General features: G+C 43.1%; 4 protein-coding genes across 5 annotated transcripts; 3 read left to right on the top strand and 1 right to left on the bottom strand.

Moving 5' to 3' along the window:
• The first annotated feature begins 12,312 nt into the window (after nucleotides 1-12,312).
• LOC129851293 (GTPase IMAP family member 7-like) lies at nucleotides 12,313-16,781 on the top strand. 2 transcript variants are annotated; one of them, XM_055917736.1, is made up of 4 exons: nucleotides 12,313-14,234; nucleotides 14,507-14,687; nucleotides 14,796-14,895; nucleotides 14,995-16,781. In XM_055917736.1, the coding sequence occupies exons 1-4, from the start codon at nucleotides 14,200-14,202 to the stop codon at nucleotides 16,026-16,028; spliced, it is 1,350 nt and encodes a 449-aa protein (XP_055773711.1). In that variant the 5' UTR covers nucleotides 12,313-14,199; the 3' UTR covers nucleotides 16,029-16,781. The 2 variants fall into 2 exon arrangements, with proteins under 2 accessions (XP_055773711.1, XP_055773710.1); XM_055917735.1 differs by lacking the exon at nucleotides 12,313-14,234 and having other exon boundaries at nucleotides 14,248-14,687.
• Nucleotides 16,782-28,596: 11,815 nt separating this feature from the next.
• Nucleotides 28,597-32,510, top strand: LOC129851576 (GTPase IMAP family member 7-like). The gene is made up of 3 exons (XM_055918186.1): nucleotides 28,597-28,686; nucleotides 28,786-29,498; nucleotides 32,469-32,510. The coding sequence occupies exons 1-3, from the start codon at nucleotides 28,668-28,670 to the stop codon at nucleotides 32,508-32,510; spliced, it is 774 nt and encodes a 257-aa protein (XP_055774161.1). The 5' UTR covers nucleotides 28,597-28,667.
• A 4,706-nt stretch (nucleotides 32,511-37,216) lies between these two features.
• Nucleotides 37,217-81,478, top strand: LOC129851575 (GTPase IMAP family member 7-like). Its single transcript, XM_055918184.1, has 6 exons — nucleotides 37,217-37,305; nucleotides 46,444-46,524; nucleotides 46,801-46,984; nucleotides 47,099-47,198; nucleotides 47,299-47,981; nucleotides 81,299-81,478. The coding sequence occupies exons 1-6, from the start codon at nucleotides 37,241-37,243 to the stop codon at nucleotides 81,476-81,478; spliced, it is 1,293 nt and encodes a 430-aa protein (XP_055774159.1). The 5' UTR covers nucleotides 37,217-37,240.
• Nucleotides 81,479-93,201: 11,723 nt separating this feature from the next.
• LOC129851292 (stromal cell-derived factor 1-like) lies at nucleotides 93,202-105,275 on the bottom strand. The gene is made up of 4 exons (XM_055917734.1): nucleotides 105,114-105,275; nucleotides 100,791-100,908; nucleotides 96,288-96,371; nucleotides 93,202-94,529 (listed from the first exon to the last, which is right to left on the bottom strand). The coding sequence occupies exons 1-4, from the start codon at nucleotides 105,178-105,180 to the stop codon at nucleotides 94,499-94,501; spliced, it is 300 nt and encodes a 99-aa protein (XP_055773709.1). The 5' UTR covers nucleotides 105,181-105,275; the 3' UTR covers nucleotides 93,202-94,498.
• Nucleotides 105,276-144,179: the final 38,904 nt, after the last annotated feature.

Raw genomic sequence — 144,179 nt, 5'->3', positions numbered from 1 at the left:
TCTTTCTTAGCCTATAGGTTTCTCTTATTTGTTAGATGAATTGGTTATATTAATAGCAGTTTACCAAACAATAATGCCTGGGGCAGAATCTACGCTTACTGGACCTTGCTTTAACTGGTTGAATTTGTCTTTAACCAAACAAATTACTGCAAATCATCTGTTTTCTTTGACAAACTCCAGTAGTAAGGTTTATTTGAAATACATTCATAGTTTTCTTAGTTTCTCACGCAGGAGGGTTAATTTGTGTGTGCCCCTTTAAGAGCGTCCCGCGAATCTGTGCCAGAAAGAAAAACAATTTAACTATGGTAAAATAGGTCTTTAGTTTTGAACGGTTTGGTGTACCAAGGAGCGGTTTTCTACATTGCAAAGGTGCAACCACGGACACAAAGCCATGCTCCGTCTGCTTCTACGGAGTGGCTGCGGTTCTAGATTTTCTGGAACCTGACTTGCCATCGTCATTTAAAATATGAATATGTAAAAACTGTGTGAGAAAAAACATATTTAATCAATTTTGAATTCAGGCTGTAACACAACAGCTTCTGAAATAAGTCAAGTGGTCTTTACATTTTAGTCACTTTGCAGATACACTTATCCAGATCAACTTACAGTTGTGAATATATACATTTTCGTACAGGTGCCTCGTGGGAATGAAACCCACAACCCGTGCTGAACGCAGTGTAGATGGGCACTAAATTGGCCAAAAGGGAATTGTGGACGGCCCTTTTGACAATGGCTCTTTTTTTACAATGCCTTAATAATTGTTTTACTACCCTAAAATACTTGGTAAACTAAATTAGATTGTTTATTTCAGTTGTTCTACCTTTAAATATTTTGGTGTGTTCTTTGTGCATTTACATCCCACAGTTACATTGTAAAATGGCTTCTTCCTTGAAACGACGCAAAACGTGCTTGATGCTAAAAGTGAATATATAGGAAATGGAGGCTCTGCAGAGGAAGCACAAAAAAAACACCATACCTTGATGATAACGATACCTCAGATGGAATAAGGTGATCTATATTTAATAATATGTTAATTTATTATGGTATTGTGGATTTTTGTAGCACTCTTGAGTCACTGTTTGCTATTTGTGTTTTTAAAATTGTCAAACTACTTAAAGGGCAATGCCACCAGTTTTCAACCTCATTTTCATTATTTCCAGCACAATACCAGTGTCAACATATGTGAAAAGTTATTAAGTTAAAAGGTTGACATCATTGCTGCAGGTTGGATGGAGGTACACCACCACCACCAGCCTGTACCTTTGACACCAGACAGGATGGGTCCATGGACTCATGCTGTTCAGGCCAAATCCTGACTCTACCATCAGCATGACAAAACAGGAACCGTGATTCGTTGGACCAGGCAATGTTTTTCCACTCCTCAACTGTCCAGTGTTGTTGATCGCGTGCCCACTGGAGCCACTTCTTCTTGTTTTTAGCTGATAGGAGTGGAACCCGGTGTGGTCGTCTGCTGCAATAGCCCATTTGTGACGAGGATTGACAAGTTGTGCGTTCCGAGATGCCGTTCTGCACACAACTGTTGTACTGCGCCGTTGTTTGTCAGTTTGTGGCCCTGGTTATCTTCACAAACCCTGGCTAACAAAAAGAATCAGCAATCCAAAATTGGGTTTAATTATTTATTTACTAAATACCTAACTAATCACACAGAATTACATATACATAGAATGCAAATTATGTCATACAGAAAACGTCCCTGGTGGATGGAAACTGTATGACGGCTGGTTACACAAAGAGAGCGGGTTGGGCTTGAATGAAAGAGCGGGAAGACTGAGGAACAAAGGGAGAAGCTAAGCTTTCGTAAATACAGTATCTCATGCATTCTAAATTACCGCCCATTTGGAAAAGGAAAATGCAATAAATATTTACTCTGAGCTGCGCTTCGGTAGGTTGGTCGTAGATGCTGGCCGTGTTGGCCAACAGAGATCTTCCTGTCCTCGGAAGAATGTCTCTGGTAGTAAATTGTATACGTTGTAGTATCTTCGTTGTGTGTTAGACTGGAAACATCGTCCGTCCTTTCCTAGCCCACGTTTACAGCGGCCGCTGCTAACTCAACGGCTAGGAGGTATCACTTCTGTAGTGAATAAGAGTTCAAAGTTCATACCATTCGCAACCAAAGCTCACGCTGAGGTTGGCTTAGTTCTGTAGTTGACATGTTAGTCCTTTTCAACGTATGGACCGTCGTCCTATCGTCCTCGAAACAGGAGGTTACATTTTCGTCAAGGGCTTATATAGTGGAGGGAGAGAAGGGTGTGTTTCAGAGTTTATAACCCATGTCTCTTCACAGGCGCGGGTCACTGATTGAGGAGAGCTCTAACCTTATGAAGGTTAAAATTATATTTAATCTTTTCACAGATAGTTTTATATTTATACATTTAAATTGCACAACAATTCCATGTGAATCTGATAACTAGAATGTGTAGACTTTCCCAGATACAGTTTATGTCATCCTGTCATCAGTCATAATGTCTCAGATGGCAACCGAACTGACATCATATTCATTAAGTACCGACGCATATTTTACACTGGTTGGATTACCGAAATATGGTTCCTTTCCCCCCACCGTTTGATGTTCCCAGACTCTCTATGTTTAACAAAAGCTATTCAAGAGTCCTTCAGTAGAGTCAAGAGAGAGAGGGGAGAAAGGTATTTATGGGGGGGTCATAAACATTACCCACAGGCCAACGTCATGACACCGGAATGATCAATATTTATGGTAATATATATATATACACCGTAATTTCCGGACTATAAGCCGCTACTTTTTCCCACGCTTTGAACCTCGCGGCTTATACAATGACGCGGCTAATTTATGGATTTTTCCCGCTTTCATAAGATTCATGCCGCCAAAAAACTGAGCACCGTCACATAATGTGACGTAAATCGAGCGCGCTCAAACTTCCCATCATTCTGATTACGGTAGTGATTTTGTCACCCTCATCATGGCAAAGACACGGAGAAATGCATATGATGCAGCTTTCAAGTTGAAGGCGATCGATGTGGCTGTTGGAAAAGGAAATAGAGCTGCTGCACGGGAGCTTGACCTTAATGAGTCGATGATAAGACGTTGGAAACAGCCGCGTGAGGAACTGACTCAGTGCAAAAAGACAACAAAAGCTTTCAGAGGGAAGAAAAGCAGATGGCCCGAACTAGAAAATGAGCTTGAAGACTGGGTCAACACACAGAGAGCAGACGGCCGAGGTGTTTCAACTGTGCAGATCCGACTGAAAGCCAAAACAATCGCCACCGCAATGAAGTTTGAGGATTTTAGAGGTGGACCATCGTGGTGTCTAAGATTTATGAGACGTAAAGGCCTGTCCATCAGTGTGCGAAGAGCAACTTATGGTCAAGTCTGCCAGTGGGTCCTGACAGCGTGGAGCATTGTCAAAAAATCCACTATCATCAACGGGTTTCGAAAGGCTGGACTGCTGCGTGTTGAAGAGGACAGCATGAGCTCAGCGGGGAATTTGCATCCGGATGAAAGTGACGAGAGCGACAATGAAAACGATCCAACATCGGATGAAGCAATTCTGAGGCTATTCTAAAAATTCAGTGGCTTATATTCAGGTGCGCTTAATAGTCCAGAAATTACGGTATATATTTTTTTTAAAGTAACCTTTATTTAACTAGGCAAGTCAGTTAAGGACAAATTCTTATTTACAATGACGGCCTACCCCGGGCGACGCTGGGCCAATTGTGCTCCGCCCTATGGGACTCCCAATCACGGCCGGATAGGATTCAGCCTGGATTCGAACCAGGGACTGCAGTAATGCCTCTCACTAAGATGCAGTGCCTTAGACCGCTGCGCCCTCGGCAGCCTACTAATGGTAATATTTACATGTAAACAGGAGTAATAGTAACCAGTAGCAGGATAAATAGATATATACTAATAATAATAGCAATCAATAATCAATGAACAGCAGTGTAATGGTGGTAATAAATCTAATCAATAAGCATTTTAGCAGGAGCTTGGGTTTGTATGTGACTAAGAGTGACAGTGAAGGTTGTGTGTGAGTGTGTCTGAGTGGGTAGAGACCTGTGGATGGGCATAGAGTCAGTGTGGATAGTCTGTGGGAGAGTGTGTCTGAGTGGGTAGAGACCTGTGGATGGGCATAGAGTCCGTGTGGATAGTCTGTGGGAGAGTGCGAGCAGTTGTTAGCCATTTAAGTCTTCTGGCCATGGGGCTGAAGCTCTTTAGGAGTCTGTTTGTCTGGGCCTTGATGCACCAGTACCGCCTGCTGGACGGGAGAATGGAAACAGTTTGTCTTCTGGTCGAGGGTGGTGTAGTTGCCACACCAGTCGGTGATACAACCAGTCAGGATGCTCTCAATGCTGCAGGTAGTTTCAGCCTCCTGAGGGAGAAGAGGCTTCTTCACAACTGTGCTGGTGACCATGTTACCTGGAAGTCCTCAGTGATGTGGACTCCAAGGAATTTGATGCTTCTGACCCTCTCCACTGCAGCCCTGTGGATGGGTGAAATGTTTTGATTTTTTCTCGAACCTATGCTCCACTGCCCACAAATTCTGTAACATTGTCTACTCACAGTGGTAGCCATACACACTTCAATGCAAAAGATCAACGGTCTGTTCACCTGTATGTTATAAACCACGTTTCCTTTCTGATGCATTGAGCTAAACACTTGAAATAATAGTAACTCTAATAGGTAATTTGTTGTAGGCTACAGGTACTTCGGGAATATGAACCCATCATTACTAAGCTGCTCCGAATGTACGACGCCAGGACATGGAAATCGATTCTATTGTAGTCCATGTGGGTGTTAATTACGTTATGAAGGGCAGTTCTGAAAAGTTGAAACTGGATTTTAAAGAGTTGATAGACTCTGCTAAAGACTAACATAAATGCATCATGTCTGGTTCTCTGCCATCTCTGAATCATGGCATTGAACACTTTAGCAGGATTCTTTCTCTTCACAACTGGCTATGTGATTATTGCAGCTCAATGGGTGTAATATTTGTTGACAATTTCGATACCTTTTGAAAACAAAACACATTTTACAAGGAGGATGGGATTCACCCAAATCGTTTGAGATCCTGGATCCTTTCACAGCACCAGGCTGCGTTGAGACAATGACTTATCAGTGACTCAAGCCCAGCTCAGCTAATCCCTACCAGTGTGACGCAGTTGTCATAATGCTTCAGCAATTGTACATTACACCAGGGGTGTCAGTAGACACAATGTGAGTAACTTAATTTATGTCCGTTTAACTGCCCTGAATGCCTCTACTGATCCTACAGCTATTGTATGCAGTAATCATGTGTCTATGAATCCGATGTATACTGTTAGCACTGAGGCGGTGTGCTCTAGAAGGAAGTCCACAGTGCAGGGTGAGCAGCTCACAAACATAAAGAACATGAGCACATCTACTGCTGCTAAGCGTCCCAGTAAAGCAATGAAAGCAAGTAAACATTCCAGAAGAAAAGTGCCTAAAATATCCCACGTTATTACATGTAGCTTAAGAAACAAGGTTCATGAAATCAATAATTTGCTACTAACAGATGACATTCATATTCTGACTCTAAGACTCACTTAGATAATACCTTTGACGATACAGTGGTAGGAATACAAGGTTATAACATTTACAGAGAAGATAGAAATGCCAATGGTGGAGGTGTTGCTGTTTATATTCAGAACCATATTCCTGTAAAGATTAGAGAGGATCTCATGTCAAATACTGTTGAAGGAATATGGCTACAGGTTAATCTGCCTCACCTAAAGCCCATTCTGATGGGAAGCTGCTATAGACCACCAAGTGCTAACAGTCAGTATCTGGATAACATGTGTGAAATGCTTGATAATGTATGTGATATCAACAGAGACGTATATTTTCTGGGTGATTTTAAATATTGACTGGCTTTCATCAAGCTGCCCACTCAAGAAAAAGCTTCAAACTGTAACCAGTGTCTGCAACCTGGTTCAGGTTATCGGTCAACCTACCAGGGTAGTTACGAACAGCACAGGAATTAAATTATCAACATGTATTGATCACATCTTTACTGATTGTCACGTTCGTCGTTTGGATGAAGAGAGGGGGACCAAGGCGCAGCGTGATAAGAATACGTTCTTCTATTTATTTAATGAAACGAAGAACACTTAAACAAACTATGCAAAACAACAAACAAACGTGAAGCTATATATTAAACAAGTGCATACACAGGCACCTTACATATAGACAATAACCCACGAAATACCAAACGGAATATGGCTGCCTAAATATGGTTCCCAATCAGAGACAACGATAAACAGCTGCCTCTAATTGAGAACCAATCTAGGCAACCATAGACATACAAACACCTAGACTAGTAAACACCCCATAAACATACAAAACCCCTAGACAAGACGAAACACATACATCCCCCATGTCACACCCTGACCTAACCAAAATAATAAAGAAAACAAAGATAACTAAGGTCAGGGCGTGACACTGATGCTGCAGAAATGAGCTTGAAAGCATTATCCAGATCCATCGGATGTAGTGATCACAATATAGTAGCATATCTAGGAAAACCAAAGTTCCAAAGGCTGGGCCTAATTATATTGTATAAGGTCATATAGGAAGTTTTGTAGTGATTCCTATGTTATTGATGTAAACAATATCAACTCAGCAAACAAAGAAATGTCCTCTCACTGTCAACTGCTTTTTATTTTCAGCAAACTTAACATGTTATGTTCATACAAATATTTACACAAGATTCAACAACTGAGACAAACTGAACAAGTTCCACAGACATGTGACTAACAGAAATTGAATAATGTGTCCCTGAACAAAGGGGGGGTCAAAATCAAGTCAGTATCTGGTGTGGCCACCAGCTGCATTAAGTTCTGCACTGCACCAGATTTGCCGGTTATTGCTGTGAGATGTTACCCCACTCTTCCACCAAGCCATCTGCAAATTCCCGGACATTTCTGGGGGGAATGGCCCTAGCCCTCACCCTCCGATCCAACAGGTCCCAGCTCAGTTCATTCACAGAACGAACAGTATGGTTGGTGGCATTGTCATGCTGGAAGGTCATGTCAGGATGAGCCTGCAGGAAGGGTACCACATGAGGGAGGAGAATGTCTTCCCTGTAAAGTACGGAGTTGAGATTGCCTGCAATGACAACAAGCTCAGTCCGATGATGCTGTGACACACGGCCCCAGACCATGACGGACCCTCCACCTCCAAATCGATCCCGCTCCAGAGTACAGGCCTCGGTGTAACGCTCATTCCTTCGACGATAAACGCTAATCCGACCATCACCCCTGGTGAGAAGACAAAACCGTGACTCGTCAGTGAAGAGCACTTTTTGCCAGTCCTGTCTGGTCCAGTGATGGTGGGTTTGTGCCCATTGTTGCCGTTGATGTCTGGTGACAGGGCTATAAGCCCTCAGTCCAGCCTATTGTGGACAGTCTGAGCACTGATGGAGGGATTGTGCGTTCCTGGTGTGACTCTGGCAGTTGTTGTTGCCATCCTGTACCCGTCCCACAGGTGTGATGTTCGGATGTACCGATCCTGTGCAGCTGTTACACGTGGTCTGCCACTGCGAGGACGATCAGCTGTCTGTCCTGTCTCCCTGTAGTGCTGTCTTAGGCGTCTCACAGTATGGACATTGCAATTTATTGCCCTAGTCACATCTGCAGTCCTCATGCCTCCTTGCAGCATGCCTAAGGCACGTTCACGCAGATGAGCAGGGAACCTGGGCATCTTTCTTTTGGTGTTTTTCAGAGCCTCTTTAGTGTCCTAAGTTTTCATAACTGTGAGCTTAATTGCCTACCATCTGTAAGCTGTTAGTGTCTTAACGACCGTTCCACAGGTGCATGTTCATTCATTGTTTATGGTTCATTGAACAAGCCTTGGAAACAGTGTTTAAACCCTTTACAATGAAGATCTGTGAAGTTATTTGGATATTTACTAATTATCTTTGAAAGACAGGGTCCTGAAAAGGGGACATTTCTTTTTTTGCTGAGTTTATGTTGGTCTGTGGTGTGTAATGAGGAGTAAACAGACACTGCACTTGACACTTATTCCAGTTGCTAATAATCATTCACCCATTAAGAAAATGACTGTAAAAACTGTTAAATCCCCATGGATTGATAAGGAATTGAAAAAACTGTATGGTTGAGAGGGATGGGGCAAAAGGAATGGCAAATAAGTCTGGCTGCACAACCAATTGGCAAACTTGTTGCAAATTGAGAAATCATGTGACTAAACTAAATAAAAATTAGAAACTACACTATGAAACAAAGAAGAATGATAGTAAAAAGCTTTGGAGCACCTTAAATGAATTTCTGTGAAAAAAAAGGCAAACTCAGCTCCATCATTCATTGAAACAGATGGCTCAGTCATCACAAAACCAACTGATATTGCCAACTACTTTAATGATTTTTTCATTGGCTACTTTTCAAAAAAGATTATTGTTGTCTATCAACGATGACAAGCCACCGGGGTCAGACAACTTGGATGGAAAATTACTGAGGATAATTGGGGATGATATTGCCCCTCCTATTTGCCACATCTTCAATCTAAGGCTTCTAGAAGTGTGTGCCCTCAGGCTTGGAGGGATACCAAAGCCATTCCACTACCTAAGAATAGTAAAGCCCCCTTTACTGGCTCAAATAGCCAACCAATCAGCCTGTTACCAACCCTTAGTAAACTTTAGGATTTTTTTTTGTCGTTGAAAAAATGGTGTTTGACCAGATGCAATGCTATTTTACAGTAAACAAATTGCCAACAAACTTTCAGCATGCTTATAGAGAAGGACAGTCAACAAACACAGCACTTACAGAAATGACTGATGATTGGCTGAGAGAAATTGATGATGAAAAGATTGTGGGTGCTGTCTTGTTAGATTTCAGTGCAGCTTTTGACATTATTGATCATAGTCTGCTGCTGGCAAAACGTATGTGTTATGGCTTTACACCTCCTGCATATATTGTGGATAATGAGTTACCTTTCTAACAGAACACAGAGGGTGTTCTTTAATGGAAGCCTCTCCAACATAATCCAGGTAGAATCAGGAATTCCCCAAGGCAGCTGTCTAGGTCCATTACTTGTTTTTCAATCTTTACTAACGAAAGCCAGAGTGTCAATGTATGCGGATGACTCAACACTATACATGTGTCACGATCGTCATAATAAGCGGACCAAGGCGCAGCGGGATATGAGGACATCTTCTTTTATTAGAGATGACGAAACACGAAACGAACACTTTTACAAAACAAAACAACCGTGAAGCTACAAACGTAAGTGCATACACAAGCTATAAACGTTCAACATAGACAATTACCCACAAACACCTAAAGCCTATGGCTGCCTTAAATATGGCTCCCAATCAGAGACAACAATAAACAGCTGTCTCTGATTGAGAACCAAATCAGGCAACCATAGACTTTCCTAAACACCTACACTGAACACAACCCCATACATACTAAAAACCCCTTAAACAATACACACACCCTAAACTAGACAAAACACACAAACATCCCCCATGTCACACCCTGACCTAACTAAACTAATAAAGAAAATCAATATAACAGAGGCCAGGGTGTGACAACATGTCAGCTACTACAGCGACTGAAATGACAGCAACACTTTACAAAGAGTTGCACTTAGTTTCAGAGTGGGTGGCAAGGAATAAGTTAGTCCTGAATATTTCTAAAACTAAAAGCGTTGTATTTGGGACAAATCATTCACTAAACCCTAAACGTTAACTATATATTGTAATAAATTATGTGGAAATTGAGCAGGTTGAGGTGCCTAAACTGCTTGGAGGTACCCTGGATTGTAAACTGTCATGGTCAAAACATATTGATAACACAGTAGCTAAGATGGGGAGAAGTATGTCCATGATAAGGTGCTGCTCTACCTTCTTGACAGCACTGTCAACAATGCAGGTCCTATATGCCCTAGTTTTGTCGCACCTGGACTACTGTTCAGTCGTGTGGTCAGGTGCCACAAAAAAGGACTTAGGAAAATTGCAATTGGTTCTGAACAGGGCAGTACTGCTGGTCCTTGGATGTACACAGAGAGCTAATATTAACAATATGCAGGTCAATCTCTCCTGGCTCAAAGCGGGGGAGAGATTGACTTCATCACTCCTTGTATTTACGAGAGGTATTGACATGTTGGATGCACCGAGCTGTCTGTTTGAACTACTGGCGCACAGCTCGGACACGCATGCATACCCCACAAGACATGCCACAAGACGTCTCTTCACAGTCCCATATTCCAGAACAGACTATGGAATGCGCACAGTACTGAATAGAGCCATGACTACATGGAACTCTATTCCACATCAAGTAACTGATACAAGCAGTAAAATTTGATTTTAAAAAAACTTTAGGGGGACTGTGAAGCAACACAAACATAGACACATGCATACACACAATAGCATACGCACTATGTACACATGGATTTTGTACTGTATATATGTGGTAGTGGTGGCGTAGGGGCCTGAGGGCACACAGTCTGTGAATGTATTGTAATGTTTTTAAAATTGTATAAACTTCCTTAATTTTGCTGGACCCCACCAGGTAGAGTAGCTGCTGCCTTGGCAGGAACTAATGGGGATCCTTAATAAACTTTGCACAGCCATTGAAGAGAAGTGGGACAACATTCCACAGGCCACAATAAACAGCCTGATCAACTTCAAATCACATTTTATTTGTCACATACACATGGTTAGCAGATGTTAATGCGAGTGTAGCGAAATGCTTGTGCTTCTAGTTCCGACAGAGCAGTAATATCTAACAAGTAATCTAACAACTTCACAACAACTGCATTATACACACAAGTGTAAAGGAATGAATATGTACATAAAAATATATGGATGAGCGATGGCCGAACGGCATAGGCAAGATGCAGTAGAGGGTATAGAGTACAGTATATACATATGAGATGAGTAGTGTAGGGTATGTAAACATTATATAAAGTGGCATAGTTTAAAGTGACTAGTGATACATTTTTTACATCCAATTTGTAATTAATAAAGTGGCTAGAGATTCAGTCAGTATGTTGGCAGCAGCCACTCAATGTTAGTGATGGATGTTTAACAGTCTGATGGCCTTGAGATAGAAGCTGTTTTTCAGTCTCTCGGTCCCAGCTTTGATGCACCTGTACTGACCTCGCCTTCTGGATGATAGCGGGGTGAACAGGCAGTGGCTCGGGTGGTTGTTGTCCTTGATGATCTTTTTGGCCTTCCTGTGACATTGGGTGGTGTAGGTGTCCTGGAGAGCAGGTAGTTTGTGGGCGGAGCAGTTGCCGTACCAGGCGGTGTTTTTGGTGACAAGCCAAATTTCTTCAGCCTCCTGAGGTTGAAGAGGCGGTGTTGCGCCTTCTTCACCACGCTGTCTGTGTGGGTGGACCATTTCAGTTTGTCCGTGATGTGTACGCCCGTGGAACTTAAAACTATCCACCTTCTCCACTACTGTCCCGTCGATGTGGATAGGGGGGGGGGCGGGGGTGCTCCCTCTGCTCCCTCTGCTGTTTCCTGAAGTCCATGATCATCGCCTTTGTTTTGTTGACGTTGAGTGTGAGGTTATTTTCCTGACACCACACTCCGAGGGCCCTCACCTCCTCCCTGTAGGCCGTCTCGTCGTTGTTGGTAATCAAGCCTACCACTGTAGTGTCATCTGCAAACTTGATGATTGAGTTGGAGGCGTGCATGGCCACACAGTCATTGGTGAACAGGGAGTACAGGAGAGGGCTGAGAACGCACCCTTGTGGGGCCCCAGTGTTGAGGATCAGCGGGGTGGAGATCTTGTTTCCTACCCTCAACACCTGGGGGCGGCCCGTCAGGAAGTCCAGGACCCAGTTGCACAGGGCGGGGTCGAGACCATGGGTCTCGAGCTTAATGACGAGTTTGGGGAGTACTAAGGTTTTAAATGCTGAGCTGTAGTCGATGAACAGCATTCTTACATAGGTATTCCTCTTGTCCAGATGGGTTAGGGCAGTGTGCAGTGTGAAGTGTGATTGCGATTGCGTTGTCTGTGGACCTATTGGGGCGGTAAGAAAATTGGAGTGGGTCTAGGGTGTCAGGTAGGGTGGAGGTGATATTATCCTAGACTAGTCTCTCAAAGCACTTCATGATGACGGAGGTGAGTGCAACGGGGCGATAGTCATTTAGCTCAGTTACCTTAGCTTTCTTGGGAACTGGAACAATGGTGGCTCTCTTGAAGCATGTGGGAACAGCAGACTGGGATAAGGATTGATTGAATATATCCGTAAACACACCAGCCAGCTGGTCTGCGCATGCTCTGAGGACGCGGCTAGGAATGCCGTCTGGGCCGGCAGCCTTGTGAGGGTTAACACGTTTTAATGCTTTACTCACGTTGGCTGCAGTGAAGGAGTGCCCACAGGTTTTGGTAGCGGGCCGTGTCGTTGGCACTGTATTGTTTTACAGATGTACAACTTTATGCTAAGGAGATGTGTCAGAGGTGCATGAGGCAAATGGTGGTCAAAGGCAAATGGTGGTCACACCAGAGAGTGACTGGTTTTCTGATCTACGCCCCTACATGTTTTTGAAGTTATCTTTGACCAACAGACCCATATCTGTATTCCCAGTCATGTGACATCCATAGAATAGGGCCTATTAAATTTATTTTAATTGACTGATTTCTTTATATGAACTGTAACTCGGTAAAATCATTGAAATTGTTGCATGTTGCATATATATTTTTGTTCAGTATAGAATGAAGCATTGGTACCATGACTGTGTTAGAAAATAAATGGTATATCCACGATATTGGCCGCGAAGATCACTATACTCCCATTGATTATAAAGGCGCTGACAGATAGAGGACGGGGTGGCCTTTTCATTTTCTATGAAGCCTAGGTGGGGGCGAAATTCAAACCCAGGTGGAGTGGTCAGCGGTGAGCACCAGTGGAAGCCGATCAGCCTAGGTGGAAAGCTGTGTTGTTGACCAATCACAGTAGAAAACTGTGAAAAATGTGTAGTCTGTTTGGTGATACGTCAACACTTACGTCCAACAGCAGGACCAGCTAACTTGCCCGCTGGCTAGCTAGCAGGCTAACACTATCAGTCACGTTTAACAATACAAATCATTTGTTTTTGAGTAATAATTTCTGTTGTGTTAGGATTTATGTTTATGCACTATAGGCTGTTAGCATATTGATTGAAGGTGAATGATGTTTTGTTGCACACACACACACACAATACAGAGGGGGGTAGGTGTGTAAAAACTGACCACCACAGGCCATAAAAGCTGTGGACAGTCTGGAGAGGGGAGGGGTGCATCTCTCTAGACCAGCCAGGAGTTTAGAATACTGGACAATACCATATTAGGAACTGTTTCAGTGAATGGTCGAGGGGGACACAAGATGGAGCTGCTCTACCCAACAACCAGATGTGGAGAAGGAAAACGCCAAGGGGCTTGGACAAGTTTGGGGGCCCACAAAGGAGGAGCAAGAGTATGAACCATGCTAAACCTCTACTATGATAGGCCAACTGGACAAGTTGAGAATAAACTTGTCATAGTATAAAACTACTATTTTGAGTACATTCCACAGTTCTCTGATCTACCCTGCGCGGAGATCCAGTGAACCCGTATATACGAAAATTGCATTTACCATTTATCGTTTGAGTTTAATTAAAATATATTCGGTGACTATGAATCACATTTTGTCCTGATGCCAGATTTGAACTGACGCAAATCTCTTTCAGTTGCATGTAAGAACATTTTAATGAATGCTTATATCGATTCACTTTTTGCACGTTAGTAATGTTTATTGATTTTGTTCCTATGGTCACTGGCGGCTGTCGCCCTTGTACGTGAAGGCACTAGCCCCTTTGAGTAGAGGGACAAGTGGGGTACTTCGCGCCGGCAAGGTACTCGCCGATATTCTGGTGGGTGTCTGAAAAGCTCTTAATGGGGATCCTGCTTTCTGAAAACATTGCCTGCAGTACCCCGGTCGGCCTTGAACTTGAAATCCTCATTGAGAGGGGGCAGTCGTTCACTAGCGCTCAGAGTTCAAATAAATTGTATGAAGTAAGTAAACGGGCCGTAACAGAGACTTGCCATATCAAGGATAATGTCTACTATGACCAATAGAGGTCAGTGAGTGATCAGATTAGCTATACAAGATTGGTAACCTAAAACAATCTCTCTCTCGTTGCTAGGAGCCTGGAGCCAAACTCCTCAGTGGGTAGTTCAGATGACAGTGAGATGGATTCACAAGGATCTGGTGTTACACATCAAAGGTATGGTCATAATAATTCACCCCATTGGACTTTTTCACATTTTCTTGTTACAATTTGGAACTAAAAGGGATTTAATAAGGATTGTTTAGTCACTGATCGACACAATATTTATAAACAAAATAATGAAAAAGATAATATTGAAATACATTGGTAAGATAAGTATTCACCCCTTTGGTTATCATGCTTAAATTAGTTCAGGAGTAAAATGTAATGTTTAGGTGGACAATAATGTTTTGCTGTTCTATTGTATTCTATCACGTGAATTGTACCAGGAAGTGTGACATATGTGTGGGGCGCATTCACAAAGCTGTGAAGTTCTGCAAGGATTGTAAGGTTGCGTACTGTGAGAACCATGTTAGAGACCACGACAAGGTCCCAGGACTGATGCAACACACGTTAGTGGATGCCACTGACGACCACGGCCATGTTGAAATAGAAAGGACTTCAGCTCAGGTAGAGGGATTCATTCTTTCCCAGTTAGATTCTTAGTTGTGTTCTAGTTGATTTAGGATTGTAAAGTAACTATCAATTTAATAACAGACATTACTCTGATTTCCTCAGGTTGGCTTATGGAAAAAAACCTTAGGCCTTCTCTGGATCCTCATACCCTCACTTCTGGGTCTGGGACGACTTTGGTATCATATGAGTCCCACAGTGGATGGTGTGTATAGTCACAACTGCATTTCCAATGTTTTGTTCTGCAGAGTTTGATTCATATATTCTATAACATTTACTCATTACATGCCCTGTGTCTCTGCAGGTAAGGTGAGGCTTGACATGAGGATTGTTCTGCTGGGTAAGACTGGATCAGGGAAGAGTTCAACAGGAAACACCATCCTGGGGAGAGAGGCGTTTCGAGCAGAGGCTTCTCCAGTGTCTGTGACCACACAGTGTGAGAAACAAAATGTTGTTATTGGTCAGAATAGAATAACTGTGATTGACACCCCAGGTATCTTCAGCACGTTGTTACAATCTGATGAAGTTATGGTTAAAACTGCTGAATGCATTAACACCACACCTCATGTCTTCCTATTGGTGACCAGGCTGGGGGAATTCACAGATAAGGACAGAAAGTCAGTTCAATGGATCCAGGAACATTTTGGAGAGGAGGCTTTAAAGTACACGATCGTTCTGTTCACTGGGGTAGACCAGCTAGAGGGGAAACCAGTAGAGATGTTTATAAAGGGCAGCAGCCATCTACTACAAGTCATTAACAGTTGTGGGGACAGATACCATGTCTTTAACAACAAGGACAAGAATGACAACACTCAGGTCACAGAGCTGCTAGAGAAGATAGAAGAATTACTGAATGAGTATAGGGGTTATCATCATGAGGCAGACTTGCTGACACAGGAAAGGGTTAGGGAAGAGGAGATGAGGAAGAGGGAGAGGGCTCAGATAATACAAGAGGAGGGGATAAAGAGGGAAGCAGCAGTGAGAAATGTAAGAGAGGAGGAGGAGAAAAAGAGGGAGGCAGCAGAAAGGGAGATCAGAGAGGAGGAGGAGAAAAAGAGGGATGCAGCAGAAAGAGAGATCAGAGAGGAGGAGGAGAAAAAGAGGGATGCAGCAGAAAGAGAGATCAGAGAGGAGGAGGAGAAGAAGAGGGATGCAGCAGAAAGAGAGATCAGAGAGGAGGAGAAGAAGACTGTTGAAAAATTGCAAGAGAGAGATTCAGCATGGATTTTTCTGTCTGTCATTTCTATCCCCGCTCTGATCTTGCTTTTGTTCTGGATTTCTACTAGGCAGAGGGAAATTAGACCGGATGACGAAGAATTTAGGATGAAAAACATGTGATCTTTTTTCATTTATGTAAAAATAATAATAATAATGTTAATCTAGAGCCTCAACTCTGGTTCTGGAAGCCAGTTCCACTGCATTTTTTCATTAGTCTCCTCTAATCAGAGACTGATTTAGACCTGGGACACCAGGTGTGTGCAATTAATTATCAGGTAGAACAGAAAACCAGCAGGCTCTGGACCTCGTAGGGTAAGAGTGGAGTAACCCTGATCTAGAGGAACCGACGATCAGATCAACAAAAACAGTATGACAATAAAGAACACATGGTTTCCATGTGTTTGATGCCATTCCAATTGCTCCGTTCCAGACATTATTATGAGCTGTCCTCCTCTCAGCAGCTCCCACTGCCCTAAAAACACCGTCATGGACCTAATGGTCTACACCAGGGCTGCCCAACCATCTTCCTGGAGATCTACTGTCCTGTGGGTTTTCAATCTAACTCTAATTTAACACACCTGATTCTACTAATTAGCTGCTCAACAACACCTTAACTAGCTGAATCGGATATGCTAAATTAGGGTTGGACTAATTTGGCCAATATCCCTCGTTTTATTGATGGCACTAGCTGTGCCAGGTCAGATCGGAATGCAGATATTGTTTTTATGCAGAATTCAGAATATTTGAATGAAAATATGTCTCCATTTGGATTGAAACCTAGCTATAGACAGCCTAAAGACTATGGCAAGTGCGCTAGTCCATTGCCACTTTGATTATGCCTGCAAATCATGGTTCACCAGCAGCCCTAAGCATCTAAAGCACATATGTCAGAGTCAAGGCCCGCGGGCCACATCCGGCCCGCGAGAAGGTTTTTTACGGCCCCTGGGATGATCTTGATTTATTATTAGAACCGGCCCGCAGACCGCAGCAAGCCGGCAGCCCGCAGATCTTTTACACGCACCAATACTACATTTCCCACAATGCAACGGTGACGCACCGAGCAGTAGGCTGCTTCATTTCAATATTTATTGGCACAGCAGTCGTCAGCATCACAGTAAAATTAACTTTCAGATACCCATCAAAAATGGCAAAACGGAAGGTGGACACTGAGAACTGGGGGTTTCAAACAAGGTGGGAGTCGGAGTATATGTTCACGGAGGTAGCTGGAAAACCTGTGTGTCTTCTGTGTGGAGAAAGTGTGGCGGTACTGAAAGAGTATAATCTGAGACGACATTATGAAACGAAACACGCGGACAAAAACATAATATGGACATGGAACAAAGGCTACAAAAGGCAGAGGAATTAAAACGAGGCCTCAAATCTCGACAGGCTCTGTTCAAAAAAGCCAAATCACAAGGCCAGGCTGCTGTCAAGGCCAGTTTTATTTTGGCAGAAGAGATCGCTAAATCAGCCCGGCCATTTACGGAGGGGGATTTCATCAAAAACTGCATGATTAAAGTTTGTGACGAAGTTTGCCCAGAAAAAAGGCAACTCTTTTTAAATGTGAGTCTGAGCAGAAACACCATTGCCGAGAGAGTAGACCAGTTGTCCATCAATCTAAAAGAGCAGCTTGTGAAAAAGGGAAAAGATTTCATTGCATATTCCTTGGCTGTGGATGAGAGCACCGACATTTCTGACATTGCCCAGTTGTCAATTTTCATCCGCGGAGTGGACTCCAGCCTAAGCGTGACAGAGGAGTTTTTGGCTTTACGTCCTATGCATGGCACAACTACGGGGCATGATTTGTATGAAGAGGTGTCAAGATGTGTAAATGAGATGGAGCTGCCTTGGGAAAAACTCGTGGGTTTGACAACCGACGGAGCACCTGCGATGTGTGGACACAGGAGCGGACTGGTGGCGAAGATACGGGAAAAGATGCAAGAGGAAAACGCGACAGGTGAGCTGACAGCTTATCATTGTATCATACACCAGGAAGCGTTGTGCGGTAAAGCCTTGAAAATGGAGCATGTAATGAGCATCATCACGCGCACAGTTAACTTTATCAGAGCCAAAGGTTTGAATCACCGCCAGTTCAAGGCATTTCTGACGGAGTTAGAAACGGAGCATGGTGATTTGCCTTATCACACAGAGGTGCGATGGCTAAGCCAGGGAAAGGTGCTTCAAAGATGTTTCGAGCTTCGTGAGGAGATTTGTCTGTTCTTGGACAGCAAAGGGAAAGACACAACACAACTCCGAGACGAAATGTTTCTGTGTGAAATGGCTTTTCTGTGTGACATTACGAGTCATCTGAATGCAATGAACTTGCAGCTGCAGGGTCGGGATCATGTCATCTCTGATATGTACAGTACAGTGAAGGCATTTAAAACCAAACTGACTCTGTGGGAGACGCAGATGCGGAAAGAAAATTTGAGCCACTTTCCCAGCTGCCAGACCATGAAAGAGAAGCTCTCTACCAGTGCGTTCCCGAGCGCACAGTTGGCTGATAAAATAGGTATGCTTGCCGCTGACTTTCGACGCCGATTTGCTGACTTTGAAGCACAAAAAAGCAGGTTGGAACTGCTCGGTAACCCATTTGCTGTTGACGTGGAAAGCTCACCACCAAACCTCCAAATGGAGTTGATTGACCTCCAATGCAATGATGCACTGAGGGCAAAATATGCGGCAGTGGGTGCTGCGGAGTTCGCCCGTTTCCTCCCCGACACAATGCCCCAGCTGCGCATCCAGGCTGCTCAAACGTTGTCTATGTTTGGCAGCACATACCTGTGTGAACAACTGTTTTCTTTGATGAACCTGAACAAAACATCACACAGAAGTCGACTTACTGCTGAACACCTCCACTCAATTCTGAGGATTTCCTCAGCTCAGAGCCTTACCCCGAACATTGATGAACTTGTGGAAAAGATGGGACACCACCAAGTATCACCCTCAACCTCAAACAAGTGAACATTACTGTGCAATCACATATTTAGAGTTTTTACTCAGTTCAAGTTTAAAAGTTAAAGTTTAATATTTGTTTTCACTGCATGTTACTTCTCCTTAAACAAAGTGTTGTTTTTGATTAATAGATTTTTGCACTGTATTTTATTGTATTTCAATCCAATTATATTTTAAAAATATTTCAGTTGAGTGGATGATAGAAAATTGCTATTATTGTTTTTTTCTTTGAAGTAAATTTAGCCCACTTTTGCTAAAATAGAAAATATAGGCTACTGATGGTGCCTTGAATACCGGTTTCTTTCATTTAATGTTCATGTTATGGGGATTTTTATATAAAGGAAATTTGTCTTTTGTGTCTGTTGAAAATTAAAGATTACTGACAGAGCCATAAGAAAATATTGCTTTATTTATCTGATCATATTGGAATATATTTGTTAGGTTTTCAGTAGGTTCAATTAGGTTCACTAGACTATATGCGTCATTTAAAAATTTTTCAATGAACATTCGAACAGTCCGGCCCTCGGCTTGTAGCTAAATTTTTTATTTGGCCCTCCGTCCATTTGACTTTGACACCCCTGATCTAAAGAATAGCATAAAGCTACAGACTAGCCAAATAAGCTTATAATTGTATTGAAAACTCCACCCTCATACTCATCTGGAGGTTGAGCATTTTTTTTGTCTATCTTTGTAATGTGTCTATCTACAGTACCAGTCTAAAGTTTGGACACACCTACTCATTCCAGGGATTTTCTTTATTTTTACTACTTTCTACATTGTAGAATAATAGTGAAGACTTCAAAACTATGAAATAACACATATGGAATCATGTAGTAATCAAAAAGGTTAATATATTTGAGATTCTTCAAAGTAGAAACCATTTGCCTTGATGACAGCTTTGCACACTCTTGGCATTCTCTCAACCAGCTTCATGAGGTAGTCACCTGGAATGCATTTCAATTAACAGGTGTGCCTTGTTAAAAGTTAATTTGTGGAATTTCTTTCCTTCTTAATGTGTTTGAGCCAATCAGTTGTGTTGTGACAAGGTAGGGGGGGCTATACAGAAGATAGCCCTATTTGGTAAAAGACCACTTACATATTATGTCAAGAACAGCTCAAATAAGCAAAGAGAAATGACAGTCCATCCTTACTTTAAGACATGAAGGTCAGTCAAAGTGCAGTCGCAAAAACCATCAAGCGCAATGATGAAACTGGCTCTCATGAGGACCGCCACAGGAATGGAAGACCCAGAGTTACCTCTGCTGCAGAGGATAAGTTCATTAGAGTTAACTTCACCTCAGATTGCAGCCCAAATAAATGCTTCACAGAGTTCAAGTAAAAGATACATCTCAACATCAACTGTTCAGACGAGACTGCGTGAATCAGGCCTTCATGGTCGAAGTTTCTGCAAAGAAACCACTACTAAAGGACACCAATATGAAGAAGAGACTTGTTTGGGCCAAAAAACACGAGCAATGGACATTAGACTGGTGGAAATTTGAGATTTTTGGTTCCAACTGCCGTGTCTTTGTGAGACGCCGAGTAGGTGAGCGGATAATGTCTGCATGTGTGGTTCCCACCGTTAAGCATGGAGGAGGTTGGTGTGGGGGTGCTTTGCTGGTGACACTGTCAGTGATCTATTTAGAATTCAAGGCACACTTAACCAGCATGGCTACCACAGCATTCTGCAGCGATACGCCATCCCATCTGGTTTGCGCTTAGTGGGACTATCATTTGTTTTCAACAGGACAATGACCCAAAATACACCTCCAGGCAGTTTAAGGGCTATTTGAGGAGAGTGATTGAGGGCTGCATCAGATGACCTGGCCTCCACAATCACCCCACCTCAACCCAATTTAAATGGTTTGGGATGAGTTGGACCGCAGAGTGAAGGAAAAGCAGCCAACAAGTGCTCAGTATATGTGGGAACTCCTTCAAGACTGTTGGAAAAGCATTCCTCATGAAGCTGGTTGAGATAATGCCAAGAGAGTGCAAAGCTGTTATCAAGGCAAAGGGTGGCTACTTTGAAGAATCTCAAATATAAAATATATTTTGATTTGTTAGACTTTTTCACTTACTACATGATTCCATATGTGTTATTTCATAGTTTTGAAGTCTTCACTATTATTCTACAAGGTAAAAAATAGTAACAATAAAGAAATTCCCAGGAATGAGTAGGTGTGTCAACTTTTGACTGGTACGTGTGTGTATATATTGTTTTGCTATACAGGTGGGGCTCAAAACAGGTGTGGTTGTTGTTGCCTGTTTTTCATGTTATCTTGGCATCAATACGTGTCACAGTTTGCAAACAATGTAAAAAAAATACAAATAAATGATTGAGTTAATAAAGACCCAGGGGTCTTGGTAATGTTCTCTTGTTGCGCCGTGATTGGCTCAGTGTTCTGTCACTCAAGGGGACACTATGTCAGCGCAAAATCTATAGGGAGAGCTCGAAAATTCAAGCCCCTTGGGTGCTGCCATAGTTACATTAAAAATGCCCACCCAAGAAGGCTCACGGTCATTGGCCACAGATAAAATGACATCAAATCACGTTATATCTACCGCTGCGCTACCTTCCTGTTCCAGTGAGCACAGCACAACAAGGTGAGTCCAAAAACGTATTGTATGCTGCTGCATAAATTATGTAATATACCAGGGAGATATGTATACTGTAGCTAAGAAGGTAATATTAAGTGTATTTTGTATAGTAAGCAGTTAGTAGCCCATGTGCCTCACCTTAATAATTTGGTCCCTTTCCCCCTCATAACTTATCCTACTGTTCTGACTTGGCAGTTCACATGTAGCCTATAGCCTGTTTTAGAATATTCAATGATTACATTTCTCTAAGAGCTTTTATTGTCTGCTTATATGCCCCCTTTTTTTATCCTACGGTTCTGACTTGGTGTACAGGGAGAATACTGTAAGAACGGCCGATGTTCTGAATTCTCTCGCTGTACATTACAAGTGCTGAACAAATAGTAATATTGACTACGTCTGTCCTAGCTCGGTCATTAATGTCTTAATTGAAATTACGTATTGTGTCTTCACCGCTCGTCGTCCCCTTATGCCATAGTTAATACATCTCAATTATTAGTAGAAACCACATTTGTTTAAGCCAGTCAGAATTAATTGTTCCGCTGCCAGACAAGGCTCCGCTGATCGCCAGGTGTAGCAGTGGTAACGATTCACTCCATGGTGCTTAAAAGAAAGCTCTGCTGTTGGGACAGCTTTATGTAGGCCCTAACAGTTTGTGGGCACCGTTTGTCACCGTTCTAGTGAAATTAATGTATTGTTTAGTATTGTGTAGTGGCTTTGCTGGCATGCATCTAAAATATTTTTGGGGAGTTTGCAGCAGCAAGATTTCCATGCTAATATCGCCACTGCTATTTCGGCAAGTTAAGCAAGTGTTTGCTGGCTTAGCTGGCCATGTTAATGACCAGCTTACTAGCACCATCAGTCAGTGCACTGCAATGTCACGCTAGCAATAGATTGGTAATTCAAGGCTTTAATGAAATATTAAGTGAATGTTTATTTTCTTACTACGTTAAAAGGTTTATTATATAAAAAGGGTTGTACTTCACAGGAGGTTAGTGGCACCTTAATGGGCTCGTGGTAATGACTGGAGCTGAATAAGTGGAATTGTATCAAGTACATCAAACACATGTTTTCCAAGTGTTTGATGCCATTCCATTTACTCCGTTCCAGACATTATTATGAGCCATCCTCCCCTCAGCAATCTCCACTGTCTTGGAGTCTTGATGACAAAAGTCTTGATGACTCCAAGATGGCGTAGCAGTTGGACATGTGTTTGTATTGTCCCGTGTAAATAGTTGTTTTTCCTCTTTTTTACGTATATATTTTGTATATATTTTAATCTCACTTTCCGTCTACGAACTGAATATAATTTCCTGCAACCCGCCTCACCCAATGTGGTACGGATCTGCTATTTTTATACTTTAGAATCGGAAACCCCATCAGAAGCTAGCCAGCTAACTAGCTACTAGCTAGTAGTCAGTTAGCCACTGCCAGCGGTCTTCACCGTTAACTCAGACAACAACCAGCCTCAGCTCAGTCAATACCTGCTAGTCTGCACAGCGCGATATCAACCCAGAGCATATCGGACTGCTTTTTCTCTACCTTATCACCGGATTCCTTCTGCAAGCCCTGGTCCATTACACCGGATCATCGCAGCTAGCTAGCTGCATTCAAGTGGCTACTGCTAGCTAACGCCTCTGTCCCTAGCACCAGTTAGCCTTGAGCTAGGCCCATCAACCCAGCTAGCAGGAGAGGTCTACTAGCTAATTCTTGGGCTACAATACCTCTTTTGCCACATGGCCTGGACCCTTTATTGCCGACACGGAACCCCGCCGATCCATCACGACTGGTCTGCCGACGTAATCGTCCGAGGTGGTTTCAACAGGCTTTTTCGTTGCGACGTCGCCGAAGGCCCATCTGCTATCCCCGGCCCGCTAGCTGTCTGAATCGCCGTGTCTTCAGCTTGCCTAGTGCAGTAGCGACTACCAAACGGCTCCCTGACTCACCTATTGCTGCTCATTGGACCCTATGATCACTAGGCTACACATGCCTCTCCCTAATGTCAATATGTCCCTGTCTGTAGAGCCCTCAGCCTTGCCCAACATGCCTTTAGATAGCCCTTTTGTCCCCCCCATTTAGGCAGGTTACCTTCGCTTCCTTGGGCAAAGGGACTATGGTGGTCTGCTTGAAACATGTAGGTATTACAGACTCAGTCAGGGAGAGGTTGAAAAAGTCAGTGAAGACACTTGACAGTTGGTCCGCGCATGCTTTGAGTACACGTCCTGGTAATCCGTCTGGCCCAGCGGCTTTGTGAATGTTGACCTGTTTAAAGGTTTTGTTCACATCGGCTACCGAGAGCGTAATCACAGTCATCCAGAACAGCTGGTGCTCTCGTGCATGCTTCAGTGTTGCTTGCCTCGAAGCGAGCATAAAAGGCATTTAGCTCATCTGGTAGGTTCACGTCACTGGGCAGCTCACGTCTGGGTCATCAGAGACGGTAGTAGCAACATTATGTACACAATAAGTTAAAAAATAAGTTACACAAAATAAAATTGCACAATTGGTTGGGAGAATGTAAAACGAGAATGTAAAACGTCAGCCATGTTCTTCGGCGCCATCTTCAACCGTTAACCCTCTAAATGAGAGAATTGTCTTCCATGTGAAGTTTTAACCAAGTCAGTGGCCACGCCCACATGAGCAAAGACATTACATCGGCGTCATGGACCGCCCCTTTTTTCAGAAGTGTATAAAACCCACTTCCTACAGCATTTACATTAAGTCAAAGAACGTGAGGACTGGGAGTCCCCATGTTGAAACAGCTACAACTCTATAATCCAAGGAGACCATACAGCATGTAGTGTTGGCTACATGGCTATAAATGGTTAAAACTCTAAAACATTGCTACAGAAGGAGCAAATCTTGTTACCAGTTACTTGCAAATCATCTTACCAGTCTGCAGATGGAAATATGCGTAGCCTGGGAACGACAATACTGACAACACCAGCATCTATTCTAACAGATCACTCTGTACTCTGAATGACCCATTCTCGAGAACACTTCTCTATCCTGATGTATCCATTATAACAGAGCTACAAGGGACGTGGCGAACTCTGGTGGACAACCAGAGACTTACACGACTAGAGACTTGAACAACCAGTGTCTCTGATTTAACTATTTTCCAGCAGACGGACCAGTGATTTCAACAGAGAGACAACGACATACAAGTGTAAATATGTACATTGTTCCTTTCGAATGAGAGCCGTTCATGTGCAAAGTATTAGCATTTCAATGAATATAATTATCCACTGTGTATAGTGAATACATTTTGACTTCCCGCTCTTTATCTGCCCCCCCTTTCCATTGTCTACTAAGCCGTCATATCGGTTTAGCCCACTAGGGGCTTATCAATGCATTGCGTTAGTAACCAATACATACTGTTTGTTTGTTTTATGTATTTCTGTGATTTATTTAGTTAGTTAGTAAATAAATAGTTAAGCCAATTTGTATATCGCTGATTCATTATGGAGACCAGGGTTCGTGCAGATAACCAAGAATTTTACGACGTTCAGAATGAGACAGACGAAGGTGAAGATTAATAATCATTAATAGAAGACTGTAATTGATAAGATATTAAAATATCTGAAGAGTTATATTCGGGAAAATTGTAACTCTGTAACTCTCAACATTTTCCCGTGGTGCCCCGACTTCCTAGTTGATTAATGTTTACGTGATTAGTTTAATCGTTGTTGGACCGTTTGATGTTTTTTGTGTGTTGTTTGTGCATTCACTACCCACAGTTACATTGTAACATGGCTACTTCCTTGAAATGTGCTTGGGACTAAAATTGAAGATCTAGGAAATGGAGACTGCAGAGGAAGCACAAAAAATGCTGACATGTCTTAATGATCTATATATTAATAATATGCTCATTTGTTATGGTATTGTGGGTTTTTGTAGCACTCTTCAAGTCACTGTTCTTGCTATTTGTGTTTTTTAAATTGTCAAACTACAGTTGAAGTCAGAAGTTTACATACATTTAGGTTGGAGTTGTTCGCGAGTTCAATTAAATTGTACGAATTAAGTAAACGGGTCATAACAGAGATTTGCCATATCAGGGATAATGTCTATTATGACCACTAGAGGTCAGTGAGTGATACAATTACACGATTGGGAACCTAAAACAATCTCTCTCGTTCCTAGGAGCCAGTCTGGAGACAAACTCCTCAGTGTGTAGCTCAGATGACGGTGAGGTATGGTCATAATATTGGGGGTGTAATTCACCCACTTGGACTTTTCACATTTTCTTGTGTTACAACTTGGAACTGATCTACACAATATTTATAAACAAAATAATTAAAAAGAAAACACTGAAATAAATTGGTTAGATAAGTATTCACCCTCTTGGTTATCAAGCTTAAATTAGTATTTAAAAAAGATACAATGTTTGTATGCACAATAATGTTTTGCTATTCTATTGTATTCCATCAAGTGAATTGTACCAGGCTGGAGTGTGACATATGCAGTGGTGGACAAAGTACTCAATTGCCATACTTGAGTAAAAGTAAAGATACTTTAATAGACTTCTTGCAAGTACAGGGGGTGCTGTTTCGAACTTAGCATTTTGTCGTCTCCAAATTAAACTGCCTAGTACTCAATTCTTGCTCGTACAATATGCATATTATTAATTCTATTGGATAGAAAACACTCTAGTTTCATAAACCGTTGGAATTATGTCTGTGGGTGACCCATAACTCTTTCTACAGCGAAATCCATGACAGGTAGTGCGAAGGTCTGAGAGCGAAGCTCTGGTCTCAGATCAGTTTTTAAGGTCTGTGTGTATCCTATGGAACGACATGAACTGCACCCGCCTTCCCCTGGATGTCAGTAACCAATGAGAAGTGGAATGGGCTTTCTGCGTAGCTCTCAGAGGTTATAAAAGGCCAAGGAGTGAGGGTAGCCTTCCTTTCGACGCTGACCATTACGCAGAAAGGGACCTCCGGATGCCATTTTCAAACGCTCGGTTATCAACGTTAAATGTATCCGTCTGTAATTTAATTCGAAATAGGTGTTAGAAACATCATAACGAAGCTATTTTAAACCGAGTTATATCAGATTATGCGAGTATATTGCTATTTTTCGGAATTTCCTCAGTATTGCGTCTTGAGGATTTGGACATGCTGGGGCAAAATAGCTATTGTTAGCAATTGTTAGCTGCTAAATCCGAAGTTGAAGACGACGTTTTACAACCAAGCAACGATTCTTTTGGACAAAGGACCACTTGGCCAAGATTCTGATGGAAGCTCGTCGAAAAGTAAGAGCTATTTATGATGTTATTCCGTTTTTATGTGGAAAAATGTAAACTCAATAATGGCGAATAGTGACGCCATTATTGCGGCACTAGTCTGGCTGTAACGCACACTGTATGTCTAGTAACGTTAATTTTAAAAATCTAACTCAGCGGTTGCATTAATAACTAATGCATCTTTCATTTCATGTCCAACCTGTATTTTTTTAGTCAAGTTTATGAATAGTTTTCGATAAAAATAGTTGTATATTCAATATGGCGCCGGGCAGATTGCTTGAGTAGTTGGGCACTATTTCCATTGTGTAAGCACGATTTGTGCCGCTAAATATGCACATTTTCGATCAAACTCTATATGGATTGTGTAATATGATGTTACAGGAGTGTCATCGGAAGAATTCTGAGAAGGTTAGTGAAAAAATTTATATATTTTGGCGATGATAACGATATCGCTCTCTTTGGCTTGAATTCATGCTGGGGTAACGTTTGCACATGTGGTATGCTAACTTATCGATTTATTGTGTTTTCGCTGTAAAACGCTTAGAAAATCTGAAATATTGTCTGAAATCACAAGATCTGTGTCTTTCCATTGCTATGCTTTGTCTATTTTTATGAACTGTTTTATGATGAGTAAATTGGTCATACACGTTGCTCTCTGTAGTGATTCTAGTCGAGTTGTGATGGTGGGTGCAATTGTAAACTATGATTTATACCTGAAATATGCACATTTTTCTAACAAAACCTATCCTATACCATAAATATGTTATCAGACTGTCATCTGATGAGGTTTTTTCTTGGTTAGTGGCTATCAATATCTTTATTTGGCCGAATTGGTGATAGCTAGTGGTGGAGAGAAAAAATGGTGGACAAAGAAAAATTGTGTATTTTGCTAACGTGGTTAGCTAATAGATTTACATATTGTGTCTTCCCTGTAAAACATTTTAAAAAACAGAAATGATGGGTTTATTCACAAGATCTGTATCTTTCATCTGGTGTCTTGGACTTGTGATTTAATGATATTTAGATGCTACTATTTAATTGTGACGCTATGCTAGCGATGCTACTCAGTGTGGGGGGGGGGGGGGGGTGGGGGGTGCTCCCGGACCCGGGGTAGAGACCCGTGAAAGGTTAATAGAAAATAACTCCAGTAAAAGTCACCCAGTAAAATACTACTTGAGTAAAAGTCTAAAAGTATTTGGTTTTAAATAAACTTAAGTATCAAAAGTAAATGTAATTGCTAAAATATACTTAAGTATCAAATTCCTTATATTAAGCAAACCAGATGGCACAATTTTCTAGTTTTTTAAATTTATGGATAGCCAGCGGGAACACTCCAACACTCAGAAGCCATTTACAAATTAAATGTTTGTTTTTAGTGAGTCTGCCAGATCAGAGGCAGTAGAGATGACCAGGGATGTTCTTTTGATAAGTCTGTGAATTGGACAATTTTCCTGTTCTGCTAAGCATTCAACATGTAACGAGTACTTTTGGGTGTATGGAGAAAAAAAGTACGTAATTGTCTTTAGGAATGTATTGAAGTAAAAGTTGTCAAAAATATAAATAGTAAAGTAAAGTACATATTCTCAAAAAACGACTTATGTAGTCCTTTAAAGTATTTTTACTTAAGTATTTACACAACTGGACATATGTGTGGGGTGCAAGGTTTGTAAGGCTGCATACTATGAGGACCATGTTAGAGACCACTACAAGGCCAAAGAACTAAAGAAACACACGTTAGTGGATGTCACTGATGAACACGGCCATGTTGAGATAGAAAGGACTTTGACTCAGGTAGAGGGATTCATTCTTTCCCAGTTATATTCTGAGTTGTGTACTAATTGATTTAGGATTGTAAAGTAACTGTATCAATTTAATAACAGATATGACTTACTCTGTTTTCCTCAGGTTGGCTTCTCTGGATCCTCATAATTCCACTTCTGGTTCTGGTGGGAGGACTTTGGTATCATATGAGTCCCACAGTGGAGGGTGTGTAAAGTCATAACTGCAACTCCAATGTTTTGTTCTGCAGAGTATGATTCATATATTCTATAACATTTACTCATTACATGCCCTATATCTCTGCAGGTAAGGGGAGACTTAACATGAGGATTGTTCTGCTGGGTAAGACTGGATCAGGGAAGAGTTCAACAGGAAACACCATCCTGGGGAGAGAGGCGTTTCGAGCAGAGGCTTCTCCAGTGGCTGTGACCACACAGTGTGAGAAACAAAATGTTGTTATCGGCCAGAATAGAATAACAGTGATTGACACCCCAGGTGTCTTGGGCACGTTGTTGCAACCTGATGAAGTTATGGTTAAAACTGCTGAATGCATTAACACCACACCTCATGCCTTCCTATTGGTGACCAGGCTGGGGGAATTCACAGATGAGGACAGAAAGTCAGTTCAATGGATCCAGGAACATTTTGGAGAGGAGGCTTTAAAGTACACGATCGTTCTGTTCACTGGGGTAGACCAGCTAGAGGGGAAACCAGTAGAGACATTTATAAAAGGCAGCAGCCATCTACTACAAGTCATTAACAGTTGTGGGGACAGATACCATGTCTTTAACAACAAGGACAAGAATGACAACACTCAGGTCTCAGAGCTGCTAGAGAAGATAGATGAATTACTGAATGAGTATAGGGGTTATCATCATGAGGCAGACTTGCTGACACAGGAAAGGGTTAGGGAAGAGGAGATGAGGAAGAAGGAGAGGGCTCAGATAATACAAGAGGAGGGGATAAATATGGAGGCAGCAGAAAGAGAGATGAGAGAGGAGGAGAAAAAGATGGAATCAGCAGAAAGAGAGATGAGAGGAGGAGGAGAAGAGGGAAGCAGCAGAGAGATTAGAGAGGAGGAGGAGAAAAAGAGGGAAGCAGCAGAAAGAGAGATGAGAGAGGAGGAGGAGGAGGAGAAGAGGGAAGCAGCAGAAAGAGAGAATAGAGTGGAGAAGGTGGTGAATAGGAGAAAGTGGAAAGGTTTAGGATGGATCCTTGTTCCATTTATCACGGCTTCTATAATTTGGTGGTACCTGGCTACAGCTAAACAGAAGGAACAGAATCTGGAAAACGAAAATAGACTGATTAAAGAGGAAATTAGAAAGGCAAAGGAAAAGATGTATAAGGAACATTTCAAATAGAAATGAAAAAAGGGATAAGGAACTCATGTTGATGGAAAATAAGGAAATTAGAAAGGAAAATGAAAAGATGGATAAGGAACTCATGTTGATGAAAAAAAAATTGAAAATAGGAGGGAAAAGAGTGCAGTGGGTCTCAGATTGATGGGACTTGTAGGCCCAGGTCACCCATTGTTTGACCTAGAGCTTGGTGCTGGTCTACAGCTTAGTGATCGTGAAGCCTACTAATGATAATGACATTACTTATTATAATGATGATCATAATAATAATAGTAATAATAACAATAAGAAGGAGATCAAGAAAAATGAGGGTATAGGAGTTAGAGCTGCGTGTGTAACCTATTATGTGTGATAAACAGGTGCTTTTAGATCACAATATTATTATATTTCTGACCGTTTGGAACAGTGTAAAAACACTATATACATTATAAATAATACCAGTCTGTTCTCACGATCAAAAATGGTGAAGCCTTTGATACAGCATGGCAAAGATTAAAAACAGACAAAATTGTGAAATTGCTTTATCCAGCATGTTGCAGTTGCATGAGGCTTAGCACTCACGGAATCAGTAAGCTATTAAACAACCTCTCAACCAGGCATGGCTGGCTATCATACAAAAGTATGTGGACACCCCCTCAAATTAGTGGTTTCAGCTTTTTCAGCCACACCCGTTGCTGACAGGTGTATAAAATCGAGCACACGGCCATGCAATCTCCATAGACAAACATTGGCAGTAGAATGGCCTTACTGAAGAGCTCAGTGAATTTCAATGTGGCACCATCACAGGATGCCACCTTTCTAACAAGTCAGTTCTTCATGGGTTTTCATGGTTCGATTAGGCCCCTTAGTTCCGGTGAAGGGAAATCTTAACACTACAGCATACAATGACATTCTAGATGATTCTGTGCTTCCAACTTTGTGACAACAGTTTGGAGAAAGCCCTTTCCTGTTTCCGCATGACAATGCTCCCGTGCACAAACGAGGTTCATACAGAAATGGTTTGTTGAGATTGGTGTGGAAGAACTTGACTGGCCTGCACAGAGCCCTGACCTCAACCCCATCAAACACATTTGGGATGAATTGGAAAGCTGAATGCAAGCCAGGCCTAATCGCCCAAAATCAGTGCCCGACCTCATTAATGCTCTTGTGGCCGAATGGAAGCAAGACCCCGCAGAAATGTTCCAACATCTAATGGAAAGCCTTTCCAGAAAAGTGGAGACTTATAGCAGCAAAGGGGATACCAACTCCATATTAATTTGTAAGTCGCTCTGGATAAGAGCGTCTGCTAAATGACTTAAATGTAAATGTAATATTAATGCCCATGGTTTTGTAATGAGATGTTTGACGAGCTGGTGTCCACACACTTTTGGTCATGTAGTGTATATCCTATGGATGATTTATAAAGCCAGGCACATTTAACAGTTAGGCTATTGATTACTGTCTGACTACCCAGTAGAGGTCAGGATAGTCAAGGATATTAGTCTGTTTTATACTGATTATTTTACATATTGTCCCCAAATCAGAGCCCATATTCACTAAGAGTCTCAGGTAGGAGCGCTGATCTAGGATCAGATTTGCCTATTAGATGATAATGAATCAGAGGGGGGACCTGATCCCAGATTAGCATTTAAACTCTGAGGGGACCTGATCCTAGATCATGTATGTTACCCACTGCTCCCCCTTTGAAATGCCTTTCATCTTTTATATGTTTTACAGTTTGGTTAAATGTATTTAGATTTATTAAAGCTTCTTAATGGAAATCTGTCTCTATCCAGTCTGTCAACTATATTTTATGGGGATAGTAAGCAGTCTATTAATTAATATGGTTTTTGAACACTATAATTGGTTTACCAGCATGATAGCTGTACTTTTAGTTTATGGTTGACAGAGCCTGTTGGCCATTAGCCAATCAACGTTTCTCAACGCATTCAAAGCACGTGAATGCATCCAACTGGTATTTCCGACTTCACCACTTAAAAAAATATGTAACCTTTAATTAACTAGGCAAGCCAGTCAAGAACAAATTCTTATTTACAATGACGGCCTAGGAACAGTGGGTCAACAATTAACCTTGTTCAGGGGTAGAACTACAGATGTTTACCTTGTCAGCTCGGAGATTAGATCTAGCAACCTTTCGATTACTAGCCCAATGCTCTAACTACTAGGCTACCTGCCGCTACTGGTAATTAACACATTCCCACTTGGTTATAAACGCAGCTTTAATAGTCTGTCAACCGTACCTAGACCAAACTCAATTTGGAGGCCCTCTGCACTGCAGCTACTATATCCCTCTCCAATGGGTAAAAATAATTATGCAGTATCTTGTATTATGCAATATAAATGTCAAAACGGACAAGGAATACAGTTGAAACATCATTTAACTGTGTTGGGATTTGTTTGGTGTAGTATTTGGTACTAGTTACAGGCCCGTTTCACAAAAAGAGTGCCTTTTACGTCCCTATTTTAAGTAAAGATTGTGCACCAATATTGAATTTTAAAAGCCTGTTATATTAAATAAAGTGCCCTTTAATATAGACTAAATGGAGATATTTTTATATAAATAACATGTTTCTAAAATGCCAAAATTCAACATTTTGACATGTCCCTCCATCAACCCTGTGTCACTTCTAGGAAGATTTTAAGCATAACACACCAACTGTTACCCACAGATAGAAAGTCTAGGTATGTTTTAACAATTTCATATTTTTTTCTGATGTTTGCATTCAATTGACACTCCCTGTTGCACACAACAGGCTTCCATTTCCCCTGTCACAAGGGGATTAATGGCTGATTTAAGATTAAATCATCAATCCTGTTAATTCCAACCTTTATTTTGCACTTAATAGGCACTTACTATAGTCCTCTTTTTATTTAACCTCTTGAGATGGGAATTTTTTTTTTTATGAAATCAGGCTTTTTTTTGGGACCAAGTTACACATCTCAAAATGCACCAAATTGGTGTAACGACCCTGCTATATAGGACCTAGAAAGTTCGCTACAGTATTTGTATGAATCAGTAACTGTTCAATTAGAACAAGTGACTCCCCAATGGCCTTATTTTAACCTCCAAGAAAAGAGGTTGAAGTTCTGTTTTCTTTAACTAAGCTGAGCTGCAGGATTGCAGAGTGTGGTGCCTTTCATACCTGTATGATCTTCAAGCCTTTTATTTTCATTACTGGTGTCAGGTGATATTGGCCAAAAGGAAGCTAAGAAATTATGAAAGGAAAGGGAGCTAGGATAGGAGGAAAGAAAAATTAGTTATCATGTATTTCAATCTGACTATCCACAATAATCGCATTATTGTGTGCATGTAACCGTAGTCAGTGACTGCTTGTTTTGTCACATAAACTGATATTACGTGAACTACCGAATTTTAGCAACCAGGAAATGTCGGTGCGATTTCTACATATTGCACTTCTAAGACATTGGTTTTTACAGTGGGCGACCCAGGTTCAGATCCCACCCTTAATAACACATCTGTGCTTATTGCGTTTTTCCTTCATCAATCAAAGTCACCAGTGCATTCGCTCGTTAGCTGGCTGCTTATTCTAAATAGTTGGTAAACCTGTTCAAAACAGTGGCAGCATGTCCACTGGGGATTCAGTGGTGATTCCGTTTTTTACATGCAAAAGTTGAACTAGGTGTATTCATGCTGTTGTTCAAATGCACAGATCGTTTTATATACTGTATCTTCCTAAATAAACTACATGTAGGTTGAAATCTTGCCCTAATATGTCTGCTGCTTTGTTGATAATGTGCCAACCATCGTCCAGTGTATTCAACCAATTAGAAGCATTTACACGCCAAAGACGGTTTAAAATATACTGTCTTTGCACATACTTTACAAAGAACACAGGAAATAACATTTCCTGCTCAAAAAGTGTCAGTTTCCGGCTGTGTCTGACAACGGCTATAGCCTACACAGCAGAGTAATTCAAGATTCACAGGAGTTGCAAGGTATTTACATCATTTTTAAAAATCAGTACAATCATAGTCTTTCTTAGCCTTTAGGTTGATCTCTTATTGATTAGATTAATTGGTTAATAGCGGTGTACCAAACAATAGCACGTGCGGCAGAATCTACGCCTACTGGACCTTGCTTTAACTCGTTGAATTTGTCTTTAACAAAACAAATTGCTGATATATACGATATATATGGGCATTACATTTACCGCATTAAATGTTTAATTTATTGCACACCAAAAAAAATCTGTATTATTTAATTTAGGTGTTATCACCTCCATCCCATCTGCTCTGTACTGCAAGTCATCTATTTTCTCTGACAACGTTTTTTATAGACTAAATAGGGTTTATTTGAAATATTTTTTAACGTTTTTATAGTTCCTTACTCATTATGGTTAATTTGTGTGTAATCGATGGCTAATCTGTGTTCTACCGACTGGCTGGGGTTCTATATATTCTGGAACCGGATTTGCCATCGTCATTAAAAATATTAATATGAATATCTCAAAGTATAGAGTATATTGTGTCTAAAAATAATAATTTAAAAAAGGGTAATTTTGAGATATTCATAATAATAGTTTTAATGTTGAATAAATTAATGTGAAAATGTGTATTTTGAAATCTATACATACTCTATATGTTAGAGCACACTATAAGGAGTATAATGACACCAATATGTTGTCTGTATCATGTATGGTTCACAGATCATAGGGTCTTACAGGAGGCATGTATAGGTCTAAAAGGGCCTTAACCACTTTAATCATGGTTTTCTAAAAAAAAATGTTTGTGATTCAAATGTAAAAAGCATTTCAAACATCCTTTCTCCCAATAAAGTTTCTATGTGAGAATTGCTAGAACAATCTGAGATACCAAAAATATATTCCTCTCCTGCTGGCATGTAATTGCCTATTTCCTCTTTCTCTGAAAGTGTCAGTTACCGTATACAATGGCTATAGCCTACAGCAGAATAAAATACGCTTTACTCGAGTTGTAAGGTATTTAAAGCATTTTATTCAGTACACCATCCTGTATGTTATTCATTCTTAGCCTATAGGTTAGCATATTGGTTAGATTAAAAGCAATTTACCAAACAATAATATGTGGGACAGAGTCTATGCCTATGACTTTAAGTCTTTCAATTTGTCTTTAACAAAACAATTGCTGATATACTGTACATATAATGCGCCTTCAGAAAGTATTCACAGCATTCCCCCCAAAAAATTGTGTTACAGCCTGAATTGAACATGTCTTACATTGAGATTTTGTGTCACTGGGTCTACATACAATCAGTGGTGTAAAGTACTTGAGTAGAAATACTTGAAAGTACAACTTATGTCGTTTTTTGGGGTATCTGTACTTTACTATTTATATTTGACAACTTTTACTTCACTACATTCCTAAAGAAAATTATGTACTTTTTACTCCATACATTTTCCTTGACACCCAAAATTACTCGTTACATTTTGAATGCTTAGCAGGACAGGAAAATGGTCTAATTCACACACTTATCAAGAGAACATCCCTGGTCATCCCTACTGCCTCTGATCTGGCAGACTCACTAAACACATACTTCGTTAGTAAATTATGTCTGAGTGTTAGAGCGTGCCCCTGGCTATCCGTAAATGATAAAAACAAGAAAATGGTGCCGTCTGGTTTGCTGAATATAAGGAATTTTACTTGATTTATACTTTTACTTTTGATACTTAAGTATATTTGAGCAATAACATAAAATACTTATGTATATGAAATACACATTTTAATTTCTTTCAAAAGGATTTTCAAAGACATAGGGCGTTTTGACTGTCTAACTTTTAGTCAAAAGCGAGTTGAAGACGGCTCTTGACAATGCCTCTTTTTACAATGCCTTAATAATTGGTTTACTTCCCTAAAATACTTGGTAAACTAAATTAGATTGATTATTTCAGTTGTTCTACCGTTTGATGTTTTTTGTGTGTTTGTGCATTCACTACCCACAGTTACATTGTAACATGGCTACTTCCTTGAAACCCTCAATGCAAAGCGTGCTTGAGGTAGGAAATGGAGGCTCTGCAGAGGAAGCACAAAAAATACTGCCATACCTTGATGCTAACAAGAGCTCAGATGGAATAAGGTGATCTATGTTTTATAATATGTTCATTGGTTTACTTCCCTAAAATATTGATTTACTGAGTTTTCAACCTCAATCTCCAGCACAATACCAGTGTCAACATATGTAAAAACATATATAAAGTTAAAAAGTTTACATAATCAAAAGTTAAAACATTAAAAAAACTGCTTTTCAAACACTATGAGATTCGATTGTGACATGGGGAGCAAACCTCGTTGCAGGTTTTGAAAATCAGTATTTTTTTTATATTTGAATCTTACACTGTGATGTCACAGAGAAGCATTTATTTTAGGACCTTGTATTTTTAACCACAGATCATAGAAATGTGCTGTTTTCACACACTCACCGGCCAGTTCATTAGTTACACCCTTGTCAGACCCCCCCCCCCCCCTTTGCCTCCAACAGCCTGAATTCTTCGGGGCAGGGATTCTACAAATCGGAAAAGTTCCACAGGAATGTTGGTCCATGCTGACGCGATGGTATCACGCAATTGCTGCAGATTGGACGGCGGTACACCACCGCCACCAGCTTGTACCGTTGACATCAAAGAGGATGGGTCCATGGATTCTGCCATCAGCATGACGCAACAGGAACTGGGATTTGTCGGACCAGGCAATTTCTTAACACTCCTCAATTGTCCAGTGTTGTTGATCACGTGCCCACTGGAGCCGCTTATTCTTGTTTTTAGCTGATGGTTGTCTGCTGCAATAGCCCATTCTTGACAAGGATTGACAAGTTGTGCGTTCCGAGATGCCGTTCTGCGCACAACTGTTGTACCTTGCTGTTATTTGTCTGTTTGTGGGCCGCCTTTTTGCTTGCACGATTGTTGCCATTTTCCTGCAACCTCTCTCATCAAGGAGCTGTTTTCGCCCACAGGACTGCCGCTGACTGGATGTTTTTTGTTTGTCACACCATTCTCGCTAAACCCTAGACACTGTCAAGCGTGAATGCCCAGGAGGGCGGCCATTTCTGAAATACTGGACCCGGTGCCATCATACCAAGCTCAGTCGCTAATGTCACTGGTTTTACACATTCTAACATTCAATCGAACAGTAACTAGGAGCGATCCATTTTTGTGATCAGGTTGGTGTACCTAATAAACTGGCCGGTGAGTGTATGTAGACATTGTTTTGGTGCTGGAGATGATGAATGAGGTTGAAAATGTCGGAATTTCCCTTAACTCTTTACAACCCCCTGAAGGGTGATAGCCAGAGCACTGTTCTTCTATAGGAGGTTATCAACAAAAAAAGTTAAGCTTATTTGGAGTTAAATGTTATGCTGTGTTTGTATCAGGGAAGAACATCCAGAACCACCTGTCCCTGATTGTCAGTCCATGAAGAGGGATAATTCCATGCGTCTTCCACTACATTTCAACGGTGTCTGCCCCACCTCTGATAGGTGAGTCTTCTGAAATGTTGCCTTGTATTAATTTTTTCACAGTGGTGGAAAAAGTACCTTATTGTGATACTTGAGTAAAAGTATAGATACCTTAATAGAAAGTTAATCACCCAGTAAAATACTACTTGAGTAAAAGTCTAAAAGTATTTGGTTCTAAATATATAAGTATCAAAAGTAAATGTAAGTATCAAAAGTAAATGTAAATTCTAAAATATACTTAAGTATCAAAAGTAACAGTAAAAGTATAAATAATTTCAAATTCCTTATATCTGCAAAGCAGACGGCACCATTATCTTGTTTAACATTTTTACAGATATCCAGGGGCACGCTCCAACACTCAGACATAATTGACAAATTATGCATTTGTGTTTAGTGAGTCCGCCAGATCAGAGCCAGTCGGGATGACCAAGTGTTCTCTTGATAAGTGTGTGAATTGGACCATTTTCCTGTTCTGCTAAGCATAAAAAATATAACATGTACTTTTGGGTGTCAGGGAAAATGTATGGAGTAAAAAGTACATTATTTCCTTTAGGAATGTAGTGAAGTAAAAGTTGTTTAAAAACTATAGTAAAGTACAGATACCCCCCAAAATTACTTAAGTACTACTTAATAAATCAGACTTCTCGAAGCCATCGATGACGTCACTCAATTGTTTCCTATGTTAATTCTCAGTGGTGAATTTGAAGTTTCGAGTTGTATTTGTCACATGCACAAGTACAGTGAAATGCTAAACTTGCAAGACCTTCCCAACAGTGCAGTATTCAATATCAAAATATTACAACAAAAAAACAGAGAAATAAGAAAATAATTTTTAAAAACAGGACAGTGTAAGCAACATACAGGGTCAGTGCCAGTACCAAACTTATAGTGTGAAGGGATACTGGAGTAATTGAGGTAGATATATACATGAAGGCGGGGTTGGGATAATTACTTGAAAAATCGAATCCGTTTGTAATTAGTTACCTGAAAAATAATGTAATCAGTAACGTCACAGGGCTGAAAAGTGAATGGTAGCAGAAATAGACAAATATTTATGGTAATATACTAATGGTAATATACACATGTAAACAGGAGTAATAGTAACCAGTAGCAGGATACATCGATAGATACTAATATAATGGCAATCAATAATCAATGAACAGCAGTTTAATGGTAGTAATAAATCTAATCAATCAATATTTTAGCAGGAGCTTGGGTAGCAGGAGCTTGGGTAGCAGGAGCTTGGGTAGCAGGAGCTTGGGTAGCAGGAGCTTGGGTAGCAGGAGCATGGGTAGCAGGAGCTTGGGTAGCAGGAGCTTGGGTAGCAGGAGCTTGGGTGTGTGGGAGTTTGTGCGTGTAAGTGTGTGGTGTCAGTAATGAGTGGGTGAATGAGGGTGTGTGTGTGTGTGCGTGTGCGTGAGTAAGAGTGACAGTGAAGGTTGTGTGTCTGAGTGGATAGAGACCTGTGGATGGGAATTGAGTCAGTGTGGATAGTCTGTGGGAGAGTGAACGCAGTAGTTAGCTATTTAAGTATTCTGGCCATGGGATTGAAGTTCTTTAAGAGTCTGTTTGTCTGAGCCTTGATTCACCACTACCGCCTGCTGGACAGGAAAATGGAAAACAGTCTGTCTCGGGTGGCTGGAGTCTTTGGCAATTTTTGGGGCCTTTCTCAGACATCACCTGGCATGCCAGTCGCTGAGGGCCTTCCGGGCAAGGGCGGTGCGGTTGCCATTCCAATACTTTTTGCACGTACAAAAGTATTGAGATTTATCAACTTGGCACGCGCCATACATGCAAATGTCTCCTGTTATTAATGTCTTTGGAGGTGATGGCAGAATGTTGCTCTAAGCCTAGGCTATCTGACAGGCAAAGAGTTTATCAAAGACAACAACAATTGCAAATTGGCCCAATGTTTTGCATTTGTTTTTTCTCAAACCTATGATACACTGCTTACAAATTCTGAAGTATTGTCTACTCACAGTGGTAGCCATACACACTTCAATGCAACCATCTGTTCACCTGTTAAATTCTACTGTATGTTTGATAAGGGAATTATATGCTTAATGGTAATGATTAAAATATTCCACCCTGAAACCATATAATTGTATGACATTTATTAGAATCATAAAACTAGAATCTGATGATGTGTGTAGTTTTAGTCAGAATTAGAACAGGGACCTTTTTTTCCTTTTTAGTATGTAAGCAAGTGGGAAACAAATGATAAGAGGAGCTATCGACAGACAAGCTGGACTACTGTGTTCCTTACAGGACATTCTGTCTCCACCCGTAGAGGGGAGAAACAATGTATCTGTGTAGTGGGAAAACACCAACTGTCTGAGCAAGGCGTAGCTTAAGATTTGAACTTTTTTTTGTGTGTGTGTTATAAAGACTGTGTTTGCATTCTTGACTTTAGAACGTTCTCTGAATAAACTGTATGAGCCTTTTGCATAAGCTGAGTCTTTGACTAATTATTTTTAAACCCAGGGTCTTACAAACCTCGGGGATTGGTCAAAGCTATTGATTGTTAGTTATTATCATTGTGATTGAAAATTCTTGTGACAATGTTATAAACCACGCTTCCTTTCTGATGCATATTGTAAAACACTTGAAATAATAGCATCTACAGTTGTAGTTGGAAGTTTACATACACTTAGGTTGGAGTCATTAAAACAAATTTTTCAACCACTCCACAAATTTTTTGTTAACAAACTATAGTTTTGGAAAGTCGGTTAGGACATCTACTTTGTGCATGACATAAGTAATTTTTCCAACAATTGTTTGCAGACATTATTTCACTTATAATTCACTATATCACAATTCCAGTGGGTCAGAAGTTTACCTACACTAAGTTGACTGTGCCTTTAAACAGCTTGGAAAATTCCAGAAAATTATGTCATGGTTTTAGAAGCTTCTGATAGGCTAATTGACATAATTTGAGTCAATTGGAGGTGTACCTGTGAATATATTTCAAGGCCTACCTTCAAACTCAGTGCCTCTTTGCTTGACATCATGGGGAAATCAAAAGAAATCAGCCAAGACCTCAGAAAAGAAATTGTAGACACAAGTCTGGTTTATCCTTGGGAGCAATTTCCAAACGCCTGAAGCTACCACGTTCATCTGTACAAACAATAATACGCAAGTATAAACACCATGGGACCACGCAGCCGTCATACCTCTCAGGAAAGAGACGCGTTCTGTCTCCTAGAGATGAACGTACTTTGGGGTGAAAAGTGCAAATCAATCCCAGAACAACAGCAAAGGACCTTGTGAAGATGCTGGAGGAAATAGGTACAAAAGTATCTATATCCACAGTAAAATGAGTCCTATATCGACATAATCTGAAAGGACGCTCAGCAAGGAAGAAGCCACTGCTCCAAAACCGCCATAAAAAAAGCCAGACTACGGTTTGCAACTGCACATGCGGACAAAGATCATGCTTTTTGGAGAAATGTCCTCTGGTCTGATGAACCAAAAATAGAACTGTTTGGCCATAATGACCATCGTTATGTTTGGAGGAAAAAGGGGGAGGCTTGCAAGCCGAAGAACACCATCCCAACCATGAAGCACGGGGTTGGCAGCATCATGTTGTGGGGGTGCTTTGCTGTAGGAGGGACTGGTGCACTTCACTAAATATATGGCATCATGAGGGAGAACAATTATGTGGATATATTGAAGCAACATCTCAAGACATCAGTCAGGAAGTTGAAGCTTGGTCACAAATGGGTCTTCCAAATGGACAATGACCCCCAGCAAAGTTGTGGCAAAATGGCTTAAAATACAGGTGTGCCAAGCTTGTAGCATCAACAAAGTCAAGGTATTGGAGTGGCCATCACAAAGCCCTGACCTCAATTGTATAGAACATTTGTGGGCAAAACTGAAAAGGCGTGTGCGAGCAATGAGGCCTACAAACCTGACTCAGTTACTCCAGCTCTGTCAGGAGGAATGGGCCAAAATTCACCCAACTTATTGTGGGAAGCTTGTGGAAGGCTACCTGAAATATTTGACCTAAGTTAAACAATTTAAAGGCAATGCTACCAAATACTAATTCAGTGTATGCAAACTTCTGACCCACTGGGAATGTGGTGAAAGAAATAAAAGCTGAAATAAATCATTCTCTTTACTATTATTCTGACATTTCACATTCTTAAAATAAAGTGGTGATCCTAACTGACCTAAGACAGGGAATTTTAAATGTCAGGAATTGTGAAAAACTGAGTTTAAATGTATTTGGCTAATGTGTATGTAAATGTCCGACTTCAACGGTATAATAGGTAATTTGCGCATGGTAATTTGTTGTAAGCTACAGCTACTTCGGGAATATGAACCCATCATTACCAGAAAAGGTAAATCATTTTTTTCTGCAATGGATATGAAAAAATGTATTATGTTTAAATGCAATATTGAATACTCGAGAAATGGTTAATTACAATATTCCGAGCGGCGCAGCGGTCTAAGGCATTGCATCTCAGTGCAAGAGGTGTCACTGCAGTCCCTGGTTTGAATCCAGGCTGCATCACATCTGACCGTGATTGGGAGTCCAATAGGGCGGCGCACAAATTGGCCCAGTGTTGCCGGGGTAGTCTGTCATTGTAGATAAGAATTTGTTCTTTAACTGACTTGCTTAGTTTAAAAAATAAATAAATCACATGTAAGCTTACAACCGTTTGTTCCATCGTTAATGAACTCTGGATCGGATGGCATAGAGCAAAATTCTTGAATTTACTTATTTATTTACTACTGTGAAGTGGGTCAAATTTAACGAGAGACGGGACAAATGGTATCCTTGTTGTAGGCCTATAAGGTCCCTTCGGAAAAGTTTCAGACCCCTTGACTTTTTCCACATTTTGTTAGGTTACAGCCTTATTCAAAAAACTTTTATTTTTATCCTCATCAATCTACACACAATACCCAACAATGACAAAGCAATTTTTTTTTGCTAATTTATAAATAAATAAAAACTGAAATATCAGTATTCAGACCCTTTATTCAGTACTTTGTAGAAGCACCTTTGGCAGCGATTACAGCCTCAAGTCTTCTTGGGTATGATGCTACAAGCTTGGCACAACTTTGGGGAGTTTCTCCCATTCTTCTCTGCAGATCCTCTCAAACCCCTGTCAGGTTGGATGGGTAGCGTCGCTGCACAGCTATTTTCAGGTCTCTCCAGAAATGTTTGATTGGGTTCAAGTTCGGGCTCTGGCTGGGCCACTCAAGGACATTCAGAGACTTGTCTCCGAAGCCACTCCTGCGTTGTCTTGGCTGTGTGCTTAGGGTTGTTGTCCTGTTGGAAAGTGAACCTTTGCCCCAGTCTCAGGTCCTGAGCGCTCTGGAGCAGGTTTTCATCAAGGATCTCTCTGTACTTTGCTCCGTTCATCTTTGCCTCGATCCTGACTAGTCTCCCAGTCCTTGCCACTGAAAAACATCCCCACAGCATGATGCCACCACCGTTCTTCACCGTAGGGATGGTGCCAGGTTTTCTCCAGACATGACTCTTGACATTCAGGCCAAAGAGTTCAATCTTGGTTTCATCAGACCAGAGAATCTTGTTTCTCATGGTCTGAGAGTATTTAGGTCACTTCCCTGACCAAGGCCCTTTTCCTATGATTGCTCAGTTTGGCCTGGCGGCCAGCTCAAGGAAGAGTCTTGGTGGTTCCAAACGTCTTCCATTAAAGAATGATGGAGGCCACTATGTTCTTGGGGATCTTCAATGCTGCAGAATTTTTTTGGTACCACAGAGATGCCGTGACGAGATCCTGAGGCCTGTTGTCATGCCATTTATCCGCCGCCATCCTCATGTTTCAGCTTGATAATGCACGGCCCCATGTCGCAAGGATCTTCACACAATTCCTGGAAGCTGAAAATGTCCCTGTTCTTCCATGGTCTGCATACTCACCAGACATGTCACCCATTGAGCATGTTTGGGATGCTCTGGATTGATGTGTACAACAGAGCGTTCCAATTCCCGGCAATATCCAGTAACTGTATTGATGATATCCTCATGCAGCACGTCATGTCATCACACGTCATCAGAGTGCGCAGCTGAATATTCTATGCTGGAAAACACTTGGTTTGTTATTATTGACTGAAACAAAACCGACATTCGGCTTTTGCGTGGATTCCGCGATGCGGTTAGCTTTTAACAGTAAGGACCACTATTTCTTGTCCCGTTTAACAGACAGATTGAAGCCTGCTTGGCAGAGACGCTAAGCTGCTAGCCATCAAGCTAACGAAGTTGGTACCAGATGAGTTTTGCAACGGAGCCCTCTTTGTCTGGAGAAATAAATGAAGTGTTCCAGCGCTGTAGGAGCTATATCTATTACGCACTGTTTCAGGACAAACCGGATCACTCGGTGTTCCAATGCGGCAATTGTTTACTTGCCGAGGATTATAGGCTTGAGGTGGCTTCATTGATCATGCAAGTCACCAGCCTACGTAAGAAACTGTGGAAAATGTTTAAATTTGGTTGGACGGCATTTGCGCTTGTTGGATGCATCTGCGCCTTGTCGTTATTCAACTGGCCGGTGTTGTCCGGAGCTCCACCATCTGATAGCGGAGTTGAAGGAGCACAGCAAGAGGAGCAAGACAATCAACAATGGTCGCATGTCATGAGCCGTGAAAGCCGAAGACAGCGACCTCCCGCAAAGCATTCTACACTCCCAACGAGAGGCCCGGAGAGGATACAAACAACGAATAGTTTCGCCGTCCTGGAGTCTGATCAACTTCGTCGCTGGGGGTGCCTACGTCTACGGCCGCAGTGCCTACTACTACGATTTCGAAGTCGACATCGACAACCTTCCGTCCCTTCTCTGGATCGAGCTTCTCCATCTGTCGAAGGCCTGTCACAGGCGCCGGGAGCAACGGGCTCAAGTTATCCTGCCTCTCGCCCGTCCATAAATAGTTCTCTGAATCCTGAGAAGCGTGGCAGTGGCCAGATTTCCTAGTCCTTCTCGCCAGCAGTGGTTCTGGGCAGCTCCATGACAAGAAATGTGACCTTTCCTGGTGTAAAAACAATGTCTTATCCCGGAGCTCGAGTAAATGACATTACTAAGCTGCTCCCGAATGTACTACGCCAGGACATGGAAATTGATTCTATCGTAGTCCATGTGGGTTTTAATGACATTATGAAGGGCAGTTCTGAAAAGTTGAAACTGGATTCTAAAGAGTTAATTGACTCTCTGCTAAACACTTATAAAGGCGCTGACAGACAGTGGACGGGGTGGCCTTTTCATGTTCAATGAAGCTTAGGTGGGGGCGAAATTCAAACCCAGGTGGTGAGCACCAGTGAAAGCCGCTCAGCCTAGGTGGAAAGCGGTGTTCACAGTAGAAAACGTAGTCTGTGTGGTGATGCGTCAACACTTACGTCCAACAGCAGGACCAGCTAACTTGCCCGCTGGCTAACTAGCTAGCAGGCTAACACTATCAGTTTACAGAGTAATGTTTAACAATACAAATCATTTGTTTTTGAGTAATATTTTCTGTTGCATGTAAATCAAGTTTAATGAATGCATATAGTGCTTATACCGATTCACTTTTTGCACGTTACTAATGTTTATTGATTTTGTTCCTATGGTCACTGGCGGCTGTCGCCCTTGTATGTGAAGACTAGAGGTCGACCGATTATGATTTTTCAACGCCGATACCGATTTATTGGAGGACAAAAAACGCCGATTAAAAAAAAGATGTATATATATATATCATACACACACACACATTTTTGTAATAATGACAATTGCAACAATACTGAATGAACAATTAACACTTTTATTTTAACTTAATATAATACATAAAATCTATTTAGTCTCAAATAACATGAGAACATATGTTAAAACGAACCACCAGCTTTCATGGGTCTTCAATATTCCCAGTTAAGTTTTAGGTTGTAGTGCAGAAAGCAGAGCTTGTCTGCATGGTCCCCTGTCAGTCTGCTCCTCCGTGAAACACAGACCTTATTGGAAGTAGATCAAGACATTCTCTATGGAAGACATGAACGGTAAAATAACGAAGGAACCCCTTTCTAGTTCAGCCGCAAGTTATTACAGGAATTATAACGCGTCGACTATTTCTCTCTAAACCATATACCTTTGACTAATCCGGAAACTATCACCTCGCAAACAAAACGTTTATTCCGTTCCGTATTTTATCTAACGGGTGGCATCAATGAGTCTAAATATTCCTGTTACATTGCACAACCTTCAATGTTATGTCATAATTACGTAAAATTCTGGCAAATTAGTTCGCAAAGAGCCAGGCGGCCCAAACTGTTGCATATACCCTGACTCTGCGTGCAATGAACGCAAGAGAAATTACACAATTTCACCTGGTTAATATTGCCTGCTAACCTGGATTTCTTTTAGCTAATATGCAGGTTTAAAAATATATACTTGTGTATTGATTTTAAGAAAGGCATTGATGTTTATGGTTAAGTACACATTGGAGCAATGACAGTCATTGATTGATTGTTTTTTATAAGATAAGTTTAATGCTAGCTAGCAACTTACCTTAGCTTACTGCATTCGCGTAACAGGTAGGCTCCTCGTGGAGTGCAATGTAATCAGGTGTTAGAGCATTGGACTAGTTAACTGTCAGTTTGCAAGATTGGTTCCCCCGAGCTGACAAGGTTAAAAATCTGTCGTTCTGCCCCTGAACGAGGCAGAATGTTCCTAGGCCGTCATTGAAAATAAGAATGTGTTCTTAACTGACTTGCCTAGTTAAATAAAGATTAAATTAAGGTGTAAAAAAATAAAAAAAATAAAAAAATAATAATTGGCAAATCGGCGCCCGAAAATAACGATTTCCGATTGTTATGAAAACTTGAAATCGGCCATTCCGATTAATCGGTCGACCTCTAGTGGGGTACTCTGTGCCGGTAGGGTACTCCCCGATATTCTGATGGGTGTCTGAAAAGTGCTTAATGGGGATCCTGATTTCTGAAAACATTGCCTGCAGTAGCTCGGTTGGCCTTGAACTTGAAATCCTCATTGAGAGGGGGCAGTCGTTCGCCCACGCTCAGAGTTCAAATAAATTGTATGAAGTAAGTAAACGGGCTGTAACAGAGACTTGCCATATCAGGGAAAGTGTCTACTGTGACTGCAAGAGGTCAGTGAGTGATCAGATTAGATATACAAGATTGGTAACCTAAAACAATCTCTCTCTCGTTGCTAGGAGCCTGGAGCCAAACTCCTCAGTGGGTAGTTCAGATGACAGTGAGATGGATTCACAAGGATCTGGTGTTACACATCAAAGGTATGGTCATAATAATTCACCCCCTTGGACTTTTTCACATTTTCTTGTGTTACAACTTGGAACTAAAATTGATTTAATAAGGATTTTTTTGTCACTGATATACACAATATTTATAAACAAAATAATTATAGAAAATACTGAAGTACATTGGTGAGATAAGTATTCACCCCTTTGGTTATCATGCTTAAATTAGTTCAGGAGTAAAAAAAATGTAATGTTTGTGTGGACAATAATGTTTTGCTGTTCTATTGTATTCTGTCACGTGAAATTTACCAGACGGAAGTGTGACATATGTGTGGGGCGCATTCACAAAGCTGTCAAGTTCTGCACGGTTTGTAAGGCTGCGTACTGTGAGGACCATGGTAGAGACCACTACAAGGCCCCAGGACTAAAGAAACACACGTTAGTGGATGACACTGATGAGCACGGCCATGTTGAAATAGAAAGGACTTTGACTCAGGTAGAGGGATTCATTCTTTCCCAGTTAGATTCTTCTTTGTGTTCTAGTTGATTTAGGATTGTAAAGTAACTGTATCAATTTAGTAACATACATGACTTACTCTGATTTCCTCAGGTTGGCTTACGGAAAAAAACCTTAGGCCTTCTCTGGATCGTCATACTTATACTTCTGGGTCTGGGAGGACTTTGGTATCATATGAGTCCCACAGTGGAGGGTGTGTATAGTCACAACTGCATTTCCAATGTTTTGTTCTGGGGAGTGTGTTTCCATATATTCTATAACATTTACTCATTACATGTCCTGTGTGTCTGCAGGTAAGGTGAGGCTTGACATGAGGATTGTTCTGCTGGGTATGACTGGATCAGGGAAGAGTTCAACAGGAAACACCATCCTGGGGAGAGAGGCGTTTCGAGCAGAGGCTTCTCCAGTGGCTGTGACCACACAGTGTGAGAAACACAATGTTGTTATCGGCCAGAATAGAATAACTGTGATTGACACCCCAGGTATCTTGGGCACGTTCTTGCAACCTGATGAAGTTATGGTTAAAACTGCTGAATGCATTAACACCACACCTCATGCCTTCCTGTTGGTGATCAGGCTGGGGGAACTCACAGATGAGGACAGAAAGTCAGTACAATGGATCCAGGAACATTTTGGAGAGGAGGCTTTAAAGTACACGATCGTTCTGTTCACTGGGGTAGACCAGCTAGAGGGGAAACCAGTAGAGATGTTTATAAAGGGCAGCAGCCATCTACTACAAGTCATTAACAGTTGTGGGGACAGATACCATGTCTTTAACAACAAGGACAAGAATGACAACACTCAGGTCACAGAGCTGCTAGAGAAGATAGAAGAATTACTGAATGAGTATAGGGGTTATCATCATGAGGCAGACTTGCTGACACAGGAAAGAGTTAGGGAAGAGGACATCAGGAAGAGGGAGAGGGCTCAGATAATACAAGAGGAGGGGAAAAAGATGGAGGCAGCAGAAAGAGAGGTTAGAGAGGAGGAGAAGAAAAAGAGGGAGGCATCAGAAAGAGAGAGTAGAGAGGAGGAGAAGAAAAAGAGGGAGGCAGCAGAAAGAGAGATTAGAGAGGAGGAGAAGAAAAAGAGGGAGGCAGCAGAAAGGGAGATTAGAGAGGAGGAGGAGAAAAAGAGGGAGGCAGCAGAAAGAGAGATCAGAGAGAAGAAGAAGAGGGAGGCAACAGAAAGGGAGATTAGAGAGGAGGAGAAGAAGAGGGAGGCAGCAGAAAGAGAGGTTAGGGTGGAGGAGAAAAATAGGGAGGCAGCAGAAAGGGAGATTAGGGAGGAGGAGAAGAGCGAGGCAGCAGAAAGAGAGATTATAGAGGAGGATAAGGAGAAGAAGAGGGAGGCAGCAGAAAGAGAGGTTAGAGAGGAGGAGGAGAAGAAGAGGGAGGCAGTGGAAAGAGAGATTAGAGAGGAGGAGAAGAAAAAGAGGGAGGCAGCAGAAATAGAGATAAGAGAGGAGGAGAAGAAAAAGAGTGAGGTAGCAGAAAGAGAGATTAGAGAGGAGGAGGAGAAAAAGAGGGAGGCAGCAGAAAGAGAGATTAGAGAGGAGGAGAAGAAAAAGAGGGAGGCAGCAGAAAGAGAGATTGGAGAGAAGAAAAAGAGGGAGGCAGCAGAAAGAGAGATTAGAGAGGAGGAGAAGAAAAAGAGGGAGGCAGCAGAAATAGAGATTAGAGAGGAGGAGGAGAAAAAGAGGGAGGCAGCGGAAAGAGAGATTAGAGAGGAGGAGAAGAAGAAGAGGGAGGCAGCAGAAAGAGAGGTTAGAGAGAAGGAGAAGAAGAAGAGGGAGGCAACAGAAAGGGAGTTTAGAGAGGAGGAGAAAAATAGGGAGGCAACAGAAAGGGAGTTTAGAGAGGAGGAGAAAAATAGGGAGGCAGCAGAACGGGAGAATAGGGAGGAGGAGAAGAGGGAGGCAGCAGAAAGAGAGATTAGAGAGGAGGAGGATAAGAAGAGGGAGGCAGTGGAAAGAGAGATTAGAGAGGAGGAGAAGAAAAAGAGGGAGGCAGCAGAAAGAGAGATTAGAGAGGAGGAGGAGGAGAAGAAGAGGGAGGCAGCAGAAAGAGATGTTAGAGAGGAGGAGGAGAAGAAGAGGGAGGCAGCAGAAAGAGAGATTAGAGAGGAGGAGGAGGAGAAGAAGAGGGAGGCAGCAGAAAGAGATGTTAGAGAGGAGGAGGAGAAGAAGAGGGAGGCAGTGGAACGAGAGATTAGAGAGGAGGAGAAGAAAAAGAGGGAGGAAGCAGAAATAGAGATAAGAGAGGAGGAGAAGAAAAAGAGGGAGGCAGCAGAAAGAGAGATTAGAGAGGAGGAGAAGAAAAAGAGGGAGGCAGCAGAAAGAGAGATTAGAGAGGAGGAGAAGAAAAATAGGGAGGCAGCAGAAAGAAAGATTGGAGAGGAGGAGAAGAAAAAGAGGGAGGCAGTGGAAAGAGAGATTAGAGAGGAAGAGAAGAAAAAGAGGGAGGCAGCAGAAATAGAGATAAGAGAGGAGGAGAAGAACAGGAGGGAGGCAGCAGAAAGAGATATTAGAGAGGAGGAGAAGAAAAAGAGGGAGGCAGCAGAAAGAGAGATTAGAGTGGAGGAGAAGAAAAAGAGGGAGGCAGCAGAAATAGAGATTAGAAAGGAGGAGACGAAAAAGAGGGAGGCAGCAGAAAGAGAGATTAGAGAGGAGGAGGAGAAAAAGAGGGAGGCAGCAGAAAGCGAGATTAGAGAGGAGGAGGAGAAAAAGAGGAAGGCAGCAGAAAGAGATATTAGAGAGGAGGAGAAGAAAAAGAGGAAGGCAGCAGAAAGAGAGATTCGAGAGGAGGAGGAGAAAAAGAGGGAGGCAGCAGAAAGAGAGATTAGAGAGGAGGAGAAGAAAAAGAGGAAGGCAGCAGAAAGAGAGATTAGAGAGGAGGAGGAGAAAAAGAGGGAGGCAGCAGAAAGAGAGATTAGAGAGGAGGAGAAGAAAAAGAGGAAGGCAGCAGAAAGAGAGATTAGAGAGGAGGAGGAGAAAAAGAGGGAGGCAGCAGAAAGAGAGATTAGAGAGGAGGAGAAGAAAAAGAGGGAGGCAGCAGAAAGAGAGATTAGAGAGGAGGAGAAGAAAAAGAGGAAGGCAGCGGAAAGAGAGATTAGAGAGGAGGAGAAGGATAAGAGGGAGGCAGCAGAAAGAGAGATTAGAGAGGAGGAGAAGAAAAAGAGGGAGGCAGCAGAAAGAGAGATTAGAGAGGAGGAGAAGAAAAAGAGGAAGGCAGCGGAAAGAGAGATTAGAGAGGAGGAGAAGGATAAGAGGGAGGCAGCAGAAAGAGAGATTGGAGAGGAGGAGAAGAAAAAGAGGGAGGCAGCAGAAAGAGAGATTAGAGAGGAGAAGAAGAAGAGGGAGGCAGCAGAAAGAGAGATTAGAGAGAAGGAGGAGAAAAAGAGGGAGACAGCAGAAAGAGAGATTAGAGAGGAGGAGAAGAAAAAGAGGGAGGCAGCGGAAAGAGAGATCAAAGAGGAGGAGAAGAAGAAGAGGGAGGCAGCAGAAAGAGAGATTAGAGAGGAAGAGAAGAAAAAGAGGGAGGCAGCGGAAAGAGAGATTAGAGAGGAGGAGAAGAAAAAGAGGGAGGCAGCAGAAAGAGAGATTAGAGAGGAGGAGAAGAAAAAGAGGGAGGCAGCAGAAAGAGAGATTAGAGAGGAGGAGAAGAAAAAGAGGGATGAAGCAGAAAGAGAGATCAGAGAGGAGGAGGAGAAAAAGAGAAAGGAGCTAAATGATCTGGCATTGAAGGCTGTTGAAAAATCGGCAGAGGATATCTCATATTCAGACATGAAGTTTAAACTGACATGCATTGTTTTAATTGTTTTAACAATCATCATTGTTATCTTAATTTGGTGGTGTAATTTTATTATGGAAATGTTTACACAGAATAAACGGAAACTGGAGGAAGCAATTAAACGTATTAACGAGAGATATGAAAAGGAAACGAGGTTGTTGAAAGAAGAGCTAAATAGAAAGGTAAAGAAAGAAGAAGAAGAAAGAAAAAGAAATAAGAAAGAAATAGAGCCTCAGAGTTTTTTTTCAAGGTATTTTGGCTGAGAAGTAAGGGACAGATGGCATTTTACTGGGGGAGGGGTGGTCCAAAATAGGGGAGGATTGTCAAACTTGTTTTTTTTATGCTCTGGGTTTTCATTGGGCACAGGGGAGGGTAATGCATTCCCCCCTGGTTTAAATTCGCTATTTGCCGGTTTTACTATAACTTTTCTCCCATCCTACAAACATTTCTGGAGACATGAGATGGCTCAAAAAGCACCCCTATTGATCTTGTTTTGGGACAATATAATTACCTACCTAGACTAGCCTACAGAACAACAATGCAATGAATAATTGCATTATTGTTTTCAAGTGAGTTCAAAATTCTACTCTAGGCTGCGTGAAAATGTCATTTGAATAACGTCGGAAAAACAAAACTGAATTTGATTTGGATCAGTTGTGGGTCTATACCAGAGTGGGCACATTCGCTATGCGCAACATTTTTTGTGACAAAACCATCAGTGGGCCTGGAGTTGAAAATGCAATGGAAACCCATTTAGCTTGTATTTTTTATTCGGTACATGGGAATTCAACCTCAAGTTATTTGTATGTGCATTACATATTTATCTCTGTAATGTGTATCTATCGATGTAAATGTATGTATTTATGGAATTAAGGACCACAATGGAAATTAGTACGTTTCCTTTCATTATGTGTTGATGAATTCATAAAAATATTTACTGCCATTGTAGTAAGGTTGGCAATACGAAAGGTCTTCAGACTTGCCTTTTTTTGTTCTTTTCCTTTAAAGAACAACTTGTGGGTTTTGAGTGCTTCTCCCCTATTTGGAAAGTTGGTCTGCCTGTTCTTCAGTCTGAGAGAGATATTATGAGAGCAGGTTCGTGTACATTTTTAGATTTTTTTTTTTTTTTGATTTAACCTTTATTTAACCAGGCAAGTCAGTTAAGAACAAATTCTTATTTACAATGACGGCCTACCCCAGCCAAACCCGGACGACGCTGGGCCAATTGCTTGCTGCCCTATCTATGGGTCTCCCAATCATGGCCGGATGTGATGCAGCCTGGATTTGAACCAGGGACTGCAATGACGCCTCTTGCACTGAGATGCAGCGCCTTAAAACTTTATAACACAATGGTGTCTTTTGAAAACTGGTTCATAAATCCAAAAGTCTTTAGAGAATGTGCCTATGTATATATGTATGTTGCCGTTAATGTATTTCAAGCCTATTTCACAGTGGTGACCTGTCATTCAGGGCAGGGGGGGGAAGAGCCCCTCTTGTTTTAAACCCTACCCGTTTAGCAAAAGAAATTAAATGGTTTTGTTTGTTTGTTGTTGTTGCCTGTTTTGCATGTTATTTTGGCATTAATACGTGTCACATATCAGTTTGCAAACAATGTAAAAATAAATAAATAATTGAGTTAATAAGTCTGCATACAAACATGGTCTCTTTTTTGCTTTCTTAAGGCAGCTCCAAAATGCATGTGTTTTGTGGTGGTGGGGCAGCCAGAGGAAAATACAGAGAGTAGGGGTTGGTAATGTTCTAGGGCACTGCATCGCAGTGCTAGCTGCGCCACCAGAGTCTCTGGGTTCGCGCCCAGGCTGGGCTGGGTTCGCGCCCAGGCTCTGTCGCAGCCGGCCGCAACCGGGAGATCCGTGGGGCGACGCACAATTGGCATAGCGTCGTCCGGGTTAGGGAGGGTTTGGCCGGTAGGGAGGGTTTGGCCGGTAGGGATATCCTTGTATGTAAAAAAAAATGTAATAAAATGTATGCACTCTACTGTAAGTCGCTCTGGATAAGAGCGTCTGCTAAATGACTAAAAATGTAAAAATGTAAAAATGTTCTCTAGTTGCGGCGTGATTGGCTTAGTGTTCTGTCACTCATGGGGACACTGTCACCGCAAAATTTACGGGGAGTGCTCGAAAATTCAAGCCCCTTCGGTGCTGCCATAGACTTACATTAGAAGTGCCCAAGGTCCAGGTCATTGGCCACAGATAAAATTGTCAAATCACGGTATATCTACCGTAGCTTTGATTGGACTGATCATGTCAATGTCATAGTTTCAAAATCTTAGCTAGCAAGCTAGACAAGCAGTCATCATGAATCAAGGTGAAAATCTACTGGCAAATCCTTTTCAATCCTTGTCATATGAAGTAAAATTATAGATAAAACGTATCAGTGCTTATCGGCCATTGGATATAAACATTACACAACAAGTTGGAAATCGTTTTTTTGTGTGTTTTTTTTACAATGAGTGGTTTGGAAGGAATCAGTGTTGCAAAGCAATCACTAGCCTGCTATTCAGTGGATTGGTTGTAAGCTCCAAGTCTGGGTTTAAGGGTCTCTTTTCCAAGCTTAAAAGGATAAACATTCACATGCAACACCATGGGCCAGAAAAGGTTGAATACAGCAGCAGTGAAATAGTTGTTTACATCTTTGTTAATTTACCATAAAACCATTTTTATTCTATGCGGATTGAAAAGGGGAAACTCTTGAGTTATTCCGTCAGCTCGAGGACAGGGAATAAGACGGCCGTGTTTGATGCCATTCCATTATTCCATTCCATCTGTTATTATGAGCCGTCCTCCCCTCACCAGCCTCCACTGTTGTACTTGTCCTCTGTATTTAGGCCCTGTATCATTACTGTTGCTCCTATCTGAAAGATATATTGTGTCCTACCTAACCAGTGAACGTGTGGCTGTGACCGTTCTGTCAATGCCTGTCATCACTGTTTGATATCTTTTCCTGCAGTTATAAACCAAGTCGACCTGAAGTGTGGGTGTCCGTGTGCCTTTCTTCTGGGTGGCTATATGAAGTTACATAGGCCTACAGTATAAGTACTTTTTAAATCTGATTTAACTAAAATCAGTCAATCCAAACTGTGCAGCGGCCATTTGATGAATGGAAAGAGACATATGTTAAAAAACACCAACAAGTTTAATGACATTTGGAGATTGTCAAGTCCAGCCTTCAATACTGGGTAAGCCTACAAGGCTGTCCCCGACCCCAACAAATATTGTCGGAGAGTTGTCTCTTGTTTCGACCAATCAAATTTCAAAACGTGTATTTTTCCATATATAAAACAACCGATATGTTTTAATAAAATCAACTATATGCACTGAGATTGTCTGATACTTTAAGCACACTCATTGATTAAATAATTAAGACACAAAAACGACTCGAGGGAGCCGACAGCAATTGATTTGGGCCTGGCTCGGACTTGTGGTGACAGCTAGTAGTGCCTATGTGATTGGTACATGTTGTCTCTCTCCTCCCTGCTGCAGCGACCAGGGACCATAGATAACGCAGCAACAGTGTTTATCGTGCTGTCCGTGGTGCTGAAGCTGCAACATAATTACACACATTTCTAGTTCCTTACTTGAAAAGTTATGAATGTTACCGAAATCCCTCATTTGTTTTGGAAAAACATCCCCTCAACACTTGCTCTCTTTACGTGATGCAAAAGCCTAAGTTACGGTATTAAGTCAGCTAAACAGGACGCGCTCTTAGGCCTACAGCTCGATGGTGGTTATACAAGGCTACTATACTAAGTGTACTAATGATAATGACATTACTTATTATAATGATGATCATAATAGTAATAATAACAATAAGGAGATCAAGAAAAATCAGGGTACAGGAGTTGCGTTCGCAGCGTATTATGTGTAACAAACAGGTGCTTTTAGATCATAACATTTCTGACTGTTTGGAAAAGTGTAAAAAAATAAATAAATTATAATACCTGAAAATCTGTTCTAACGAAAAACATTGTGAAGCATTTGTTACAGCATAGCAAAGATTAAAAACAGACAAAATTGTGAAATTGCTTTATCCAACATGTTGCATGAGGCTTATCGCTCACGCAATCAGTAGGATATTAAACAAACTCTCAGACAGACAACAGAAGCAGGATCTGTCATCTAGCTATCTATTTTTTCACCTTTATTTAACCTGGTAAGCTAGTTGAGAACAGGTTCTCATTTACAACTGCGACCTGGCCAAGATAAAGCAAAGCAGTGCGACACAAACAACAACACACAACAACAAACAATCTATCTATCTTATCAAATGAGTGGTTTCAGCCACACGCATTGCTGACAGGTGTATAAAATCGAGCACACAGCCATGGAATCTCCATAGACAAACATTCACAGCAGAAAGGCGAAAAGCTCAGCGCATTTCAACGTGGCACAGTCATATGATGCCACCTTTCCAACAAGTCAGTTCTTCATGGTTCGTGCTAGTGAAGGGAAATCTTAACACTACAGCATACAATGACATTCTAGACGATTCTGGGCTTACAACTTTGTGGCAACAGTTTGGGGAAGGCCCTTTCCTGTTTCAGCATGACAATGCCCCCGTGCACAAAGCGAGGTCCACACATAAATGGTTTGTCGAGATCAGTGTGGTAGAACTTGACTGACCTGCACAGAGCCCTGACCTCAACCCCATTGAACACCTTTGGAACGCTGACTGCAAGCCAGGTCTAATCGCCCAACATCAGTCCCCGACCTCACTAATGCTTTTGTGGCTGAATGGAAGCAAGTCCCTGCAGCAATGTTCCAACATCTAGAGGAAAGCCTTCCCAGAAGTGTGGAGGCTGTTACAGCAGAAAAGGGGGTCCAACTCCATATTAATGCCCATGATTTTGGAATCAGATGTTCAATGAGCAGGTGTCCACATACTTTTGGTCATGTAGTGTATATCCTATGGATGATTTATAAAGCCAGGCACATTTAACAGTTAGGTTATTGATTACAGACCTAATTAAGTTGGTTTCCTCTCTCTTCACTTTTCTTAGACAATTAAGGCAAGGACTGTTTTCTCTTCTCACTCTGCTAGTGCCTCCGCTGCATTGTTCTCAACAACAATATGCTTGTTAACTTTGCTGTTGTACACATGGCGGTCTAGGAAAATGCAGCAATTTCCAGGATTTCAGAAAACCAGGGAATTTATTGAAAGTTTCAGTAATTTTACAACCCTAGTTGCACCATTGTTCTTACATAAAATAACCATATGCAATTTCATTAGCATATGTCTTAGAGAGTGATGGACTGTCATTCCCACAGCCTCTGCAAATGAATAGTCCACTGAGACAAGCACAAATCAGACTGGTGTCTTGTGCACCTTGAAAACTAAAGGTATCAACTAAAGAAACGTGTTGTTTAAAAAAACATTACTAGGCAAGTCAGTTGTTTACAATGACGAGTTCTTATTTACAATGACGGCCTACCCCGGCGACGCTGGGCTAATTGTGCGCAGCCCTATGGGACTCCCAATCACGGCCGGATTTGATGCAGCCTGGATTCGAACCAGGTACTGCAGTGACGCCTCTTGCACTGAGATGCAGTGACTTAGACAACCGCGCCTAATGTTGTAGGTTACAATGGTGAGTAATATGCCATGGGCATATTATTTATAAATCGTATTATTTAACATGGGGTAGATGTGGGAAGCTAAAAGGCTAGCTTGCTTGCTGTGTCTAGCCAGCTATAGCAAGCTGCTAGCGGAGTAACCTACAGCCTACTGGCAAGCACAAAACAAGGTCATGTAAATGAAAACTAAACTTTCATGTTGCTATTTGTGAGTCAAGAAATGTATGGACTTGCGAGGTATCATGTTACAAAAGGTCGGACCCAAGCGCACGCACGTAGATATATGCACGTGAAGCTTGTACTGTAGCTTTGCTGAATGAAGCGACCACACCTATAAAATCCATGCCCAAGAGCACACGGGCACGCACCCCGCGAGAAGTGGGGAGAACCTTAATTTACAGAATCAGGTCAGATCAGGTGTCTGAGGTCAGCATTCCCATGCATAACACTGATGATCATTCCAAGCCTAAATGAGAGGCTAATGGTGTATTGTTGAGGACATGGGATAACCTCGCTAACAGCAGAACATGTAAACATTTCTGAAACCACCTTGAAACATTGGGGGGTGTTTCATCCAGACATGCCTGCAGAGCAGCTGCATAGGCCCTGGGCTATTTTTATTTCAAAAATAAAAATGTGGGACTATGCAGACGCCTCAGAGCAGTGGGTAAGCTGAATGACTGCAACCAGGGGGTTTATTCAGCCAGTGTGGTATGTTGGGGCAACAGGTAGTGAGAATCAGTCAGAAAGTTGCAATGTCTGTGTCAAATCTTAAATAGCAGCCAGGGGTTCCCCAGAGTTCTGTTTCAGGACTACTCATTAGTCGATATGCTGTAAATGACCTCAGTTCTTACAATGGTCATTTTTACATTAATTTCAGATGACTGCGTAATGAATGAGTAGCGTTGTATGTTAGATTTTATTGGTGAGAGTTGTTCATTGATTAATCGTTAGAAGTGTTCTTATAGATTTTTTTAGATTGAAAAGATGGTGTTTAGAGGTATATAAGATATTAGCACTTTTATCAATCAATCAATCAATCAATTTTATTTTATATAGCCCTTCGTACATCAGCTAATATCTCGAAGTGCTGTACAGACACCCAGCCTAAAACCCCAAACAGCTAGTAATGCAGGTGTAGAAGCACGGTGGCTAGGAAAAACTCCCTAGAAAGGCCAAAACCTAGGAAGAAACCTAGAGAGGAACCAGGCTATGAGGGGTGGCCAGTCCTCTTCTGGCTGTGCCGGGTGGAGATTATAACAGAACTATGCCAAGATGTTCAAAAATGTTCATAAGTGACAAACATGGTCAAATAATAATCATGAATAATTTTCAGTTGGCTTTTCATAGCCGATCATCAAGAGTTGAAAAACAACAGGTCTGGGACAGGTGGCGGTTCCATAACCGCAGGCAGAACAGCTGAAACTGGAATAGCAGCAAGGCCAGGCGGACTGGGGACAGCAAGGAGTCACCACGGCCGGTAGTCCCGACGTATGGTCCTAGGGCCCAGGTCCTCCGAGAGAAAGAAAGAGAGAAGGAGAAAATTAGAGAGAGCCAAGATTTTCAAAATGTTCATAAATGACAAGCATGGTCAAATAATAATCAGGAATAAATCTCAGTTGGCTTTTCATAGCCGATCATTAAGAGTTGAAAACAGCAGGTCTGGGACAGGTAGGGGTTCCATAACCGCAGGCAGAACAGTTGAAACTGGAATAGCAGCAAGGCCAGGCGGACTGGGGACAGCAAGGAGTCACCACGGCCGGTAGTCCCGACGTATGGTCCTAGGGCTCAGGTCCTCCGAGAGAAAGAAAGAGAGAAGGAGAAAATTAGAGAGAGCCAAGATTTTCAAAATGTTCATAAATGACAAGCATGGTCAAATAATAATCAGGAATAAATCTCAGTTGGCTTTTCATAGCCGATCATTAAGAGTTGAAAACAGCAGGTCTGGGACAGGTAGGGGTTCCGTAACCGCAGGCAGAACAGTTGAAACTGGAATAGCAGCAAGGCCAGGCGGACTGGGGACAGCAAGGTGTCATCATGCCCGGTAGTCCTGACGTATGGTCCTAGGGCTCAGGTTCTCAGAGAGAAAGAGAGAACGAGAGAATTAGAGAGAGCATACTTAAATTCACACAGGACACTGGATAAGACAGGAGAAGTACTCCAGGTAACCAACTGACCCTAGCCCCCCGACACATAAACTACTGCAGCATAAATACTGGAGGCTGAGACAGGAGCGGTCAGGAGACACTGTGGCCCCATCCGAAGAAACCCCCGGACAGGGCCAAACAGGAAGGATATAACCCCACCCACTTTGCCAAAGCACAGCTCCCGCACCACTAGAGGGAAATCCTCAACCACCAACTTTTATGTAGAATTAACAATGTGAATGGTAAAGTGGGGAGGTTAAGGCTTCTTGGTAAACTCTAGATGGCATCGAGTTTCCTTTAAAAATACTCTAACTGAGATCAAGGTTAACCCTTCAGTTTAAAACTACATTATTGATTTATTAATTTGACAATTTTGATTGAATAGAGAACTGTCTCCATTCCATCTACTGTCTGGCTACCCAGTAGAGGTCAGTATAGTCAAGGATATTAGTCTGTCTACTGTCTGACTACCCAGTAGAGGTCAGTATAGTCAAGGATATTAGTCTGTCTACTGTCTGACTACCCAGTAGAGGTCAGTATAGTCAAGGATATTAGTCAGTCTACTGTCTGACTACCCAGTAGAGGTCAGTATAGTCAAGGATATTAGTCAGTCTACTGTCTGACTACCCAGTAGAGGTCAGTATAATCAAGGATATTAGTCAGTCTGTCTACTGTCTGACTACCCAGTAGAGGTCAATATAGTCAAGGATATTAGTCTGTCTACTGTCTGACTACCCAGTAGAGGTCAGTATAGTCAAGGATATTAGTCTGTCTACTGTCTGACTACCCAGTAGAGGTCAGTATAGTCAAGGATATTAGTCTGTCTACTGTCTGACTACCCAGTATAGGTCAGTATAGTCAAGGATATTAGTCAGTCTACTGTCTGACTACCCAGTAGAGGTCAGTATAGTCAAGGATATTAGTCTGTCTACTGTCTGACTACCCAGTAGAGGTCAGTATAGTCAAGGATATTAGTCTGTCTACTGTCTGACTACCCAGTAGAGGTCAGTATAGTCAAGGATATTAGTCTGTCTACTGTCTGGCTACCCAGTAGAGGTCAGTATAGTCAAGGATATTAGTCTGTCTACTGTCTGGCTACCCAGTAGAGGTCAATATAGTCAAGGATATTAGTCTGTCTACTGTCTGACTACCCAGTAGAGGTCAGTATAGTCGAGGATATTAGTCTGTCTACTGTCTGACTACCCAGTAGAGGTCAGTATAGTCAAGGATATTAGTCTGTCTACTGTCTGACTACCCAGTAGAGGTCAGTATAGTCAAGGATATTAGTCTGTCTACTGTCTGACTACCCAGTAGAGGTCAGTATAGTCAAGGATATTAGTCTGTCTACTGTCTGGCTACCCAGTAGAGGTCAATATAGTCAAGGATATTAGTCTGTCTACTGTCTGACTACCCAGTAGAGGTCAGTATAGTCAAGGATATTAGTCAGTCTGTCTACTGTCTGACTACCCAGTAGAGGTCAGTATAGTCAAGGATATTAGTCTGTCTACTGTCTGACTACCCAGTAGAGGTCAGTATAGTCAAGGATATTAGTCTGTCTACTGTCTGACTACCCAGTAGAGGTGAGTATAGTCAAGGATATTAGTCTGTCTACTGTCTGACTACCCAGTAGAGGTCAGTATAGTCAAGGATATTAGTCTGTCTACTGTCTGGCTACCCAGTAGAGGTCAATATAGTCAAGGATATTAGTCTGTCTACTGTCTGACTACCCAGTAGAGGTCAGTATAGTCAAGGATATTAGTCTGTCTACTGTCTGGCTACCCAGTAGAGGTGAGTATAGTCAAGGATATTAGTCTGTCTACTGTCTGACTACCCAGTAGAGGTCAGTATAGTCAAGGATATTAGTCTGTCTACTGTCTGGCTACCCAGTAGAGGTCAGTATAGTCAAGGATATTAGTCTGTCTACTGTCTGGCTACCCAGTAGAGGTCAATATAGTCAAGGATATTAGTCTGTCTACTGTCTGACTACCCAGTAGAGGTCAGTATAGTCAAGGATATTAGTCTGTCTACTGTCTGACTAGACGTGTACCTGCAACCTAAAGAAAGGCATTTTTGTACATGTTAACTGGCCACTTGCACAATTATCTGTAAGCCTGATGTAGACAATTCATCCTTCAATGAAACCAGGTTCAGGTCTTTATAGCTGCTCAGCATTACTTAATGATGTGTTACATCACTCTGTATGTTATGTTGGCTTATCCAAACATGCCCTGTGGATACAGAGACACAAATATGATTATTTTGCTGGGATGAGGGACAATGCACAGGAAATGTGAATGCACCAATTTGTAAGTCGCTCTGGATAAGAGCGTCTGCTAAATGACTTAAATGTAAATGTAAATGTAAATGTATAGTTTACAGGGCGTCATGTTAAATATATCCTCTATACGGTATATTCTCTATTCCCCCTATAGGTTTACATTTGGTGAATCAATACATCATGTCTAATGTTATTATATTATTCTGAATCTGTACATTACACTGAAAATACCATGAATAAAGCATTACAAATAAATCATATCTAAGCACACATCTGGGATATCAGATTGGGGATTGAGTATTATATTATACAGCCAAATACACCCACATTACAAAGCTAAAATCTTGGAATTCACCTATCTGCTTGCCCAAATGATCCGTTCTTTTTCCTTTAGAAGAAAACAGCTTGATATTGAAAATGACTCTGTCTGCATTCCCAAATAACACCCTATTGCCTACATTTAGCAGACACTCTTATCCAGAGCGACTTACAGGCACAATTAGGGTTAAGTGCCTTGCTCAAGGGAACATCTGGAGTTTGTTTTCACCTAGTCGGCTCAGGGATTCAAACCAACGACGTTTCAGTTACCGGCCCAACACTCTTAACTGCTAGGCTACCTGCCACACAGGGCCCTGTACAAGATAATGTGTTATAGAGGGAATAGGCAGGGTGCCATTTGGGACATCCTCTGGCACCTCCAAGGGGCCTTTACATGTCTTTGAGGGCCCTTGAAAAGGACCCTTGATTCCCTTCCCTGTACTGTATAGGGGGAAAGTCCCACTTTTACTTGTTGCTCCCTCTCACTTCAGCGATGTCCACCCTCTCGTGTTTGTTTTGTCATTGTTATTAGGAGGGACGAGCTTCCTGTGATTAACAATATTACATTGACCTCGACTCCTGCCGGACCGGCCCAAGCTATTTCATATTGAATGCATTTTCCTGTGTTTATGAATATTTTAGTCTCCTTTAGAGGCTGTGATACTCGTTAGAGACAATGAAACAATATGAACAGTATGTAGGAAGATGTGTGACATTATTTGAGAGTAGACTCATAGCCACAAGTGTGTCTGACTACTAGTTCCTCTCCCTATAGGGACATCAATCAAAATGGCAGCTGTGGTTCTAAGTCCCAACATGGTCTTGTATCACTTCCTCAAAGCTAAACTGAGGCTGAGTGCCAAATGAAATGGCACCCTATTCCCTATGTAGTGCACTAGTTTTGACCAAGGTCCTTAGTGCACTACCTTTGACCAAAGCCCTATGTAGGCAATAGGATGCAATTTGGGATGCACACCGAGCCTATGACTCCCTTGTGGGACTTGTGATGTCATTGTTGATCATCGTTGATCAATTGTCCCACTATGTAGGACTCCAAGATTCCAACTTAGTCGTGCAGGTATTTTGTCTATCCCTGTATTGTTCACTCTAAAAGACCCTGATTGTTTTCGGAACAATAATTTGTCTTTATTACACAAAAAAGAAACCTTCCTGTTTGCCTAGGATTTCCTCTTGTTTTCTGCATGGCTGCAGTGAAAACACTTCCACACACAATAAAATAACCCACTGATGTATTAGGTCTTTGTTTGAATTCAGATGGGCTTCGGTGATTAAATGTGTATTTACGGACAACATCATCAACAATAACAGAATTGAGTCTTTTGAAGGTGACTGTTCACCCTAAATCTTGTTGACAATATTCTCTCGACTACAGTTGTTGTATCACTATTCATTCTGATTCCGATTTAACGTCGGGTGTTTGTCTCCCCCTATTGGCAGCTTTTTATAAGCAGTATTCTTCCTTTTGTGACCTTAGTGAACATGATTTCACATGTGGAGTTCCACAAGGTTTGATTTTTGGTCTGGCACTGTTCAGTTTATATATGTTACTCCTAGGCAGCGTCATCAGAAAGCACAGCATTGATTTTCACTGCTACACAGACTACACACAACTTTACATTTCTGTGTCACCAGAGGTTTTTAGCTCCATAGATAAATGATTAGACTGTATTAGTGATTTAAATACTTGGATGGCTCACAACTTCCTCCAGCTAAATCAAGACAAGACCGAGGTACTTATTAATGGAGCCAAAGCACAGAGAGAGAATCTGGCCGCACATTTTAATTCACGGGCAATAAAGATAAAACACCTGGTAAAAAACATTTCCGATTCTGAACTCAATTTTGAATTAGGAATGTGACCAAAACAGACGTTTCTATCTCCGGCTGATACAGAGGGACTCATCCATGCTTTTATTACAAGCAGGCTTGACTACTGTAATGCTCTCCTGTCTGGTCTACTCAAGAAAGCCATTGGTCAACTGCAAAACATACAGAATGTTGCAGCACAGGTACTGACCAAGACCAGATGGAGAGTACACATTACACTGGTTAAAAGTCTCTGCACTGGCTGCCTTTGAGTTTTATAATACGTTTTAAGATTCTTCTATTGGTTTTTAAATCAATCCACGATTGTGCACCCCAATACACGTCAGAAATGATTTTAAGTTATGTACACAGAAGGTCCCTCAGGTCCTCTGGCACTGGCCTTTTAACTATCCCAAAGCCTAGGACCAAGAGGCATGGAGAGTCAGCCTTTAGTTACTATGCCCCCAGCCTCTGGAATAGCATGCCTGAGAACCTGAGGGGGGCCGAAACATTGGACATATTTCAAATAGATCATAAAAAAACACCTTTTTATCTTTGCTATTCCTTAGGGTGCTTTTTAGTCTTTCAGTTTTTACCGTTATTCTTCTGTTTTTTTTATCCTCTAGTGTTTGTTGTGTAGTAAAAAAAAATATATATTTTTTTTTGTGAAGCGCATTGCGTTGCATCCATGTCTGGAATGTGCTGTATTACTAAAGCTGGATTTGATTTGATACATTTACTTTTCATACGACCTCCGTAAACAGGAAGTTTGTTTCTCTAATGGAAGAAGATCATGTTTGATTCTGCATACAGTTGCCTTTTCTTAATTGGATTTTCTCAACTCCTGCATCCTCTCTCCTCCTTCCTCTCTCTCCTCCTATTGAAAAAGGTCAAAGGTAATTGAGGAGAGGGAACGTGTAATAAGCTTTTATGAAATGAGACTCCTCACCACTCACGCCTCATCAGGCAAATGACGTTTACAGGAGTGGAATCCCAAAATAAATGTGTAAAGTAATACAACTAATGTAGCTAGTTTGTGCAAGACATGATATAAATAGAAGGATAAGTAGCATATCGTCTTTTATGTTTGAATGCTTTCCTCCTTCGAGAAAACAACTGCTACAAAGGAGGTGTGGCAGATTTCTAAAACTCTTCTGTGAAGGACTCGGGTAGGATACACGACTATCCTCGATGAAAGGTGGCTATTGAGGAGGGTAGGATACACGACTATCCTCAATGAAAGGTGGCTATTGAGGAGGGTAGGATACACGACTATCCTCAATGAAAGGTGGCTATTGAGGAGGGGAGGACACTCTTCTGTTCGCCTACTAACAAATGAAGACTCTCCTCGACCACTCTACCACTTATCGGTTTTCCGGAGGACAGACTTTTACCCAAATGACAAAAGGAAATTACCTTTGTAATCTCCATCAATCTGCAAGCGTCTTACGCCTTTGATAGCATTGTTGGTTTGTAACACGTTCCCCTCACTACTTACCTGATGTTGTGGATGGTTAATGAGTACATTTACATGTTCATTTTGTAGAGATTGATGAAACGTGCTAGCTAAGCTTGGCTCTACATATTAACTAAGATATAACAACTACTTTTAAAATGTCTCCCCCTATCCATTTTAGCATACCACTTACGTATTTAGAGAAGGATTCGCCCAAATCACACACAACCAATTTTAAAGTACCACACATGAACACAGAACTGTGACTGCATTATAGGCCTAAAGGCAGTGGCACGGTAAGTCAATGTGTTAATGTGAAGTAATAACTCAATCATCAGGCACTGGCCTCTCTGTGACACTTTAACGGCTTGGTAATGTGTTACAGCCGTGCTAGCTTAGCTGTTGATGTCTACAGGGAGGTGATGATGTTCTCTACTCAGAAACACTTTGCAGGAGGTCTAGTCTACACAACACCACACACTCTAAGCTGAAGGAGTAGCTCTGTGTTTAGTGGTGTACTTTGACAAAGTGACCTGGACACCTTAACGTGTTACCAGGTGCATTTGTATTGTCAGTAATGTGTGGTACTTTTAAATGGGTTGTGTGTGACACCAGTAAAGTGACCTCATGTGGTACAGGAAGTAATCCACTTGTTTCACCATGAAGAAAAATGTATGTGTGCAGCAACAAGTGCATTCAATGCAAGTGTCTTACGCCTTTGATAGCATTGTTGGTTTGTAACACGTTCCCCTCACTACTTACCTGATGTTGTGGATGGTTGATGAGTACACCTCACATGACTACTGTCCTGCGTCTGACATGATGCAGTAGCATCAGTAACATGTGGTGCACCATGCAGCCACCAGACCAAGCCTGTCAGATTTACAACCAGAGAAAGTGAACGGTGAACAGCTCCCTGGCCTGCTGGGTTCAGGGGAAGCATCGGCCCTGGGACCGTAAATTCTATGCTTGTAGTTATAGTAGTGTGTGTGTACTGTGTGTGTGCATAGCCTAGTGTATGTGTGTGTATACTGTGTGTGTGTGTGCCTCAATCTCGCTCCTCTCTGAGCTATAATTAGAAACAGCCCTAACTCCAGCGTTCAGGAAGCAGGCCTGGGTCCGTTCTGTGTGTGCGGTGTGGTGGAGGACTACACTGACAAAGGGAGGAAAGTGTAGACATCAGGCAGGCATGCAGTGTAATTGTTCTTAGCGGTCTGGTATTCCAGACTGGTATTCTCACCTCGTTAGTATGTACAGGTGTATGAATAGAAGGAATGAATGAGATGTACTAGAGGAAAAGAACACGTCGTTATTCCATGTTCTGTTTAGCGCTGCGTAGGCTATAGTGCGTGATGGAATTCTGCACTGTTCCGTAGGTTCCGTAGAATCAACAACAGCTCATTACCGTGGCGACAGGAGAATTCCAAATGGTTCTAGAATGCATGAGAATTCAATCTGTTGTCTTGTGAATTCCTGGTACATGTATTTACCAACGTTCATCAGTTCTGATAGGCATTCCGTCTGTTGTCCTGTGAATTCCTGGTACATGTATTTACCAACGTTCATCAGTTCTGATAGGCATTCCGTCTGTTGTCCTGTGATTTCCTGGTACATGTATTTACCAACGTTCATCAGTTCTGATAGGCATTCCGTCTGTTGTCCTGTGAATTCCTGGTACATGTATTTACCAACGTTCATCAGTTCTGATAGGCATTCCGTCTGTTGTCCTGCGAATTCCTGGTACATGTATTTACCAACGTTCATCAGTTCTGATAGGCATTCCATCTGTTGTCCTGTGAATTCCTGGTAAATTTATTTACCCATGTTCATCCGTTCTGATAGGCATTCCATCTGTTGTCTTGTGAATTCCTGGTACATGTATTTACCAACGTTCATGAGTTCTGATAGGCATTCCATCTGTTGTCCTGTGAATTCCTGGTACATGTATTTACCAACGTTCATCAGTTCTGATAGGCATTCCGTCTGTTGTCTTGTGAATTCCTGGTACATTTATTTACCAACGTTCATCAGTTCTGATAGGCATTCCATCTGTTGTCCTGTGAATTCCTGGTACATTTATTTACCAACGTTCATCAGTTCTGATAGGCATTCCATCTGTTGTCCTGTGAATTCCTGGTACATTTATTTACCAACGTTCATCAGTTCTGATAGGCATTCCATCTGTTGTCCTGTGAATTCCTGGTACATTTATTTACCAACGTTCATCAGTTCTGATAGGCATTCCATCTGTTGTCCTGTGAATTCCTGGTACATTTATTTACCAACGTTCATCAGTTCTGATAGGCATTCCGTCTGTTGTCCTGTTAATTCCTGGTACATTGGATGCTGATGAGTTATATATAGACTCTGCTCCGTCATAAGAATGCTCTATTTCACCTTAAATATGTTTTATCCATATGATGACTATTCCATCTATCCGTCTTACTTTGTTTTAATGGGGTTGTAAATAATTCACTTCAATATGTTCAGTCAGTCTGGTTCTACTGTATGTACTGTAGATCTCATGAGGTGGATCCTATTCTGCTGAGGTCTGCAAAGTACTGACCCAGTTTGTATCTATGATCCCTTAGCTATGAAAATGTATGGAGTTCAGAGAGCTATGGACACCTAATGTCTGATGTATACTTTATGTAGGGTATTTACCAACTTTCATCAGTTCTGATAGGCATTCCATCTAAAAACATAGTCTAAAGCTGTCCAGCTAGTATTGTGTTGCAATTTTTGTTTTAAGTTTATAAGCCATAAAGTAAGATGGTGTGACACTTATCTATTATTTTAGATGTCAAAATCTGTTTTCTTTACCCATTGAGAAACAACCAGAGGATAAACTATTGGTACAAAATATTATTGTTTGTTAAAAGTTGGATGAACAACCAGTATTCTTTAGAAATATTCCCGGAAAATGTTGGTTCCAAGATTAAAACATTAAGGTATGAAGTTCAATCAATCGTTGGACAGAAAGGAAGTTGAACGAACTACAAAGCCTGAACAAATTGCTTTGTGATGACAACGAGCAAAACAATTTAAACGAACAAATAAACAGAGAAATCCATCAAAAATGGAAAAGCAAGCCGTGCTCTCGACCATTAGTACTGATAACCCCGGGACCTCCTGTTTAACATAAGGACAGATCATAGTTTGATTTAACTTTTGAAACAAAATGGCTACCGTTATTACCACCAGTTTCCTAGGCGTGTACTGTCTGTTCTGAAGCCAAACCAAGACCCATGGCTCTAGTCTAGTGAGTCACCCAAAAGAACTAAGAAATAGAAAGAAAATAATGTTTTGTTCAAAAGAGAAAATCACTTCTGTAATTCTGAAGGGAGACACACAACTCGTCCTTGGAAGACCCTGAATTTCAGTAAAGGGCAGGTTCTTGGACACTCTTCACGCCATTCCCTGTTTCATCAATTGTTTTTGCGAGCCTCGACTCCCGACGCCTTGGCAACGCCAGCCAAGGGAACACAAAGCGCCTCACTGGAGGATCTGTTTGAAAACAAAAAGAAGCAACCGATTCATTTGTTCACTGACTGTTTCTTCCAGTCAGGGCAGAGAACATAGCATGTTTCTCTGTAACACAGGGAGAGGCTTGAGGGACAACACAATAGACAATGGTCCGATCAGCATTACTACATAACATCCATTGTGTCCAGGGTTAAAATGTCCCCTAATTAGATTTTTCAGAGACCAAATATTCCTTTCTTTGAACTGACACCAAGATTTCTCCCCAAACATACTTTCACCAGGGAACCCACTGAGACTCAGATAAATCTTAATCTATTTTTGCATCACGTTACTGTACTCAGAAAAGACTGAAAAGAAGATGTTGCTATAAAAAAGAGACTACCTTATTTGGACTGGAGTGTACAGTAGCTACATACATCACGGTCGATGCTGGATTTACCCAGATATGGCTCATCAACTGTACAGTCTAAATTGATGGAGTACGCTGACTAAGGCCCAACAGTACTTCAACACAAACAACCTACGATCAGACCACGTTCTATAGGCCGGAGCAGGGGTAGGTAACCCTGGTCCTGGAGGGCCGCAGGAACTTCATGTTTTTGATTTAACTTACCTGGAAGACCAGGAGTGTAGAATTTAGACAATCACTGAACTGATCAATTAGCTCAGCTGGTCAGGTGTGGTGCCTAGTTGGGACATTATCCTGCAGTACCTGTGGCACTCCAGGAACAGGGTTGCCTACACCTGGGCCAGAAGCTGATACGTGTTCAACCCAGAATTAGCTCTACTCAATACGTTTAAACCTCCACCCTTCTGTGCGGTACTTTCCCTCTTTAGATAACATAACACAACTAGGCAAGACTGAATAACACAGACATTCTCACAGACCATACAGGGAGAGTGTGTCCCAAATGGCACTCCATTCCCTATGGGCCCTGGTCAAAAGTAGTTCCCTACATAGGGAATAGGGTGCTATTTGGGACGCAGAGGGGAGAAACCTGGAGGCCACTGGAGTCTGGGGGACGCTGCTGTACATTTGAATTCCTTTGGAGCAGGCCCTCTCTCACAGCAGGGGGTTCCCAGCTGAAAGGAATGCTCCCGGTCCCTCTCACCGCTCCCTTCCCAGCCCAGTCGCCTCTCTTTGTGAGGCTAAGAGCCAACCTCGCCAATACAGGATGGAGGGAGAGGAAGATCATTCCGCTCGTTCCGCTCATAAACCAAAACGGTCCCAAGTCCTCATTCCCAATTCCCAAATTGTTCCTGAATGGCGTTGTTAGGAGTTGAACCATCCGGTCCCCTCATCAAGACAGGTAGCGGATTGGCGGTAGGGTTTACGGAGACGTCTGATTGGTTGTTTGTTTACCTTTGTTTACCTTGGCGCCACTCCTCAGACTGCAGGTCTCTTTTAGATGCTCTGTTACTCCTGAGGGGATAAATAAAGTTGTATTGAATTGAAGCTCTATGGGGGGGATTTCCCTCAAAGCTGCTGCCATAGTTCCTTTAACATGCAACAATACCACGTGGGAATTCACACTGGGAAGGAGGGAGAATTAATGCCAAGGTATATGCCTACCGCTGAATGATAAAATCATCTAATCTGGAAGATTTCCCTCAAGGATGCCTACAATTATTAATATGTCACAATTGCATCGCCGTTGGATGTAGTGAAGATGCCAAGGTAAACCCCCCTAACTACCTACCTGCTGCTGAACGATCTCATCTATATATGTAAATATAAGAGATCTGGCCCACAGGGATTCCTAGAGTGAATACCTTGATTACAGTACAATACAATACACACCAGCCTACAGCACAATGAGTGGGACAGGAAGAGACTGTGATAGTGTATTTCTGAAGCTGGCAGGTTTACGGTCTAATCATGATGCCTTCTGGCAGACCTATTGTGTGGAGTACATGTGCTGTGGTGAAGGCTATTGTAGATGTAGAGTATTATGCTGTAATGTGGGAAGAGTGAAGAGGGGAGGAGAACGTTTTATTCAGAAACAATGAGGGCCTAAAATATTGAACAGAAGGCATCGTAATCCATATGAACAAATATCCCATTAATACAGGAACAATGGTATTACAGAGGGGATTTTGCATCTATTCAGACACACAGGCTACATGCCAAGCGTCTTGCAATATGGGCTCGGTCTCCATTTTTCAATATCCTACCCATGAATTACTCAGTCTCAGGAGTTTAGCCATAGAAGGGCTATACAGCAATGATTAATGTAAGTCTTTAATATCTCTTTAAAAGCCGTTCTGGAGCTGAATTAAGTGGAAGATTAATGAGAACCCATAAATTATGTCTGTATATTTTTTTATTTTACATAAAAATATACAATATATGTATTAAAATCCATGATTATATATATAGGCTGAACATATCTTAATTCCCAGGCCTGCCAAAAACCTCCATGCCATATGAGGTGAAGGTGAACACACACACACACACACACACCTAAATATATCTCTCTGTATCATACCGCAGGACTCTGTGGCGCTCCATGCTGCCTCCCCCAGGACTCGTGAATAATCACTGATTGTGTGTGTCACTACTTTTGTCATATTAGTGCATATTATTATACTGAGCATCTCTGATTCCCAAATGACACCCTATTTCCTACATAGTGCACTACTTCTGACCAGAGCCTTAAGGGCCCTATAGGGAATAGGGTGGCATTTGGAACGCAACTCCAGGTCTCAGGTCTCAGGTCTGTCTCAGACTCGGTGGCAGAATGGAAGGTTCCTGTGTTTGTGCCTGTTCTTGTCTCTTCCTGTCTCCCGCTGTCACCGCGCTGCCGTCGCCATTGTTTCCGTAGCGACCGGCCAAGCCTGGTTCGGGGCTCACTCGCTCGACATTTGCCCCCCCCCCCCCGATGGAAAGGAGTGGAGGAGAGGGCAGGGAGGGACAGGACGGAGGGGAGGGAGTGTCAAGCCACAGATACTCACATAAACACACACAGACAGGGCACACACACACCCCAAACACCCACCCTAACACACCACATCCACATGTTATTGTGTTGATAAATCCCTGTGTTTATCCCAGAAAACAATAATGAAGTGGTGATCAGATCAGGCTGGGTCTCCAGGGACGACCAGGACTACAGAGATCCAGGTAAACAGACTGGCTCTGCCAGATATGGATTGTGTGTGTGTGTGTGTGTGTGTGTGTGTGTGTGTGTGTGTGTGTGTGTGTGTGTGTGTGTGTGTGTGTGTGTGTGTGTGTGTGTGTGTGTGTGTGTGTGTGTGTGTGTGTGTGTGTGTGTGTGTGTGTGTGTGTGTGTGTGTGTGTATCTGTGTGTGTGTGTGTGTGAGGGATGTGAATCAGAGCCTGATGGAAGTCCCAAAGTCTCAGTGCTCCAACTGGACCTTGGCCTGCTCTGGACAGACTACCACAGAGTAGCCTTGAAAACGATACTGTCTGTACTTAAGACTACAGTTTGCATGACAGTATCCCTATTGGCAGGGTATATGTGTTTTTGAGTATTTTATGCCTATCTGTGTGTGTGGTTGATATGCAGTGATGTAGGGGGTCTTAGGTAAAGGGATTGACAACATCCACATCTCATTGACACTTTCACAGTTGCCCATACTGACCACACACAGCTTTGCAGGGACTTTTCAAAACAGAACGTATTCCTTGATTCTACACACGGGACGTTAATGTCTTGGCAACACAGCAGGATTAAAACTGGCATGTTTGCGTAACATTTCCACCACCAACAATGCTTCGACTGCGGTAGTTCAGCACGTCAAATTACCATGACATTTATCCTGGCTTATTCATACTGTTTCAATGTTTACATTATCTCACTGCCTCCCTCTATAAGAAGGGATTCAGAAAGTGTGAGTTTTGTTAAAAAGCAGACATTTGTTTTAGGGAATGCAATGGTTCACATAAGTTATTGTTTTCCCAGCAATCATCAGGATAATGATGTTAATTGGCTGTTTAAGGGGTTGTGTGGTTGTGTGGTTCAAACATGGTTCATTTGGATCCCTGCTGTGTATCACCATGCCTGCATAAACAGCAATTACTGAATCAGTCAGGATAGTGGTCAGAAAATAATTACACATGCTACTCAAATGTTGGTATTAGTTTATTATTACAGTGAACACAGGCTTCATGTTGTAGTAGTGAATAAGAGGCCACGTCTATTGATTTAGGCTGATATAATCACAAAGATGTCAATATAGATTGAACCCGTTCATCCATCTATATGTCTCTACTATATAAACAGTGAAAATACACATACTTAACTCTCTCACTGTCTCCTCCGTTTTCTTTTCTTTGACCCGTCGGCTTTCTCCCGTGGTGCTATTTTCTCAGCTGGCTTGTAAGAAGCAATAGGGCCCCGGGTCCAGAAAGCCTACAGGGCCTCATTGGGTTTAATACAGTATCCTGTTAAATATCTCCAATCTTCCCTCACTTGAAATATCTCAAACATTCCCACTTAAGTCCTCTTCTTATTTTTCTTCTCACCTTCAGAAGGTACTAGGCTGACCTCTGCTTGCTAAATGGTGTTTTCATGGCTGACCACAGTCAATGTGTATCCTTAGCGTAGCTAATAATGGATTTTAGGCTTCTGGGGTCAGATATCTTCATTTAAACATGCCTTGAAGGTGAGTCAACACCAGTGGGGAAAAGTAGAGGGGGAGGAGGGATTTCTTTCATTCAATACGTTCAGTTTAGTGACGGTGAAAAAGACCATCTGTATTGAGTTGTCATCAATATCTGGTCGCTAACTGCCGTGAGGCTTATGTCATACTTTGAAATCCGCAATGTTCCACCTGGGCTCAAACACTTAACTAATGGACTGCTTCATCTGGTTGTGATGAGGTCAGGAAATAGACCCTAAGCCCTATTACTGGACTGTGTTTTTACGCCAGTTGAGGCGTGTGAGTTTTTCCAAACCTATTCATGCTTGGTGGGTAGAGGTACATTCAAATCATGATGACGCTGTAAACGGTTATGACTATGACATTAGCAATCTCCTTTCCCTGAGAAATCGAATCAATATTGACACGAACACATCATCTGGTTATATCAGAGCAAATGGTCGTAGATCTAATATTAGCCACCATCTGATTCATAGAGATTGATGACGTTGGTGCAAATATTCACCACCAACTGACAAAATATAATCTGGAGAACAAAGACAAAGTATGGCCAGATAAATCTTTATTCTTGTATTGTTTGAAAGTCTCCTGACATTTCACTGGTTCAGAACCAGACACAGTACACCCCTGCAGTCGTGTGCCCAGACCCCCAGGTAAGGTTACATCTTTGAGCTCCAACTGAGATGAATTACAAATACAGCCCTCGAGTAAATCTACAATGATGTATAACTTCCAGAGGTCCTTAATTATTCTGAAAGACAAATATACAGACCGCCCTCCCTCTTACGACTGTCATGAGTGAAATCATAGAATAACTTTGAACAGGGCTATGGTATCAACTCCCTCGATATCACAGTGTGATATGATTCATTTAACAAGGTGTGCGTGTGTGTGTGTGTGCGTGTGCGTGTGCGTGTGTGTGCGGACCCCCCTCTGCTTCCCCCAGTGAATACACCACTAAAGGAATCGATTACGCCTGACATGATCATTTGGTTTTGCATTAACGGTAGGGTGTGGTGCTCAGGGGACAGGAACAAAGAGTACTGTGTGGTCAGATTGCTTTTGCAAACTGTACTGTTTTGGGATCATGTGTATTGGAGGTGAGAGAAGGAGAGAGAGAGAGGATCCTCTTTCTATCTGTGTCAGGTCATCCTCTCAAGTATATAAGAGAACATATTTGATCAAATGTATAAACATATCCAAAGTAGGCATGATAAACTGGGGATTTGATGCTACGTTTAGTAAGGAAATATTCCATTTGTCTTCGTAGTTGATGTCCCTCTCTCTGTCTCTCTCTTTCCCTATCTCCCCCTCTCTCTCTCTCCCTCTCTCTCTCTCTCTTTCCCTATCTCCCTCTCTCTCTCTCTCCCTCTCTCTCTCTCTCTTTCCCTATCTCCCTCTCTCTCTCTCTCCCTCTCTCTCTCTCTCTTTCCCTATCTCCCTCTCTCTCTCTCTTTCCCTCTCTCCCTCTCTCTGTGTCTCTCTTTCCCTCTCTCCCTCACTCTCTCCCGCTCTCTCTCTCTCTGCCTCTCTCTATTTCCCTATCTCTCGCTCTGTCTCTCTCTCCCTATCTCCCTCTCTCCCTCTCTCTCCCTATCTCCCTCTGTCTGTCTGTCTGTCTGTCTGTCTGTCTGTCTGTCTGTCTGTCTGTCTGTCTGTCTGTCTGTCTGTCTGTCTGTCTGTCTGTCTGTCTGTCTGTCTGTCTGTCTGTCTGTCTGTCTGTCTGTCTGTCTGTCTGTCTGTCTGTCTCTTTCCTTATCTCCCTTTCTCTCTCTCTCTTTCCTTATCTCTCTCTGTCTCTCTCTCTCTCTTTCCCTATCTCAATCTCTCTCTCTCTGAGATGTCATTACTGGATTCTTCCTGTTCTCTCCCATCTCTCAACCTGTCTACACTGACACTGCTAACCAGGAACAGAAGCAAAACATTTTTCAAACACCTGACACAGCTTTTTCCTGCAATCTAGAGCCATAATCATTATGCTTGATTCTTTGTAAAAAACTAAGCATAACTAAGCACACCTCTTGAGCTGTCTGTATCCTCCTGACTTGTGGTTGTTTTTGTAAAGAAACTAAATATGCTTCTCTGCTTCTCTGCTAAAACCTGGGTGAAAGATTGAAAGGAATGTGAGTGTTAATCAGCTTCTCTAACTTGACTGACAGCTAGTTATGAGGTTGGGAACCTATCTGGGATCGCTAAAGCCAACTTCATAACATTGCTAGGTGGCTAGTAGTGTCCACACGTGCCCCCTATGGGCATGACGCCCATGCACCGACTCATAGTGAAATCACAACTTTGAACAGTGCTATCAACTCCCTTGATATCACAGTGTGATATGACTCATTTTACAAAGTGTTTGTGTACATTGACCCCCCTCAGTATCTCCCACTGAATACACCACTAAATCTTGTGTAAGGGCCCAATTCAATCCGTAGCGCTGAAGATCCGCTCTATAGAAAGATTGACAATTAAAGGCAATGTTCCCGCGGTCACGGAGACTGCATTCATGGTAAACGTTGCATATGTCTGCTCAATCGGAAGTTACCTTTAAATGTGAGCCGCGCTACAGCGCAGATATTCTGCACTACGGATTGAATCAAGCTCTAAATCTGGTGTGATCATTTCTGCTGTCGAACATTGCAGAGAGCAGATTCATTGTCCAGCTGAGGGGCTTTGTTTAAATAAAGTTTGGTTTTGCATTAACGTTAGGGTGCAGTGCTCAGGGGAGATGTCAGAACAAAGAGTACTGTGTGGCCAGGTTGTTTTTGTAAACTGTACTCTTTGAGGATCACGGGTATCGGAAGAGAGAAAGATGAAGGGAGTGGGAAGAGGGGGAGAGAGTGAGAGAGGGAAGGGGGAGAGGGAGAGGGAAGGAAGGGGATAGAGGGAGAGGGAGGGAGAGTGAGAGAGAAGGGGGGAGAGAGAGAGAGAGACAAGGGGGAGAGAGGGAGAGGGAAGGGGGAGGGAGAGAGAGAAGGGGGGAGAGAGGGAAATCATATGTAGGATGCACTGTTTATCTGTGCCACGTCTTCCTCTCATGTAGTGAATGCGAGACAAACTAATTTATCATAATTATATACTTGTTTTATCTTATCAAATGTATAAACATATCCAAAGTAGGCATGGTAAACTGGGGATTTGATGCTACGTTTAGTAAGGAAAATATCCCATTTGTCTTCGTAGTTGATGTCCCTCTACCCCACCTTTTAGGGATGATTAAAATTTGTCACAGCGCTGGTTTATTTTTCTATCATATTAAAACCTGACTCATTATATAACCTCTAACAACAAAGGACAGCAAAGTGGTCTAATTTAGACACATTAAAGCTTATTCAGTTGTTTTCAGTTATCATTACGTCATTTACATGACTCGTGTTATTGCCTTAATACATTTTCATAGGTTTTTCTTTACGACTTCTAGACATCCCTTGATTTAGTGACAACCTTGATATGTCCATTTCGAGATTAATTGTTTACACTGGCAAATTACATGACAGAACCCAAGTCAATAGGAACCAATGAATCAAATTCTGGTGTGAATCATTTATGAGCTGCTACAGACACATATATTCTGTTTTTATTGAAATAACTGTTCAATTACATATTACTTATTGACCCTTTAATAGAATTTCAGTTCGATACAATGTTCTTTGGATGTAACTCCCTCCCTCCCCCACTGTGCTAGTATTCTAGTCCACCACATATATGATAACAGAGACCCCAGCCTCCCTCCACCACTGTGCTGGTATTCTAGTCCACCACATATATGATAACAGAGACCCCAGCCTCCCTCCCCCACTGTGCTAGTATTCTAGTCCATCACATATATGATAACAGAGACCCCAGCCTCCCTCCCCCACTGTGCTAGTATTCTAGTCCACCACATATATGATAAGAGACCCCAGCCTCCCTCCCCCACTGTGCTAGTATTCTAGTAAATCACATATATGATAACAGAGATCCCAGCCTCCCTCCCCCACTGTGCTAGTATTCTAGTCCATCACATATATGATAACAGAGACCCAGCCTCCCTCCCCCACTGTGCTAGTATTCTAGTCCATCACATATATGATAACAGAGATCCCAGCCTCCCTCCCCCACTGTGCTAGTATTCTAGTCCACCATATATAATAACAGAGACCCAGCCTCCCTCCCCCACTGTGCTAGTATTCTAGTCCATCACATATATGATAACAGAGACCCCAGCCTCCCTCCCCCACTGTGCTAGTATTCTAGTCCACCACATATATGATAACAGAGACCCCAGCCTCCCTCCCCCACTGTGCTAGTATTCTAGTCCACCACATATATGATAACAGAGACCCCAGCCTCCCTCCCTCCCCCACTGTGCTAGTATTCTAGTCCATCACATATATGATAACAGAGATCCCAGCCTCCCTCCCCCACTGTGCTAGTATTCTAGTCCACCACATATATGATAACATAGACCCCAGCCTCCCTCCCCCACTGTGCTAGTATTCTAGTCCATCACATATAGGATAACAGAGATCCCAGCCTCCCTCCCCCACTGTGCTAGTATTCTAGTCCACCATATATGATAACAGAGACCCAGCCTCCCTCCCCCACTGTGCTAGTATTCTAGTCCATCACATATATGATAACAGAGATCCCAGCCTCCCTCCCCCACTGTGCTAGTATTCTAGTCCACCATATATGATAACAGAGACCCAGCCTCCCTCCCCCACTGTGCTAGTATTCTAGTCCATCACATATATGATAACAGAGACCCCAGCCTCCCTCCACCACTGTGCTGGTATTCTAGTCCACCACATATATGATAACAGAGACCCCAGCCTCCCTCCCCCACTGTGCTAGTATTCTAGTCCATCACATATATGATAACAGAGACCCCAGCCTCCCTCCCCCACTGTGCTAGTATTCTAGTCCACCACATATATGATAAGAGACCCCAGCCTCCCTCCCCCACTGTGCTAGTATTCTAGTAAATCACATATATGATAACAGAGATCCCAGCCTCCCTCCCCCACTGTGCTAGTATTCTAGTCCATCACATATATGATAACAGAGACCCAGCCTCCCTCCCCCACTGTGCTAGTATTCTAGTCCATCACATATATGATAACAGAGATCCCAGCCTCCCTCCCCCACTGTGCTAGTATTCTAGTCCACCATATATAATAACAGAGACCCAGCCTCCCTCCCCCACTGTGCTAGTATTCTAGTCCATCACATATATGATAACAGAGACCCCAGCCTCCCTCCCCCACTGTGCTAGTATTCTAGTCCACCACATATATGATAACAGAGACCCCAGCCTCCCTCCCCCACTGTGCTAGTATTCTAGTCCACCACATATATGATAACAGAGACCCCAGCCTCCCTCCCTCCCCCACTGTGCTAGTATTCTAGTCCATCACATATATGATAACAGAGATCCCAGCCTCCCTCCCCCACTGTGCTAGTATTCTAGTCTACCACATATATGATAACATAGACCCCAGCCTCCCTCCCCCACTGTGCTAGTATTCTAGTCCATCACATATAGGATAACAGAGATCCCAGCCTCCCTCCCCCACTGTGCTAGTATTCTAGTCCACCATATATGATAACAGAGACCCAGCCTCCCTCCCCCACTGTGCTAGTATTCTAGTCCATCACATATATGATAACAGAGATCCCAGCCTCCCTCCCCCACTGTGCTAGTATTCTAGTCCACCATATATGATAACAGAGACCCAGCCTCCCTCCCCCACTGTGCTAGTATTCTAGTCCATCACATATATGATAACAGAGACCCCAGCCTCCCTCCCCCACTGTGCTAGTATTCTAGTCCACCATATATGATAACAGAGATCCCAGCATCCCTCCCCCACTGTGCTAGTATTCTAGTCCATCACATATATGATAACAGAGATCCCAGCCTCCCTCCCCCACTGTGCTAGTATTCTAGTCCACCATATATGATAACAGAGACCCAGCCTCCCTCCCCCACTGTGCTAGTATTCTAGTCCATCACATATATGATAACAGAGATCCCAGCCTCCCTCCCCCACTGTGCTAGTATTCTAGTCCATCACATATATGATAACAGAGACCCCAGCCTCCCTCCCCCACTGTGCTAGTATTCCATTCCATCACATATATGATAACAGAGACCCCAGCCTCCCTCCCCCACTGTGCTAGTATTCTAGTCCATCACATATATGATAACAGAGACCCCAGCCTCCCTCCCCCACTGTGCTAGTATTCCATTCCATCACATATATGATAACAGAGACCCAGCCTCCCTCCCCCACTGTGCTAGTATTCTAGTCCACCACATATATGATAACAGAGACCCAGCCTCCCTCCCCCACTGTGCTAGTATTCTAGTCCATCACATATATGATAACAGAGACCCAGCCTCCCTCCCCACTGTGCTAGTATTCCAGTCCACCACATATATGATAACAGAGACCCAGCCTCCCTCCCCCACTGTGCTAGTATTCTAGTCCATCACATATATGATAACAGAGACCCCAGCCTCCCTCCCCCACTGTGCTAGTATTCCAGTCCACCACATATATGATAACAGAGACCCCAGCCTCCCTCCCCCACTGTGCTAGTATTCTAGTCCATCACATATATGATAACAGAGACCCAGCCTCCCTCCCCACTGTGCTAGTATTCCAGTCCACCACATATATGATAACAGAGACCCAGCCTCCCTCCCCCACTGTGCTAGTATTCCAGTCCACCACATATATGATAACAGAGACCCAGCCTCCCATTTGTTCCTCTTTATCACTTTTCTCTCTCTTGGAGATGTCATTACTGGTTCCTCCCTGTTCATCTCTCACCCTATCTACACTGACACTGCTAACCAGGAGCAGAAGCATCAATTTATCTCCACTGTCTTCATCCACCACTGACTCACATCACTCCTTCTACCCCAGCTAGTCTGTGCCTATCCCTGGCACCTGTCACGCCCTGACCTTAGTTATCTTTGTTTTCTTTATTATTTTGGTTAGGTCAGGGTTTGACGAGGGTGGTATGGGTGTTTTCCCTTATCTAGAGTTTTTTGTATATCTATGGGGTTTTGGTATTGTCTAGGTAAATGTAAGTCTATGGTGGCTTGAATTGGTTCCCAATCAGAGACAGCTGTTGATCGTTGTCTCTGATTGGGGATCCTATTTAGGTTGCCATTTACCATTTTGGTTTTGTGGATTATTGTCTATGTGTAGTTGCATGTCAGCACTCGTGTCTTATAGCGTTCACGTTCGTTTTGTTATTTTTATAGTTTGTTTAGTGTTCTTCGTATAATAATAGAAGAATGTATTCTTATCACGCTGCGCCTTGGTCTCCTCCTTACGACGAACGTAACAGAATAACCCACCAAACCAGGACCAAGCAGCGTGAAAAGGAGGAACAGCGCTTAATGGGGAAATGGACCTGGGAGGAGATATTAGATGGAGCAGGACCCTGGACACAGCCGGGGGAGTATCGCCGTCCTAAGGAGGAGTTAGAGGCGGCGAAATCGGAACGGCGATACTACGAGGAGAAATACAGGAGAATAGAGGAACAGCGAAGATATGAAGGTACACGGCTAGCACGGAAGCCCGAGAGGCAGCCCCAAGATTTCTTTTGGGAGGGGGCACACGAGGAGATTGGCTGAGTCAGGTAGGAGACCTGAGCCAACTCCTCGTGCTTACCGTGGGGAGCGTGTAACTGGTCAGGCACCGTGTTATGCAGAGATGCGCACGGTGTCTCCAGTTCGCATTCTTAGCTCGGTGCGCTCTATTCCAGCTCCTCGCGTTTGCCGGGCTAGAATGGGCATCCAGCCAGGACATATTGAGCCAGCTCTATGTTCTGGATCTCCAATGCGTCTCCACGGTCCAGTGTATCCTGTTCCTCCTCCCCGCAGTCGCCCTGAGGTGCGTGTCCTCAGCCCGGTACCACCAGTTCCGGCACCACGCACCAGGCCTACAGTGCGCCTCAGCAGTCCAGAGCGTCCAGCGACAGTACCCAGTCCAGAGCGTACGGCGACAGTACCCAGTCCAGAGAGCGTCCGGCGACAGTACCCAGTCCAGAGAGCGTCCGGCGACAGTACCCAGTCCAGAGCGTCCGGCGACAGTACCCAGTCCAGAGAGCGTCCGGCGACAGTACCCAGTCCAGAGCGTCCGGCAACAGTACCCAGTCCAGAGAGCGTCCGGTGACAGTACCCAGTCCAGAGAGCGTCCGGCGACAGTACCCAGTCCAGAGCGTCCGGCGACAGTACCCAGTCCAGAGAGCGTCCGGCGACAGTACCCAGTCCACAGCGTCCGGCGACAGTACCCAGTCCAGAGAGCGTCCGGCGACAGTACCCAGTCCAGAGAGCGTCCGGCGACAGTACCCAGTCCACAGCGTCCGGCGACAGTACCCAGTCCAGAGAGCGTCCGGCGACAGTACCCAGTCCAGAGAGCGTCCGGCGACAGTACCCAGTCCAGAGAGCGTCCGGCGACAGTACCCAGTCCAGAGAGCGTCCGGCGACAGTACCCAGTCCAGAGAGCGTCCGGCGACAGTACCCAGTCCAGAGAGCGTCCGGCGACAGTACCCAGTCCAGAGAGCGTCCGGCGACAGTACCCAGTCCAGAGCGTCCGGCGACAGTACCCAGTCCAGAGCGTCCGGCGTCAGTACCCAGTCCAGAGCGTCCGGCGACAGTACCCAGTCCAGAGCGTCCGGCGACAGTACCCAGTCCAGAGCGTCCGGCGACAGTACCCAGTCCGGGGTCTCCAGCGACGGTCCCCAGTCCGGGGTCTCCAGCGACGGTCCCCAGTCCTGGGTTTCCAGCGAAGGTCCCCAGTCCGGGGTCTCCAGCGACGATCCCCAGTCCAGAACATTCGGCGATGATCCACGCAGCGAGGGTCCCCAGCCCGGGGCATACGGCGAGGATCCGCAGTCCAGAGCCTCCGACGATGATCCACGGGTCTGTGCTACAAGAGCGGACTCAGTGTAAAGAAGGGGGGCGGCGTCCAGAACCTTGGTCTCCTCCTTACGACGAACGTGACAGCACCCCGTCCCCCTGCCTCCATGACTTCTACCACCACCCACCACCACCACCCACCCATCCACATCACTCCCTCTATCCCAGTCAGGGCACTCTACCCTTGCACACCCCTGTTCCCCCAACCCCCCTCCCTTGGTTTTCACCCACCCACATCCCACTCGCTACCCCAGCCAGGGCACTCTATCCCTGGGCTGCCCGTTCCGTCCATCCCCCCCTGCCCTGGTTCTCCAGTCCCCAGTCTGGTCAGTCTACAGGGAGAGTCCAGTCTGTCTGTTGACACGGTGGATTGACGAGGCCCAGTAGATGTGAAAACATAAAGGGTTGTATGTCTAAGTAGCGGTGCGTCTCATCTCTGTGTATCTCAAGCCTTGTAGAGAGGGAAATATAGAACAAATAAATGAAATATAGAACGTTTGTATTGCGTAACCATTCCCTGAGAAACAGAAGACGAGCGGGGGATGGTTCTTAAAGACCAACCATTTCTACAGTAGACTATAAGAGGTGTCTCCTGAATTGACACCTGTTGCTGGGCACATTGACAGACTGGCAGCTGTCTCTGTCGTTAAGGTGAATCACCTGTCTAATCTGTCTGAGAATGTCACAGAAAAGCCATCAATGAATAATGTGTTCCTGGCAGACCTCATTAAAATGATTGACATGCCCTCCTCCAGGACATGAGTGTGTAATTAGTTCATTTTGCCAATCTTTCTCACCATAAACTGTAACATGAGGTGAATAAAGGAGTCTGACAAGCCAGGGCTGGTTTAACAATGTTGCCGGTGCAAAATCATTTTGCTGAAGAGGCAACAGAGGCATTTGGTGTTGCTCATTTGAAATCAAATGACCAAGCCTGGGTCAAGTAATCTCTTTTTAACACTCCTCCTCCATTACTCCCACATGCATCAGTAGTGAAAGGCAGTGTCATTCTGTCTAAACTAACTGAACAAATGTGATAATGTGGGTACAGTGTAATGTTGACTAAGCTGTCGACAGAGACATCCAGTACCCGGGCAGAGACCCAACACATGCCAACTACGCCCTGTCATGCCCTGGCGCTGATGCCAAGACAGTGTGTTGTGTTAGTGTGTGCAAGGAAGACATCAGAGGACATGAATCATTGGGTAATTAGCCTGAGAACTACTAATAATGAGAAATAGAGAGAGAGAGAGAGATCGTTACAACACTGTATATACACATAATATGACATTTGTAATGTCTTTATTCTTTTGGAACTTCTGTGAGTGTAATGTTTACTGTTCTTTTTATTGTTATTTCACTTCTGTATATTATCTACTTCACTTGCTTTGGCAATGTTAACATGTGTTTCCCATGACAATAAAGCCCTTGAATTGAATTGAGAGAGAGAGAGAAAGAGAGAGAGAGTGAGAGAGCATGGTGGGAGAAAATACACCATTCAATGGGCCTCAATTTGCATTCTCTCGGTGGTGTCATCAAAGATGCCGCTGTCTAAACCAAATAAATGCTAGTCTGTTATTGAGGACTTGTCACTGTTATTAAGTCATCAACAGCATAAACAGCATAACAACTGATTAATTAGTCAGAAGCCTTGCAGTAAGGCTGGCTACTTGAGATCTGAGAGCTGGAACATTTTCACACATCTCCAGTATTTCCTAGTGAACATTTTGAAGGAAATCATAAAGTTATGCCTGTACATTTCAAATGGTGATGTGGCCAAAATGTTCGAGATTGTTGGGGGGGGGGGGGGGGGCAGAGAAAGTTCTCAGTCGACGTTACACCAAAGAATGCAGTCGTTTCGTATAGCCTTAAAATGACTGGGAGCAGACATGAACCCTCCTCCATACTCATCCATCACGCAGATCTACATCTTCTAGTGCTTTTCCCAAACAAAAGGCACCCTTATTACCTATATAGTACACTACTTTTGACCGGGGCCCATAGGGTTCTGGTCAACACTTTAGCACTACATAGGGAATAGGGTGCCATTTGGGACGTTCATCTCGTCATCTGCTCCCTGGCTTTATCAAAGTGCTTTATTGGGTCTCTAAAGTCCTGTGGCTCAGTGTGTCTGGTCCCATTGATGGGCCTACTTAACGTTATGGATCAACCAGCTGTGTGTGTGTGTGTGTGTGTCTGTGTGTGTGTGTGTGTGTGTGTGTGTGTGTGTGTGTGTGTGTGCGCGCGTGTGTGCGTGTGTGTGTGTGAAGGCTATCTGACCATCTATAAAGCATTAAATAAGGTTGGGGTGGGGTGGAATGGGGTTGTTATTTTGGTAATGACCCCCCATGGCCTCTGTATCCCGTCCACCTCTCTAGACTCTCCCTTCCACCACGGTCATTTATTACTACAGAGACACACGATGCCCAAGTTATATTCACGTCTCTAGACCGGCAATGAGGCTTGCCAACGAGGGCCACACAGTTAGTCTGACTCCCCTAAATCCCTTGTCTACGTACCCTAACCCCCCCCCCCCCCCCCCCCCCCTTCCCTCCTCTTTCTCTCTCTAGAGGTTTGTCTGCATCACTATGGGGTCGGCATTTTCCAAATCTAAAGACTCATCAAAACATCTCACCAACTCTTACTTTCCCAGTAAAACACAATGTTTCTTCAAGGAACACATAGCCTATACAGCCTACATTCTGTGTGAATCTGAATTCACTGAGAGGGTACCAATACTGAGAAACTGTCATTCATTCGTCCTTGTCCTCTCTCACGTCCTATAATAGGCTGTTATAGTTCTCTAGAGGGCGATTTAGGAGGGACTAAACTAAACCATACCACCCAAGGTAGTCTTATAACCTTTGACCCTTGCGCCGTCCTTATATGTCAAACCTGCGTCACATGCCCCACACATCAGGAGGGACCGGACCGCGCTACGCCTCAATTCCTGCTCACTGTAGCGTTTTACCATCCTCTAGACTGGGTTTATTTGTCTACCAACTAAAACAGGATTATATTCAGCCCCTAGACTACACTAGAAGATGCTGGGACTGTTTGTGTATTTGGGTATTGGTCCTTGTGGACAGAAAACGGTCCTCTTGAGGAGAATGTTTTCACTAGAAGGCTCTGAGAGATGAGCAGCAGGGGATATTCATCATTTGATATCAGAGAACATTTACAAAAATAGCTCCAGAAAACCATGTGATTGGCTCAAATCAGGTCTGGTTCTATCCACTGTAGAGCAGACAAGAGTCCATTGAAACACTGTGTAGAGAAACAATAACGTCAACATGCTGTAGTTTATTTTCTCCGTTTCTTCAGAAAATCTAATCACCTGGACTTATACTGATGAGGAGGGATATTGCCTTTTTGATCTGTCGGTCTGTCACTGCGTAAAATAGAGACGGCCAAGGTGTGATCACATCGATGCTTAATGCTTGGCTCGTTTTTAGAACGTTTATGCCATTTCAAAGGAACCGTTTCTGTATGTGAGTTTGCAGACGTGGTTTGAGTGCAAAAGGAGAAATGTATGAAATCTTGGCAAACACACTGAGTGACCCGTCCTCCCTCCAGACTGATGAGAATTTGTGCACAGTGTCTTTCCAAATCACTGTATCTAAAGTAGAGGCTTTCTGGCCTAAAGACTAAAACCACTATGTACTGAGTGCCAAGATACAACACATGTTGAGTATTGTTTTGACACAACTAAACGGCTGCTCTATTTAAGTTGTCAGAATTTATCTCTGGGGAGGGATATTACTTAAATATGTTTGCTTGTATGTTAGGCGGGACGATTGGATGATTAAACTGATCTATTCCACCCATACAATACATCCATACAGTATATCCATACAGTATGTTGCACCTCTAAAACCAAGACAGACCTTCTTTTTTGCTGTTGACTCTTTTATAACCACGAGTGTTGTTTAGAGATCTCAAGCACCTCTTTGGTGCCAAGAATAAGTTCACATTCTGGGGTTTTCATTTAATTGAAAGTACTGGTCTGAGTTAGAGAGAAACTTAGTCTCTGTAAAGTCAGCCAGATATGTCCAAGCTATTTCTGGTTGTGGGCTTTTCCAGTAAAACACTTTTAATGGGAATTGTCAGAAGGCTGTTTTCTGGTTTGAGTCAAAGCCTCTGGATCGGATCTGAAGAAGCGGGACTAAACGTATCACCTCTATCGTGTTATAAATTCTATGTGCTCTCTGGTTAGTTGTTAGATGCTTGAATTCAAAGAAAAGTCTTGTAATGTAGCGGAGAGGGATGTAAATGTAGGAAGATATAGGAAGCACACCTGGCCAGCCCACCTGGCTTAACTTAACCTATGATTGGACCCTATCACGTCCTATGATCCATTCTGTGGAACCTCTGACTCCTCTGTGACCCTGCCTAGGGAGACCATATCCAGGCTAACCCCCTGTAGACAAACAACTCTGATCCCCAAACATCAGACTAAAACATTCAAATGTGCAGACATGAAGACCCGGTTTGCTGTTAGCTTTCATGCGTTGGGCCGAGCAGGGTCTTAGCTGTCCGGAGTGATCCGTCTTCTCATTCTAGAACTCTGGGAGAATTCACGGCCCAGGTCAACGTTGAGGGAAAAAAATGCCTCCTTCAGGACAAAATAGTTCACAGTTCCTGACACCACCACCTCGTATCCCGCAAGCCCCCTCTCTTTTATTAAATGGTCCGTCCGACGTACGCTTAAAGAGATTCTACAGCATTCTGGAATGTTCTGTGATCCATCATGATTAGGGGGGTAGAATTAGAATGTTTCTCTAACCTTGGGGTTTGAAAGAGGGGTCAATGTCATCCCACAACGCTATTGGAAACAGGTTGATCATTAGCATTTTTTGCAGAAAGAAAGAAAGAAAGAAAGAAAAGAACCATGTCTGTATACAGGAGAAAAGAGGGAGAGAAAAGAGGGAGAGGGAGAAAGAGAAACTGATATCATCCTTCACAGTTTATTTGCTCTCTGAGAGAGAAGGAGAAAGGGAGAATAGAAGAGAAAAAAACTATATCATCAATCTCCCGTAATTTGCGATCGCGGGAGTTTTATACAATACACCGCTATTGATTCTTATTTAATGAGTCCTTTTGTTCCTGAGATCAATGAAAAAGACATTATTGCTTTGTTGCCGGTCAGACCTCTTACTCAGAATCCAACATTCATCATTAACTCAGTATAACACAGAATCTCCTGCTATTTCCTGTTCCAGACAGACCAAACCAGACTCATGCATTGGACGCAATTACACACCAAATCATTCCAAACAAGACCATTCAAGGTTTGAGGCCCTCGGACATTACATCTCTGTGAACTCAGATGAAACAGAGTTCAGAATCCCCAAACCCTTTTAAAGACAGTAATAACAGAATAATATTCTCCCTTGGGGCTGTATCAACAAGATAAAGCTACTGTCTAGATTCTCAACCCCCTGTCATTGTTTACTGATATTAGAGAGGTTGTTACATTAATATCTGTTGTGTCGTGTCCTCTTGTTCATCAACACATCTGGACAGCTGCCAGGTGACAGAGGAAGTTATCTTGTTGTTCTTTGATCAAGTGCTTGTTGTTTGTTGTTGACCTCTCCAGTGTGACTCCCTGGTCAACCCATTATGAGAGCAATAAATTAGCTATAATGTGGAGAACTGGCCATACTTATTATGAATGACTGATATGACCATCCATGAACGGGTTAGGGGATAGCAAGGCTGTACGCTGTACTGTTGAATAATTTGATTATTTTTCACCATCTTGCTCAGTATAAATTCCCCACTGTGTCTGTCACCTCAGAACTCATGCCAAAGGGATTTACAGGAAGTAACACAAACCCGTTCTGTGTTGCTGTAACACCTTGTTGACTACTGTAAATGTTTCAATATTATATAGAGGAGGGGTGGCAGTGTGTGTGCCGTATGAGTGTGTGTGTGCATGTGTGTGTGTGTGCATGTGTGTGTGTGTCTGTTTCCCTTGGTGACAGTGAGGGATGTCAACCTCGTTGGGTTTAGAATCAGCATGTGATTCCTCATGTCCGTCCAGGAACAGGACCTCACTGTGTGAAAACACAGCCAGAGGAAGAGGCCATGACACTCTGTATCCTGTCAGGTATGGAACTGATGATGAGAGTGAAAGGGCCCCTCTCCGGTCTACACACACACACACACACACACACACACACACACACACACACACACACACACACACACACACACACACACACACACACACACACACACACACACACACACACACACACACACACACACACACACACACGCACGCACGCACGCACGCACGCACGCACACACACACACACACACACAGTCTTGCATAACTAACCTTATGGGGACACACATAATTCAGTCCTATTCAAAATCCTATTTTCCTTAACCCTAACCCTTACCCTAACTTTAACCTTAACACCAAAACCTAACCTTAACCCTAACCCTGAACCTAACCATAGCTCCTAACCCTAAACCTAATTCTAACCCTAAACCCCGTAGAAATAGCATTTGCCCTTGTGGGGACTAACAAAATGTCCCCATTTGGTCAAATGTTTATTTGTTTACAATTCTTGTTGAGACTTCTGGTCCCCACAGGTATAACTAAACACGTCTACACACATACATACACACACACACACACACACCACAGGCGCACACACAACGTGTTATTTTCCACCCAACCTGTTTCCTATTAGCTCCTATTCAATCGGTCTGGCATTAAGTTGTTCAGCGATCTACAGTAAAGACCTTCAAATTACACCGGATTACCCATGATCCTCGGGACTCAATCACTTTGTTGTCCAACCTCGTTATGTTCTCCGTCTCAGGTGATTTGAGTTGAAGTGTGTGTGTGTGTGTGTGTGTGTGTGTGTGTGTGTGTGTGTGTGTGTGTGTGTGTGTGTGTGTGTGGTGTGTGTGTGTGTGTGTGTGTGTGTGTGTGGTGTGTGTGTGTGTGTGTGTGTGTGTGTGGGGGGGGGGGGGGGCCCACGCTGAAATGCCCTGATTCTCTTGTGGTTGCTATTTGATTTGAAGCTGGTGAACTTGATAGAGAATCTCTCTTTCATTTGATTGTGTCATTGTGCTCTTTTATCAGTCCAGTGTAATGCTCCTGGCATGGTATGTGGTATAGTCAGGGATACTTAGCCAGGTTTCTACATTTATACAGAGGGTTTGTTGGACAGTACAGCTGTTTTCACTCCTCTGTGAACTAGTCCCAGTGCTTCAGTATGAACATATTATTCACACAACACAATACATGTTCAAGTACAGTTTGTGAGTCACCTTGGACCAGGCAAGGCCTTCAGCGTGTGTGTGTGTGTGTGTGTGTGTGTGTGTGTGTGTGTGTGTGTGTGTGTGTGTGTGTGTGTGTGTGTGTGTGTGTGTGTGTGTGTGTGTGTGTGTGTGTGTGTGTGTGTGTGTGTGTGTGTGTGTCATATCACATAAATCCACTAATCATTTCTGAATGTGCCCAAGACCCCAAAACACAACCTGTGACCCTTTAAACTGTTTGGTCCTTGTCTAAACTCCAAGCCATCAGCTCTTGTTCTTGTCCATTATGTATTAACATCAACATCCAGCCAAAACAGAAAGCCTATGTCCACATCCCAAATAGCACCATAATCCCTATATAGTGGGCTACATTTGACCAGGACCCATAGGGCTCAGGTCGTAAGTGGTGCACCATGTAGGGATTAGGGTTCCATTTGGAGCGTAGCCTATAACATGAAGTTCATCTGCTCTACATGGTTCTACTTGATTAAAGTAGACAGGTTTATGTATTGGTGCTAATTCCCCCCGGTGCTATGGACGGGTAACGAACCAGGACTAACGAATATATTCAATTACACACACGCACACGCACGCACGCACGCACGCACGCACACACACACACACACACACACACACACACACACACACACACACACACACACACACACACACGCACACGCACACGCACACGCACACGCACACACACACACACACAGAACACTACATGAAGCGGAGGTGTTAAAACTCAGACACGGTTGTTAATGGCCCTGGCTCGTACCTTTACGTCGAAAGCTTTCTGTTTCTTTCTGTTTTCCTCTATGCTTAAGTTTTAAAGGGGAAATGTCAAGTGACATTGTGCGTCTCAAATGGAACCCAAATTCCCTATTTAGTGCACTGCTTTTGACCTAGAGCCCTATGGGGCTCTAACGGAGAATTAGAGTGCTATTTGGGACGCACACATAGTCTAGTTTAATTATTCAAACGACTGGCCACAGATATGTTGCAGTTCTGATGTAAGCTGAGGTTTAAGCTTAAAGGGCAATTCCACCACTTTTCAACCTCATATTCATTATCTCCAGCACCACATCAGTGTCTACATAATGTCAAAACGGCACATCTCTATGATCTGTGGTTAAAAAGATCAGAAGACAGGTCCTTGAAAATGCTTCTCTGTGACATCACATGGTAGGATTAAAAGTAAGAAAAAGACCTGCAATGAGTGTCTAGCCAGATGGAGGGTCACGTCACAGGGTGAATCTCATAGTGTCTAGCCAGATGGAGGGTCACGTCACAGGGTGAATCTCATAGCGTCTAGCCAGATGGAGGGTCACGTCACAGGGTGAATCTCATAGTGTCTAGCCAGATGGAGGGTCACGTCACAGGGTGAATCTCATAGTGTCTAGCCAGATGGAGGGTCACGTCACAGGGTGAATCTCATAGTGTCTAGCCAGATGGAGGGTCACGTCACAGGGTGAATCTCATAGCGTCTAGCCAGATGGAGGGTCACGTCACAGGGTGAATCTCATAGTGTCTAGCCAGATGGAGGGTCACGTCACAGGGTGAATCTCATAGTGTCTAGCCAGATGGAGGGTCACGTCACAGGGTGAATCTCAGAGTGTCTAGCCAGATGGAGGGTCACGTCACAGGGTGAATCTCATAGTGTCTAGCCAGATGGAGGGTCACGTCACAGGGTGAATCTCATAGTGTCTAGCCAGATGGAGGGTCACGTCACAGGGTGAATCTCATAGTGTCTAGCCAGATGGAGGGTCACGTCACAGGGTGAATCTCATAGTGTTAGAAAATCACTGTACAATGTTTTCACTTTCGATGATGTCATCGGGTAGAACAGTTTAACTTTATACTTTTTTCTACAAAACGTAGAAATGCGCCGTTTTCACATGTGTTGACACTGGTATTGTGCTGCAGATGATGAAAATGAGGTTGAAAAAGGGTGGTATTGCACTTTAAGTTCTACTGTAGCCTGTGGTTTCAGCAGGTTTACTGTAGATACATATGGTGGCTGTCGCCCCAAGCTGCAAACATAGACTTCTCTGGGTCTGGACTCCTGTGGAAAACAGAAGGAAGGTGTGTGTGTGTGTGTGTGTGTGTGTGTGTGGTGTGTGTGTGTGTGTGTTTGTGTGTGTGGTGTGTGGTGTGTGTGTGTGTGTGTGTGTGTGTGTGTGTGTGTGTGTGTGTGTGTGTGTGTGTGTGTGTGGTGTGTGGTGTGTGTGTGTGTGTGTGTGTTGGTTATATTCCACCTGTCTAGGTTGTGTGTGTGAGAGTCTGGTATCCAGCATCTATTACCATCAAACTGGTTTGGGTGATTCTAAGTGAAGTTATTTTGAAACAGAAATATCTACATCCTTCAGTCTAATGTGACATTTTCTGTCAGTAAGTCTGTAGTCATAATGAAACACAATTGTGATGGGTCTGCAATGCAATGAAGACAGAGCAGTAACGATAAAGGAGAAATTAAACATTCAAATAAAATGGAGACAATTCGTAATGCACTTTTCTATTGATGCTACTTTCAATAAATATACAAATTATACATTTTTTAACAAGAAATTAAACATTCCACTTTTTTTTATTTGATATGTTTATTGAAAAAGAGGGTGAGTATCATATAGGTATCATATTGCTTCTTGGTTTATACAAACACAGTGAACATACAGAGTTTAATTAAACAATCCATCTTAGATGAAGGATACGTGTGTCGTAAGCTGCCTCAAAAGAATTGAACATTTTATTCACATTGTCTGGGGAGAGCACCCATATAGAACAAATACACTTCTGAAAAAACACACTTCCATTTGGGATGTTATCGCTTATGCAATGATTTACTTGCACATGTGGTCCAAATAACAGATATGATAAGTCAAATGGTAACAGCCATGTTGTTTGGTTTGGTTGTAGAGCTAACTGTAGCATGGCATTGAACAGAATGGTTCTCAAACACTTAAATAATGACCAAATTCCCTTCCTTTATGACAAACTTTATAACCATGTGATACAGATACTTAATAACTTCTGGACCAAAACAGCTGCACTTAGCTCACAGACTAAGATGCCTGGAGATTTGAATAGACCTGGAACTCTATTTTGACAATAGAAAAACAATGGCAACAGTAAAACAGTATAGAAATCCGCATCATTGAGGAATGGCTGGGAGGGAGGGGCTTGATTGAAAACATGTGTCGGTCCCCCGGCTCATACTTAACTGTATTGTTCTCTGTCTTGGCTCCGTGGTACTATCGGCACTTCATATTTTAAACTCTGTGGAACGCTGTCAGGAGAAATAGAACAGAATCCCAATTACATTGTTCTAGAGTGTTCTAGGGGGTCCTAATGAGGAATTAATTGCCGGTTCAGTGGGACATCTGTCTGAGCTGAGATATCCTAATGACAACAGTAATGTTTGTTTTAAAGTATCTCAGTATGTTGCATTACAATCCGGATTTATTAGATTTGCCCATCTTGCATCAGTGGATGAATGCCGTCAGATTATTGGTTGATTAGGATAAACCTCCTCAAGGGAGGATTGCATCAGGGCAAACTATGGTAATGAACCCTGTATTTCTATAATATTCTGTTGTTGTTCAAGCCAGACCTGTCGACACAATTTAATCTGGGGGACTATAAATGTTTATTACATTAACTTCAACATGTTGCAGCTAATAGACACATAGCATGTTGTGTTTTTATGATATTGCAAATAAACGTTTTTGGAAAAGTGATAAATGTATAAAAATTTGATTTGATAATACAGTAGTACTGCAGTTGGTATACAGTACTCTCTGGTTATGCCTTCATCTAATACTGCTTAAATGTACTTACAAACACTGTGTTATATCTCATTATCTTAGAATATATGAAATATACAAAAATAAAAATCATTACAGTAAAAATACCAATTTAAAAGACGTATCTGGTATTTAAAGTGGCTCAACGATAAAAGTAGGATAACTTTCCTTCGCCACAAGCTCAGCAACATTCAGTTTCAATGTGATAGTCAATACTGTAGGATAGTAACAGGTATTTCATGTGGCCGTATACTAGCTTCTTAGAATCCTGCCTAAGGATATGTGAGGGTTTATAACTATGGAGTAGGCCTAAAGTGAGCTCCTAAGCAATTGATGAGTGAAATCCAATAATCAGACAATGTGATCCTGTATAGAAATGTATGTAATGAATCTTACTATACTTAATATAATACAGCAATTATTTTTGCGCCAGTATTTGTTAGTAAATACCTAGAATATTGAGGTAAATTCATTTCATATTGCTTGTTTTGCTGAAAAATGACTCGGTGTCTCATTCAATGCCTTACAGCCTAGACTATAGCAATGGACAACATTACTTTCACACAAACTGTATAAAAATCTGCATTGATATGGGGTTTTATCCCTGTTTTGCATTACAATCTTATCCCACAAGGCCATCGTTCTTACAACCCTTGGCTCTTGCTGAGTTGCTTAAGTTACTCTTCTAATTGTGTGGGCTTTTCTATTCGGCACAGGACTGAACTGTAATACAGAATTGTCTGCCTCCAATAAAGGCTGTCGGCTTGTATTACAGCAGATAACTTTCCCTTTATTACAGCACTGGTTTTCAAACCTCTCCTCGGGGACCCCCAGTCGTTCCATGTATTTGATCTATTCCACAGCTAACACACCTGATTCAACTTGTCAACTAACCAGCCTTGAATAGGTGAATCAGGTGAGTTAGTTCTGGGCTACAACTAAATTGTGAAACGTCTGGTGGTCACCGAGGAGAGGTTAGAAACCCCTGGCCTGTACGCATCGTCTGATTGGGATCTTCACCGGTCTGTTCTTGTGAATGGAAACTCAATGTGATTCAGTGCACAGCCTCCCTTCCCTAAAATATATGTATCACTTCAAACTAATGTCTTCTGATCCCTTGAGTTGAAACACCTGAATCAATGCATGTCCGCCATTGTCTTGGCTAGACTGGAATGCTTGTTAAGGCTTGACATAGAAGTTGCCCCTGACCACAGATCTAAGATTTCCTTCCCTACCATCCTAGCCTTAACCATCAGGGATTAAACAACATCTGACCTTGGATCAGTTAGGGTGACTATCTATTTCCCCTGTTATGAATGTTTGATCAGCCCTGATTGGTCGCCTCTTACAGAGTGGGCTCAACCGTTGGATGGCTCATTCCTGTTCCTATCCTGTGACCCCTCAGTCAGAGCCCACCCCTGGTGATACCCACAAGTCCTTGCTCAGCACAATTGAGACGGTGAGCCGGGTGTAAAAACATTAAATGTCCCTTTACTGCCTCTTGTAAAAGTAGGAAAAATACTTTATATACAGACGTACACTTACACACTCAGTTCAGACACACACACACACACACAAAGAACAACCACACTGCGCTCACACACTCTTTACACACGTACTCACACACTCTTTACACACGTACTCACACATTCCGATATAATTAGGTATATGCACTTGGTGCTAACAGCGTGAGGAGAGGTGTCTGCAGCGTGGGAGGCAGGGTGGCTGCGGGGTCAGCAGCAGCAGCAAGGCATCATGGTCGGTCTGGCGGTGAAGTGCTGGTTTTGCAAGCGTTCCAGAGCATTCCAGAATGTTCCAGAACATTCCAGAGCATTCCAGAGTGTTCCAGAGCAGAGACGTGTAGCTACAGAGTTACATATCTGAGTAGAGGAGGAGGAGGAGGAGGAGGAGGAGAGCTGGCCTGGGACTGGGGCACTTCGGGCCGGTCAGGATAGTGTATACGTATCCTTTACTGAGCACGTCTTCTGGACTTCTTCACCCTGGAGACAGAAAGAGAGGAATTAGACACTGATTAAAGGAGGATTCATGGGTGTAACTTCATTTTTCCGTTTGGCCATTTGACATCACCTGATTAGGAACAACTCTGGGCCCTAATGTAATTTTATGATAAATACTTAGTACGGTGCTCATTGGTATATTGATGCTATGTTCTGCATCATGCAGGGTTTTGAAACATGCATTCTTAGTAAAAAGGGTTCTTAAAGGGTACTTGGCTGTCCCAATAGGATAACTGTTTTCCAACTGTGGAAAGAGTCCTACATGCCCCCTAAAAAAACTAACAAAACAAAAACAAACAAAAAAACAAATGGGTCCTACATGGAATCAAAAGGGTTCTATTTGGAACCAAAACTGATTCTTCAAAGGGTTCTCCTATGGGAACAGCCGAAGAACCATTTTAAGTTCTACATTGCACCTTTTTCTCTAAGTGTGTAACATGTCACGTAGGCCTCCAGTATCTAGTTGTTTAATAATATAGTTTGTTTGTCTGGCAGACTGGACTTATAAACATGATGCAGTTCTACGAGAGCATATATACTCAAACCTTCATTAACAAGATCATCTGGATATGCATCGTCTTAGAAATATTTGTACACAGTTTTTTTGGCTAGCTATTTCAAGCAAATGCAGTCTTTTGTAACTATGCCACATTGGGGACTAAACAGCAAGAAAATGACTAATTTGTGGTAAAATGTTCCTCCATTATAGATTTATTTACTATAGGCGTTTTTAAGAGGCAGACATTTTGCATGGGTGGTGAAAATGATCACCAGACACTGTATGTGGGAAGTTTTTATAAGGAATGCACATTTAACACACATTTTAACAGCACAACCCATTTAGATTCATTATAATATTCTGTATAGTGTGCCTGTTATTGTTTATTGTAGTTTTTTACAGTTTACTCCTTGGGTGTAAAACTTAGTGGAATTGTTTTCCCTTAGTGGAATGAGTTTTACTATTTGTAGACAAATTAGTCCTGATCATTTTGTGAAAGTGCCTTCAATTTACACATATTTGTTTACTTATACACAAACTACTGTCTTTTAGCCATGAAATTAATGAAGTTAGTTCACTTGTGAAAATAACACCTGTTTATTTTTGCCACAAGTTTTAGGTAAAAAATCTGTAAATAAAAAAAAAAACTAACTTTTTTGAAGTCATGAAATTCCACTACATCCCTGATTTCCCAGATACATTCTGATTGTTTACTGAAAGACCTGGAATGCTCTGAATGCCACGCTTAAATTATCAGAGGGATTGCAAGGAATGAGCAGAAAGTATTCTTTCCCAGTCTTTAATTCATATCTCAGTAGCCATCTGAGTAGCGAACACGCATAATGAGAAACAAACACCCAGAAATACCTGTCACTTTCATCTCTTTTAATGACACACACATACCAACAATTCTAATCAAACCGATAAATTAGCCATTTCACAATGCAAAGTGGACAAGTGGCTATAAAATGACACTAAACTGTTGTTACTGTACTTAAGGCAGTTCCATTTCATTTGGATTTTGCAGATAAAAACAGGGGCGTATTTCATTCCATGTCTCTCACTGTTACCAGCGAACTAGCCTGATCCCAGATCTGTTTGTGTTGTCTTGACAACTCCTATGGTTTGGCGTGACAATGAATGACCATAAGAGTTGGCAAGACAGCACAAGCAGATGTGGGACCAGGCTACCCTGTGATCAGCTCTTACTTGTCAAAGAGGGAAGTAAGGTTTCTCCTTACTTGTTAATGGCATTCTTCAGGTACGTCTGCAGCCATTTGGTCTCGGGGTTAATGCACACCTCCCTGTTGTTCTTCAGCTTGGCACTGTGACCGGGAGAGGGATGGAGGGAGAGAGAGAGAGAATTAGGCAGAGACTCATTTCAGTGTTCTCCGAGCATCCACTTTCTCTGTTTTCTTATCTGATTCAAGGATAGAATGATCTGGAAAAAGAAAGGGAACAAAAAAAAGCAGAGTCCAGTAAGTTCTCATGAACTGGCCCAGCGTCTTCTCGCTCTGGTGAACATCCAGGGATAGTGTGCTGTGTAGCTGTTATCAGTAACACACATACCTGACACGTGGGGTCAACTAGGGTCAACTCTGGCCGTGTTTCGGTCAAACTGTAACGAGACTCGTGGGCCTTGTAGTAGCGAGTTGAATAGTACGAGTTTTTATTACACTTCAATTATGTACATAGATAAATAAATATAGATCATTTCTAGGTTTCTTTTGAACTAATAATTCTGAATGCATCTATTTTCAGTTTGACACATCTGTCTTTATAGACTCATGGGTCTTGTAGTAGTGAACTGAATAGTATGAGTGGCATATTTTAGTATACAGTATGTAATCTTCTATATTTGTTTTATTTAAAAAAACATTTTTCAAAAGGGTTACATTTGAGGTAATATTTTTGAAGTCATTATTTGCTGTTTGATACAGTTCTTATAGGTTACTTAAATCTAGTCTGTATAATTAATGTATCTGAAGATTGAAGAGACATCTGATGAACTCTGTATACTGTAATCTAAAAGTAAATCTGTTCCATCATTTTGATATAGTCTATCTGCTCATTCAGGGTCAAAATAAACAAACACATTAAGATGAATGAAGTTCCCTTTCCTTTAAACCAACTACTGTACTGGACTGGACACACAACACAAACATCACTCAGTATGATATAAGGCTGCAAAGTCAACAGTAGCATAATGTATCTTGAAAAATAAGTTATTTGACCAAAATTATATTTATCAAGCTTATTTATATGTCACTAATTTCCAGGGACATTTGCCAGTGAACAATCAACACGTTATTAAAATCCATAACATATTTTTTAAGAGCAAACATATTATGAACAAGTTGTAAGGATCACAGTTATTAAAACTTGTATTCACAGCATATTTTAACCCACAAAACATGCTTAGCGCTAGTTGTAAGGATCACAGTTATTAAAGCTTGTATTCACAACATATTTTAACCCACAAAACATGCTTAGCGCCAGTTATAAGGATCACAATGCATTAAATCACATCAAGTCCCCCACCACATGCCACAGGGGAGAAATCCCCTCTCTCTCCTTCCACTTAGACAGCTGTTACAATGATAATAAAGCACGGTAACACTGATCTCTTTGTTAAGCCGGTGGTACTAACAATAAGGAGGTTTTGATGTCAGGCCATTTAGCCTGGGATTTACAGACTGTGGGGTGTATATGGGAGTAAGTGGTTCACCTGTAGCGGACTGTAGTGTGTTGATAGAGGGTTGACTTGACTGTCGACATGAGAGAGGGGCATTTGTCCCGAGATCGGACACCTCTGTGAGTGTTTCTGATCCATGAGCTTTAGGGGGAGACGGGGTTGTGTGTGTGTGTGTGTGTGTGTGTGTGTGTGTGTGTGTGTGTGTGTGTGTGTGTGTGTGTGTGTGTGTGTGTGTGTGTGTGTGTGTGTGTGTGTGTGTGTGTGTGTGTGTGTGTGTGTGTGTGTGTGTGTGTGTGTGTGTGTGTGTGCGCGCTCTCTCCTCTCCTCCCCTCCTTCCCCAAACATATGGATCTAACACCTCTGTGTCAAAAGGTCGTGTTTGAGAGTTAACAACTCATGTAGCACCTCACCACCTCTCCTCCCTCCCTCCTTCTCTCCCTCCTTCTCTTCCTCTCACAACCCTGTAAATTAAACACATTCCTCTCCACCTCTGAATCTCTCCTTCATCACTCCTTTACTGCTTTTCTGATTCAATTTCACCTCCCCCAAACTCTCCATCCCTATTAAACACCAGCCTCTTCAATTGACCAAATGGCCCACCTACTACCCTTACCCCAATAAGATGAAAGAACAGCTCAAGCGCATCAAACCCCTTCAAATCCCCCCAAAAACAAACATCCCAATCGTTTAGATAAATAAAGCCGGTAACTGGATTCCTCGTTTGTTTACCTCTAGGATACCACCTTCCTCCCTCCCTCCAACCCCCATCCTGTCCTCTTTTATATATTTAGTGCAGCTAATCCATTTTACTGTTTTGATGTGTCTCCTGGTTTAGGTTTATCCCTCTAGGCTGTGTGTGTGTGTGTGTGTGTGTGTGTGTGTGTGTGTGTGTGTGTGTGTGTGTGTGTGTGTGTGTGTGTGTGTGTGTGTGTGTGTGTGTGTGTGTGTGTGTGTGTGTGTGTGTGTGTGTGTGTGTGTGTGTGTGTGTGTGTGTGTGTGTGTGTGTGTGTGTGTGTGTGTGTGTGTGTGTGTGTGTGTGTGTGTGTGTCTGGACTATCTAGCGTCTGATTGACTCTGTTGGAATTCGGGGCTCTGGGAGTCTGGAGCTTCTAACCCAGTAGGTAGTAATTACTTCACAGCAAGCTAATACCAACAAGCCGGAGGAGACAGGGGCGTGTAGGGAGGGATGGAGGGGGTGAGGGGGGTGTAGTGTTACCCCTGTTGTCTTTCATCCAAGGACAATAGATATATCAGAAGAGATGCGAGCTCTCTGCCCCTCTCTCCCCTGCTGCTCAGTCATAAATAACTTTTGGATGGGGTTTGGAGAGAATAAGAGGGAAAAGTGGAAGATTTTGGTGGCGTATGTGTGTTCCTTAATGCCTATGTGTGCAAATGTGTGTATCTCTTGATGATTGTGGGTCCTGACCAGATTTGTATCCTTACTGACCCCTTGCCATGAGTTAACCCCCTAATGCCCCCCCTACCACCCCTTCCCAACCCCCCAAACCCCTCTGGCTTTTTGGCTCTGGCCACCTGGTTTCTATAGGTTACAAATAGGCAAAGCATTTTGGCTTAATGCGTTCCAGGCCATTTAAATTACACTAAATGTGGGCGGCTGGTGAGCGAAGGGAATAAAAGAAAGATGGATAGAGAGGGTCAGCTGCAACATAAAGGTCATCACGTTGACCCCTAATGATTGTTTCCTTAACAAGACTAAAATCCCCCCTAGAGCTACCTTGGAGAGAGACACTCCTCTGTCAGCTTCCTCTCTCCTCTCCTGGCCATTTACCGTGTTGTTCTAATCTAAACATCTCTTTCCATTTGGGGAGAGCCATAGCAACTGCATCTCTTTTCTCCACTCTCTCGCTTTCTCTCTCTCTCTCACTCTCTCTCACTCTCTCTCCACTTTCTCTCTGTCTTTCCCTCCACTGTGGTCCTCCAACTGCAATCATTAAAACCTCATAATATGGGACTGATGCTTAGCCGAATGGAATGGGAACCAAAGTTAAGCGCCATTAGAATCCACATGGGATCTTATTAACAGAGGGGTCTTACTGGGCTGAATCAGGCTATTCTGAACAGGCTTTGCCCTAGGAGATGACTATAGGAGTTGGCAAGACCACACAAACAGATCTAGAACCAAGTTAGTTTAGCTGTAGCAGCTGACAATAGGAGTTGGTAAGACAGCACAAACAGATCTGGAACCAGGCTAGTTTATCCCTACTTGACTATACGTATCAGGCCAAGGTCCTTCTGGTTTCAGCCATGCAGGCTTGTGCTGTGTTAAAGCAAAGATGGTAGATAAACGAAGATGTCACATTTCCAGTCTGCTTAAGGGATGGCTCTCCCATAGGCACCAATGCATTAGCAGCTGGTTCTGGTCTGCTTAGTTCAGTGACTATATATGAATAAGAAAAAAATGTGGGAGTGGGATGAGTCGCTTCCTCTTCCACCTCTGGTTAAACTACATTGCAGTGGTCCCGTAGAGTAACATGGACCGTGGCATTGACAGGTGTCTGTCCAGCCCTAAAACAAACACCTGATTCAACAAGTCACCGCCTTGACGATTAGCTGATGAGTTGAATCAGGTGCTTCAGTGCTGTGCCCGGGAACCGAAGCTAACTCACACTCTCAACATGCAGCTGTCTCAGACCAGGGTTGCTTACCAATGCTTTACTGGGCCTAAATAGTTCTGCTTTATCTCCAGAAAAAGTCTGTCTAAATATAGTGAATAGCTTCCCCTTCTGTGAGCAGCAACACTGTGTGGGATGTCCAGTGTTGGCCACCATAGTACTTTCTTATCTGTGCAGTGTAGTGCAGAGCTGAGGAGAACATGGGGTTGTCTCCTACAAAACTTCCCTGTTACTCCCCAGACTTGTAGTGAAACCATTGACTTTTGGGAGAAGCAATACAGCGATCTAGTTGTTCTTATGAGCGGTGTGGACGGTTCTTCACATGACAAACTAAGGAACTTAGCTGTAAGTCTCCTAAAACACAACCCAAAATCAGGGTTAAAAAGCATCCCATAATGCACCAGCAGGTTACTCACATGACTTGGAAAGGGCAGTTGGGTGTGTGAAGGAACTTGAGCTCTCTGATGCTCCTCTGAGGGACGGTGTTGAGAGTGGAGCGACACCAGCACCTCTCTACCAGGCTGATGGGCTTCGCTGAAAACAACAACCACAAACATAGTAAGATACCGTACCAGGTACCAGGTACCAGGTACCGGACACTGAGAGAATGTGAGCTTAGACCATTTCTATGTCTTAAAACTAAAACAACCAAAGCTCACAGCGTGAGGGACAGTAATGTCTCAACACTAGCATTATGATAGTTAGAGCTGAACCAACCATATGAGACTCAACACCTCCAAAATGCAACAACTCACAATCATTGCAGGCAGGAAACTAGGAAGAATTTGTTCATTTCATATCAGAGTTCTTGTTAGAACAAATATGTTTAATCTACTGTCTCTAAGCCCGACAATGCATGAGAAATATACAGAACATTTAGCTGACCTTAGTCCCAAACTAGGATGAATTTGTTCATTTCATATTAGAGCTTGTAAGAACAAACAAGGTAAAGTAGAAGACAGATTTCCGTTGCCGCTGGACATTGGGGATTAAATCCATTTTCACTGTACTCCATGACAGCAACAGCTCCTAAATCAATAGTCAGTGGTGTGTGAGATTGGTTTACGCAGTGTTACAACCAGGTCTCATAAATAGCACACACACACTCACACACTCTCACCAAACTTTGACCGTACACACTCAACACTACTCTACTTTTACCTGTTGTTAATCATCTTCACATTCACTGGGGTAAACTCCAGTATTTCTGTTAAACCGGTGTACAAAGCTGGGGGAAAAGTCCCTGACATTCAACTGGCCTGCTGAGCATGGCAGATAGCTACAGCTAAGTCCCTGACATTCAACTGGCCTGCTGAGCATGGCAGATAGCTACAGCTAAGTCCCTGACATTCAACTGGCCTGCTGAGCATGGCAGATAGCTACAGCTAAGTCCCTGACATTCAACTGGCCTGCTGAGCATGGCAGATAGCTACAGCTAAGTCCCTGACATTCAACTGGCCTGCTGAGCATGGCAGATAGCTACAGCTAAGTCCCTGACATTCAACTGGCCTGCTGAGCATGGCAGATAGCTACAGCTAAGTCCCTGACATTCAACTGGCCTGCTGAGCATGGCAGATAGCTACAGCTAAGTCCCTGACATTCAACTGGCCTGCTGAGCATGGCAGATAGCTACAGCTAAGTCCCTGACATTCAACTGGCCTGCTGAGCATGGCAGATAGCTACAGCTAAGTCCCTGACATTCAACTGGCCTGCTGAGCATGGCAGATAGCTACAGCTAAGTCCCTGACATTCAACTGGCCTGCTGAGCATGGCAGATAGCTACAGCTAAGTCCCTGACATTCAACTGGCCTGCTGAGCATGGCAGATAGCTACAGCTAAGTCCCTGACATTCAACTGGCCTGCTGAGCATGGCAGATAGCTACAGCTAAGTCCCTGACATTCAACTGGCCTGCTGAGCATGGCAGATAGCTACAGCTAAGTCCCTGACATTCAACTGGCCTGCTGAGCATGGCAGATAGCTACAGCTAAGTCCCTGACATTCAACTGGCCTGCTGAGCATGGCAGATAGCTACAGCTAAGATAAAACTAGCAAAAAGAAGCATTTGAAGAAGATTACGTGAATATGTTGTTCAGGGTCAAAAAGCTCTGAGAGGAAAATTTCATTTAAATAATTCAATCACACTGTTATAGTTATTTATACATTTCTAATAAAATACCGTTAAGACAAAACAGCACACACGTCCATGCATTTAAATGCATACCTCAAATAATCAACACACACTCCCACCAAGTACAAAACTACTGTATTTAACCCTGACAATGCATGGGAAAGTATACATTTACCTGCCTTTAGTTCCAAAGGCAAGGCAATTAAAAAGAGATTAGTCTGCCACACACACTCACACACGCGTATGCACACACACATGCCCACACACACGCCCACACACACGCTTTATAGGGCTGCTAAAGGCCTCAGACCTGCTAGAACTACACACACACACACACACACAACTTAATAGGGCTGCTAAAGGCCTAAGACCTGCTAGATCCACACACACACACACACACACACACACACACACACGCACACGCACACGCAGACACACACACACACACACACACACACACACACACACACACACACACACACACACACACACACACACACACACACACACACACACACACACACACACACACAGAGAGACTCTCAAACCAGCGCTCATTGTCCCATCCGCCGTCATACTGCCTTTTCACTATGAACATTCAAGACACAGCTCTCTATCCCAGAAGAGTCCTTATCGTTCTACTCCACTGGGGCTCCCAATGTTTCCCTCCTTTCTCAAAGCTCCAAGAACACAAAGCTTAGATTCTTATCAAAAGAGTCCCTTTAAGAAGTAGGCTACATTCTTAGAATAATTGCATATCACCCCTGGTTCCTACCGGTTCCTGAAACGAAGAATCTTTTCACTCAATAGCATATACTCAGGCTTTTGACTGAAATGTTCTTAGATTCTGGGATTTCAGAGGGGATGCCCTGCCGGAAATTTCACACAAGATTAACATGAAACGTGAAATTCTTGATAACCTGTTTCCAACAATGATTTTTATTAGTTTCTCTTTGAAGATGGGAAGAGGTCAATTGGCTGAACATGTCTCTTCTCCAGTTGCCTTGTGGTTGTAAAACTTTCATGAAAGACTCTCTCCGTTTACTTTAAAACACTTTGATATTTACATTCTTTTCATTTCTCGAATCTTCCATCTTAACGGCGTACAAACGGATCCCTTGTTTGACTGTGGGATTAAACTGTGATCACGTGAATCCACTGCAAAATAAACAACAACAGGAGAGAGAGAGAAGTCAGAGAGAAGAGTTGAAGTTAGCTCAACCTCTGCTGTGTTATGCTAAGCCTGTTGTTACTACCCCTAGCCAGGGAGACCCTGATTGCATAGAGATAGGATGGCCGGGTGATGGAGGGGGTAACTTGTGTGTTTTATTTTGCTTTCTTTTAACTAGAAACTAATTAGGGGCTAAACAAGGCGGGTTGTGAAAGAAACTAATTACATCCCAAATGGAACCCTATTGCCTATTTTGTGCACTTCTTCTGACCAGAGCCCTATGGGTTTCCCTGTGGGCCCTGGTCAGATGTAGTGCACTGTATAAGGGAATAGTGTTCTATTTGGGAAGCAGAGGCTGTAGCTAGATGGTCACTTGTGGCCGGGTGCTGTAAGCAGCATACATAATGACCCAGTATTAGCATGATAATAGAGCCTGATAAGGTGGAGGGTCATTGCTGTGATATTGGTATGAGGGAGACTTAGCCATTTGGGACACTGACTCCCTGACCCATCATCCTCTAAATCGTAAGATCTTACTTTCTGTCTTTGACAAATCGTTTTAATTGTTCATTTGTATGCCGTTAAGATGTGAGATTTGAGAAATTAAAGTGGTTGAAATATCAGTGTTAAAAGCAAGTAGAAAAGTATTTCATAAAAGTTTTACAACAAAAGGGAACTGAGAAGATACATAAATAATGGCAAAAGTAAACACAAACCTAGACATTTCCAGAATAAGCTAAATAACCAACTACTTAAAATTCAACTATACAAACAACAACAAAAAAACAAAATGCAACCAATTTGAGTATAACATCTCCATCACATCGCAACAATCACTTACTTATTTGACCAAAACCAGTCAGACATCAAGGAGCCAAAAGACAACCTCCACAACCACAACTCATAACCACAAGTTATTCTGCTGTGTATCCCTTCTCTCAGCAACACCAGCCAAATGTCACAACCATATCTATTCTAACAACACCTATTCAAATGAACCAACAATATCAAGACAACCTCCACAACCACCAACATGTCCTCATTTTCTAGAACAAATCACATCCCCAGACATTCTAGAACACATACATAAAGTCTCTCTTCGCTAAGTTACTAAAATGACTAAAATAAAGAGATAGATAAAACCCAAGAAAGAACACACTAATACAGTCTTAGAAAAAAGGGTTCCAAAAGGGTTCTTCCTCATAGGATAACCCGTTTTGGTTCCAGGTAGAACCCTTTTTTGTTCCAGGTAGAACTCTTTTGGGTTCCATGTAGATCCCTCTGTGTAAAGGGTTCTACATGGATCTCAAAAGGGTTCTTCCTGGAACCAAAAAGGGTTCTTCAAAGGGTTATCCCCTTTTAGGTTTGAGATGCCACCTTTTCTTCTAAGAGTGTAGAAGACATGCCCAGACAGATAAATCATCCCCAGACCAACTCACCCGTAGAGGGAGGTACATCCAAGGCCACAGCCAGTAGGACCAACACAGCCAGTACTTTGACATCCATGGTGGGCTGTATGTAGTAGGATGGAGTTACAAGAGGCTCAGGGATCAGCTTCTCACAGCTACTATCCAGCAGGGCTCAGGGTAGACTGACTGTCAGCTCCTCTCTACACACTGTTAAAGCACGGAGGCTGAGGGAGAGAGAGAGGGAGGGGAGAGAGAGGAGGGAGGCTCCTAATTTCTCAGGAGGAGGCAGGGGGGGGGGGGGGGTGAGCTGCACTGGCTATATGAAAGGCAGAGACTTCCTCGATTGTAAATGTGCTGGCAGACAATCAAGAAGAAATTCTCTTTCTCTTTTAAGTTATTTCTCTCTCTATTACTTTCATTCTCTTTCTAACAATGTCTCTCTTTATGTCTCGTTTTACTTCTCTCTCTCAGGTCTCCTCTCTTTTGCTTTCTGTCTCTCTTTCTCTCCCTCCCTCTCACTTTCCCTCCTTCACCTTTCTTTTCCCAAACTCCCAAACTACCCCCTCTCTCCAATTCCCCCCCTCTTTTCCCGCTCTCTCTGGGGCTGTCAGTCAGACTATTTGGAGAGCCTGGGCTCCCTGCTGCTAGCCTAATATTGTTCCTATTACAGCTGAATGGCTGGAGTGTTATTGTTTACAGGGACACTGCCTGCTCCCCCCCCCCCCCTCTCTGGCTGGCCTGTGTCTTCCCAGTCATCTGTCTCTCTGGCTGGCCTGTGTCTTCCCAGTCATCTGTCTCTCTGGCTGGCCTGTGTCTTCCAATCATCTGTTTCTCTGGCTGGCCTGTGTCTTCCCAGTCATCTGTCTCTCTGGCTAGCCTGTGTCTTCCCAGTCATCTGTCTCTCTGGCTGGCCTGTGTCTTCCCAGTCATCTGTCTCTCTGGCTGGCCTGTGTCTTCCCAGTCATCTGTCTCTCTGGCTGGCCTGTGTCTTCCCAGTCATCTGTCTCTCTGGCTGGCCTGTGTCTTCCCAGTCATCTGTCTCTCTGGCTGGCCTGTGTCTTCCCAGTCATCTGTCTCTCTGGCTGGCCTGTGTCTTCCCAGTCATCTGTCTCTCTGGCTGGCCTGTGTCTTCCCAGTCATCTGTCTCTCTGGCTGGCCTGTGTCTTCCCAGTCATCTGTCTCTCTGGCTGGCCTGTGTCTTCCCAGTCATCTGTCTCTCTGGCTGGCCTGTGTCTTCCCAGTCATCTGTCTCTCTGGCTGGCCTGTGTCTTCCCAGTCATCTGTCTCTCTGGCTGGCCTGTGTCTTCCCAGTCATCTGTCTCTCTGGCTGGCCTGTGTCTTCTCAGTCATCTGTCTCTCTGGCTGGCCTGTGTCTTCCCAGTCATCTGTCTCTCTGGCTGGCCTGTGTCTTCTCAGTCATCTGTCTCTCTGGCTGGCCTGTGTCTTCCCAGTCATCTGTCTCTCCTCCCTGCCTGGATTATGTTATCCTTTAACTGAACTGTCATGAGAACCCAGTCAACTGTCCTTCTATCAGTGTTTCTCCTGGTCAGGATACTGTACGTGGTCAGGAAAAACTGGTCAGGAAAATAATTATAAGGCAATTAAATCCTAGTTATAGCCTAACTAGGACACATCATTTCCTCTGGTCAGGTCATGTTGCCAGGAAAAACTCTTATCCATACTAATGATAAAATCGAGAGAATGTAAAAAGCGGCCAAATATGACATTACAAACAAAACAGAACTGGTTGTACTTTAGCGGGACATTAAGATGTGATGATATGCAGTAATAACTAAATAAATGCTTAAACTAACAGGTGGGGAATAAATGAAGAAATAGCCACATATGTATTTTCTGTACTCACTGGTTCCCAAAGCAATTATCTGGAACCTTCTGATAAAACTAACTTTCCATGAGGACAAAAAAAGGGAACTAATAGCGAGGAGCAATCTAACGGGACACAGATGTGTGTGTGTGTGTTTGCGAAACAGAGAGAAATATAGTGTTGATTTCACTTTTATTTATTATCTATTTCACTTGCTTTGGCAATGTAAACATATGTTTCCCATGCCAATAAAGCCCTTTGAATTGAATTGAGGGAGAGAGGTAGAGAGAGTGAGTGAGAGTGAAAGAGAGAGAGTGTGTGTGCACGTTTCCTTATAATTGGCTATTACCACACTGTATCTAAACTGGAGGTCTTGCCAGAGCCAGAGCCAGAGCCAGACGTCTGACAAAGCTGTGGGTGTCAGTGAAAGGTAGGTACATAGCCTGGTTAAACCAGATTGACGTAAAGTGAAACAATGGTGAACACAGCATTCAGTGTGGTTTAACCAGGCTAGGTCTACTTGGCCACCGTGCAGCAAACAGTAGATGGTGTAGTTAGAGAACCATTCCTTCAGTTTACTGGCTCATAAACCCCTTCCTCACTGGCTCAATAACCCCTGCCTCACTGTCAACAACACAAAGGAGCTGATCGTGAACTTCAGGAGACAGCAGAGGGAGCACCCCCCTATCCACATCGACGGGGCCGCAGTAGAGAAGGTGAAAAGCTTCAAGTTCCTCAACGTACACATCACTGACAATCTGAAATGGTCTATCCACACAGACTGTGTGATGAAGAAGGCGCAACAGCGCCTCTTCAACCTCAGGAGCCTGACGAAACTTGGCTTGGCCCCTAAGACCCTCACAAACTTTTACAGATGCACCATAGAGAGCATCCTGTCGGACTGTATCATCGCCTGTTACGGCTACTGCACCGTCCGCAACCACAGGGCTCTCCAGCGGGTGGTGTGGTCAGCCCAACGCATCACCAGGTGCACTCTGCCTGCCCTCCAGGACATCACAGGAATGTGTGTCACAGGAAGGCCAAGAAGATCATCAAGGACCTCAGCCACCCAGCCTGCTACTATCCAGAAGGAGAGGTCAGTACAGGTGCATCAAAGCTGGGACAGAGAGACTGAAAAACAGCTTCTATCTCCAGGCCACTACTCTGGACTCTGGACTCCGACATTGCTCGTCCTAATATTTTAATATTTCTTAATTCCATTATTTTACTTTTTAGAGTTGTGCGCATTGTTGTTTATTGTTAGATATTACTACACTGTTGGAGCTAGGAACACAAGCATTTCCCTACACCCAAAATAATATCTGCTAAATATATGTATGCAACCAAAAATATTTGATTTGGTCTGAGGCCGTTAGAAGCCCTATAAAGCTGTGTGAGTGTGAGCGTGAGTGTGAGTGTGTGTGTGTGTGTGTGTAGATCTAGCAGGTATTAGGCCTTTAGCAGCCCTATAAAACTGTGTGTGTGTGTGTGTGTGTGTGTGTGTGTGTGTGTGTGTGTGTGTGTGTGTGTGTGTGTGTGTGTCATGTTTTGTCTTTGATCTTCATGTCTTGTCCCTGTGCTTCCCTCTGCTGGTCTTATTAGGTTCTTTCCCTCTTTCTCTCTCTCTCTCTCCTCCTCCCTCTCTCCCTCTCCCGCTCTCTCTCTCTATCGTTCCGTTCCTGCTCCCAGCTGTTTCTCATTCTCCTAACGACCTCATTTACTCTTTCACACCTGTCCCCTATTTTGCCCTCTGATTAGAGTCCCTATTTCTCCCTCTGTTTTCCGCTTCTGCCTGGTCGGATTCTTGTTTGATGTTTGCTGTTCCTGTGTCCTTGTTCCGCCCTGTCGTGTTCTTTGCCTTCTTCAGATGCTGCGTGTGAGCAGGTGTCTATGTCAGCTACGGCCAGTGCCTTCCTGAAGCGACCTGCAGTCTGTGGTCGCGTCTCCAGTCGTTCCTCTCTATTGACGAGAGGATTTCAGTTCCTGTTTTGGATTGACCATTGATAATATCCAGGAGAATCATTATTTGTTTAATACTGGAATAAAGACTCTGTTACTATTACGTCGCTTTTGGGTCCTCATTCACCAGCATAACAGAAGAATCCGACCAAGATGGACCCAGCAACTACGGATTCTCTCAACACTGCCGTCAAGTTCCAGGGAGCTATGCTCGGCAGACACGAGCAGGAATTGTCTGCTGCTCGTCATGCCGTTGAGACCCTGGCCGTTCAGGTCTCCGACCTGTCAGGACAGTTTCAGAGTCTTCGTCTCGTGCCACCAGCTACTTCCTGGTCTTCCGAGTCTCCGGAACCTAGGGTTAATAACCCACCATGTTACTCTGGGCAGCCCACTGAGTGTCGCTCCTTTCTCACCCAGTGTGACATTGTGTTCTCTCTCCAGCCCAACACATACTCAAGAGAGAGAGCTCGGATCGCTTACGTCATATCACTCCTTACTGGTCGGGCTCGGGAGTGGGGCACAGCTATCTGGGAGGCAAGGGCTGAGTGTTCTAACGTTTATCAGAACTTTAAGGAGGAGATGATACGGGTTTTTGATCGTTCAGTTTTTGGGAAGGAGGCTTCCAGGGCCCTGGCTTCCCTATGTCAAGGTGATCGATCCATAACGGATTACTCTATAGAGTTTCGTACTCTTGCTGCATCTAGTGACTGGAACGAGCCGGCGTTGCTCGCCCGTTTTCTGGAGGGACTCCACGCTGAGGTTAAGGATGAGATTCTCTCCCGGGAGGTTCCTTCCAGCGTGGACTCTTTGATTGCACTCGCCATCCGCATAGAACGACGGGTAGATCTTCGTTACCGAGCTCGTGGAAGAGAGCTCGCGTTAACGGGGTTTCCCTTCTCCGCATCTCAACCATCTCCTTCCATCGGCTCAGAGACTGAGCCCATGCAGCTGGGAGGGATTCACATCTCGACTAAGGAGAGGGAACGGAGAATCACCAACCGCCTTTGCTTCTATTGCGGTTCTGCTGGACATTTTGTCATGTCATGTCCTGTTAAAGGCCAGAGCTCATCAGTAAGCGGAGGGCTACTGGTGAGCGCTACTACTCAGGTCTCTCCATCAAGATCCTGTACTACCTTGTCGGTCCATCTACGCTGGACCGGGTCGGCTGCTTCCTGCAGTGCCTTGATAGACTCTGGGGCTGAGGGTTGTTTTATGGACGAAGCATGGGCTCGGAAACATGACATTCCTCTCAGAGAGTTAGGGAGGCTCACACCCATGTTCGCCTTAGATGGTAGTCCTCTCCCCAGTATCAGATGTGAGACACTACCTTTAACTCTCACAGTATCTGGTAACCACAGTGAGACCATTTCTTTTTTGATTTTTTGTTCACCTGTTACACCTGTTGTTTTGGGTCATCCCTGGCTAGTATGTCATAATCCTTCTATTAATTGGTCTAGTAATTCTATCCTATCCTGGAACGTTTCTTGTCATGTGAAGTGTTTAATGTCTGTTATCCCTCCTGTTTCTTCTGTCCCCTCTACTCAGGAGGAGCCTGGTGATGTGACAGGAGTGCCGGAGGAATATCATGATCTACGCACGGTCTTCAGTCGGTCCAGAGCCAGCTCTCTTCCTCCTCACCGGTCGTATGATTGTTGTATTGATCTCCTTCCGGGGACCACTTCCCCTCGGGGTAGATTATTCTCTCTGTCGGCTCCCGAACGTAAGGCTCTCGAGGATTATCTGTCTGCTGAAGGCATTCAGATGGATCCCGCTAAGGTCCAGGATGTCAGCGATTGGCCCGTTCCTAAGTCACGTGTCGAGTTACAGCGCTTTCTCGGTTTCGCTAATTTCTTTCGGCGTTTCATTCGTAATTTCGGTCAAGTGGCTGCCCCTCTCACAGTTCTGACTTCTGTCAAGTCTTGCTTTAAGTGGTCCGGTTCCGCCCAGGGAGCTTTTGATTTCCTCAAGAAGCGTTTTACATCCGCCCCTATCCTTGTTACTCCTGACGTCACTAAACAATTCATTGTCGAGGTTGACGTTTCAGAGGTGGGCGTGGGAGCCATTCTGTCCCAGCGCTTCCAGTCTGACGATAAGGTCCATCCTTGCGCTTACTTTTCTCATCGCTTGTCGCCATCGGAACGCAACTATGATGTGGGTAACCGCGAACTGCTCGCCATCCGCTTAGCCTTAGGCGAATGGCGACAGTGGTTGGAGGGGGCGACCGTTCCTTTTGTCGTTTGGACTGACCATAAGAACCTTGGGTACATCCGTTCTGCCAAACGACTTAATGCACGTCAAGCTCGTTGGGCGTTGTTTTTCGCTCGTTTCGAGTTCGTGATTTCCTATCGCCCGGGAAATAAGAACACCAAGCCTGATGCCTTATCCCGTCTCTTTAGTTCTCCTGTGGCTTCTACCGACCCCGAGGGGATTCTCCCTGAAGGGCGTGTTGTCGGGTTGACTGTCTGGGGAATTGAGAGACAGGTAAAGCAAGCACTCACTCACACTGCGTCGCCGCGCGCTTGTCCTTGTAACCTTCTGTTCGTTCCTGTATCTACTCGTCTGGCTGTTCTTCAGTGGGCTCATTCTGCCAAGTTAGCTGGCCACCCCGGCGTTCGGGGTACGCTTGCTTCTATTCGCCAGCGGTTTTGGTGGCCTACTCAGGAGCGGGACACGCGCCGTTTCGTGGCTGCTTGTTCGGACTGCGCGCAGACTAAGTCAGGTAACTCTCCTCCTGCCGGTCGTCTCAGACCGCTTCCCATTCCTTCTCGACCATGGTCTCACATCGCCTTAGACTTTATTACCGGTCTGCCTTCGTCTGCGGGGAGGACTGTGAGAGCCGCCAATAAACGTAGGATTAAGAGTCCTAGGTATTGTCGCGGTCAGAGAGTGTGGCTTTCCACTCGTAACCTTCCCCTTACGACAGCTTCTCGCAGGTTGACTCCGCGGTTCATTGGTCCGTTCCGTGTCTCTCAGGTCGTCAATCCTGTCGCTGTGCGACTGCTTCTTCCGCGACATCTTCGTCGCGTCCACCCTGTCTTCCATGTCTCCTGTGTCAAGCCTTTTCTTCGCGCCCCCATTCGTCTTCCCTCCCCCCCCCCCGTCCTTGTCGAGGGCGCACCTATTTTCAAGGTACGGAAGATCATGGACATGCGTTCTCGGGGACGTGGTCACCAGTACTTAGTGGATTGGGAGGGTTACGGTCCTGAGGAGAGGAGTTGGGTTCCATCTCGGGACGTGCTGGACCGTTCGTTGATTGATGATTTCCTTCGTCGCCGCCAGGGTTCCTCCTCGAGTGCGCCAGGAGGCGCTTGGTGAGTGGGGGGGTACTGTCATGTTTTGTCTTTGATCTTCATGTCTTGTCCCTGTGCTTCCCTCTGCTGGTCTTATTAGGTTCTTTCCCTCTTTCTCTCTCTCTCTCTCCTCCTCCCTCTCTCCCTCTCCCGCTCTCTCTCTCTATCGTTCCGTTCCTGCTCCCAGCTGTTTCTCATTCTCCTAACGACCTCATTTACTCTTTCACACCTGTCCCCTATTTTGCCCTCTGATTAGAGTCCCTATTTCTCCCTCTGTTTTCCGCTTCTGCCTGGTCGGATTCTTGTTTGATGTTTGCTGTTCCTGTGTCCTTGTTCCGCCCTGTCGTGTTCTTTGCCTTCTTCAGATGCTGCGTGTGAGCAGGTGTCTATGTCAGCTACGGCCAGTGCCTTCCTGAAGCGACCTGCAGTCTGTGGTCGCGTCTCCAGTCGTTCCTCTCTATTGACGAGAGGATTTCAGTTCCTGTTTTGGATTGACCATTGATAATATCCAGGAGAATCATTATTTGTTTAATACTGGAATAAAGACTCTGTTACTATTACGTCGCTTTTGGGTCCTCATTCACCAGCATAACAGAGTGTGTGTGTGTGTGTGTGTGTGTGTGTGTGTGTGTGTGTGTGTGTGTGTGTGTGTGTGTGTGTGTGTGTGTGTGTGTGTGTGTGTGTGTGTGTGTGTGTGTGTGTGTGTGTGTGTGTGTGTGTGTGTGTGTGTGTGTAGATCTAGCAGGTCTGAGGCCTTTAGCAGCCATATAAAGCCAATAAAGCAGAGTGGGTTTATATACAGGAACAGAGTGGGTTTATATACAGGAGCAGAGTGGGTTTATATACAGGAGCAGAGTGGGTTTATATACAGGAGCAGAGTGGGTTTATATACAGGAGCAGAGTGGGTTTATATACAGGAGCAGAGTGGGTTTATATACAGGAGCAGAGTGGGTTTATATACAAGAGCAGAGTGGGTTTATATACAGGAGCAGAGTGGGTTTATATACAGGAGCAGAGTGGGTTTATATACAGGAGCAGAGTGGGTTTATATACAGGGGCAGAGTGGGTTTATATACAGGAGCAGAGTGGGTTTATATACAGGAGCAGAGTGGGTTTATATACAGGAGCAGAGTGGGTTTATATACAGGAGCAGAGTGGGTTTATATACAGGAGCAGAGTGGTTTATGTACAGGAGCAGAGTGGGTTTATATACAGGAGCAGAGTGGGTTTATGTACAGGAGCAGAGTGGTTTATGTACAGGAGCAGAGTGGGTTTATATACAGGAGCAGAGTGGGTTTATATACAGGAGCAGAGTGGGTTTATATACAGGAGCAGAGTGGGTTTATATACAGGAGCAGAGTGGGTTTATATACAGGAGCAGAGTGGGTTTATATACAGGAGCAGAGTGGGTTTATATACAGGAGCAGAGTGGGTTTATATACAGGGGCAGAGTGGGTTTATATACAGGAGCAGAGTGGGTTTATATACAGGAGCAGAGTGGGTTTATATACAGGAGCAGAGTGGGTTTATATACAGGAGCAGAGTGGGTTTATATACAGGAGCAGAGTGGTTTATGTACAGGAGCAGAGTGGGTTTATATACAGGAGCAGAGTGGGTTTATATACAGGAGCAGAGTGGTTTATGTACAGGAGCAGAGTGGGTTTATATACAGGAGCAGAGTGGGTTTATATACAGGAGCAGAGTGGGTTTATATACAGGAGCAGAGTGGTTTATGTACAGGAGCAGAGTGGGTTTATATACAGGAGCAGAGTGTGTTTATATACAGGAGCAGAGTGGGTTTATATACAGGAGCAGAGTGTGTTTATATACAGGAGCAGAGTGGGTTTATATACAGGAGCAGAGTGGGTTTATATACAGGAGCAGAGTGGGTTTATATACAGGAGCAGAGTGGTTTATATACAGGAGCAGAGTGGTTTATATACAGGAGCAGAGTGGGTTTATATACAGGAGCAGAGTGCGTTTATATACAGGAGCAGAGTGGGTTTATATACAGGAGCAGAGTGGGTTTATATACAGGCGCAGAGGGGGTTTATATACAGGAGCAGAGTGGTTTATATACAGGAGCAGAGTGGTTTATATACAGGAGCAGAGTGGGTTTATATACAGGAGCAGAGTGGGTTTATATACAGGAGCAGAGTGGGTTTATATACAGGAGCAGAGTGGGTTTATATACAGGAGCAGAGTGGTTTATATACAGGAACAGAGGGGGTTTATATACAGGAGCAGAGGGGGTTTATCTACAGGAGCAGAGTGGGTTTATATACAGGAGCAGAGTGGGTTTATATACAGGAGCAGAGTGGTTTATATACAGGAGCAGAGTGGTTTATATACAGGAGCAGAGTGGGTTTATATACAGGAGCAGAGTGCGTTTATATACAGGAGCAGAGTGGGTTTATATACAGGAGCAGAGTGGGTTTATATACAGGAGCAGAGTGGGTTTATATACAGGCGCAGAGGGGGTTTATATACAGGAGCAGAGTGGTTTATATACAGGAGCAGAGTGGTTTATATACAGGAGCAGAGTGGGTTTATATACAGGAGCAGAGTGGGTTTATATACAGGAGCAGAGTGGGTTTATATACAGGAGCAGAGTGGGTTTATATACAGGAGCAGAGTGGTTTATATACAGGAGCAGAGGGGGTTTATATACAGGAGCAGAGGGGGTTTATATACAGGAGCAGAGTGGGTTTATATACAGGAGCAGAGTGGGTTTATATACAGGAGCAGAGTGGGTTTATATACAGGAGCAGAGTGGGTTTATATACAGGAGCAGAGTGGGTTTATATACAGAAGCAGAGTGGGTTTATATACAGGAGCAGAGTGGGCTTATATACAGGAGCAGAGTGGGTTTATATACAGGAGCAGAGTGGGTTTATATACAGGAGCAGAGTGGTTTATATACAGGAGCAGAGGGGGTTTATATACAGGAGCAGAGTGGGTTTATATACAGGAGCAGAGTGGGTTTATATACAGGAGCAGAGGGGGTTTATATACAGGGGCAGAGTGGGTTTATATACAGGAGCAGAGTGGGTTTATATACAGGAGCAGAGGGGGTTTATATACAGGAGCAGAGTGGGTTTATATACAGGAGCAGAGTGGGTTTATATACAGGAGCAGAGTGGGTTTATATACAGGGGCAGAGTGTGTTTATATACAGGGGCAGAGTGGGTTTATATACAGGAGCAGAGTGGGTTTATATACAGGAGCAGAGTGGGTTTATATACAGGAGCAGAGTGGGTTTATATACAGTAGCAGAGTGGGTTTATATACAGGAGCAGAGTGGGTTTATATACAGGAGCAGAGTGGGTTTATATACAGGAGCAGAGTGGGTTTATATACATGGCATGAATATTTAAAAAAAACTAAATTACCACAGAAGATTCCACTCATTTTTTTCTGCATATGCCTAATGTATGTGAATGTTTAGAGTTTTAAAGCTAGAATAATTTATGGAATTAAATAATAAATATGCGTACAAAATACACAATTCATCTGCGTTATAGACATTACCAAAATACACGATTCATCTGCGTTATAGACATTACCAAAATGCACAATTCATTGGCTTCATAGACATTACCAAAATTGTATGCAAACTAAGTGCCATATGAAACACCAGGAGCGATCCATTCCCTGATCCCAGACGTCCCTCATCATGGCAGGCATTAGTGGTAGGCTGTCAATCAGTCCCCGTCTCGGTACAAAGCCTGAGAGCTCTGTTGGCCCTGTTTCCCTGTAACTCTATACAGCGACATGAAACGCTGACCTCTGACCCCATGTGTGATACAAGTGGCAGCGTTGCCACAGAGGTCAGCCCTAACGCGCCGCTAACGCATTCTCAGCCTCTCTTTGCGATTGCCCGACATTATAGGCAAACCGTCAGACACGAAGCGTCCTGCTTTACTGCAGAACATCAGGAGTAGAGTCACTAAACCCATGATGACGTCGGTTTTTAGGCTGAGGCCTGTGAATGGATGTCTGTGATTGTGAATCTAGATATATTTTGATAGGGTGTGTTTTAATGCTGTGTTATTTCTCATCTATGTTTCATGTCTGACTAATAATACTGGCGACATTAGTACAGGCAAAATAACTTTGGTGCTGAAAAACAGGAACATTTGGAGAGCCCTAGAGCCCGTTTAGAACAATAGACATTCTCAATGTGCTCTATTTGAAGTGTGACTAATCAAAGAATAATGTATGCATTATCCTAGTATATCGATAATCATCTTTTATAAGCAGGTGTGTCATAGCACTCCTAACGTACCCAAACAAACTGACCTCATAATCTTCTACGTGAAGGCTGCTTTCTTTTTCCTGTTTAGATCTATACCTTGGTTATGTCCCAAATGGCACTCTATTCCCTATGCAGTGCGCTACTTTTGACCAGCGCAACAGGAAATTACATAGGAAATAGGGTGGAATTAAGCGCCGCAGACGTTATAATTTCAACAGGATCTAAACGTTTATTGTGTTTGTCTGGTGGCTTTAAGTGTTTGTAAGGTCTGGAGTGGAGTTTATTGTGTGTGTGGGGGGAGGAGGGAGGGGCATGTTTGTGTGTGTGTATTTGTGCAGTGTGTGTAAAGTCTTTAAGGACTGGAACATGGTTTATTGCAGGGTGACAGGACGTGTTGAGTTAAGGATGAAAGGTTTCCCTCTGCTGGTCTGTACTGTGGTTAAATAAATAGAAGTACATCATGGTTGGTCTGACATATCATCCTGTTCCCTTGATTGTGAAATACTTTAGACCAGGGCCCATAGGTTTATGGTCATAGGTAGTGCACTATATAGTGAATACTTTAGACCAGGGCCCATAGGTTTATGGTCATAGGTAGTGCACTATATAGTGAATACTTTAGACCAGGGCCCATAGGTTTATGGTCATAGGTAGTGCACTATATAGGGAACAGGGTGTCATTTAAGACAGAGGCAACCAGTGCTAGCAGAGACAGAAACATAACCCAGAATAAATGTCTGTTAATACTGGTAAGTCTACAGTATAGTCTGTTAATACTGTTACGTCTACAGTATAGTCTGTTAATACTGGTAAGTCTACAGTATAGTCTGTTAATACTGGTAAGTCTACAGTATAGTCTGTTAATACTGTTACGTCTACAGTATAGTCTGTTAATACTGTCTAAAGTATAGTCTAGTAATACTGTTAGTCTACAGTATAGTCTGTTAATACTGGTAAGTCTACAGTATAGTCTGTTAATACTGTCTAAAGTATAGTCTAGTAATACTGTTAGTCTACAGTATAGTCTGTTAATACTGGTAAGTCTACAGTATAGTCTGTTAATACTGTTACGTCTACAGTATAGTCTGTTAATACTGGTAAGTCTACAGTATAGTCTGTTAATACTGTCTAAAGTATAGTCTAGTAATACTGTTAGTCTACAGTATAGTCTGTTAATACTGGTAAGTCTACAGTATAGTCTGTTAATACTGTTACGTCTACAGTATAGTCTGTTAATACTGTTACGTCTACAGTATAGTCTGTTAATACTGTCTAAAGTATAGTCTAGTAATACTGTTAGTCTACAGTATAGTCTGTTAATACTGGTAAGTCTACAGTATAGTCTGTTAATACTGTCTAAAGTATAGTCTAGTAATACTGTTAGTCTACAGTATAGTCTAGTAATACTGTTAAGTCTACAGTATAGTCTAGTAATACTGTTAAGTCTACAGTATAGTCTAGTAATACTGTTAAGTCTACAGTATAGTCTAGTAATACTGGTTAGTCTACAGTATAGTCTAGTAATACTGGTTAGTCTACAGTATAGTCTAGTAATACTGGTTAGTCTACAGTATAGCCTAGTAATACTGTTAAGTCTGCAGTAGAGTCTAGTAATACTGTTAAGTCTACTCTATAATCTAGTGATGCAAGTCTACAGTATAGTCTAGTAATACTGTTAAGTCTACAGTATAGTCTAGTAATACTGTTAAGTCTACAGTATAGTCTAGTCTAGTAATACTGTTACATCTACAGTATAGTCTAGTAATACTGTTACGTCTACAGTATAGTCTAGTAATACTGTTAAGTCTACAGTATAGTCTAATAATACTGTTAAATCTACAGTGTAGTCTAATAAAACTGTTAAGTCTACAGTATAGTATGTTACTACTGTCTAAAGTATAGTTTAATAATACTGTTAAGTCTACAGTATTGTCTAGTAATACTGTTAAGTCTACATTATAGTCTAGTAATACTGGCAAGTCTACAGTATAGGCTAGTAATACTGGTAAGTCTACAGTATAGTCTAGTAATACTGTTAAGTCTGCAGTATAGTCTAGTAATACTGGCAAGTCTACAGTATAGTCTAGTAATACTGGCACGTCTACAGTATAGTCTAGTAATTTAACTGAAAAGGGAAAGCATTGAGTAAATACACTAATTCCTATAGCTGAAATTAGTCAGGTTAAGGTAGGTGGGTTAGACAGGGGGATGGGTGGTGGTGTGTTTTTTGGGGGTCTGTTTTTGGGGGTCTGTTGTTATCAGTCAAACCCCCTGTGCTGGTTTTTCTCAGTTCCAGCTGAGGGCCAGAGAGACCCTCTGGGGCCCCACAGACACCCGCTACACCTCTACCCTCACCCCCATGGCTACCATATATGTGTGTGTGTGGGGCGGGAGGGGGTGCAGGATGGAGGTGTGTGTGTGGGGTGGAGGGGGTGCAGGATGGAGGTGTGTGTGTGGGGTGGAGGGGGTGCAGGATGGAGGTGTGTGTGTGCGTGCATGATGATTCAGCTGAAAACAGAAGAAATACTAAATCCATGCCACTTTTGGGCTCCGTTTTATGAAGGACTTTGATGTGTCGTATTGCATCTAGTAAGGATTTATTAGCCTGAACCATATGGAAACCATTTTTGAAGGACTTCAATGGGGTGGTCGGGATAAGCTTTCCTCTTGTTATCCCATCCATCGTATGGAGAACACACACACACACACAGAGTGAAGAGCCCGGGCTGTCATGTTTTAAGAGCTGGATAATACATTTTTGGTGTTGAGAAGACTCTTAAACGCAACTAATGCCTCCTCGTTAGGATCCTGAGTGGCCAATAGTGAGAAGTGTCCAGATTCACTTAAAAAACAGCCACCCATGTTGGCTCTTGTCCCAAACATTGAACGTTTCTGAAAACTTTGTAGATATTGTGGTATGAACTCAATTTAACATGTGAGTCATTTAGCAGAAGCTCTTATCCAGGGCGACTTACAGTAGTGAATGCATACATTTCTGTACTTTCTCAAACTCACACTCCTGGCATTGCAAGTGCCGTGCTCTACCAACTGAGGCACACAGGACAGAGGGGAGAGAATTATCATCAAATAAGTTATTTGAGTTCGTTGCGACATTGTTAGAAGTTTGGCCTCTTTTTGTTATATACAGTATATGGTACTGTAACTGGCTTCAAATCAATGATTATATATCATCTCTGAAAACGAAAAACAATGGCTAAAAAATCCACCTGTTTCTGTAGGCTGCTTGACAAAGAGTGTTTGTCGATATCACTGACATCTCCATGGGACCACAGACCATAGCCTGTGAGGACGGTTGCCAGGTTACGTGCAACATCTACAATGTTCCCGAGACACAGATTGAGCAACGTTTCAGACCAGTAACTTTGTTTACTTCCAAGAAAGGAACATTTTGTCATGTTTTCCAACAATGGAAAAAATATTCTTCAAATTCCCAACATGAACTTAAAAACGGTAAGTCTGTAACAGTCCAGTAACCTGATAAAAAACACGAGGAGAAACAGAAATCCTGCGTCACCTACTAGTCTTACTGGGTCATGAGTCATTTGAGAATTACATAAACATTCGCAATATTTGTAACGTCAATAATCCCTTGAGTAGAGCCCCAATCTGCTTCACGGCCAAGAGCACGACTTTAAAACACGAATCTCTTCATCTCCTTGTCTTTCGTTCAGAGAGAGGTCAACAATTATTTCAATACGACCACGCTATCCCTATCATGGGCTAGAAAACCTCTGACAAGTGTAATTACCAGCTCTAACAAATGAGTGTATGGCCGTTACATTAAAAGACTTATCACTGCCTCTGAGAGGAAAGTGCAGAGTGAGATCACCATCTTCTCTGGTGATTTATCTGACGATGTCCTCTGCTGAGAATAGAGACTAAAATATAGAATCTTTATGGAGAGCTTCGCTTCTCTGATAACTGGACGCTGCCTGCTTCCAATGTGTGTGTCTGTCTAACTGTCTGATGCTGTGGTATTAAGCCTGCTTGGAATGGAACAATCAGGAGAGGAGGTGAGGGGGATGAGGTGAGGGAGCAGAAAGAGGAGGGGAATGGAACAATCAGGAGAGGTGAGGGGGATGAGGTGAGGGAGCAGAAAGAGGAGGGGAATGGAACAATCAGGAGAGGAGGTGAGGGGGATGAGGTGAGGGAGCAGAAAGAGGAGGGGAATGGAGAGTCAGAGATCGAGGAGGTAGAGGAAGGGCAGAAGGAAATGGAAGGGGAGAAGACAAGAAAATAGGGAAAGGGGGAGGAAAGGGAGGATAGAAAGAGGAAAAGTAAAACACAAGAGGAACATGGAGGAGAGGAAGTGGGGATGGAGGGAGGTGGAAGAGAAGACAGGCTAGAATGAATAAGGGGAGGAAGAGCGTGATAGAAAGAGGGGGAGGAACATACAAGGGAAAGGAGAGTTGAAAGTCAGGAAGATGAGCCTGAGGACTATCCCTCTATCGTCTCAGAGTGTGAGGTCTGACCAGAGAGGGAGTGGTGAGGACAGCAAAGTGAGGAGAGGAGAGCTCACACTGAGTCTGGCCGTCCCATCTGTAGAGGTCACGACCCGAGCCCAGTCCCGGGACACGGATCATCTCATCCATGATTTGCCTCGGCACCACCTGGTCCCAGAATGCCACTGTGCTCGTCCGTGTGTTCCTGTCAGGAGGGCCGCCATGCGAAGCTGAGAAGCCAGCACTGGAGAATGTCTGAATGAATGTGGGTGAGGTGTGTGTGTTCTCTATACGTCTCCACAACCCCATTATAAACCAACAGAGTAGACCTGATGTGCCAGACACACATCACACAGTCTGCCTCATATGTAAAATACAGGAGAAACACAAAGTTAACTCATATACCCCTCAGGACATCACACAGTCTGCCTCATATGTAAAATACAGGAGAAACACAAAGTTAACTCATATACCCCTCAGGACATCACACAGTCTGCCTCATATGTAAAATACAGGAGAAACACAAAGTTAACTCATATACCACTCAGGACATCACACAGTCTGCCTCATATGTAAAATACAGGAGAGACACAAAGTTAACTCATATACCACTCAGGACATCACACAGTCAGCCTCATATGTAAAATACAGGAGAAACACAAAGTTAATTCACTCAGGACTAACAGCTTTGGTTCATCAGAAAATTAACCAATAGCCGAAATCTATATGTTGATGATGTGTATTTAATGTATTGTGAGGGATACCAGTCCAACCACTAACAGTCATCTAGATGGCAAGGCTTGAAATGAGTTCATAAGTAATCTGTTGTGTAGTGTATTCTGCCATCAGAACCAAGACTCTAGTCCATGTTTTCAGTTCCTTTCTCTCTCTATCAGTGTTTTCTTGGCTCATGTCAACTCCAGCTTAAGCACATTTCGGGGGAATCAGACTTGTCACTGAAAGTGAACCCTCGAAGAGACGGTTACCATGGGACTGCTTGACAACGAGGGAAAAACACGAACAATGTCTTGTTCATCTTCTCAGAGAGAATTTAAAGAGCTGATGAAGAAATGTCACGTTCAGACAGGTTCTTTTGTGTGTGTGTGTGGGGGGGGGGGGGTGGATATGGGGGGTGCATGTGTGAGTGCAATGGGACTGCTTGACAATGAGGGAAAAACACGAACGAATGTCTTGTTCATCTTCTCAGAGAGAATTTAAAGAGCTGATGTAATGAAGAAATGTCACATTCAGATTTTTACTTGCTTTCATTCGTAAAAAGAGAGCAGACACCAGAACACGTTCCCTTCCCCTGACCCCCCGTCCCTTCTCCTCGCCCCTATACTAACCTGGGAGAGGAGGGTACGGTTGGAGAGCACGATCAGACCGCATGTTCGCGGTCAACGAGCGTGCACAATCCATCTAATCTAATTAGAATTAGAGTCATGATGATTGAACTTGGTCTTGGTCCTGGCCTCTGAAGTTTTGGGGAGGAAGCCGTACTCGCAGGCCTCAAAGACTCTCTCTCACACACACACACACACACACACACACACACACACACACACACACACACACACACACACACACACACACACACACACACACACACACACACACACACACACACACACACACACACACACACACACACACACACACTGTTCCCAGACCAAATAGGTCCCCTCCAGACCACCCTCTCCCTCCCCAACATCCCATAATATATACAGTAAACACAGATCCCGTCCTGTAGATTGACAGTAACCACGGCGATCATGGCATTGGACATGAACTATGCTCTTGACAAACACACGGTAGACTAGAGGATCTCAATGTGTTGTCAGGGAGATGAGGGGAGGAAGGGGAGGAAGGGGAGGAAGGGGAGGTGAGGGGAGGAAGGGGAGGTGAGGGGAGGTGAGGGGAGGAAGGGGAGGAAGGGGAGGAAGGGGAGGTGAGGGGAGGAAGGGGAGGTGAGGGGAGGTGAGGGGAGGAAGGGGAGGAAGGGTAGGAAGGGGAGGTGAGGGGAGGAAGGGGAGGAAGGGGAGGTGAGGGGAGGAAGGGGAGGTGAGGGGAGGAAGGGGAGGTGAGGGGAGGAAGGGGAGGAAGGGGAGGTGAGGGGAGGAAGGGGAGGTGAGGGGAGGAAGGGGAGGAAGGGGAGGTGAGGGGAGGAAGGGGAGGAAGGGGTGCATTGTTTTATTTGTGTAATAAAAAGCATCCATTGACTGGTGTTTGGTGAGAAGCCAGGTTTCTGTCTATAGTCTATACAGCACTAAGTAAACTTGGATTGTCTTTGAGGAGGATTTTCCTCCTGACAACCAAGAAGAAATCACTTAAAACATTTAAAATATGTCTATCTAAGCTGTTCTATTTGTGAGTCGTAGCTTGAGAAATGCTGATACAAATTGAAAAGGGGTTATGAAATACAGAACGGGATTTATTTTCTAAAGTTAACATCATTATGAAATTACCACAAACACAAACCAAACTTTTGTTACACTCGACATGGCTCTCTATCTTACAGTCTGCGATTTAAAAAAATAAATCTATATTGTATGGCTTGGCCCATTAATCAGAGGCTAATCTCTGTGGTCTGCAGCGAGGTGTTTAGGGGCCACGCGTACAACATGAGGGATAGCTTCTGAGCACAGAGAGAAAATAGACACACACACACACAGTAGTGACGATGGCCTAACTAACATAAACATTTAGTCCATAAAGGCCGTTAGCACAGACTTATGAATCACAAAGCTCGTTAACTAGATTCGTAAATAAACAGAAAGAAAGACCAGGCGCCCTGCGCTGAGCCCTCTCTCCTTCTCTTTCCTCCCTCTCTCCATCTCCTTCCATATTTCAGTCTGCTCGTTGACTGGCCGCAGACGGATATATTCCCCTCATCCACCTGAAAACAGGTCTTGTTTACTTTTTTAACCTGCTAGGCATGACCAGCCCAGAAAACAGGATGTTCATGAGAAGATCACTAAAGTAGATGTTTGATTGTAAACTCGTGAAACAGTTCATTTAAGTTGTTTTCTTTCTTAAAGGTAAATGTATTTTACAGATGTCACAGTTGGGAGGGGGTCATGAACTTTATGGCTCAGAGAGGATGTGGTCCTAACATGGTCATTATGGAGAATAGAGGGAGAGGGGTGAAGGGCTCTACAAGGGGAGCATGGAGGGTGTTTATGGGTGCACACTCATGCACATATACACCCACGCACACACACACACACTCAAACAGACAAACACACACACAGACAAACACACACACACACACACACACACACATTGTTTAGGTGCACTGCTGTACAGTACTTCATCCATCAACTCAGACATACCTAGGCCTAGTGTAGGCGCCCATATAGAGAACTCTGCATTGATGAATGGTATGAGATCTAAAGCTAGCTGTGTGACATACAGTATGGCTCCTTATATTGCTCTTAGAAATCTTGAAATATAGCAAAGATCCTCCTTTAAGTATGTCAAAAGCTTGATCAAATATCATACACATACCACACCAGGAAAATAATTGACCTGTTCAATTCATCCATCCATCCATCCATCCATCCATCCATCCATCCATCCATCCATCCATCCATCCATCCATCCATCCATCCATCCATCCATCCATCCATCCATCCATCTATCTATCTATCTATCTATCTATCTATCTATCTATCTATCTATCTATCTATCTATCTATCTATCTATCTATCTATCTATCTATCTATCTATCTATCTATCTATCTATCTATCTATCTATCTATCTATCTATCTATCTATCTATCTATCTATCCATCCATCCATCCATCCATCCATCCATCCATCCATCCATCCATCCATCCATCCATCCATCCATCCATCCATCCATCCATCCATCCATCCATCCATCCATCCATCCATCCATCCATCCATCCATCCATCCATCCATCCATCCATCCATCCATGTAGGTGTCAACAAGATGACAGCTACACTAATAAACATCCTCCAGTCCAGAGCTTTAGTAAAACAACTTAACCATTGAGAGAACTAGTTTGAAATAGTTTGACGCCCACAATACAAACACTCTTGTCTTTGGACCATATAATCCACCCAACTATTTTCTCCTCCATTCACACTAAGTGCCCTCCTTGGTGTGACTTTAGGGCTCCTAGTCTTACCTCCAACACTCTCTACTTTGTCTGGCCCTGTTTGGTTGACGTGTTGACCTCGTGACCCCTGCTGTGATTGTCTGCTCTGCTAAGTGCCTCCTGACTGTGGGCATAGCAGAGGAGAGATAATGTCAACCAGACAATCTAGTGTGTTCTCATGTTCTCGTGCTCTCTCTCTCTCTCTGTCTCTCTGTCTCTGTCTCTCTCTCTGTCTCCCTGTCTGTCTCTGTCTCTGTCTCTCTCTCTGTCTCTCTCTCTGTCTCTCTCTCTCTCTCTCTGTCTCTCTCTCTGTCTCTCTCTCTGTCTCACTCTCTCTGTCTCTGTCTCTGTCTCTCTGTCTCACTCCCTCTGTCTCTCTGTCTCTCTCTCTCTGTCTCTGTCTCTCTGTCTCACTCCCTCTGTCTCTCTGTCTCTCTCTCTCTGTCTCTCTCTCTCTGTCTCTCTCTCTGTCTCTCTGTCTCTCTCTCTGTCTCTCAATCACTGACCTTGCACCCCCCCCCCCTTCTCTCTCTCAACCATCAGTAAATAGGTTGACTAAGCCAGTGAGGATTCTGAACGTTTTCACATGGACAGAAGTGCCCTTGTCAACAGTGAGCAGAACTCATGTTGACGACCAGATGCTGGGGCATGTCAGCTCTTATTCTGATGTGTTTGCTTCTGGTGGTAAAACAAACTCATTTTCTCAGTCTGCCTGGATGTCAGTGAAGTCAGTAAGCCCCCCTCTTGACTTGAGTGACGCAGGGGGTGTTTCTGGCTAATGCTACTTCATGGCGTTCCGAAGTGGTCTACTGCACTTCGGCTGAAGCTGCTGACCTGAAAACCTCCGTTCTGCTCTGTAGCTTCACCATCTACTGTGTCATGACATGCCTATAACAATTCAGATAGTCTTCCAGGGAAAGTGATCTGAAAGGATTGATAAGGTGGTTCTGTCCAGGTGAAGGTAGAACGTTGGAGAACTTCTGTCCTTTAGAGACTGAGACCTTTTCCTCTCCGTTCTTATTCTGTCTCCCTGCTGTCAGGGATTCAGTTGGGACATTCCTTCAGGTTTAGTGACACCAACGGTGTAGGAGATGGGAAGAGGGGGGAAGGGGAGGTCATCACCCCCCCATCCACCCCCCTGACCTGTACCCTAACCCCAGTAACCCCCGCCTCCACAGTGGTGACTTTAACTATCAGCAGATGGCTGATCCCACACTGCTAGTGTTGACTGGCAAAGACAGGAAAACAAACCAGGTGCCCTTCCCCTTCTGACTCCTCCAGTACCCTGTCCTCCTCTCCTCTCACTCCTACAGTACCTCTGTCCTCCTCTCCTCTCACTCCTCCAGTACCCCTGTCCTCCTCTCCTCTCACTCCTACAGTACCTCTGTCCTCCTCTCCTCTCACTCCTCCAGTACCCCTGTCCTCCTCTCCTCTCACTCCTCCAGTACCCTGTCCTCCTCTCACTCCTCCAGTACCCTGTCCTCCTCTCCTCTCACTCCTCCAGTACTCTGTCCTCTCCTCTCACTCCTCCAGTACTCTGTCCTCCTCTCCTCTCACTCCTCCAGTACTCTGTCCTCCTCTCCTCTCACTCCTCCAGTACCCTGTCCTCCTCTCCTCTCACTCCTCCAGTACTCTGTCCTCTCCTCTCACTCCTCCAGTACTCTGTCCTCCTCTCCTCTCACTCCTCCAGTACTCTGTCCTCCTCTCCTCTCACTCCTCCAGTACCCTGTCCTCCTCTCCTCTCACTCCTCCAGTACCCTGTCCTCCTCTCACTCCTCCAGTACCCTGTCCTCCTCTCCTCTCACTCCTCCAGTACTCTGTCCTCTCCTCTCACTCCTCCAGTACTCTGTCCTCCTCTCCTCTCACTCCTCCAGTACTCTGTGCTCCTCTCCTCTCACTCCTCCAGTACCCTGTCCTCCTCTCCTCTCACTCCTCCAGTACTCTGTCCTCCTCTCACTCCTCCAGTACTCTGTTCTCCTCTCACTCCTCCAGTACTCTGTGCTCCTCTCCTCTCACTCCTCCAGTACCCTGTCCTCCTCTCCTCTCACTCCTCCAGTACTCTGTCCTCCTCTCACTCCTCCAGTACTCTGTTCTCCTCTCACTCCTCCAGTACTCTGTCCTCCTCTCCTCTCACTCCTCCAGTACCTTGTCCTCCTCTCCTCTCACTTCTCCAATACTCTGTCCTCCTCTCACTCCTCCAGTACCCTGTCCTCCTCTCACTCCTCCAGTACCCTGTCCTCCTCTCCTCTCACTCCTCCAGTACCCTGTCCTCATCTCACTCCTCCAGTACCCCTGTCCTCCTCTCACTCTTCCAGTACCCTGTCCTCCTCTCCTCTCACTCCTCCAGTATACCCCTGTCTTCCTCTCCTCTCACTCCTCCAGTACCCTGTCCTCCTCTCCTCCAGTACCCTGTCCTCTTCTCCTCTCACTCCTCAGTACCCTGTCTTCCTCTCCTCTCACTCCTCCAGTACCCTGTCCTCCTCTCCTTTCACTCCTCCAGTACCCTGTCTTCCTCTCCTCTCACTCCTCCAGTACCGTGTCCTCCTCTCCTCTCACTCCTCCAGTACCCTGTCCTCCTCTCCTCTCACTCCTCAGTACCCTGTCCTCCTCTCCTCTCACTCCTCCAGTACCCTGTCCTCCTCTCCTCTCACTCCTCCAGTACCCTGTCCTCCTCTCACTCCTCCAGTACCCCTGTCCTCCTCTCACTCCTTTAGTACCCTATCCTCCTCTCCTCTCACTCCTCCAGTACCCTGTCCTCCTCTCCTCTCACTCCTCCAGTACCCCTGTCCTCCTCTCACTCCTCCAGTACCCCTGTACTCCTCTCACTCCTCCAGTACCCCTGTCCTCCTCTCCTCTCACTCCTTCAGTACCCCTGTCCTCCTCTCACTCCTCCAGTACCCCTGTCCTCCTCTCCTCTCACTCCTCCAGTACTCTGTCCTCCTCTCCTCTCACTCCTCCAGTACCTGTGTCCTCCTCTCACTCCTCCAGTACCCCTGTGCTCCTCTCCTCTCACTCCTCCAGTACTCTGTCCTCTTCTCCTCTCACTCCTCCAGTACCCTGTCCTCCTCTCCTCTCACTCCTCCAGTACCTTGTCCTCCTCTCCTCTCACTCCTCCAGTACCGTGTCCTCCTCTCCTCTCACTCCTCCAGTATATCCCTGTCACTCTGTCACTCCTTAAACATTATTTTGAATCCTGTGTGGTAGTCAAAATTGCCACTGTTGGCAACACTGGTTGATGATTGACAGGAAGTCTTCATCTCCCGTTATTGAAAAAAACACAGGTCTAGGATAAATGTATCCTCCCGTAATCCTAACCTCAACCATTAATGGGTACAAATGCAAAACAGACCCTAGATCAGATTCTACAATTCTGTGTTGTCACGGTGATGGGAAACCATAGGGTTCCCTGAGGGTTGCCAAAGCAACCATGGTGTCATGGAAACATAGTGCTGAAAGGCAGAGCTAGGTCAGGACGGGCCATTTCAGGGCTACTTTATCATACTAGGAATATCTGAAAACTCGGGGGATTCACAAAAAAATTAATTTAGCCTTAATTCAATGGAAACTTTGTTGTTGTGGGGCTGTTTATAGCTGTGGGGTGGAGGGACAGGGATGGGATGGGGCACGGGAATTATACTTCTAAGTTTCAGGATGAGACATCAATGAAGTGAAGATTCTGAGCTAGAATCAATGCCAAGTTCTCTGAGACTGTTCAGTTACCTGCCAACTTCTGAATCCCCTCACTTCAATCCATTCACCCTTATAATCAATTAGACTACAGCTCGAGCCAAACCGTTTAGGACATTGATATTGTATGTGTGTGTGTGTGTGTGTGTGTGTGTGTGTGTGTGTGTGTGTGTGTGTGTGTGTGTGTGTGTGTGTGTGTGTGTGTGTGTGTGTGTGTGTGTGTGTGTGTGTGTGTGTGTGTGTGTGTGTGTGTGTGTGTGTGTGTGTGTGTGTGTGTGCGTCTGTAATACTGTCTGTGTGTGTGGTTCTGTAAACGTGTGTGTACGTGTGAATGGTGGTGATAAATCGAGACAGACATCAGCGGATATGTTAGATACACCACCCTGGCTCACCTTTAAAAGAGTCCACAGCCTGTTGGTATAACACCAGTAGATAATCAGTTAGTGGTTTGGTTAGCAGTGGGAACACATGCTTGGGCTTCATGAGCCTATAGTTGAGCAAGAGCCTGATTCGCAATGAGGCTTACTGCAGCAGCGGCAGCTGTCTTCAAAACAACTCCCCAACGTGACACTGAAGGATTGAGACTGACCCATATCCAGCTCCAGATGTCTTCTGTGTGGGCTATGAACCAGGCGTTTCGTGAAGTCATGCACACAGGTAATATAATTCACATAGCAAGTCTATTATTCCCCATTAAAGGCCCCCTCTGTGATATTTACTGCCATTTTAGATTTTCTTCAAATATGCCTATTACATACAGCGAAGCACTGTGGTCCGGGGGGTGGTTTGGGGTCAGCTTTAGGGTCAGCTGACCAAACTCTTTAAAACACCCTTTATGTCGGCCATCTTGCTGAGTCTTTCTTCCTCTTCTCCTCCCTGTTGGTTTTCTTCTTTAGGTTTCTATCAAAGCGTCGCCTTCACCATCTGTTGTTTCATTCAGTAGAGTGAAGGGTAGAGAGGTGCATGGGTATAAGGGGTCACTCTCTGTAGAACTGGACAATGGGACCACGACCCCCAGCCACTTCAAACACACTGCACATGAGACCCTATACAGGGCACTGCAGAGGGCAGCCTAGTGTGTGTGGGGTTGGAGGGTTATGAGTGTGTGTGGAGTGGAGTGGGTGGATTATGAGTGTGTGTGGAGTGGGAGGGTTATGAGTGTGTGTGGCAGGAGGGTTATGAGTGTGTGTGGCGTGGGAGGGTTACGAGTGTGTGTGTTTCACTGTTGATTGTCTCCTGTGTTCCTCTGCAGTATGCTCCAGATATAAGAACTGCAGATACAGTATATGAGGTAGAGAGAGAGAGAGAGAGAGAATGATATGAAAAAGACAGGAATAGAGATGGAGATAGAGATGGAAAGGGAGGGAACGTAATAGGAGAGGAGGATGATGAATAAGGTGAGAGAGAGTTGGACCAGAGAGAGACACACAGCACACTGTCTTTGGAGGAAACGAAAGAGAGAGTGACAGAAAGTGAAAGAGAGAGTGAAAGAGGGAAAGAAAAAGGGAAGTGATCCCTGGCTGTTATCCAAAGCTGGGATACTCAGGAAGCCTTAGTGCTCTGCTTCCCATTCACTCCAGCCCATGGTTATTTCTCTCTGTCCCTGTCTCCCTGTTCAGTGGCTGCAGGGGGATAACATGAGCGGACCTCAGCTGCTGAACATACTGGTGGAGTCTTTGGTGGGCCAGAGAATAATAATATAATATAATAATATAATAATAATAATGGCATCTGTAGTACTGAGATAACCCACAGTACAAAGGAATGCTGGACACATGCATGCAAGCAACCCTGATTTAGGAGAAGTAAGGACGCAGTCATGGCATTGATTAATTATAGATTAATATTCCTCTATCTACCTGATGTAGAACTTGGCTCTCTCTTAGCTCTCTCACACAAGCAGATGACTCTGCAGTGATCATTTACTAAGTGATGATAATGACTTAATGTGGTGTTACAGTTTCCAGCTGTAACACCACAGAGCTATAGCCTCCAACTATCAATATATTTAGATGATTGCACACTATTATCTGGACATTAAGAACAATGCATGTCATTTTCATTTGGTTTATTCTTGACTGATTTTATTTTCACTTTGAGCCAGAGAGTTGAAAAGAGGATTTCCTCAAACATGTGATTTTTCAAATCCTTTATAACCCATGAATGACCCCTTAATAAACCCTTAATAACCCATTATAACCTTGTCCAGACCTCTCTCTGTATCCTTATCATGTTGGAGCTGGTCTACCTACTTAGTTCCAATCTGTCTCCCATCACTTCCTCTCTGATCTAAAACGTCCTGGATTCCCAGAGGCTTCCGAGGCTTGGAGATATGACTGGAGTATAATCAGGACACAAAAGTCCTTCCTCTACCTCACTATATACTACATCCTGCCCAGTCACCCAAGCCACCCCACCCATGTAACCCTATGGAGTTAGCCTGTCCTTCCCAGTCACCCCAGCCACCCCATGTAAGCCTACGGAGATAGCCCCTATTACATTTACATTTAAGTCATTTAGCAGACGCTCTTATCCAGAGCGACTTACCCTATGTTCCGAGGGGTCATCGTAATTTATAGGGGGGGCAACCCTAAAACTCACTGCTCTGCTCTGTTCTATTCTAGGACTTCACAAATATAAAATAAACAAATATCTGGAGTAATATGACTGACAGTCACTTTTACAGCAATAACTCATGAACACATCCCCCATATCCCCAGACTACAGCATATACCAGAAACTACACATCCCCCATATCCCCAGACTATAGAATATACCAGAAACTACACATCCCCCATATCCCCAGACTACAGCATATACCAGAAACTACACATCCCCCATATCCCCAGACTACAGAATATACCAGAAACTACACATCACCCATATCCCCAGACTATAGAATATACCAGAAACTACACATCCCCCATATCCCCAGACTACAGAATATACCAGAAACTACACATCCCCCATATCCCCAGACTACACCATATACCAGAAACTACACATCCCCCATATCCCCAGACTACAGAATATACCAGAGACTACACATCCCCATATCCCCAGATTATAGTATATACCAGAGACTACACATCCCCATATCCCCAGACTATACCATGTACCAGAGACTACACATCCCCCATATCCCCAGAATATAGTATATACCAGAGACTACACATCCCCCATATCCCCAGACTACAATATATACCAGAGACTGCACATCCCCCATATCCCCCATACTACAGTATATACCAGAGACTACACATCCCCCATATCCCCAGACTACAGTATATACCAGAGACTACACATCCCCCATATTCCCAGACTACAGTATATACCAGAGACTAAGATATAGATAAAGATGACTCTGGTATGAACCTCTTGGCTCCTGATGTAATTATGACATCATGGATCCCAGCCACCATTCTAATTAGCACTCAGAACATTACAATCAAAACCCAGAGGGGAGCAATAGAGCATCTTGAGTGGCTCAGACAGAGATCAAGCATCTATTGGCTCAGACATGTCTTTTAATAGCTTATGATTGACAGCTCCAGGGATCTCCATCCATTAGGAGAGGTGGACCAGGAGGTTTGACCTCTCCTAGTCCATAGGGAGGGCCTTCAGTGGGGGAAAGAGACCCAGGAGAGGCACTAAGAGCTCCATGTGTAATGAAGGGTAATAAACAAGGGTTGACCACGCCCTCGAAGGTCACCAGAGGTCACCAGGAAGAGGAAATGAGGTGTTGACTTAGACCTCAAACTATGGCCTTTTATCAATTAGATTTGCTCACCTCCTGTGTCCTCTCTCTCCTCCATCCTCTCTCGCCTCCTTTTGAAAAAGGTCAAAGCTAATTGAGGAGCGTCGGCGAGGAGAGTGAACGTGGATGGAAATGCGCTTGCTTGAAATGAGATGGTCCTTCTTCACTCGCACATCATTTGGCAAAACATGTTTACGGGAGTGGATCCAAAAATAAATGTGCTCAAAACAAATGAAGTCAGCTGTGCAAGACATTTTATAGATAAAACGATAAGTACCATCTTGCTTTTACACGTGTGCATCGTCCGGATGGGAGCCACAGTTCTCATTCGGACCAAATACCCAACGTTTCATCCGATCATCTGGAAATTGTCAGGAAGCTATGGTTCCATGCTAGATGTCCAATACAACAGCTGATTCAAAGGGAGTGTGGCAGATATCGAAACTTTTCTGTGATAGGATACACTTGTGCATCCTCGCCAAAAGGAAGGAAAGGAGGAGGCGAGGACACTCCTTCGTTCGCCTGCTAGTGAACAAACACTCCTCGACCACATATCAGTTTCCAGGTCACGGAGGAGAGAGGACGGAAGACAGACTTTTACCCAAACGAGAACATCCCTATGCCTGGAGAATATTGGTCAATGTATCTATTGCCTCATCTATCTCTGTCTCCCATCTCATCTGTATGTTACAACACTGACGGTTACTGTTAAAATATTCACTAATCTGGTATTAGAATGACACAGGATTGTTTCTGAAAAGCAAGTGAAGAGGTATTACCTTGAAAGGTTACATGACGACCAAATCTGATAAAGATGTCTCCTCGATGAACAGTGCCACAGCTCTCATCTGGACCAAATACCCAACGTCTCATCAGATCATCTGGAAACTGTCAGGAAGATATGGTTCCATGCTAGATGTCCATTTGGTGGACGGATGCCACTGGCTGCTTACTTGCTCATGTGGATTTTCTAAGACAATAAACAGCCTGCAGGCTGTAGTCTCTACTGAGAGACACTGATGGATTTACCATCAGCACTGCATGGGAGGTGATAAAATAGCCAGACTGCTGAAATGGCTATTCGCCACACACACACACACACACACACACACACACACACACACACACACACACACACACACACACACACACACACACACACACACACACACACACACACACACACACACACACACACACAGACGCACAGACGCACAGACGCACACACACACACAGACGCACAGACGCAGATACACACACACAGACGCAGATTCACACACACAGACACACACATGCCCTTGTAAACACCCATCACTCATCACCTCTACCATAGAGTGAACCCTGGCTTTTCTACAAGGCCTGGACAGAAGGGTATGGAAACACTGTCATTGAGACTGTATTGTTATTTCTATGATAGTATTGTTACTACATACTGTCTGTTATAATGGTACTGTTACTCCATAATGGCTGTTATAATGGTACTGTTACTACATAATGTCTGTTATAACGGTACTGTTACTACATAATGTCTGTTATAACGATACTGTTACTACATAATGTCTGTTATAATGGTACTGTTACTACATAATGTCTGTTATAATGGTACTGTTACTCCATAATGTCTGTTATAACGGTACTGTTACTACATAATGTCTGTTATAACGGTACTGTTACTACATAATGTCTGTTATAACGGTACTGTTACTCCATAATGTCTGTTATAATGGTACTGTTACTACATAATGTCTGTTATAACGATACTGTTACTCCATAATGTCTGTTATAATGGTACTGTTACTACATAATGTCTGTTATAACGGTACTGTTACTACATAATGTCTGTTATAATGGTACTGTTACTACATAATGTCTGTTATAATGGTACTGTTACTACATAATGTCTGTTATAACGATACTGTTACTACATAATGTCTGTTATAATGGTACTGTTACTACATAATGTCTGTTATAATGGTACTGTTACTACATAATGTCTGTTATAACGGTACTGTTACTACATAATGTCTGTTATAACGGTACTGTTACTACATAATGTCTGTTATAATGGTACTGTTACTACATAATGTCTGTTATAATGGTACTGTTACTCCATAATGTCTGTTATAATGGTACTGTTACTACATAATGTCTGTTATAACGGTACTGTTACTACATAATGTCTGTTATAATGGTACTGTTACTACATAATGTCTGTTATAATGGTACTGTTACTACATAATGTCTGTTATAACGGTACTGTTACTACATAATGTCTGTTATAATGGTACTGTTACTACATAATGTCTGTTATAACGGTACTGTTACTCCATAATGTCTGTTATAACGGTACTGTTACTACATAATGTCTGTTATAACGGTACTGTTACTACATAATGTCTGTTATAATGGTACTGTTACTACATAATGTCTGTTATAACGGTACTGTTACTACATAATGTCTGTTATAATGGTACTGTTACTACATAATGTCTGTTATAACGGTACTGTTACTACATAATGTCTGTTATAATGGTACTGTTACTACATAATGTCTGTTATAACGGTACTGTTACTACATAATGTCTGTTATAATGGTACTGTTACTACATAATGTCTGTTATAACGATACTGTTACTACATAATGTCTGTTATAATGGTACTGTTACTACATAATGTCTGTTATAATGGTACTGTTACTACATAATGTATGTTATAACGGTACTGTTACTACATAATGTCTGTTATAGCGGTACTGTTACTCCATAATGTCTGTTATAACGATACTGTTACTACATAATGTCTGTTATAATGGTACTGGTACTACATAATGTCTGTTATAACGATACTGTTACTACATAATGTCTGTTATAATGGTACTGTTACTCCATAATGTCTGTTATAACGGTACTGTTACTCCATAATGTCTGTTATAATGGTACGGTTACTACATAATGTCTGTTATAATGGTACTGTTACTACATAATGTCTGTTATAATGGTACTGTTACTACATAATGTCTGTTATAACGATACTGTTACTCCATAATGTCTGTTATAATGGTACTGTTACTACATAATGTCTGTTATAATGGTACTGTTACTACATAATGTCTGTTATAACGGTACTGTTACTACATAATGTCTGTTATAATGGTACTGTTACTACATAATGTCTGTTATAATGGTACTGTTACTCCATAATGTCTGTTATAATGGTACTGTTACTCCATAATGGCTGTTATAACGGTACTGTTACTCCATAATGGCTGTTATAACGGTACTGTTACTACATAATGTCTGTTATAATGGTACTGTTACTCCATAATGTCTGTTATAATGGTACTGTTACTCCATAATGTCTGTTATAATGGTACTGTTACTACATAATGTCTGTTATAATGGTACTGTTACTACATAATGTCTGTTATAATGGTACTGTTACTCCATAATGTCTGTTATAACGGTACTGTTACTACATAATGTCTGTTATAACGGTACTGTTACTACATAATGTCTGTTATAATGGTAATGTTACTACATAATGTCTGTTATAATGGTACTGTTACTCCATAATGTCTGTTATAATGGTACTGTTACTCCATAATGTCTGTTATAATGGTACTGTTACTCCATAATGTCTGTTATAACGGTACTGTTACTACATAATGTCTGTTATAATGGTACTGTTACTACATAATGTCTGTTATAATGGTACTGTTACTCCATAATGTCTGTTATAACGGTACTGTTACTACATAATGTCTGTTATAATGGTACTGTTACTCCATAATGTCTGTTATAATGGTACTGTTACTCCATAATGTCTGTTATAATGGTACTGTTACTACATAATGTCTGTTATAATGGTACTGTTACTCCATAATGTCTGTTATAACGGTACTGTTACTACATAATGTCTGTTATAATGGTACTGTTACTACATAATGTCTGTTATAATGGTACTGTTACTACATAATGTCTGTTATAACGGTACTGTTACTCCATAATGTCTGTTATAACGGTACTGTTACTACATAATGTCTGTTATAACGGTACTGTTACGCCATAATGTCTGTTATAACGGTACTGTTACTACATAATGTCTGTTATAACGGTACTGTTACTCCATAATGTCTGTTATAACGGTACTGTTACTCCATAATGTCTGTTATAACGGTACTGTTACGCCATAATGTCTGTTATAACGGTACTGTTACTACATAATGTCTGTTATAATAGTACTGTTACTCCATAATGTCTGTTATAACGGTACTGTTACTACATAATGTCTGTTATAACGGTACTGTTACTACATAATGTCTGTTATAACGGTACTGTTAGTCCATAATGTCTGTTATAATGGTACTGTTACTACATAATGTCTGTTATAACGGTACTGTTACTACATAATGTCTGTTATAACGGTACTGTTAGTCCATAATGTCTGTTATAACGGTACTGTTACTCCATAATGTCTGTTATAACGGTACTGTTACTACATAATGTCTGTTATAACGGTACTGTTAGTCCATAATGTCTGTTATAACGGTACTGTTACTACATAATGTCTGTTATAACGGTACTGTTAGTCCATAATGTCTGTTATAACGGTACTGTTACTCCATAATGTCTGTTATAACGGTACTGTTACTACATAATGTCTGTTATAATGGTACTGTTACTCCATAATGTCTGTTATAATGGTACTGTTACTACATAATGTCTGTTATAACGATACTGTTACTACATAATGTCTGTTATAACGGTACTGTTACTCCATAATGTCTGTTATAACGGTACTGTTACTACATAATGTCTGTTATAATGGTACTGTTACTACATAATGTATGTTATAACGGTACTGTTACTACATAATGTCTGTTATAACGGTACTGTTACTACATAATGTCTGTTATAACGGTACTGTTACTACATAATGTCTGTTATAACGGTACTGTTACTCCATAATGTATGTTATAACGGTACTGTTACTACATAATGTCTGTTATAATGGTACTGTTACTCCATAATGTCTGTTATAACGATACTGTTACTACATAATGTCTGTTATAATGGTACTGGTACTACATAATGTCTGTTATAACGATACTGTTACTACATAATGTCTGTTATAATGGTACTGTTACTCCATAATGTCTGTTATAACGGTACTGTTACTCCATAATGTCTGTTATAATGGTACTGTTACTACATAATGTCTGTTATAATGGTACTGTTACTACATAATGTCTGTTATAATGGTACTGTTACTACATAATGTCTGTTATAATGGTACTGTTACTCCATAATGTCTGTTATAATGGTACTGTTACTACATAATGTCTGTTATAACGGTACTGTTACTACATAATGTCTGTTATAACGGTACTGTTAGTCCATAATGTCTGTTATAACGGTACTGTTACTACATAATGTCTGTTATAACGGTACTGTTACTACATAATGTCTGTTATAACGGTACTGTTACTACATAATGTCTGTTATAATGGTACTGTTACTACATAATGTCTGTTATAATGGTACTGTTACTACATAATGTCTGTTATAACGGTACTGTTACTCCATAATGTCTGTTATAACGGTACTGTTACTACATAATGTCTGTTATAATGGTACTGTTACTACATAATGTCTGTTATAACGGTACTGTTACTCCATAATGTCTGTTATAACGGTACTGGTACTCCATAATGTCTGTTATAACGGTACTGTTACTCCATAATGTCTGTTATAATGGTACTGTTACTCCATAATGGCTGTTATAATGGTACTGTTACTCCATAATGTCTGTTATAACGGTACTGTTACTCCATAATGTCTGTTATAACGGCACTGTTACTCCATAATGTCTGTTATAACGGCACTGTTACTCCATAATGTCTGTTATAATGGTACTGTTACTCCATAATGTCTGTTATAACGGTACTGTTACTCCATAATGTCTGTTATAACGGTACTGTTACTCCATAATGTCTGTTATAACGGTACTGTTACTCCATAATGTCTGTTATAATGGTACTGTTACTACATAATGTCTGTTATAACGGTACTGTTACTCCATAATGTCTGTTATAATGGTACTGTTACTCCATAATGTCTGTTATAACGGTACTGTTACTACATAATGTCTGTTATAACGGTACTGTTACTACATAATGTCTGTTATAATGGTACTGTTACTACATAATGTCTGTTATAATGGTACTGTTACTCCATAATGTCTGTTATAATGGTACTGTTACTCCATAATGTCTGTTATAACGGTACTGTTACTACATAATGTCTGTTATAACGGTACTGTTACTCCATAATGTCTGTTATAATGGTACTGTTACTCCATAATGTCTGTTATAACGGTACTGTTAGTCCATAATGTCTGTTATAACGGTACTGTTACTCCATAATGTCTGTTATAACGGTACTGTTACTACATAATGTCTGTTATAATGGTACTGTTACTCCATAATGTCTGTTATAATGGTACTGTTACTCCATAATGTCTGTTATAACGGTACTGTTACTACATAATGTCTGTTATAATGGTACTGTTACTACATAATGTCTGTTATAATGGTACTGTTACTACATAATGTCTGTTATAACGGTACTGTTACTACATAATGTCTGTTATAACGGTACTGTTACTACATAATGTCTGTTATAACGGTACTGTTACTACATAATGTCTGTTATAACGGTACTGTTACTACATAATGTCTGTTATAACGGTACTGTTACTACATAATGTCTGTTATAACGGTACTGTTACTACATAATGTCTGTTATAACGGTACTGTTACTACATAATGTCTGTTATAACGGTACTGTTACTACATAATGTCTGTTATAATGGTACTGTTACTCCATAATGTCTGTTATAATGGTACTGTTACTACATAATGTCTGGACTTTACTGTTCATAAGGGACTTCTGATCCCTAGCATTGACACTGTACTTTATGGACTTTATTGTCTCCATGGGGAAATGTTGTTGCAGTGTCATGTACAGGTTGAAAGTGGTGTTTAAATACAAAACAAATTGACAGTACAACTTTCATAACAGTTACATGCTAATAAAAAAGAGACTAGCCTGCTGTTCTTACTGGGTGGATAGGAACATTAGCCTGCTGGTCTTACTGGGTGGATAGGAACATTAGCCTGCTGGCCTTACCGGGTGGATAGGAACATTAGCCTGCTGGCCTTACTGGGTCGATAGGACCATTAGCCTGCTGACCTTACTGGGTCGATAGTAACATTAGCCTGCTGGCCTTACTGGGTGGATAGGACCATTAGCCTGCTGGCCTTACTGGGTGGATAGGAACATTAGCCTGCTGGCCTTACTGGGTGGATAGGAACATTAGCCTGCTGGCCTTACTGGGTGGATAGGAACATTAGTCTGCTGGCCTTACTGGGTGGATAGGAACATTAGCCTACTGGCCTTACTGGGTGGATAGTAACACTAGCCTGCTGGCCTTACTGGGTGGATAGGACCATTAGCCTGCTGGCCTTACTGGGTGGATAGTAACATTAGCCTGCTGGTCTTACTGGGTGGATAGTAACATTAGCCTGCTGGCCTTACTGGGTGGATAGTAACATTAGCCTGCTGGTCTTACTGGGTGGATAGTAACACTAGCCTGCTGGTCTTACTGGGTGGATAGGAACATTAGCCTGCTGGCCTTACTGGGTGGATAGGAACATTAGCCTGCTGGCCTTACTGGGTGGATAGGACCATTAGCCTGCTGGTCTTACTGGGTCGATAGGAACATTAGCCTGCTGGTTTTACTGGGTCGATAGGAATATTAGCCCAAGCTTTTTAGGAGGGATATCACACCTGGCACAAATTATTGTCTAGTTCTGTTTTTCTTGCCGTGGGGTGCCCTATACCTGCGCCCAGAGGGATGTATTGGAATAAACTGTAGTGTAATGGAATAAACGTCTGTAGAGAGAACCGGGACAGGACAACATGGTAAGTACAGTGCACCTCTGAATTAAAACAATAAACATGTTCCAATGTTGCACAGTGTTCGGTATCAAGTGCATGTGAACCCTTCTCTTAATTGGAATATCTTCTAAAAGATGAATGATTTAAAATGGTTAGAATCCTTACCATGACAATTGGAGTGGTAGTCCTCTAGTGCTGAGGGAATTCTCTTGGCGTTGTTGGGGCCTGAAGGAAAGATTGATAAATGAGGAGTGTGTGGATAAGTCCACTAAGTGACTGTGAGCTGCATGCGGTTTTCAACTACTCCTGGTGCTGCAGAATATCACGTCTGGATCATCTTGATAACACCTCCATTAAGACTCCTTAATGTTACAACATTACATTAAAAAGGTCCCTATGTTTCCCATCTGACTGGCCCCACATAATGTAGCGTAGCGTTCTGTAGTAGGAGTAGATGCTGACCCTGAAAATTAAAAGGAAAAGAACGTAGAGACAACAGAGAAGTGATGAAAGGTGTCTAGTGGTGCTGACCAGGGAACGTAAACACATTTGGGGTTAAACTAGTTCATTTTCCCATGAGAAGGTGCTGAAATATGGAGGATTTGGCCCAATAAAGAAAATGATGGAATGAATCAAGGTATATTTGAAATTTTATGACTGCAGGCTGTTGACATTTAACTATTAATTTTCCAAGATTTGAAAGACTAATCACCTCATATTACAATAGAAACAACATCCTCAGCTGTCAGGCTGGCGCGGGAGCCAGATCTGTTTACACAAATAAACAGGCTTTATGGGAAAGTCCTGCTCCATCTAATTGGCAGGATTCTTGACTGCAGTCAGCGGGGCAAGCAGGACGAGTGACAGGCCCAGAATGCTGTGCAACGATGTGTGTCAGGTACACACATGGGATGGAGCCCCTCAGTCTCTCTCTCAACCCCCCCTCTCCCTACTTACTCCTTCCCTCTCTCTACCCCCCCTCTCTCTTTATTTCTCTCCTACCTTTCTCCCCCGCCCCCTCCCTCTCTTCTCCAGGCACTGGGTTGAGGCAGGGAAGCAAGGAAGCGTTGATCCCACTTGTTCCGGTTCACTAAGACCTGGAATTCCCGTTTGGATAAACAGGGAACAGGAATCCTCTCTCCTCTCCTCTGAGGAAGCTAAAAGGCTGTCTGTTTTTAAGGGGGGAGTTGTAAACCTGTCGAAATCAAGGGTGTCATTTTACTCTGAGTCAGAAGGAAGGGCACCAGCACCCATACCCCCCAGCCCAGGCTCTCTCCTGTTTAAATGAAGTTGTATATGTAACTCACCGGGCTCAGAGATAATGAGGGGTTTACAGGCCAGCAGTAAAATGGTGCTGAGGTTCGGTAGTCCCCGGACAGCACTGACACTCTTCCTGCCACTAAAGATTATAAACTCACACAGCCAAAGATTTCTCTATTCTCCTTCTCCCTCCTTTAGCCCCAGCACTATAATGTGTGTGTGTGTCCTCCACTACCCGAGTTGGTTTTTACGAGCCGGGGTCTGGTGGGTTTTGACAGCGTCCACGACCTCGTGTCCATCATGTCTGCTTGTGGTACGTCACAGCGGTATACTTTGTGGAAATCCAAATGCTAATGCCCTGCTTTAGATGGTTTAAGTTGTATGTGTTGGGATGATTTCATGTTAGAGCCTTTATATGTTGTTTTTAGGGTTTCTTGTTAAAGTGTCACTCAACAGAAGCGTTGTGAGGGTCTCTTTCTCTCTCAAACACTATGGTCAGGGTCCGCTCCTTCTCACCATCTTCCCACCGCCCACGCTAACATACAACATGGTGTTTTATGCATTATTTAAGTGTCCATTTTATGTGGTCAAACTTTTAGCGGTCAAACTTAATGACGTATGACTCCTTCCTCTCGTAATGTCCAAACACACAAGCCTGTTTTAATACCTGCCTTCATGTTCCCACACATTGGAGGTGACAGTTTTAGACCAAAACAACTAACCCTAGACCGGGTTCATCCATTAAACCGGTTGCTTGGGTCATTGATACAATGACAGTTTTAGTCCAAACAGCTCAACTATCTAGACTCGATCCATAAAACCTCATCCTTGGGTCACCAATACAGGTTTATCACAGTTTTAGCCAAAACAGCGAAACCAGGTTTTGAAGTGATCCATAAAAGTGATTGCTAGGGTCACGGAGAGAGGCTGCTGCCTTCATACAGAGCTGAAATCATTGGCCACTTTAATAAACAGATCACTAGTCACTTTAATAATGCCACTTTAATAATGTTTACATATCTTGCATTACTCATCTCATATGTATATACTGTATTTTATACCATCTATTGCATTTTGCCTATGCCGCTCTGTCATTGCTCATCCATATATTTATATGTATATATTCTTATCCCATTCCTTTACTTAGGTTTGTGTGTATTATTTAGTTGTTGTGGAATTGTTAGATTACATGTTAGATATTGCTGCACTGTCGGAACTAGAAGCACAAGCATTTTGCTACACTCGCAATAACATCTGCTAACCCTGTGTATGTGACCAATAACATTTGATTTGATACAGGTTTACATCTCCGGCAATGATTTTAAACGACACGGTAATGATGTACAGCTAAATCAACAGGTTCCTCACGTCTCTATACATCAGGCAAAGGGTGGGAGGAGGAGACCTTGCTCTGGTCCAGATTCACAGAGCACGCCTGTGTGTGTGTGTTTGTCTGTGTGTGTGAGAGTCCATCTTTCATATCTGTCTTGAAGGGCACAGACAGCCCATTACTCACAGTGAGACTAGAGGCTAGAGGAGGGTGTATTTGTCATTCCAGGCCATACTGGGAGACTGAGTGGTGAAGGATGGAAAACACTTTTAAGTTACAAGTTACACTACTTCAACTAGTTTTTCTTTGAACATGGTGACAATGCAACACGTTGACGTAATGGTTCTGTAGGTCAGATACAACACATTATCTAGAGATACAACACCAGTACGTAGATACAGATATACACGGGACGCACTGTTTGAGTTTCAATGACTCAATATTTTGAACAAAAACGGACGACTGTAACTGAGGTTGGGAATGTCAATACAATCAAACTAACAAGGGCAATAAGCTCGCGCACAAGGCCCGCGGGCCGAATCGGACACACGGGGGAGTGATATGAGTCAACAGTTGAGTCATTTACTTTATAAAATGACAGGAGCGTGTACGTTAGCTAGCTAGCTGCTAGGAGGATGTCATGTCACTGGAGGAGTGGGTGAGTGACTGACTTTTCCCCTCATATGGTTTTTCGGTGGCTACAGCTAGAGATGCAGGTGTCATGTCGGTGTCAGCTAGCAAGAAATGTGAATCGCTTTGGCTTGCTAGATATGCTGAACTTGAACAACTATTATCATATTTACTGCAGTGTCTATTAATTGTCAAAACGCACGGCCACTTTCCCACTCTCCCATAATGCAATAGAGATTTCACAAATGCCTTAGTATACCTCATTCCCAAACATTCTATGAAAACGTGAAAATGACCATATCTAAGTACTTGCAGAAGATGTAAAAAAGGTGTGATATTCTTCCTGGGGGTGTATATGAACAGATTGTATTAACATTTCATGTTGCTAAAACACTGTCAGTTCTACTTTAACTCTCCCAAACCTCACAACAACAGAGGACACACCATTCAAGGCTTTTAGCGATAGAGATTCAGTGGATAGATTGTTGCTTCACTTGTTTAAACACTCAGGGATATGTCTGTGCTGCCCTGTTAACTGCTGTATAAATATG

The sequence above is a fragment of the Salvelinus fontinalis genome, chromosome 3 (assembly GCF_029448725.1).
Source record: "Salvelinus fontinalis isolate EN_2023a chromosome 3, ASM2944872v1, whole genome shotgun sequence".
Taxonomy (NCBI): domain Eukaryota; kingdom Metazoa; phylum Chordata; class Actinopteri; order Salmoniformes; family Salmonidae; genus Salvelinus; species Salvelinus fontinalis.
The sequence above is the reverse complement of the archived record's forward strand: the minus strand, read 5'-3'. Positions and strand labels throughout refer to the sequence as shown.

Coding starts and splice junctions, on each gene's coding strand:
- LOC129851292 (XM_055917734.1), bottom strand. CDS start 105,180: ATGGATGTCAAAGTACTGGCTGTGTTGGTCCTACTGGCTGTGGCCTTG. Junction 100,909..105,113: donor GGATGTACCTCCCTCTACGG/GTGAGTTGGTCT, acceptor TGTTGTTTTCAG/CGAAGCCCATCAGCCTGGTA. Junction 94,530..96,287: donor CTGAAGAATGCCATTAACAA/GTAAGGAGAAAC, acceptor TTCTGTCTCCAG/GGTGAAGAAGTCCAGAAGAC.
- LOC129851575 (XM_055918184.1), top strand. CDS start 37,241: ATGAAGAGGGATAATTCCATGCGTCTTCCACTACATTTCAACGGTGTC. Junction 46,525..46,800: donor TCTGGTGTTACACATCAAAG/GTATGGTCATAA, acceptor GAAATTTACCAG/ACGGAAGTGTGACATATGTG. Junction 46,985..47,098: donor TAGAAAGGACTTTGACTCAG/GTAGAGGGATTC, acceptor TGATTTCCTCAG/GTTGGCTTACGGAAAAAAAC.
- LOC129851293 (XM_055917735.1), top strand. CDS start 14,445: ATGTTTAGGTGGACAATAATGTTTTGCTGTTCTATTGTATTCTATCAC. Junction 14,688..14,795: donor TAGAAAGGACTTCAGCTCAG/GTAGAGGGATTC, acceptor TGATTTCCTCAG/GTTGGCTTATGGAAAAAAAC. Junction 14,896..14,994: donor TATGAGTCCCACAGTGGATG/GTGTGTATAGTC, acceptor GTGTCTCTGCAG/GTAAGGTGAGGCTTGACATG.
- LOC129851576 (XM_055918186.1), top strand. Junction 29,499..32,468: donor AGGAGAAAAAGATGGAATCA/GCAGAAAGAGAG, acceptor TGTCACTTCTAG/GAAGATTTTAAGCATAACAC.